At 32.4% G+C, this 123,707-nt stretch overlaps 15 protein-coding genes and 1 long non-coding RNA gene across 22 annotated transcripts; 7 read left to right on the forward strand and 9 right to left on the reverse strand.

Annotated features, from left to right (window-relative positions):
* Positions 1-23,955: 23,955 nt before the first annotated feature.
* On the reverse strand, positions 23,956-27,222 carry LOC110992213 (E3 ubiquitin-protein ligase RNF146). 2 transcript variants are annotated; one of them, XM_045629225.1, is made up of 6 exons: positions 26,988-27,222; positions 26,791-26,876; positions 26,414-26,573; positions 25,591-25,782; positions 25,293-25,437; positions 23,956-24,259 (listed from the first exon to the last, which is right to left on the reverse strand). In XM_045629225.1, exons 1-6 carry the CDS (start codon positions 27,001-27,003, stop codon positions 24,199-24,201), a joined length of 660 nt encoding a protein of 219 aa, XP_045485181.1. In that variant the 5' UTR covers positions 27,004-27,222; the 3' UTR covers positions 23,956-24,198. The 2 variants fall into 2 exon arrangements, with proteins under 2 accessions (XP_045485181.1, XP_022113624.1); XM_022257932.2 differs by having other exon boundaries at positions 27,099-27,220.
* Positions 24,566-25,253, forward strand: LOC123689397. The gene is made up of 2 exons (XR_006750377.1): positions 24,566-24,860; positions 25,139-25,253. It is a non-coding gene; the product is annotated as an uncharacterized LOC123689397 (long non-coding RNA).
* A 2,575-nt stretch (positions 27,223-29,797) lies between the features above and the next one.
* Positions 29,798-31,518, reverse strand: LOC110992114 (general transcription factor IIF subunit 1). Its single transcript, XM_022257799.2, has 4 exons — positions 31,253-31,518; positions 30,792-31,019; positions 30,159-30,323; positions 29,798-30,055 (listed from the first exon to the last, which is right to left on the reverse strand). The coding sequence occupies exons 1-4, from the start codon at positions 31,364-31,366 to the stop codon at positions 29,918-29,920; spliced, it is 645 nt and encodes a 214-aa protein (XP_022113491.1). The 5' UTR covers positions 31,367-31,518; the 3' UTR covers positions 29,798-29,917.
* A 301-nt stretch (positions 31,519-31,819) lies between these two features.
* Positions 31,820-32,587, forward strand: LOC110992141 (gamma-aminobutyric acid receptor-associated protein). Its single transcript, XM_022257834.2, has one exon. The coding sequence runs from the start codon at positions 31,949-31,951 to the stop codon at positions 32,300-32,302; it is 354 nt and encodes a 117-aa protein (XP_022113526.1). The 5' UTR covers positions 31,820-31,948; the 3' UTR covers positions 32,303-32,587.
* Positions 32,588-33,316: 729 nt separating this feature from the next.
* LOC110992140 (nucleoprotein TPR) lies at positions 33,317-53,394 on the reverse strand. 2 transcript variants are annotated; one of them, XM_022257833.2, is made up of 14 exons: positions 53,147-53,394; positions 46,127-51,016; positions 45,693-45,886; positions 45,383-45,472; positions 44,949-45,078; positions 43,527-43,807; positions 42,635-42,763; positions 42,278-42,382; positions 41,926-42,103; positions 41,334-41,433; positions 40,363-40,520; positions 38,855-38,955; positions 36,018-36,114; positions 33,317-34,274 (listed from the first exon to the last, which is right to left on the reverse strand). In XM_022257833.2, exons 1-14 carry the CDS (start codon positions 53,322-53,324, stop codon positions 34,192-34,194), a joined length of 6,714 nt encoding a protein of 2,237 aa, XP_022113525.2. In that variant the 5' UTR covers positions 53,325-53,394; the 3' UTR covers positions 33,317-34,191. The 2 variants fall into 2 exon arrangements, with proteins under 2 accessions (XP_022113525.2, XP_022113524.2); XM_022257832.2 differs by having other exon boundaries at positions 43,521-43,807.
* Positions 53,395-53,922: 528 nt separating this feature from the next.
* LOC110992195 (F-box/LRR-repeat protein 16) lies at positions 53,923-61,119 on the forward strand. Its single transcript, XM_022257911.2, has 7 exons — positions 53,923-54,144; positions 54,762-55,425; positions 55,497-55,619; positions 55,701-55,869; positions 56,008-56,203; positions 56,853-57,001; positions 58,171-61,119. Exons 2-7 carry the CDS (start codon positions 54,853-54,855, stop codon positions 58,317-58,319), a joined length of 1,359 nt encoding a protein of 452 aa, XP_022113603.1. The 5' UTR covers positions 53,923-54,144; positions 54,762-54,852; the 3' UTR covers positions 58,320-61,119.
* A 3,265-nt stretch (positions 61,120-64,384) lies between these two features.
* On the forward strand, positions 64,385-68,414 carry LOC110992210 (ATP-dependent DNA helicase Q4). The gene has a single exon (XM_022257930.2). It carries the CDS (start codon positions 64,477-64,479, stop codon positions 68,368-68,370), a length of 3,894 nt encoding a protein of 1,297 aa, XP_022113622.2. The 5' UTR covers positions 64,385-64,476; the 3' UTR covers positions 68,371-68,414.
* Positions 68,415-68,635: 221 nt separating this feature from the next.
* LOC110992148 (cAMP-dependent protein kinase type I regulatory subunit) lies at positions 68,636-73,820 on the reverse strand. Of its 4 annotated transcripts, none has more exons than XM_022257846.2 (7): positions 73,546-73,820; positions 72,802-72,957; positions 72,307-72,507; positions 71,384-71,603; positions 71,114-71,236; positions 70,503-70,677; positions 68,636-69,721 (listed from the first exon to the last, which is right to left on the reverse strand). In XM_022257846.2, the coding sequence occupies exons 1-7, from the start codon at positions 73,705-73,707 to the stop codon at positions 69,637-69,639; spliced, it is 1,122 nt and encodes a 373-aa protein (XP_022113538.1). In that variant the 5' UTR covers positions 73,708-73,820; the 3' UTR covers positions 68,636-69,636. The 4 variants fall into 4 exon arrangements, with proteins under 4 accessions (XP_022113538.1, XP_022113537.1, XP_022113540.1 ...); XM_022257845.2 differs by having other exon boundaries at positions 72,802-72,963; XM_022257848.2 differs by lacking the exon at positions 73,546-73,820 and adding an exon at positions 73,204-73,375.
* A 1,647-nt stretch (positions 73,821-75,467) lies between these two features.
* On the forward strand, positions 75,468-90,037 carry LOC110992125 (nuclear pore complex protein Nup160 homolog). Its single transcript, XM_022257815.2, has 27 exons — positions 75,468-75,741; positions 75,833-75,938; positions 76,009-76,225; positions 76,292-76,397; positions 76,679-76,874; positions 77,170-77,342; positions 77,568-77,731; positions 77,887-77,980; positions 78,245-78,396; positions 78,781-78,920; positions 79,507-79,588; positions 80,060-80,183; positions 82,074-82,255; positions 83,053-83,176; positions 83,453-83,549; positions 83,785-83,925; positions 84,475-84,687; positions 85,322-85,440; positions 85,873-86,045; positions 86,482-86,577; positions 86,954-87,086; positions 87,565-87,726; positions 87,944-88,110; positions 88,520-88,601; positions 88,688-88,821; positions 89,072-89,269; positions 89,495-90,037. The coding sequence occupies exons 1-27, from the start codon at positions 75,648-75,650 to the stop codon at positions 89,597-89,599; spliced, it is 3,774 nt and encodes a 1,257-aa protein (XP_022113507.2). The 5' UTR covers positions 75,468-75,647; the 3' UTR covers positions 89,600-90,037.
* LOC110992128 (peroxisomal membrane protein PMP34) lies at positions 89,620-91,480 on the reverse strand. Its single transcript, XM_022257817.2, has 3 exons — positions 91,087-91,480; positions 90,942-91,002; positions 89,620-90,853 (listed from the first exon to the last, which is right to left on the reverse strand). Exons 1-3 carry the CDS (start codon positions 91,141-91,143, stop codon positions 90,135-90,137), a joined length of 837 nt encoding a protein of 278 aa, XP_022113509.1. The 5' UTR covers positions 91,144-91,480; the 3' UTR covers positions 89,620-90,134.
* A 115-nt stretch (positions 91,481-91,595) lies between these two features.
* Positions 91,596-96,441, forward strand: LOC110992127 (WASH complex subunit 5). Its single transcript, XM_022257816.2, has 11 exons — positions 91,596-91,784; positions 91,976-92,078; positions 92,154-92,345; positions 92,431-92,642; positions 92,867-94,284; positions 94,356-94,615; positions 94,683-94,810; positions 95,076-95,477; positions 95,546-95,766; positions 95,998-96,148; positions 96,228-96,441. The coding sequence occupies exons 1-11, from the start codon at positions 91,663-91,665 to the stop codon at positions 96,367-96,369; spliced, it is 3,351 nt and encodes a 1,116-aa protein (XP_022113508.2). The 5' UTR covers positions 91,596-91,662; the 3' UTR covers positions 96,370-96,441.
* Positions 96,442-98,670: 2,229 nt separating this feature from the next.
* On the reverse strand, positions 98,671-99,844 carry LOC110992129 (leukocyte receptor cluster member 1 homolog). Its single transcript, XM_022257818.2, has 2 exons — positions 99,703-99,844; positions 98,671-99,583 (listed from the first exon to the last, which is right to left on the reverse strand). Exons 1-2 carry the CDS (start codon positions 99,723-99,725, stop codon positions 98,746-98,748), a joined length of 861 nt encoding a protein of 286 aa, XP_022113510.2. The 5' UTR covers positions 99,726-99,844; the 3' UTR covers positions 98,671-98,745.
* A 410-nt stretch (positions 99,845-100,254) lies between these two features.
* Positions 100,255-108,327, forward strand: LOC110992130. Its single transcript, XM_022257820.2, has 5 exons — positions 100,255-103,062; positions 103,248-103,423; positions 103,802-104,012; positions 104,621-104,764; positions 106,675-108,327. Exons 1-5 carry the CDS (start codon positions 100,549-100,551, stop codon positions 106,831-106,833), a joined length of 3,204 nt encoding a protein of 1,067 aa, XP_022113512.2. The 5' UTR covers positions 100,255-100,548; the 3' UTR covers positions 106,834-108,327.
* Positions 104,865-106,565, reverse strand: LOC110992132. Its single transcript, XM_022257822.2, has 3 exons — positions 106,409-106,565; positions 105,994-106,173; positions 104,865-105,718 (listed from the first exon to the last, which is right to left on the reverse strand). The coding sequence occupies exons 1-3, from the start codon at positions 106,499-106,501 to the stop codon at positions 105,284-105,286; spliced, it is 708 nt and encodes a 235-aa protein (XP_022113514.2). The 5' UTR covers positions 106,502-106,565; the 3' UTR covers positions 104,865-105,283.
* Positions 108,328-110,144: 1,817 nt separating the features above from the next.
* LOC110992133 (chromosome transmission fidelity protein 8 homolog) lies at positions 110,145-120,576 on the reverse strand. Its single transcript, XM_022257823.2, has 2 exons — positions 120,438-120,576; positions 110,145-110,482 (listed from the first exon to the last, which is right to left on the reverse strand). Exons 1-2 carry the CDS (start codon positions 120,455-120,457, stop codon positions 110,164-110,166), a joined length of 339 nt encoding a protein of 112 aa, XP_022113515.2. The 5' UTR covers positions 120,458-120,576; the 3' UTR covers positions 110,145-110,163.
* On the reverse strand, positions 110,281-120,577 carry LOC110992131 (general transcription and DNA repair factor IIH helicase subunit XPB). 2 transcript variants are annotated; one of them, XM_045629305.1, is made up of 17 exons: positions 120,438-120,577; positions 119,704-119,758; positions 119,554-119,619; positions 118,932-119,079; positions 118,712-118,852; positions 118,088-118,282; positions 117,412-117,560; positions 116,340-116,485; positions 115,750-115,916; positions 114,558-114,728; positions 113,661-113,881; positions 113,122-113,305; positions 112,513-112,856; positions 111,956-112,098; positions 111,422-111,505; positions 110,672-110,862; positions 110,281-110,482 (listed from the first exon to the last, which is right to left on the reverse strand). In XM_045629305.1, the coding sequence occupies exons 3-16, from the start codon at positions 119,609-119,611 to the stop codon at positions 110,680-110,682; spliced, it is 2,334 nt and encodes a 777-aa protein (XP_045485261.1). In that variant the 5' UTR covers positions 119,612-119,619; positions 119,704-119,758; positions 120,438-120,577; the 3' UTR covers positions 110,281-110,482; positions 110,672-110,679. The 2 variants fall into 2 exon arrangements, with proteins under 2 accessions (XP_045485261.1, XP_022113513.1); XM_022257821.2 differs by lacking the exon at positions 119,704-119,758 and having other exon boundaries at positions 120,438-120,568.
* Between the last annotated feature and the right edge of the window lie 3,130 nt (positions 120,578-123,707).

A 123,707-nucleotide genomic window follows, 5' to 3' on the forward strand; every position in this document is an offset into this window, starting at 1 on the left:
CACTGAAAGACGAAAGCGATAACTACCAAATGTCCTAAATGGAAAGAAAACTACATATTTTCTCAATTAACGTAGGAGGATTGTTCACGAAGACTAAATGTTCATGTTCCTTACATTTTGCTGATGCGGTTAATTCCTTAATTGTAAGTTGATAGTCGTAGAAGGTAAGCGGAAAGTACGTACCTAATGGTCAGAAAGTTCTGCCCTTTTCTTGTACCTGGAACGAGTAACCGTTTTCCTCCTATATTCTGTGATGATGCTATACATTATTTTACTCGTAACTCATTCAAAATGTTACGTACGTAATGTACGTAAAAGTCTAATTGTCCGATGCACATCAATTATATTTTTTTGTGAAAGTTGTTGAAGCAAACAATAATGGCAATGATTTCAACTAACTTAATATACAACCAGTTATACATCAGTAACAACTAAGTTATTTCTATCGAGTGTGGATGCAGCCCATTCAATAGTAAAATAAATAAAGCGATAGTTGTTACACAGATGTTAATAGATCACACAACAACACAAAGACAGAGAAACAACTACAAATAAATAATTTCGAATCAAAATTTAAAACCTTCCTAAAACTTGCTATTTATATAATACAAACAGTTGTTAACAAAAATAAGTAGTACAATTGAAATTTTGATATAAGATTTGAAAAAAACCAATGACAACATATACGTACGTACGTTACTTAATACCTTCGAAACAATATTGTCGAGATATTAGCTAATCCAAATATATTTTTATACCAACTCAGTATGCGTCTAAAAGGGCGTATAGTATAAATATAGAATAAACACTATAGTGTATTGTTTTGCACTACGGTATTGTACCTACACAATATTCCTGAGGTTAACAGGCAATGGCAACTAACTGGCTTCTTAACGTTTTCCTTTGTATTGAACTTTAATAACATCACAAATGGCATTTTATTGAGACTTCTATTGTGAAAAATTTTATTTCTAAAAATGCTCTTGAGATGTATCTTACTACTTGTAGACGAGATATTTTTTTGACCTATTAATTTTTTATTAATGTATTTTGATTAAATGCATACATTAATACATTTAAATATTTAGCTACATCTTGATTACTTGTATGTGTCTGTGTTTCTCATATCATTTTCTTAATCTGCTGTTTTTGCCCCATTTATGGAACATTTTTATTTGCAACCATGCAGGAAATTATCCCATTAGCTCGAAGCTAAGAAAATAAATGTAAAAACTACTTCAGCTGTTACACTCTTTATTTCAAAAGATTTTTCAACTAAATCCTTAAATACCAGCCCGCAATTTTTTCCGTGCACTCCGCAGCAAGTAGGGACATTATCGCCATAATGTCGGCTCATTAACTCGATAGTAACCGGCTCTTTTGATAAATTTACCTTTTAGATATCCTTATTTTTCTTCTTACGAATAGAATATGCAGTATTTGCAAGAATCTTTTTAAAATGTATTTTTCGCTGAAATATTCATATAATATGGTTTGTTTATTCAAGCTGGTAAACAGATTTTCAGTAGGTCGGCCACGTTTTGGTATATACCTACATACCATCTTATTTTTTATACTAACAATATATTTAAAGCGTACACCACGCTATGGTCAGTAAAACTGGAACTGAATAAGGAATAAATAATAAAGTCGCAGAGCGCCAGGTCAGGACTGTATGGCGGATGACTCATTATCTATACACCTGCCATAGTCAAATATTCAACAGTCCGTTTTGCGGAGTGCGCTGAAGCATTGTCGTGGTGAAGGAAGATCCTGCTTCGAGAGCGCTGCTGTCGATTTGGCAAAAAACTTGCCAGTTCATCCTTTTCTCCGCGAGTCTCTTTTTTTCGCCAATTTTTTATTGACACTTGACATATTATAATTATCGAATAAATGATGAATTTCATTTGGATGATAAAGAATTTTTCTTTCAGTTTGAAATTTTCACCTGCCGAAATACCTGCCGTTAATGTACGTCAAAAATAACGGAATAAATTCTGTTGAAAACAACAAACACATTTTTGTTGGTTTACACCGCAGGTAATTATTTTTCATTATGTTTCGCGTGATAAAACAAGAATTAGATCTGTAATTAAAGCGAAAGAGGAAAGTGGAAATATCGCGCTTAGTTCTTTGGTAGAGATAATCAATTAAATTGCTACGAGATGAATCACCGCTAGCAAAATAAGGTTTATAATTATATTTGTACGCGTTGATATTTTCCGTTTTAATTGGTTTAGAAATATTTTTTTAATACATGTATTTTACCTGCCATGACGTAAAGATGTCAGACATGGAGTTGTACAAACAAAAATATTCAATCACTACAAAGTTTCTAGTAACAACAATACGAAAACGAACTAAAATTATAGACATAAAATACCGAATCAAACAACTAAAATTAAAATAGGCTGGGCATTTGATATGAAGTAATACGGAAAAAGGGACCAAAGAAGTTATGGAATGGAGCCCTCATAAAACAAGATGTAGAGGTAGACAACATCGTAGATGTGAATGATATTATTAATAAATATGTTAATAAGGAGCGACATGGACGAGAAAAGAGATAGATCTTTGTGGAAAGACTTAGGGAGGCCTATGCTGAAAAGTGTAGAAGACATTGCTTTCTTTACCGTCTTGGTATCTGTAATAATAAGATAATATTTACATTTACTTAATCTAAATAACTAAGTAGAAATAAGTTAAAATATAGATACAAGATTGCCAAAAAGGCCATAATAATATTTTTTATTTAATTTTTAGAAATAATATTTAAAATTATGGTAATACACAATAATTTGCTTTCTAGCCTACAAATAATAAATAACAAAATATTTGTATATCAAAAACATTGTTTTCGTGAAATAGATTTAATATACACAATACAATTGACTTATTAGAATAAATTTTCTAACAATGGGTTTATTTTATAATTGATCTCAAATTCAAGTAATACAATAAATCTGAGATCCAAGAACAATAAGCGTATCTCAAGAGGGGCGAAGCCCGTTACAACACAAACACGAACTCTTCGTAAACATAACAAAACAATGAAATGAAATAAACGTTTGCATGAAAAACGAATATAGCTGAAATGATGGAGTGGGAACCATTTCAACAGTTCGTGTGATAAATATCTTTATTGATCTCTCATACATTGACGTAACAAATTGTTACATCTTATAAATATAACTTGGAATTTTTATGCTGTTTATCAGACAAGAGCTAAGCTTAAGAAAGATCGATATGGGCAGACTCAATTATCGTTAGGGCGTATAAAATATATTTCATATTTTTTTATTTTTGAAGTTATTACTTTGGGTTAGTTAAGAACATATTGTAGTAGCCTAATGCCTCCTTTGATATAATATATAAAAGGCCTTTTATGTTTAAATAAGTTAGTAGTAGTATCTACATAGTTGTTGAAATATAAAGTAGTTTTGTTTGGTACTACGAGAACTCCCCCCTTTCGAACTAAAGGCATATGAAGACATACATTTTGTTCATAATAATAGCAATATCTAAAATATATTAGAAATTAGGGTATCTCTAATATATTTTAGATATTGCTATATTAATTTCACAATAACCTAACGAAATCAAAGTAAAATTAATTATAATCAATTTAAAATCTCAATCATGATAATTGAAAATATTATAAATTCCAATTGAACCGAACCGCTAAGGGTAGTCAATGAACAATTTACATCATTAAAGGATATTTAATTTAATTCCATTTGCATTATTAGTGTATTATTCAAAAATAATTAGACCGACATATATATTTACTGTAACATAATAAACAAATTTTAACTGCGTACTAAAAACATAGCTTTTGATGTTCTTTTGTATAGAGTCACATTTAATATTAATTTGAATGTTATGTTTATATCAGCATATTTGCAATCATGTCAAACACCTACTTAAGTGACATACTAGGTGTCGTATAAAATATAGTATATTCGAGGACTAGTACCGTGTTAGTCGACCGGGAACGTTTTTATTTTATGCATATGAAAATCGTCAATTCACAGCATTGCCAATAAAACGCTGATGTAAATATAGTTTTCTATAACGTTCAATTTACACTGTACCGCCTAATACACCTAAAAATCACAAACGCCTAAAAGTGTCATCAATTTAAGAGCGTCGACGGGTAAATTAAAAAAGTCCTCACAAAGGATACTAAAAGACTAGTGATTAAAGTGTACTTTCCGAATTCATTTAATGTCTTTCTTTCCTCATCACGAACGGGACCCACCGAACTTTAGGAATGTTTAATATGATGAAACTGCGCACTGATTCCACTTTTCATTCAGTGTCGGTCTTTGTTTGAATAATCCACCAGTTAATGTTGTTTTAGGACTAATGAGTCCTTTAAAGTTTTGTCACGATTTCGAGTCATTGATATACTTACTCGTTGGATGGGGTTTGCTACCAAATTACGTTTAATATAAATATTTTAGGCTGCTGAATGCTGAGGGAGAATTTTATGTAGTGTTGAAGAAAGTATCTAATGTTTAAAGAACTTTATTTCTCATTACAAAAAAATATGTTTTATTTATGATAAACTTAATAATCATATGTATGTATACGAGCGAGATACACGTCGCGATAAGCCGTCTTAATTTTAGTCAACTATGTTCATTCTAACATGCATCTTTATTGCCTTTTTGCTTTGCCTTTGCCTTTTAGCTATCGACTTCGACACCCTGGTTCTAAAGATTAATTATGAGACAAGGAAACAAACGAGTAACCTAGTAATTGAGTCCGACTTCTCTTAATGTCGTAATGCTTCGTAATCGAAATCAAAAAATTCATCCGCACAACAGACCAAATGAGCGACTAAATGCGGAAATTGAGTCGTAGAAACCAGAAAGAATATCAGCTGGTTCCATAAAGGAAGCTTAAGAAATTCCTTAACGAACGCTCTGAGGTGAAACACCAACTTGTTTAAACATTCTATTTAAATTGATAAAAAAAATTAACAGATATAATATTAGAGTGGTTTTTGTTTGAATCAAAATTTTAATTATCTTAAATATAAAATTTCTCGTATCACAATGTTAGTTACCATACCTCTCCAACAACAAAAGTCATAATAAATAATTGACCAAAATTTTTCTCGCATTAGGTTCTTCACGTATAACATGAGTTTAAGATTTGCCGCCAATTCGCAAAAACAAATGACAAATAAATGCAATACATAAAAAGGTTTTCAAATGGTACTAAAGTTTAAATTTGAAAAATGTTTAAAAAATTAGCAATGTTTCTTAAAGGCCAGTTCTAAACATTTTCAGTGTTACCGTGTTACATGGCTATTGTAGCGTAACAAGCATAATTTAAATATATAGTTCTTGTAAATAATAATGTATTAATATAAATATTTTAGACCTACAGAGATCAAATAAATAAGTCCGTATGTTGAGAGTGATAATGCAAAAGTTTTTCGCAAAGCGATCGTCCAATCTATTATTGGTCATTGCCATATCTCGAATAGCCTCAATAGGATTATCTCAGTTGTCTTTAGATACTGTTTTACGTCTTTTGTTTTATGATGGTATTTGGCTGATAATGTATTGAAATTGGATTTACAAAAATTGGCGGCGATCGTTAACCTCTATTAGATCAAAGTCAAATAAGATAATTTGATATAAATTGTTACATTTTAATAAAATTATACATATACACATTTATTACTTTATTTACATAACTCGATTTTTATCTAAAAAATATGTTTAAAAAACTTAATACATAGATAGCCGTATTGCCTACATTTTTAATTTAATAACGAGTCTTCAGTGTCCGCAAATAATAATGGTATGTAATACCTAAATATAGCGTAAATATACGAGAGAGGAATATTGGTATTACATTGAAGCTTTTCTATAAATAGACTAAATTGACATACGTCATGTAGTATGAAACAAAATGAAATACTAGACTTTTTTTAGGCCACCAATAAATCTTTTCAAAAGAACCTTTAGTAAATGAACGTAATAAAAGAATCTTTAAGCTCTTAGAGACACCTTTTAGAGGAAGGTAAAGTAAAATTTATTGAACAAAGGGCCAGTGATAGGCGTATCGATGCTCCGCACCGTTATTACCGATCCTGCCAATCGAAATCGCAAAGCAATTATTGCTGTCAAGACAAGGTCCTACAGTATAATTATTATTAGCGAAATCGTTTCATTACTTTTCTTCTTGATTTCTGTATTGATTTCTGAATCGCTGTATTTGTATCGGATGTATTTGATATGTATAAAGCGTTTTACCTTGAATCAGTCTTGTGTCAGCTATAATTTTACTGTAGTATATTTTATGTTATAGTTACATAGACTATTTAGTATCGGATCTAATTAACATTTTTAAATGCTTAGCGATTATGAAATGCAATCAAATCAAACAGAAACATAACTATATACGTACTAAAATTAACTAATCTTATATGAACTAATCGCGTAAGAATAAAAATAGAATAGAAAAATACAATTTTAAAATGTATGTTATAAAAATTATAAGTCGCATTGTAATCCACCCTTTCGGATTGTTTAAGTTTACGTTTCAGGAAGGGTAAATAGTTACGCCTACAAACAGAGGTTTTTATGTCGTAATAAGCCTGCCAGTGTCTTGTTTCAATGTTTAAACATTCAAGCCTTCTTCCGGAATATTTCTTTTTCCTTGTTTTAAGAATTTATTGCCTGTGAAATAAAAATGAGAATTTCCTGTATGATGCGAGCGAAATATCGACAATATTAAAGTTTTGCATATGGATCAAGAACGTAAGTATTTTAAATGTTGAATTTTCATAATTCATTTTTATATTCACGGCTTTTTGCCCAAGCTGTGGACACAGACCACAGATTGCCACTTGCTACGGTCCTGACATACCTCTCGCTTCATTCACTTTCCGGACATGCATGCTCGTGTCCATTCAGTGATTAACCGATAGAAGAAAAAAGTTATAGTTAATATTAAATATTATTGTGCATTTTGATATTTTGATTTGATACGGACATTAGATTAGGTCTGCGAAGCTACCATTAATCACTAATAAAATTGTGAAAACTCATTCAAGTACTAGTTTACTTTACGTTATCTTATTTAAATACATTTGATGCTGTATCTTATCTCCTCCCGAAGTTTTAATCAAACGTAAACTTTTATAGAACTAATGTAAAATTCACTAATTAAACCGCACGACCCTAGCTAAAATGTTTTAAAACTTTGCTCCATCTAAGAGAAAACTTTTTGGTTCTATCCTGCCTTATTTCATAGACAATTATTTATAATTAGCCATCCTCTATCAATTAATCCTTTATCAAAATCAGTTAGAGGGATCTCATGGGTCTTTTAATGTTTATATATTCTATAGGTTTGCTCAATTCAAAAATTATTTTATGTTTCACACGTACGCTTTTACACTTGAGGATTTCCTATTCAAATCATGTTCCCAATAGATGATTTAACATCGAAATCACAGCAAAATGTCTGTTTTGACTGGAGTATGGTTATGATTTTGGGTAAAGGTACCTACTTATTTGGTAATTTTATATTAAATCTTGATGTTGTGCTTAACAAATATATAATAACAAATAATGTTTAGAGATAAAAAAATTATAATATAAGTCAATTAGTTAATATTAAGCTAACGGAAAATCGATCTTCTTCTTTAGAATTAATTTATCATAAGTTATAATTATAATTAAACACATAATATTTGACTCAATAATTTATACAAACTTGTTATAAAATGTTTTTTAGTAATTGACTTTTACACTGTTTCTTCGAATGAAAATGTTCCTAAACTCCCCAAGCATTTACGAGTTGAGTATTTGTATGTCATTTCGACAAAGTTCTATTTTCTGCGAAGTGCACAATGGATGTAGAATGTAGATAGTTATCACACAGAAACGACAAAACTTTTACAAAGTAAATGGCTGATATTTTAGCTGAGAAGGAAGAAGACTTTGAACTTTTATACTGGGTTTAGGGTAAGTTAGCTTTTATTACAATGTTTTCAGTCACTTATCACATCGATCAAATTATAATATAGTTACGCAAAAATGTCTTATTCTTGTATGATACCTCGTTGATATTAAGATGTTTTATTTCAGTAACAATAACAGGATTAAAAATATGTTTTGTTCTTTGACAGTATGAAAAATATAGTAGCTGTTATTGAGAGTTATCTATATACAACATGGCTTTAAAAAGAGTTATCAATTATAAAAATCTATAATTAAAAAATATTGATCTTATACGTCAGTCACGTGATACAAAACGATTACATGCTAGAAATACTATGTTCTTTTGTCTAATCCTGTCACTGTCATGTGGTATAATATCAACAGAGATTGTTTGTGGTGTAAATATGAAAATAATTAGTATTTCTTTAATTTAGTCATGATGACTACAAACTTGACTTCTGGTGGTATCGTACGTCACCGGAACTGGTGCGACGCCATATTGACTAGAGAAGCCTTTGTATAGTTACTACTGAATAATTTGATTTTTTTTAAATGTGTGCTGACAATTATTTCATCTATAATCTCTTGTAAACTCTTATATTCAAACTAATTTTTCTTCCAGCTTTATATATTTATTTATACCAAAAAAACTTATAACTTCGTCCTAAATTAAATACTCGTCTTCAGAAAAATTCAATTTCCTTTCATTCCGAAACTATCTCAACTGAAACGACAAACTGGAAGAGATAAGGCAATAAGAAATACTCATTGCTTGATAAATACAAGCTATTGGTTCTGTATTTAATAAGAAGTTATTCAATGCTCCGAAACAAGACAATCTTGTATCTCCTTATTATTCTGCACCGAAGCAGAAAGTATGGAGTTTGTAAGACTTTTGATTAAGTTATATAAAGATGTATTTTGTAAATGTACATAATACTTGTCTATGAACTTTATTGTATATGGTCAGGTTTTTTACTATATATTAGTTCAAGCCTTCTTTTTTAAAACACAGCACTGGAAACGTCTGACATAATAAGAAATTATGTATTATATTCTATATCTTATCATATCTGATATGAAGTGTTGGATAAATCAGCTTTGTTCCTACTTTAAGCATTTTTCTAAAGTACAAACAAGAACTTACTATAACTAGAATAACTGAAATCAGTTCATAGAAAGTTTCTTGGAAATCTGTTATGGATAAAAAGTATTTTTACTTAATTTGAATATTAATTGTATATATATAATAAATTAAAATACTTCTTTGATCTCAGAGTCCAACGCAACAACTCGAACTCGTGACTTCTTTGTTTATTGAGTATTTGTAAAACTGTCAACTAGTTTTCCCTAGTCTGATCAAAACTGACCATATTACTATTTCTGCATTGTAAACATAAAACAATAAAAACGCTAACTTACGAAAATCCAAAGTTATAATGAAACAAAATTATTTAACTACCAAACATTAAATATTCTTTTTCAGTCGAGATTAGGTTGGTATTTGTCTTTTTTACTTTAGGAAATGTATTGCCTAAATTCACCTTTAAATAATGATCTTATGAATGAAATCCATGTGAAAGCGGTGTTAAGTGGTACGGTCTATAAACGACGAACCCACAGAAATAGAAGACTATGAATTTGGTTTCTTAGCTGAACGTAACTTGTTGTCCTAGCCCACGGAACGTCAACCTTTACTTTTGTGAAGAAAGTATGGTGATCACTTCCTGCGACGTAAAGGGAGGATCCTTGACCAGTCTTTCTGACGGGCCCAATGTCTAAAGCCGAAAAGATAATATACATCATATCATGAACCGATTCAGGGTATGACATCACCGCAGACATAGAATATGGTTGTCACTACTCACTATACTTTTTTTCAACATACTAGATTACTTAAGAAGAATTATTATTTTTTGTCAATTGTCTTGATTGGCATAAAAAATAAGGGGTGTTTTTTCACATTTAAGACGGTTCGATACCCAGATAAGACAGTTTAGCAAAATATCCTATATACGATATTAAAGGTACTCCGGTCCCTTGATGTCCCATAGTCTTGTACGGGCGCGTCCTTGGACGCCCCCGTACATAAAGACAATGTAATTAACGATCCGTTTGGATCATAGTACTTGAGTAGATTTGCATTCTTTACCACTCTGTGGTAAAGAATGCTATAGGAAACAACAACATAAGAAGATTGTAGAACATAACGTACTTATGAAGTGTAAGTTTTATTTTAATAATATCTTACAAGTATACAGTATAAAAATATTAACCAATAAATCTAAACAGTAGAATAGGAATATGCTTCAGGAACATTGAGGTCGAGACTTTTCACCCCTTTCTTTTATTATGTAAATGTTTGTATCTGATAAAGTTTTTCGACAAATATTCCCAAACACCAATCCATTAGAGAATGAAAAAAACATTTTCTTCGAATGGAATGATGCGAATAAAGGGATATTTTTCTTTATATTATTTAGCATATTTTTGAATAAATGTACGTAATTTAATAAATAGAATGTATGAGCGTAATATTTACATTACAGACTGATCAGATCTACTGTTAGTAACATAAGATGCTCGCTTTAAAAAAACTAATTTATAATAATATTTATCAAAATCTTTCAAACATTATCAACGGCTGCGTTCTGGTCGTATTATTCATCATTTCTACTTTTAGGGTGTACTTATTAACTACAATCAATATTATATGCTACCCCAGTCTTTATTTTCTCTGGTTGGGAGATTCGATTAAATTTAGAAGTTTTGAGAAGATAACATCCTTTTCGCGCAGAAATTCTACATATAATCATAAAACTATCCAAATTCAGTAGCTTAATTTTTTGGTAATAACAGGAGCACCTCATTATATACAAAAGCAATTAAACCCAGTGTTATTTATTAAAATCAAGATTTCAAAGAAGGCTCTGAGGAAATCACATAACAAGGTTCCGAGTATGTCTCGATTAGATTAGGGTTACCTGAAAATACACTTTAATTAAATGATATATTCGTACTATGTTATTATACCTTTATTAACCTTATGTTATTATACATTATGTTGCGCTAATTTTGCCTGTTCATATTATGATAAAATTATTGAGAATCTTGAATTTCGAATTACATAATTGTGATAACCAGAATTTTAGCTTAAACCGTGTGTTACTAAGTATAAATAACGTTATCTAACAATTTGTGCGATATTGCTATTACGTGAGAAAGGTACATCGAGCCACGTCATAAAATTTCACTAACCTCTGGTACAATATTACGATAGCTACTAAAATTTTTATGTAAATTTATGTATGTATAAAGAATTTTTTTGTAATATGAAACCTACTTAGATTAATGTAATCCATTAAACATAGAAATTTATTTATTAGTAATCTTACAGCTAACACATTCATATCAACATATAACATAATTACATTGATAAACAAAATATATGAAACAGAAAACATACGTAGCTACATAAATAGACAAAAAGAAAATGATAACCGAAATTAAACCTTTAACAAACGAAAATCAATACTTAATATTTTCAGGAATTATAAGAAAACTTAATTATTACTGCTAAACAGTAAAGTCAAGATATTCCCATATTTCCTCACATCATTTTTGGTAAGGTGGAAAATATATCTTCATAATTAATTATTACTTACTTAGATAAAATCTGAAACATTGTCAAATTAAGCAGATAATTCTTGTTCGTATGAGGCACAAGGAACAATTGGGAATATCTTGTCGCAAACGGTGAAAGGATTAGATTAGGGAATAAAAAAGCGTAATTGATGAGTATTATAAAATATCGAATTAAAGTAATGTTTTATTTTAGTGAAAAATACAAGGTAAAACAAAAAAGGAATATATTGGAACTTTCAAATTTTGCAACATTCACTTTTAGATAATATACTACAGAAAGAACCCAATACTACGAATCTCTATGAGAGCAAGACACAATCCCAAAAATTGCTCACAATTTATCTCAATTACCCTTGAATTCGGGCGATCGGGATAAATTGACCAAGGCAATTGTCACTCAGTATTCAATGCTCGCTATATTATTTATCGGACACACTGTATTGAACCGGATGAGGCTGTGTCGCGACGCTTTGAGGACGCTTCACTGCGTGAAAATTTCTATGAATACATCGTCTATATGTAAGCTCTTGACAAATATTTTATTTATGCACGAATACATGCCCATAGGAGTTGGGTACGTAGGTTAAAAAAGTATTATTAAAACGAACCTAGAAACGGGCAATCCAACATAAGAATGGATAAAAATTATCTATTCTCTCTATATCTACTGTTTATATAATTTCATATCAAAAAAGTTCTTATGTTATTTGGCACTTAATATTTTAAGTTTATTCCATTTAAATTAGATAAGGAGAAAACAGGCAAAACAGTAATTAGCGAACATAATCTTATTAAACTGAAAATAACAAAAGCTTATCGTTGGCCTTAAAGAAAACATCTAGCAATGTCTCTGCCGGAGATACCGGCTTCAGGTATTTTGTTGATAGATAAGAGCAAGCCAAGGTGAGGCCGCAACATATTATGTTTCTGAGTTTGGGCTCTGCGCGCCTACAGTCGGGGCGATAAAGCTTTGTTGTCTTATCTTACCTCGCCACCGGCTCTTGAGCGTTCTTACTTTCGGCCTCTGAAATTAAAATGTTTCTTTCGTTATTTATCTACGCCCCTATGGCATCATGACTTTAGAATTAAATTATACAATATGAAAGATTCATGCAACGATATACAAACAGAATGAAATATTAATAATAATAAGAAACATTTTAATTATGTAATATGCGGGTAATAATGAAAAGTGGAACCATTCCACGAACGATAGACAGATATTGCTTTGGAATTTACAACAACGTCAAAGTCTTAAGAGATAAATCTTGACATTATAATGGAAAGCTCTTTATACGCTCGTTAATGCGAATAAACATCAATATTTAATGTCATATTAAAAGGCCAATTTGCAACGCTTCTTGTTTCATTTATCAGTGAAGATTAAAAATCTTATATTCAGCTATAATCAAACCTTCACCCACTTTAACTAATTTTGTTTTTACTACAACTTAGGTAATTTGGCAACTGTTTTTTTTGTAATAGCCTAAACTTATGTTTGTTGTACATCTATGAATAAATCACTTTAATCGTAAATGGGTACGTGTATATAGGTACAAAAGCGTGTAATAAATCAACATATTCTACATCGGGATATGAATAATATTAGGTTCTCAAGGTGACCTTTCACAGTATAAAATTTAATAGAGTCTTAGACAGGCTTTGGCCAATACCCTCCGTAGTTCATTTCCTATAGTATGGTAGTTTCCACATATAAGTATGTATTTAAAATAAATTCAAAACTCCTAGTGAATCATAATTAAAAACCGATATACCCGTATATTTGAATTTAATCATAATAAAGACTTTTTTATTTCAATATCCTTAAGTAATTTTTCATATGTTACTAGTAAATACATTTACATATTTCACATTACAATATGGACCCCTCTTTAGCGAAGGCCTCCTCTAACCCTGTCAAACTGTCTCTATATTTGCCAATATTTTGTCAGCGTTTCCCGCTGCACTTGCGCTTATAATAATATGTTTTAACTTCTAACACAGTTTACTTAACACATGAAATACGATACGTTAAAGGATTTGCACTGTAAAAGGTAATGTCCAAGCCAAATGCGCAATCAGTTTAATCATGGAAGTAGTCGAGTAGCAGAAATAGATTTCAGTACTAATCAGAATATCATATTCAAACTAAATATTCAAATATGACGTCATGGAGGTAAACATTAACAGTATCCATTGATAACTAGTCTGACCATAAATACTTTTTAATTATTTTGAATTTGGAACACGGATATTATTTTAAAAACTTCTTTCGATTTTGCATTTGGCGTCGGTAATTTTTCAGACGCTACATCCTAATTTGTTATAGCCGTATGTTCGTATATCGTAGTATCAACAAATACAACAACACTTCGTCGGTGATGACTAGAAAAGATCGGGTCGGCAGCGTGCTGTTAGAATTAAAAAGGCTCTTAATGCTTTTAAAGCCAGAATTCGTCAAAACGAATATGCAGAAGAAATGAAGTTTCGCGCTAGGACTCTGTCGCGTATTATAAAACAAGACCTGAAGCTCGATACTTATCGTTGATATACAGGACATGCCCGAAGTCAAAATACTTAAAGAGAGTAGATCGATCAAAACGCCTTCTATCGCGATAAACAGGTGAAAAGCACAGAAATATCGTCTTTACCGACGAAAAAGTTTTCACGATCGAAGAACACTACAATAAGCAAAATGATATGGCCCTTAACAAGCCCTGACCTTGTTCAAATTATGGCCAGTTTTAGAGGTCATGGGTTGCTCTAGACGACACGGCGACATCGGCGAGTCTTTTAAAATTTATTGAAGCAAGCAGTGACAAATTGCCCTTGGAAACAGTGCGTAAATCCATAGATACGTGGCGATACATATTAAAGGCTTGTATAGAAACCAAATTAAATTAATAATATTTTTTATTTTTTGCTGAGACTAATAAACAGTTTAATGCATTTTAATTTGTAACAGAACTTGTCGCTGGACTAGGTAGTTCTATATATGTTTTCTAACATTAGAGGTAGAATGTGCTAAACCTCTTATCTTTGCCATTCTTTAGCTTTCCGACATTACGGTGCGAATCCGATAAGTTCACTTAAATTGTCACCCACATTGTCTCGGATACGGATACTAAATGATATTATACTGTTTTTAAGCAAAGACATTTTAAAAATCCATATATATTTATTTATGTTTGAGTGCTGTAGACAAAAAAAAATATATGTTTAAATTTTAAAGCCACACTAAAAAAATAGCGTGCTTACAAAGTACACATTTCAGAAATGAAAGTTCTATTCTATCGTAAATCTCTATATATATCTCGTATATATATATATCTATTGTAAATTAATTATAACTCAGGTAAAAGCCCCAATAGATGATCATGTACCAGTATATGATCACCCCAAGTATTTGTATATTCTCTTCTTATTCTTCTATATTCACACTGTTTAAACACTGTATACGTTCTAAGTATAATCTTCGTGACGTTTCATCCGTAAAAAATTATCCTCATGCGCCTAAAGAATTTTATTTCATTTATAATATTGGAAATTAATTTCATTGTTCAAGAGCTGTGCGCTCCGATAACGTTGAGCGATCGAGACGCGGGCTACAATTGATTGCCCTAGCACGTGCCGCCTCTTGACGCCTTCTGATGCATCTGACGCTTGTAATCGCTTAGCTTACACGAATACTTCTAGTAAAAGACAAAAAATCCAATTTAAAGTGCTTAAATTATGAGTTTATAAAGTAATTACTTAATATTAAACTCCTCTACCTATGTAAAGTAAGTGAAATACCTGAGTTGATAAAACATGCAGGTGAAGCGGCCACCAATAAAAATCCAGGGAGATTTGTGTTGGTATTACAATAATCGCTTCATGACTATTGAACTCAAGGCTAGTTAACAGAATGCAAATCTCTAATATTTGTTGCTTCAGTTGAAAACAGTACATGCGTAGATATTAAGAATTGTACCAAATACCACCAGTGGCGCTACAACCGTTTTAGGTCTTGGACTCAGGGGCAATCGGGCAGGAGGCTCATCTGATGTAAAGTGATGGACATTCTCAATGCCAGAGGGCTCGCGAGTGCGTTGTCGGCCTTTTAAGAATTGGTACGCTCTTTTCTGGAAGGATTTGTATTTCTGTTTCGTAATCATTAGCTTCTCTGATAAGCAAGAAAAACACTTTTATGCGCCGTCGACTTTTTGGGTCTAAGGCATAAGGTTTCCTCACGATGTTTTCCTTCACCGCACAAGCGAGTGTTAAACGCGCACATAGACAATCCATTGTACCTTTGGGGCTTGGGCGCAGTAGGGGTTCGAACTTCCAACCTCTCTTTTCAACGTTTATCTTATTATATTTATTTCGTATAATTTAAGTTATCACATTAAAAATATATTAACTATTTATAGTATACGCATAGAAATACAAAAAGTTTTTGTTACACAAGCTGATAAATTTGACGACAAATTGAGATTATACGTGTTGCCCTTTATATAATAGAAGATGGATGGGTGGAAATGAAATATCGTCAATAAGTTTGACTTCATAAATTATATAAGAATAAATATTTCATATATATTTCGTACGGAAATAACTCTTTTCTTGCACAATAAAAGGTATTCTAAAACCATCATCTACAAAAATAAACTAATACCTATTTCAATTATTATGTGAGAGAATAGCCAGGTGAAGTTTCGTCTCAATATTTGTTCAATGTCCGTAGGTCAGGAAGTAAAGTTGGAGTCGCGGGACCTCAAGCTATTTTACGGCAACTTTAAGCAGCAAGTCTCTATCGTACAGTACAGTGAAGTCGTATCGTATCTTTATTGACAAAAGAACTAAAAATAAAAAGTGGTCTTCTCTCTAATCTTTAGTAAGGCCAATTCTTCAAACCAGCTACGTCACATGGTCTCCTTATGAACGGTATTATGGGGAAATGATTGAAAGGGTGCAAAAGAAATTCCTTAGATACATTTTTTTTCCTTTCCTCTACCCTACTAAGTCCTTGATGGGGGTATTGAGTTATTCATTAGAGCTTTGTAGGGATTTGGCTATGGTCAAATTTAGTTTAAGCGTAATTAAAAATGAAACGCAAAGCGCATACTTGCTATGAGAAATGATGAGACTGCGTTCCGGACAATTATTACCGCTGCCGGAAACATTACCTCTTTGCTGTGCGTTCCGCTCACACTGTCCAGCGTCAACATGCTACCATTCCTCGATTATTCTCGCTGCTTAAGACTCTAACATACGCCGATGAATTTGAGGATTTGACCTCTACTACAAACAATAATTTTCTAACGCCATCTAGTTTAACAAAATAGTGAATAGTCTAACAAAACTACGTGAATACGAAACCAATTATTAGCTAAATATTAAAATTTATAAATAAATATTGGGCTAGAAAAAATGGTGGCTGCCAATTATTTAACTAGTACATACGTGATTTTTTTTACATGTTTAATTCGCTCTGAGGTTAAAACTTTTTAATGACATTATTGCTAAAATACCGAAACCGAGTCATCATCATCAGCTGACGATGGACTCTGAAGGTTGGTACTGGATCTCGAGGATGGTAAGCAGTAGACATACCGTTATTGAGCTTGTTGTAATCAGCTCAGCGAGACGATACGAGAAATGTGACTATATGAACCTGATAATGGACTCCGAAGGTGGGTACTAGATCTCGAGGATGGTAAGCAATAGACAAACCATCATTGAGCTCGTTGTAATCAGCTCAGCGAGACGATACTAGAAATGTGACTATATGAACCTGATGATGGACTCCGAAGGTCGTTACTGGATCTCGAGGATGGTAAGCAGTAGACATACCGTCATATGCATATATGCTATATCTAATAATACGTGTAAGATTAAAATAAATCGCATTAACCGTTTTGGAGCGAATTTGTAATTTATGTCTAATCTACGGTTCGATGGTAAATTTTTTTTGGGAAATTGGTATAGCTTTTATCTTTTTTGGTTTTATCAATCGATACAGTAGGCTTCAACCCACAATATATATTTTTTTCAAATGCATATGAGCGACAGTTCTTCCAACAATTTAATTTAAACTAGGGCTAGTTAACCGATTTGAACACTGTTCAAGCCTTAATGGGTTTCTCGACTCTTCGCCGGAGAGCGACCTATTTAGTAAGCGTATGGGGGGGGGGGGTAGTATACTCTGATTTGAGGGTATACTTGGAGGGCATTAGAGGTATCTACTGTGTTTTATTTATTTCATAATTAATATTTTAAAGGCCATGTATGTCTGTAAGTGAATAAAATATAAAGAAATAAACTGTTTAATGTTTAACTTGATAGGTGATCAAAATGATACTCGCTGACTTGCAAATAGCCATTTTCTCATCAGTTACGTTTGTTATATTAAAATTTTATTATTTATTTAATTTAATTATAAAAAAGTTCCTAAATATTATTAAAAATAGTTATATAAAAAACAGTTTAATAATTATGAAACTGTTATTTTTTATATTTAGGAAACACACCGTGTGTTTTTTTATTATAGACATAGGTAGATAGGTATAGGTAGACCTGACATAACTGATTGGCATCATAATTTTGGCGTCTTTCTCGGTAAAAAAATGTGTAATTGTGGAATTTTTATTCTCATCGTGAGGTACTGGGAGCGGTAGAACTCGAAAATACCACATTTTTACCAAAATAAAAATAGTATAATTTCATGTATTCAGTGAAATATGTTTAAAGCAAAAGCAATTGTTAGGAGGTAACTGAAGGAAACCCATTTCAATATATTTTTATATTACGCGTCCTTTAGCTTCATTTTGAAATCGTGCCAAACAGCATTCGCCAAGACAATCTCTTGAAACTTGAATAAAATTAATTAACGACACTTTTTTGCTAACTAACTAATTCCAAAACTAGTTAATGTATTATTGTATTTTAATGAGAATTTTTACAAATATTTATCTATATACAATACAGTTGAATGCAACCAGCTGATCCTATGAATTCGATATTTATAATACGTATAGATAGATATAGAAGGTATACGCCTTGATTATAATTGTAGAAGATAGAATATGAATTAACTGGTTATCTCAATTAGGTGCAAAGAGAAAATAGTCACATAAGCTGGAACTGTGGATTACAGTTAGTCCCACTGTAATACCAGCTATAAAGTCCGCTGGAGCTTCTCCGAATTATATTCAGGCAGCCATTTTGTAATAGCCAATCTGATGCATAGGGTCTTTGCTTCGTGATTGCCTTTTGAAGTTAGTGAATGGACGAACAGTTTGAATAATCTGAAAATGCAAAAACGGAGTCAAGATTTTGTGTAAATATTAATTGGATAAGTCGAACACTATTTTAGAATGTCAAACAACGATAGCGAAATGCGAAATGAATAGATCGCATAATTCGGATTAATTAACGAATATTGAACAACGATTGATATTTGTATTCGACTGACGTAAAATATTTAATTTATAATTCAGCTTAACTTATGTAATACAATTTAACTTAACTGAATTTCAAATTTAAAAACGAAGATATCATTTTGATGCGATTATGCACAAATTTGTTTGATTTTTTAAATCTTCATCTATTGCTAGGGCTTTGAAATTTGAATGGAGGATCGAATTGATTTCCAGTCCTAGCAAATATGCGGTCGCTTTGATATCTCCAACTGCCAACATCGGCGAGCTAATAAACCATTGCAGACAATGTTCGAGGTCTCTGTAACGACACAGGATACAGGTCGGATCAATGTGCGATAGGTACGAATGCTTTCAGGAGTTTCATTAACCCTTTGTGCCTCCGGATATTCTGATTGGCCTATGTACTTTGAAACATTTTGATTACTTCAAAATTGTTGTAGTTATGGATAACATCGACTGTTTTATGCAGATGTCTATGATTCATTGGTTAACACTGAAACATGCAGTTTGTTGTGCTATGTTAATATTATTTCTTAATTAGTAAAATGTGAAATAGTTGCAAGTATTTGTGACGATGAAATGCTCGTACCTTGACATAAATCAGGTATTCTCAAGTCTAAATAATTCCAAAATATTTCCCCAAAATAATCAATTGGTCATCTTTTAAATAAATAAGTGGTTGCCTGGTAGAGATAGCACGAAAGCGATAAGGCCGCCAGTTGCATTCCTTTTCATTTAATTTTGTTAAATTTTTATATTGTAATGTAAAGAAGTGTTAATAAGTAAATAAATAAAATAAATAATCTTATTCTCATTTTGAACGAAATATAACTAGCTGTTTATACTTAATGGAAGTAATATTGACTATAAGATATGAAAATGTCAAGCGAATAACGCAAACACTGAAGCACAAACCGTGGAATATTCCTGCAAAGTACAGCTTTATCTTCAACGCGTCTTGCATACGTGTAGCACTCTAGATAAGAACGTTTATTTTGGAGAATATTTACTTCTAAGTATCGCATTTAAAACGTGACCTCTACAATCGTAATATTACAAGTTACAGTAACAGTTTTTACTCAGTGCGTTCTAACATCTAATCGGTAGCAGACGTGATATATCATTCTCAACACATTGTGAATATTCCATGTTTATATCCGCAGCTTGCCCGATGAATACCAATCACAAATACATCACCCTGATGTGTTCGAGCTTAAATTGCGTAGCACTGCTTACAAAACGGCTTAGTAATTATTGTCTTTTCTTCGTAGATCTGTTTTCACTTTAAAACAATTGAACATTCTAAAATACTATTATAAAGTTACCAATTCTTAAAATGCCGGCAACGCGCTCGCGATTCCCCTGGCATTGAGAGTGTCCATGAGCAGCGGTATCACTTACCATCAGATGAGCCTGATCGTTTGCCCCCTGTTCTATAAAAATTAAAAAAATAGAGACATGATGTCAATAGATGAACATAAAAAAGAGCTCCCTGTTAACATTTACCACTGTTGCCCTGGGTCATCTTTAGGCACGACACATAAACATCGTAAGTGTAGGTAATATATTTAAATAAGTATAATTATATTACTATACATAACTATACAGACCTATAGCCAGAGGATAAGAAACAGTGTGTCAATGTGTGATAATCAACGATGTAATACACGGTAGAAACAATTTCTCAGTGCTTTTGATGATACCAAGAGAACGGTGGTGTTACGTTTATTAAAACTTACATTGTCAATCGCTCGAGGCTTACAAGTAAGTTCACTGAGATAGAAGCTATAAACCAGTGTAGCTGATGTATCTCGTTAATTAACAAGACTTATCGTTTCGGAACTAACTTGTGCGTCTGAGTGGAAACTGTACTAGTGAGAATGCGGAAAGGGTGCCCAAGGCATACCATGCATACCGATGTCTTTGTAGTAAATTAAACTCAAGTTTGTAGTGTGGAAAAATTAAGTTTTGATTGTATGACCTTTAATATATTAAAATCAAAAAAATAAATAATATGAATTGAATTTCTATTTATTATATATATTTTATAATGAATTGCAATTTTCGTATTTATTAATGTACTACTCTCTGCTTATTATAAACAAGCTTTATTCCTTACAACACACTTTCAATATAACGTTACTGCTAATCTTTCGTGAAAAAAGAACCTTCTATTCGTGCCTTATTAGTCTTATCCATAATGTTTTTTTTTATAAAATAACAACTTGATGAATGATGTACACACAAACAACACTTTTTATAATGCAAACAAGTAACATCAAAAACATGTGCTCAAACATTAATGTCTAATTATCTTGTTCTAAATGATCACTTTTCAGACAATTGGTCGTGTCTGAAACGTCTCTAAAATCGTGTAATTAAGTTGAACAAAATCAACTTCACCCATACTAATAGTTGGTCTTTGTAATAATATATAAAGTATAAGACTTATACAAACTTATGTTTTATATTAGCAGAAAACTTAACGCTACTGTCACCTTATTATTTATGTAGATTGACTTCAGAAAGTTTTCACAGCGGTGACGTTGAGTTTTAACTGCGTTTAAACTTGTAGCTTCAGCGCACAAATTAAGCTAAGTTACTGAACGTTCCTATGTTTAACAAAAATATTAATATCAGTTTAAAAAATGATGAATTATTTGCTAATGTTCTTTAATGATACAGGTTGTTTTCGGTCAATGTTTTATTATGACTTTCGTTGTGGGCTTAATCAACAACAAAGCTATGATAGGCTGTGATTAGAATTTCTTAATGAAGCCCCGTCTTGTGCAAGAAGATGGAAGGACAATTACTGCAGACAGGTATGTCAATCGCTGTTTGCCTGTTATCTTATATTCATATACATTCGATAGCACCACCCTCGAATCAGGATCCTCCTTCACCACGATAATGCTTCAGGGCACTCCGCAAAACGGACTGTTGAATATATGACTATGGCAGGTGTAGAGATAATGATTCATCCGTCATACAGTCCTGACCTGGCAGCCTGCAAGTTTCATTCATGCCCAAAAACTAAAGATACAATTCGAGGTATTTGCTTTACGAGCCCTAAAGATGGTGTGAAAGCATACGAATGCCAGAGAATAGACCTCTAAGAAAGAATGGGCCCACTGCTATTCTCAGTGCTTCCATGCGACGATGTGTAAAGAGGAACGAGAATACTTCGAAAAACAATGAAAGTATTGGCAACATTAAGCCGTTTTTCATTTTCTAAACATTTTCAGTGTTACCTAGGTACTGAAGTGTGAAATGTGGAGTGTCATAGTAACATTACTACGTATTCCACATTACACCAAAACAGAAAGTCCTTCATATACAAAACTATTTATAATATATTTAGTTGAAGAAATAGGAGTTTGATACGCCAAATTCAGTGCCACGAGTCAACTTTGCGTAAAATATATAAAAATAAAATAATATTTTATGTGAGATTATGACCGTGAGCTATGTGCCTAGTGTTATATGTAAATGTACTCGTCAAATCCAGGTTGTGAACAAATTCAGAGTTGTGACCTAGCGCTAACTTTGTGTCAAATCCAATAAATGGTATTATGAGACTTAGTACGGTATATATTCAAATGAGACAGAGACAGAACTGCGAACTATATTTATGTATATTAATTAATAATACGTTTCTGATGATTTACACACGGAAGTCACACTAAGCGCTAATATTCGTTTCATAATCGGTCCCTAGTTTGCGATATCTTGGTGAATATCGCTATTTGAAATTACAGTGTAACTCAGCTATACGCATTCGTTAGTCTATACTAACTCGTATCTGTAATATAATAAATATGTGAGTCTGTGGTACTGTAATAATAATTAATCTGTGGCCACAGACTAAAAAAAGACCCTGTGGTAAACCACCAACTTCCATTCCATTCCATTGGGATTTGGGATAAAGTTATAGCACCAGGCTAAGACCCATTTGTTGATTTCTAGAAATTAGACCCATTCATCTGTTACATTTCGTATTTACTAATTGATATAAGTTTTTTTCTTTTCTAAGTTTTCCGAAATTTCCTTTATAAAATTGTATGAAACAAAATAGGTAAGCTTATTTTAAATGAACATTTTGCTGTTATTTTTTTATTTTATGAACCTTGAGAGCTGAATCGATAAGACCCGCTTTTTAATTTTTAAAATTAATACAATTTCAGATGATGCAGAGAATATTATCCATTGCAAGATCTGTTATATCCAAACCTCTATTATCAACCAACATTTTAAACACATCAGTGGCAAAATACAGTATTCTCCATAAAGTATGCAGTGAGAAGCTACTTAGGGCTTCAATACCCATGATAACCCCCATTTGTAATTTAAAAGTAAAAGGCAAAGTAAAGAGACGGTGTAGATCGTGTTATCTTGTTTACAGACAAGAGCGTTTATTTGTTATGTGTCATGAACATCCAAGACATAAGCAAGTACAGAGAGCACCAAAACCACTCAATACATGGATATTAACACATGCAAGTCAAAGTAAAATCAGACCATGGTGATGAACCATAAAAAATTAAAAATATGATTTTAGTTGTAAAATATAGTTTTAAAACAGATATTGTAGTTTAATTTCAGCATTTTTGATACAATAATCTTTTTTTTGGCAAGCTTTAGGAAGTAGCATTAATAAAATATGGTCAGAGGTAAAAAGAGTAATTAAAATTTCTGTAAATTTTAATAATTAAAACTATTATTATATTATTTTCTAGTTTTTGTATTTCTGTTACAATTTATAAAACTATAGTAATATAACTCTTGATAATAAATATAGCATTTTACTGGGACAATGCAGAATTGTAATGGTGAATGATTTTTAATGCCACTTAAAAAGTCCATTGAGAAAATACTGTAGTAGTACCAATTCCTGAAAATCTGGCAGCATAGCCAGATCAGTGTAGCTATAGGCGGCGGCGTCACTTAACATGAACACCTACTCTCAGTGCAATCTTGCAAAATAAACAGTTGACTTAAGTTTATATTAATTCAAAATTATAAGTACTTTATTTCATAAAAGTTCTTGCATGTTCAGTGTAAAAGTTACTAAGAACAATGCATTGCTCCCCTAATTTCTTTAATCAACTAATAATAACTAATGTAGGTTAAAATTAAATAAAAACTATATCTTCATAATTTCATGTATCTTCTGTATTAGAACTACCAGTTGGCAATTCCGGTTCCTGTATTGACAAAGATCTGAAAATATATAATGACTATGTATTTATAATAATAATAATACACGTTAAGTACAGTATACAGTATAAGTTAAGTTCCTGATATAATAGTTTTTAGAAACATAATGAAGCTATTACCACATAAAATTGTCAAAACAATATAATTAATAAAAAATAATATCAATTCCTATATTTTTGTATATTAACAGTTACTGCTGCTAATTTATGTGCAGTTTTCCCAAAAAGCACTTCTAATCGAAAACAAAATATTTAACTGCCAAAACTAAGTATCTACTCATCTGAAACCCTAATGATCTAACACTCAAATACCCACTCTTTTGTACGTGGGTACTACAGTAACCAAAAAACAGTATGGCCTCATTCGTACGTGGTAACTACAGTACCCAAAACGAAGAGTTTAAGAAAATGCCATCTAGTTCAAACTGACCTAAGAAATAAACGTTTTTATCGACGTAGAACGATAGCTTACGAAATAGTGTACCCAATTAACAACAGATGGCAATGAAATATGAAGAGTTCTTTGTACAAAAAAAATTCCAAAGTCGGTTAAGTGGTACTTGTCAATTTTGTCAACAAGCGTATCGAGTGTCGGCAATTATTTTGTTAGTTTTATATCATATTTCTTTAATTATCATACATCAAAATAAACTTGAATATTTGTACTTTATGATTATGATAATATTTTATAGTTTTAAATGCGAAATTGAGTTTGATTCCAACTTTAAAATATTGTCGTCACGGGCTATTAAATTGAGTTTGATTTCAACTTTAAGATATTGTAGTCACGGGCATCTAATTATTATTAAATGTATTTTAATCTATATCCTTTAAGCTATTTTCTAGTATTTTTTTCATAGTTGTAGTTATTATATTCCAACAGATATAATGGTTTTTGTTGCGATGTATCGGGCGCGGTGCGCGAGGGTCTAGGCCGCGTGAGTAGATGTACAGATGAGATATAAACAGTCGTGCGGCCCGTGCAAAAGAGAGGATATCTTATGGGCTATGAATAATAAATACTATTGATAAAATACCTTAAAATTTGAGACACATGATCAATGTCATCTCCATTTTCTTGAATATGAACACTATCAGTATCATCATCCAGAATGTTTGCAGTAATATTCTCAGCATTCAAATCTTTTTGCTTTGGGCAAACTTTAAGAATTCCTGCTATTCCTTAAAAAAAACATAATTCAATGTAACTAAGTGGAATTTAGCATAATTAATTTCAATGTTAAACAATATCATAGGAACATTTATATTTTATCACTAGCTTTAAAAAAATTATAGTTTTACTTTTTTCTACTTATGACCCCACCATTTTATTACCTTTAGATGGATGAGTGTGGGTATCCCTCTTAACTTTTCTTTTTCTGCGTGGATCACTTTGCCTGTATTGTATCATCTGGGTAAAGTCTACACAGTAAACTGCACCCGCAACTAGTAATTTACACTCACTTTTTCCATCATTAAAATCTGATTCTATATCTTCATTACTTCTTTCATCATAACTCCACCAACCTTCAATTAAGAAAAATAATTAATAATTTGTACTATTTATAAAACTTCTAATATTTATTGTTACACAATATCAATCTGGATACTACTAATCAACTTATATGGAGTCTTATAGCTAGAGAGCTGGCAAACAAAATATCTATTAGGTTTAATCATGCGCCAGACTGCTTTAATTGCGATAAATATATGATAAGGAATATTAAGGACAATGTCTGCCATCATGGTAGTGCTGCATTGTCAATTAACACCCCCATAAAAATGTAAAAAAAATATGAATACTAAAAAATTTGCTTGTACCCCCAATTAATTTCATTTTTTTTTACTTTTTCATGTTTTTTTGGATTAGTATGCAACTCTCTGTTTTTAGATTGTATGTTTGAAACCTGACTGTGAATTTCTGTATGCAAACTTAAAACTTCTGTATAGTTAAGGCAAACATCATGAATAAACCAACATGTCTTAATACCTAAAAATCTATGAGTTGGCCACAGGGGGATCCTATTTCACCTACTTGCTACCTACCTACCTACTATTACAAAAAAAAAATGTCTGAGGCCCACACCTTAAAAGGATGTAGCGCTAGTCAAGTACCTATATAGTGTACAAGTCTCAAGTCTACACGAGTAACACTTACCATCTTGACCCTCATAATACCACCAAAATTTATTATCAACATATTCATCACTTTCAGTTTTTTCATCCAGTATTTCATTTAAGAGCTGTGGATTATCCAGATAGTCCTCAGGTATTGGTGTACGACACATTGGACATGTGTGACTTCTTAAAAATACACCCTAAATAAAAATATTTTTTTATCACAATAAGATTCCATACTTGTTTGACTTAATATAATTAGTTGAATAAAAAGATATAGAAATATTGAATTATTCATTAGAAATTAATATGTAAGTTTTATAGAAACACCTAAGCTGTCATTTTTTGACACTATAACATTACTGTTTACATCCAATTTAGAAAAAAATACTAACTGGATTTAGAAATCAAAATTACCTTGATGCAAAGAAAACAAAAAATATGATCACAGGGAAGCTTTGCTGGATGATTGTACTTTAACATACACACAGCGCAATCGCCTTCTGTAAATAAAATGGTTTTACAAAAACTTAACTTTTGTAAAAATCTAGAAGCCTATCTCACTACTTTGTTTACAAAAAAATATATGATTATGTATCTAAATTGGATCGTACCTTGAATTATATCCATCGTAACAAACTTAAAATATTATTTTTCTATTTAATGAAGTGTTTTAAATTGCGATATACTTATATACTATTTATAAATTATAACTATGGTGTAACCTGAAGTAATAATAGCACTCATAGGGTTTAAATTTTAAGCATTTTCATTTTTCATATTATGGTACATTTTGAACACTAACACACTCCAAGGGATAATAAATAATATGTTAGACAGTTGATGTTAGATGTATATAATTAAAAAGTCAAATAACAGCACAGATTACTTAGTAGTGATGAAATTTTATGGCGGTTGTTCATAGACGTCCAGACATTAATGCCGGCTGTACACACTCGTCGAGGCACCCCGAGGCAGACCAAGCGCGAGAGTGTACAACAGAATGTACATCTCGTCTCGATTCCTCGCAGTTCGTCTCGCCTCTCTCGGTCACCTGTCGGTTTTTTCCGCAAGACTTAAAGGGTCTCGCGAGTAAAACGAAACTCCCTGACTACGGTCGTACCTGTTTCTGTTGCGGTGCATACTAACCATCTTCCCCTTTGCCATGGCTTTGTAATTTTTCTTTAATGGTAAACTTGAATAAAATTATAATAACTTATTGCACAAAGACAAACTGCGGCGGTTTCCACGTCCATTATTAACGGTGTTTTAAATACAACTAACGTAACGAGTGTGTACAGGCAAGGCTCTTCTCTCGGTCCTCTCGGTTGAGACTATTAAGAATATTATTTTGGGCTTATTAAACTTTTTTTGATAACTGCTACTAACCTATCTCAAAATTATCGCGAGAAATCAGTTTCCATGCATGCCAAGGTCGTACAGAAAACCAATACAATCAAAATTTAAAATAAAGCCAAGTTTAAAAAAGTAACAGATTGAATTCGTGTAATTTCGTTAAAATCTACATTCATACAAGTAGCGGCACGAAACTCTAGTGCTGACCGTTATTTCGCAGAAGTAAAAAATAAGGTACCTGAGGGGGGCTAGCGAAATGAAGAGCGTCGATTGGCTCTCCAGTCGCATTCCGGCTCTTAGCAATCCCCTCCACGTATCGGCCAGCGCTAGACTTACGTGCCTATAATAGTAATAACGGCTTGCGTTTTGTTTCACATGTTTTGATACAGGCTGCTTCAAATATTTAATTAAGAGAAATTTATAAAATGTAGGTACGTTTCGTTTAACGAAATTAAAATACAATACAAGACAAAAAAAAATTCAGTTTTGAAGTTATACTTTTCGCGCGATGGAGAAAAATGATGAGAGTGAATTTTTACTATGCGCGCTCACACCAACACCTAAATTCAACATCGTAAAGTTAGGTCTAGGTGGCATGGAATCGAAGTATGTTCAAGTTGTATATTCTAGAATTCTATAGTTAGAACACGTGTTTCGTAACAGTAACAGTTACTAATAATCTTTTATTTACAATCTTTTTGATTCATTTTAATATTTATCCTTAATCACTACTGCATTTTAGTTATTTTTTTCCATACGCCAAAGAAGTATACATTCTAACGCGTGTACATAAGTACACACACTCTTTTTTATACTTGGACGCAACTCCGGCAGCCAAAATTACTTGGAGAGGTTATAATCAAGGCAGTGGCGTAGCTACCTTTTGTGGCACCCGGTGTCACCCCGTCGAAAGTAAAAAGCAATAAATTTTATATAATAAATGACATGGATCATTTATTAAAAGATCACGAGTGTGGAAAGGGGAATCCGCCAAGACAGCGTTATGCTCTTTTGAGTGAATCCCCGAATTCTACACGGAGCTGAGTTAGTGCTAGGGGTTTTTTTTTCTTTGTTTGTACAATATTCTTAAAGTTGAGAGAGAGTGTCACCCTGTGCTGTACGACACGGCAGAATATATATTCAAATTATTTCCTGTTAAAATAACTAACAAGCTATCGATATATATTTACTAATCTCTGTTTTTACTAGGGGAACGAAATAAGGGAAATTACTTTTATGTGTTTTTAAACTTATATTTAAATTTCCATCCGTTATATTCAATCACTAGATGAAAAGAACGAAGACAAAATATATAAAAAAATCACTTCATGTGTAGATTCGTAAGAGGAAGGGCTACTCAGACGCATGGTCGACGCAGGTTTCTATGTCTAACTCACCTTTTCACTTCTCTTTCCCCATACCCTCAAAAATTTGCTTCTATAACCTGTATATAAGCAAGCAGCGTCATATTGATTATGGCTAACAATAAATACACTGAAACGTTTTAATGCTATCTACAGACATATGCCACCATACCCAACAATGGTATATTACTATAACTCTCTTTGATATCAATTTCCGCCGCTAAATGTTAGGTGGAATTACACCAAGGGGCCAGCTATTCTTATATCTTGTCTTTTGACTCTCAAAATATTAATATACAGTACACTAACATTTTAAGATATTGTAAGTGTACAGCCTTATGACGCAAATATGAACCTCAAAGTGTCACGATTTCAACAAGCTGCTGAAATGTTTAAATCCGACACAGGTTTGCAAAATTGTTTAACTCCTTATTTATCTGGTTCCAAACAAAAATGCCTAAATTTCATGTGTAAGACACTTAATGTTTGTTTTAAACCAATTACATAATAATGTTAAACATTTCGTTCTTTGAATACAATTATAACTTATAGCATTTAACATTTGTATTAAGTATTTGTAGTAAGTAGTTTTTGCAATAATAATAAACATGGGTTTATAAACCAGTGGAGAATTACCTAACACATCACTAGTATTTCAAGTGATTTATGGATATTTCAGTCTAAATATGGGTTATTAAAAGAATTGTTTATTTAATTTATAGTTTATTCCCCTTTTAAAAATTGTTTTACACAAAGTAACTTGGAATGAAGTGCCAAATTTTTTTTAATAACATTTAAGACTTAACTATATGATGACATACTCTTCATTTGTCCCTTACTTTAATTAGATCATTGAGATCTAAAGCTACACATATTTCTTTCGAGTCTGTTTGGGGGTTGCGATCTAATATTTCAGTTATGGCATAGTAGTTATCACGATTATCAACATTCCACCCCGAATACTGAAACACAATCATTTTAATAATTAGATTTTTTTTAGATTATAGTAATACAGAAGGTAACTGTTTAAAAATTTGACAGACATTATTTTATAATTATACTCACAACACAAGTACATTTGTGAAGAATTTTCCCATTGCATTCCATGGGGATAAACTTTTGTAATAAGGCTTTTCCATCAATCTTCCATAAGTTAAGATCACTCAGTTTTGATGTAACAGTATCTCCATCCCATTTTACGTCAGATTTTAATAAAACAAAGTTTGCTGACTGAAAAAGTAAATGATTACTGATGTGATAAATAAATAGGTTTTACTAAGTATAGCTATCCTTTAAAGTATGTAAGATTAACATGCTTGTTTACTCACCATCTCTAGTTAACAATACAAGTTAAAAGTAGTAGAATTCAAGAAAAAATTTAGAGAAAACAAATATGTTGTTTGTGAGAGATACTAATACTTACATGGATAGAGTAAGCATCAGTATCTACATTATGATCATTACTAACTTTTAAACAGCTTTCTTAAATGAAGCATAATGCATTTGCACAAAAATGTTTGATATTGTAAGAAAAACTTTCACAAACAACTAAATCTTATTGAGGTGTAAGTTATGGTGTTTTATTACTACTTAAATATTGCAGAACACACCCAGTGAGAGTGAGAGTTCCTAAATACAGAAAATTCACCAAACATACAAGGTACTTATTTATTAATGCTACTAAAGGTTTATACATACATGGAAATGTTTTGGTATGTCCTTTGATTGGCTTGAATCTGATTTGTTCCCATCAGAGCCGTTCTTCTCATCGTCTGATCCATCTTCTTCATCAAGCTCTTCCTCTTCTCCTTCCTCCTCCTCCTCTCCTTCACTCTCTTCAGATGTTGAGTTTTTGCGCTTTTTCTTGGCATTGTTCACAGACGCTTTTGGAGCTCGTTTCCGACCCGCTCTTGCTGGCTGCTCATTCTAAAAAATTTTTCCAATATTTTAATTAGGTTGAACATTATTGTATTAATATGATAAAAGAGTGGCTATAATAACAAAAAGCTTTTTACTTCAATTTCAACAAAATGGCTAAAACAGAATCACCTAACCTACAAGAATGTCTCGATCGCAAAAATCACCTAATTATACAACACTATACACTTTCAAGTGAAAAATATGTGAGAATAGGATATAGGAATTCACTATAGATGTACCGAATCAGCGTCCGGCGTCCAATCCTCTCCCGAGTCTTGAAATTCTTCTGGTTCACCGCCACCTTCTGATCCCTCAGAATCATCGCCTTTCTTGAGTGACTTCCTTTTGCGCATTATTGAATATTAAAAGGCAGAATAAATAACGTTTGAATAAATAGATTTGCAAAATAGTTGTTAGTTTATTAAAACTTCAATCGTCAAAATTCCTGCCTTTCGGCTTCCCAACAAGAGCTTGGCGTTGGAGAATAGAGTATAGACTATAGAAGCTAGCTCCTAGAGTGTAGACTATGTAATATAGCTAGAGTTAGAGCTGGGTTCCAAATTAAAACTTAGCGTATGGCAACACATTAGCTTTTAGGCTAAAAGACTTGTGTCCATAGTCATATATTAAGAAATATAATATGAATTTACTGTAAGACCCTTCATTATTAATATTCATTAAATTCAATTAATAATAAATATAATCAATTCAGTAAAACAGCAAATTATTAAAAATCTTATACTTGACGCTGGCTAATGCACAAACCGTGCCAGAGCCAAAAAGAAAAAAAAACGCTTTGTGTCTGTGTCTTTATGTCATATCAGCTGATTGCGTCATTATTATTGAGTTTGTAAAACAATAACGCAAAAACAAAAAACAAGTCGCATTTACGTATCAAGATACAAAACTTGAAAATTCTTTGTTAAATTTTGAAAATGAAGTTTCAATACAAAGAAGAACATTCCTTTGAAAAACGGAAGGCAGAAGGAGAGAAAATACGCAGAAAGTACCCTGACCGAGTGCCTGTAATTGTAGAGAAAGCTCCCAAAGCAAGGCTTGGCGACCTCGACAAGAAGAAATATTTGGTCCCGTCGGATTTGACCGTTGGACAATTTTACTTTTTGATCCGAAAACGTATCCACTTGCGGCCCGAAGACGCATTGTTTTTCTTTGTTAACAACGTAATTCCTCCCACATCTGCCACGATGGGATCTCTCTATCAAGAACATCATGACGAAGATTTTTTCTTGTACATAGCATTTTCTGATGAAAACGTTTATGGATATTAATTAAGTTCTTTTTAAAATAATAATCTTTTGAACTAAATTCACTAAATTGGTAGTATTTTGTCCACAATATGGTGAAATTAGGTGTAAGGCTTAAGAATATTGGTGTTTTATGTTTATATTGTGATAATTCTATTTTGCAACCTTTCCTCACTGACTTGTATATTATGCATCATTATATTAGTTTTAGACATTTAACATTATCACGAATGTGAACTTTAAAGAAATGTTTAAATCATCTATATTGTGTGTACTATTTCTGAAATAAAGAATAAACTATCATGAAAAGGATTATTGAATTTTGACCCACCCAGTTTAAACCAAATTTATATGTTAAGTCACTCCGTTTCCTTGGAACCAAACTTTAAATGTCTATTTTAATCCAGTTTAACTTAAATTTTAATAGATTTATGTTATAGAAAGTCTGTGTATGGAAATTAGATAAAATATGTAAGTACATTATCAGTCAATTACCTTTTGTGGTATAGTGGCAATATGACCTTCAACAAGAAATTTAAATTTCTTAGATATTCATATATATTTTGTTAACAAATAGTTTCTCTATTAACAACAATACTAAAATTAATAAATAATTTTTATTATAATGACAGTGATGGAAAGGTTACTCATTCCAATATGCATTATTATTCAGCAACCTACATTTTATAATGGCTTCATTCTAAGATTAATATTTGAAAAATGTTTTGCATAGAAATAAGGGATAAGTGATCATTAAAGTAAGCTGTCAGGGGTTACTAATATTAGTCTTCAGAATCAAAATCAGATCAATTGTATCAGCCTTGAAATATAAACATATATATATAAGCAATTATATGTAAAATTGCATACATCCTCTCTGTTAAATTATGTATTTAGGCAGGCTTTACACTTTCAGATTATATTTTAACATAACATTAAAATAGTTATTTTAATGTGGCTTAAGGCAAGCCTTTTTAGATAAATCTTTAACATACCAAAAAAGACAAACAGGAATGAATAATTTAAATAAAAAAATGATATGGTTTACTATATTTATTTTTCAAAATATGTAAGCATAATAATAAAAGGCATTATATTAATGGAAATGTTCACTGTTTTATATTAATCTTAGTACATAATTAAAGATAGAAATAACCCTTCTTGGCTGAATTGCTAGTATTATTAAATATTGTATTGCTAGTTTACCCAATGAAAAAGTTTACTTAGTAATTTGTTTTATATTGTGTTTCCTCCATGAATTGACAAAATTGTTGAAAATATTTCATGGTCATAATTACTAATTGACTTTATGGTCATAAAATAAAACTTTTTCATTTGGTAAAATATGATTATTGATTACAAGCTATGGCTACAATAAATGAATATTTAGTATGAAATTATATTTTTGTTTATAACTCGAATGTTGGACCAATTTATAATAAATGTTGCTTTAAAAATGAAAATGCAGCTTCAAATGTACTTGTATATTTTGTAATCACCAGAGATAAACTACAGTAAGCTTAACAAAGTTATATTTTAATGTTCTGACTGCCTCATTGAGTTACCTCATCTCTGGTGAGAAAAAATAATAAGTTGATTAAACTATTGTTTGAGCAACTACTTACAATATTATAATGTATACAAAAGTTATTAACTTATTTATCTATGTTTAGACACAGTGTTTTCACTTATAAACACGCCCCTTTATATTTCAAAGGTTTCGTGTCTTATAAATAAATTGTTACAAGAGCTGGTTTCTTACGCTAGAACAAACATAATACAAAACTTTCACCATTGCTTCTGCTTTAATTGCTACTCATATAATAGGAAGATGAAACGCAGAATTCTTAATTAGCGTATCAAAAGGAAACTTACACCAACTAACAAAGTCTCTAAGGTAAGTAAGTCTATATTTAGAACCTCATGTATGAGTGTGACCTCCGCGGGGGCCTGCCTCTTGGACGTGTTCCTCGTCCACGGGGACTGCTTTCACTATCTGAAACAAAAGATTATCATACAGAAGTTAGTTTTTTGATGGATGTCTAGACTCCATTATACTTTCAACAGGGTATTTACTTTAAAACAATATATTATAACGAAATAAAGCTAAATAAACAAAAGACCTACATATACTTTTGCGTGTGTTAATATACAAAATGTAACAGAGTATATGCGGGTGTTGTATGTACGTTCTTTGTCCATCTACATAACAATTTTTCTTTTATTTTCAAAATATATAATTACGATAGGGAATAAATAACATGCTCTCTCCTTTATGTATTTTTAAGTGTTGGAAGTATCGGTCATGTGAAGTTTGGCTTTTATATTTTAAACCAACAAGGACTTTAAATCTAGTCGCAGCACATCTAGAAATAGCACAAATGCGATTCAATCATTCGTCTGTATTATAATTTTTAAATTAAAACATAATTAACTAAATTATCATCGTATAGGCCACGTACCACAATTTAACTTCCGACACGAAATCGAATTCATCGTCGGTAATTTGTTATATATTTACACAGTTGTATACATTTCATACAATATATGACTTACTTAACTTGAAAATTTAATTTTAAGAGTGATATTATAACACTTAAATACCGAGAAAAAATAGACTTAGTAATAAAGGTAGAAAATCGTTGATGTTTTTTTACTACAACCAATATATTCAACAAAAATTCAATTATTCTACAATCAATATTCATGCTGAAGTATAATTAATTTTAATTACACTTCTTCTGTTCTTATATTAATTCGTAGAAACTTTTGGTGAAACAAACGTACGGAATAAATTTTCCGAAACTACGTTATGGTCTCAAAAATTATCTTAGACTACATAATCAAAATCAGTAAACTAGTACCTAGTAAATATACTATCTTAGTAGTCTACTAGGTAGCAATTACTATCAAAACTCCGTGATGCGATGCCAGTCAAAGCTATCAAATAATACCTTATTAAAAAAACAAGATTAGCAAAATAGTCGAGTTACGGAGACCTTGGAGGAAAACAATTATCGCGGCAGATAGGCATTTGTGTTACCCAATTAAATGCGAAAATGTTAAACAAAACCCGACGATTAATTTCTGTATAGACCTCAAATTATATTTTTTAAATGAATAATGAAATTATATATTTCTGTTTTGCTTGATTCTTTATCTATGTTTTTTGTGTGAATTTCATTTAATAGTATTTGTGTAAGTATGGATAAAAAATTTGTATTGTCATATTTTTTTCGTATTGTAAATAATTTTCTTTGCAAATATATTTTAATGTAAAATAAATATACACGAGTGAAAAATTTGTTACGAGTCTTTCAAATTTCAGAGAATTTATTTAAACCATGATGAATTTATTTATTTACCAATAACTAACTTAATGGTCAATTAATTTTTTTAACTGACTATAATATATGTAAATTGTAAACAAGACCGTGTTGTGTAGCTTGATCCAGCTACACTCGATCCTTAAGGTCATACGTTTCGATACAATTCTATGTGCGCATTTAAGACTCTTACGGCAAACGAAAACATCATGAGGAAACTGTTAAACCCAACAATCCACGGTGTCTTAAAGGCACAGATGGTTAATCATCTACTTACCTCTTAAGAAAAAAAAATGTATTGAAATCTGAGGGCTCTTAATTTAATAAAAATTTCAGTTCAAATGTTCCAATACTTCGACATTCTGCTGAATCTAAAGTATATAAAGCCGTAGACAATAGCTATAAATACTCACCGGCAGCTCTCATCCACCGCTGATGAGGCGAAGGGGTAGCAGAATGCGTACGTCGAGGCACTGCGCTGGCTTCGGCCTCTCGTCCTTCTTCCGCTACCTGTACGGAAACACCAAACTCAGTAACATGTAACCTGCTTTATATAATATTTTGTACAAATATAAACATATAAATTTCCTAATACTAAGGGCCTGTTTCACAATGTATGGATAAAGTGTCAAATAGCTATGCAACACATAAATTATTCGAAAGATAAAAGTTCCGAATAAGATACTTGGCATTTCATGACAAATAGCGCTATCTGACAGTCGTGAACGCAAAAATTCTGTTTATCCTACAAATAAGTAACAAATAGCTTATTTGGAACTTATCCGGACATTGTGAAACAGGCCCTAAATATGTATATATATGTACCACTATTCTATATTTATAGGCGAATGGGGCCCTTCCTCGTCTTCCTTACGCTCTTGTTGCATTCAGTAACGCACATTATTTTACTTTAGATATCTTCCAGTAATTCCATCTGAAGCTTCTTAGCATTTCAGGTAAGTTATCGGTAGTTACCATTATATCGATTTATTAGTCCCGGTTGGGATCTCTGTGTCCTATCTCTAAAAACAGGACATTCTATAATGAGATGCATCAGTGTCTGCAGTCAATAAATTGCGAGACGTTTCTTTTGTTTTTGATGACCTCATCGACTGTACCGCGGATGGCTATTAATTCGGCCAGGTACAGTACAATGTCATAGCTAGATTTTCCGATTCACTTCCGCTTTGATCGAGCCGCGCCCACTCCTAGTTAGTTTGAATGAATTAAATGAAGTCAGAAGGGCTTCCTCTTGTACTCCTAAATCCAGAGGCGTTCAATAAAACCTACGGACGTACATATTTTCTTTGTAGCTTTTAAAGAAAACAACTTTTTAACGGATTGAAGTTATGTATTATTGTAATCTTATAATTATTTAAACATAATTTTAAATTTATCCGAAGTTTCGCGTGCTTTGCAGTGTGCGTGGTCACGGTGACCACGTTCTTTGTAGTTTTCCCAGTTTATTGCGTACATTGAGCTTTTTCTTTAATGTAAGCTCCATAATATATTATTAATTTATTAATATTTATTTGTATAAATTTTATAAATATAAATTTGTATGGCTCTTGGTATTTATGCTTCATAACCAGGTATCTGGGACCTGGACAGGGTGACTTTATCACAAATTAATAAATACTGATGAAAACGTCTATTGATCTGATATGTAGTAAGTATTAGTTCTGAAGTACTCGTTACATATACAGCATCACTCCTGTTTTGTATTTTTATAATTGGAACAATATTTGGGGTGCCAAAAAGCAGCTTGATTTCACCAATCCTGTATAAAAACTGTAAATGGATGATATAGTATACAAAAACGTATACTATATTATAGTGCTACTGTGTGACCAATGACGCGAATATATGATTCCTATACACAATACGTATAAACACGAAATTATAAATAAAAACTGATTTAGTTTTTGGAAATGTGGTAAACATTATCAGAAAGTTAAATCTTTATGAAAGTAAAATATAATATATACATAATCAATTACTGTAATTTGACTAGCGAGGAAAATCAATAAATATTTTTTTCTCTTGATGATCATATTTTTAAGCAATGTTAATTATAAAACATATTGAATTAACTAAAACTAAAATAAATTCATATTCTGCGTGATGTTTGTGACTAAGATTTGAATCCAGATATTTCACTTGAAGCAGGTAATCCCTAAGGCACAATTTATGTTATCTTACTCCTCAATCAACAAGGTTATCTTACTTATTTCAGATTTTATAAAATAAAAGCATCACGATCATGAACGAATACGAAAATCAAGATTTTTTAATATGCTACAATTTTGTGAAGTCGAAGGACATAGGCCCATATTAAAAAGAATTTTATAATATATGCAAATACGTATTTTTAAAAAGTTTACTAATAATTGGATTCAATAAGTTAGGTTAGGTTTATTTTATTTCATATCAATAAAAAAATATTAAAAAGAAAAAACTAACCATGAAGTTTTTACTAAAAAAAATCACAGAAGTTTTTATGATTCATGCAAATATTTTAAAAAGAAGCTACTATTTGTTTCGATATCAGATTTAATGATTGGACTCAATGGAGTTATATTTGGTTTTCTTTCAATAAAAATAGTCTACTGAAGAATTGGCTGTATGGGCCAAGTTCCCTTTGCCTACCCAGAATCGGTGAAGAAAAGAAAAAACAAGCTTTGCTCATATTCTTGCGGTTGGCGCCATTTTCCAAAGATGTTCTTTCGAGTTGAGTTATTTGTTGCACAAAATGAGTAATTTCGACGATATTTTATTTCAATGAATACCACCCGAACGCAGTATAATTGCATAAAATGCTTCGGAGAACAATTTACCGGAAACATATAAGTCGCTACATATCTACGTGCAACGAATTTATTCCGTAGAGAGAATAGAAAAAAAGCAAATAGTTTAAGAAATTGCTTAATTTTTTCGCAACTGTATTAAAAATAGTCGTTCAGTACACGTGCGGAACCGTCATTGCAACTTGTCCCAACTGTCAACCCTCACCTTCGGCTGCGCCTCGGCTCGGGTAGACATTCGTCGGAACTCATTGCAATGACAGGCTTTCCGCACTTGTAATGAAATATACTATATCAAACCAATTTTTCTTTATGAATATTGACATATTTGACAATTCACATACTTTTCACGCCAGTGACTTGAGATATGAATTAGTTATTAGACTATGGACCATAGACGCCTATGTAGAATATTTTTTTTTTTAATTTTCATTGAAAATAATTACCTGTTGTGGAGAGGATGGCTCGCTGCCCTGTGAACTAACAGCAGCCGCCTCTTCTTCATTCCTCGACTCCTCCCATTCACGCGATTCATTCCCTTCGCCACCTGTTAAAATAATTACTACTCTCAGTACTTTGTAAGAAGCCTCAATTAGAAATTCAATTTTGAGATCTGAGCAACCGCTACTATATAGTATATAACCAAAGTTATACGTTTAACATTCGAATCAGTAATTAATCACGGTCAATACATAAACTCCTACGAATCCTCAAATATTAAGAAATGGAAATTATTCAACATTATACTGCCTATGACAGAGAAGTAATAAAATCTTCTAGTCGAGTCATTTTTTCGAGATGAAACAACAACGTAAGTTCTGTTCTTCTGGAGCTACAAAGTCTATATTATTATTATTATTATGGTGGGAAAACGTTGAAGCACTTAGTTCCGCGGCTAGTGAATGAATAAGAGTTGAAGAATTATTATCAGTTATCACATGCATTTGTTGCCCTCATACAAGACTGCTATTGGTAATAAATAAAAGAATGTAGAATATCTTTTAACAACACAAGTATCACATTTACAAACGAAACATGTTCACCGAATTTACACGTTTGGATTGGTCACTTCATTAAATACAAATATTAAACGGTTAGAATCCGTTAAAAGCGAATATTCTTCTAAATTGAATGTTGCTTTTAATTACCTGAAGATTAAAATATCCTGGTTTAAAATGAACGCTCAGTCCTTCTATGCTAAAGTTTGTTAAGCAGAAGAAAAATCATAGACACTGCTAAATTCAATGGCAAGACATTTAATTAATGCCGCGCATTTCTGTGTCTATTTCATTGTGTTCATAAAATTATTGATTTCCTTGAAATCAACCTTGTACGTTAACAAGTATACAGGCGCAGAAACTATAATTATGACGGATATTAATCTGTACTTGGCTTTCTTATACATCCGGTATATACCGGAAAAGTCACTTTAAATAATAACAATCGTACGATTGAGGTTTAATTCTTTAAATTTCTCACACCTACATACATATACATATTTTTTCTGTCGATGCTTACAAACCGTAAATAAATATGAACAATGCACCAAACAGCGATACATAGGCCGTCCGAGGTTAAAATATTTATTGAAATGAAACGCTTGACTATGACTAGTTAATCAAATGGAACCAATTTAACCCCGCTGTTGACCAATCTCAACCAGAACATTTAAACCTCCCATTTCTATATCGAGAGTGATTTAAGTTCAACTAAATAAAATCGTCTGAAAATCAAAACTTATTTACTTATTATATTATTTAATTTTAAGAGATTTAGAAATTGTTTATGACTACACATTTAAATCTAAACAAAAAAACTTGTCTTTTAAATGGAGTGGTGAAGAGTTTATCGTGAAATTATACGGTCAGCCATAACGCCCAAATGATATTATACTTTGATTTTTTAATAAACCAAGGACACATCAAAAATGTATATATATGCTGTATGTACGTACGTGTGTCCGTACGTGGTGCTGGCGGCAGTGAGGCTGTGAGATCTGCGTGCGTGTCAAGGTGAGACGCAGCGCCTCCAGCCTCTGCAAACGTAAATCGAGCTTCGCCCCCACTCGCAGAACCCGCCGCGCCCAAGGGAGACACTACTGCTTCACCAAATCTAATAATAATTTTTGCTATTACCATTTGGTACTATTAACACAAATGATCATGAAACACACGGAAATCCAAGAGCAAAGAGAAATAAAAAGGTTGTATTGCGATTAACCATTTTTAATGTTTAAGTTTACTAATTAACTATGGCCATGTTTTTATCATGTCAAAAATAAGAACTAACATGCATACATAGATTATTAACATACGTAAAATTAATCATTCACAACAACACATATGTAAGTAACATAATGGCGCGAACTAGTGTAAATATTGTTTTTGATTCATTGGGCTAGAACCAAGGTTACAGCTATGTAAATATTCACCGCGTTTTTGCTAATAAAAAAATAATAAAAACCTAATATTCCCACATTATTTAGATACGATAATAAAAAGTATTGATGTGAATCAATCAAAGTAACGTTAAGGCGGCATGATTCTTTTATTTTTATAATGATATAATACAATAATTTTGTTGTGAAATAATTTAAAAGTAAGAATTGTTGTTAGTTAGTGTGAAAGAATATAATGTCAGGCATGAAACCACATAAGATTTAAAAAAATATTACAACAAATTATTACTATAATATGTCTTTATAAAAATAAACTGATTTGTATACAACACAAAAAATGTATGGAGAACTATGTATTACATTGACAATTTGCTTGTATTCGGTTGGGTCTTCAGTGTAGACTTAACCCCATCCTGGTATCGGCCTCCTCCACCTTATGCCAACACTCTCATACATTGCTTACATTTACAGAATGAAATTATATATGTAAAAATGCCACATAAAATATATATTAACTAAAAACTCACCCATCATTGCGTCTAGGAACATACAATGTAGGAGTTGACGGCACGATGCTGTCGTCACCATCATCGCCGTTGTTCCCGCCTATTGACAATGCACCGCTTGCTAAAAAATATTTTAACATTTCACCAAAACCTAGATAAGTAATTTTGTTCAAATAAATAACAGTGCATACGCATCTAACTATTCTTCTTCAGTTTTGTATCTCAAATGGCCGTCAACTATTTTAATACAGTCTTACTAATAAGGATTTATACATGCCAACTAACATAATTAGCCGTTCAATTAACAGCCTAGCCGTTTAACTAACGGCCTGAAAGATATTCAGCCAGTTGATTAAACAGTTAGGCAAATGACTTAATCAATAGGCAATCAAACACGACGAGTTGCCACAGTAACCAAAAAGGGTCGTTTAGTTATTCGACATACAAATCTGTTCACACGAATGTTAAATGCGCACATAGAAGTAAACTCCATTAGTGCACAGATGGGGATCGAACCTACGACCTCACGGATGAGAATCGCAAAACACTTCGCAGTTTCTCAAAGTTTAATAAATAAAATGTCGCTCTTAACATTTCAGTCATTTCAACATACGTTCAGTGCCGCTGCTAATAGCCTCGATCTGCGCGTGCGCAGGGGCAGGGTCACTGTCTGCCTCTCGAGCGCCCTCTGCTTCTCCCACGTCACCATCTACGCCTGACCCTGCCTCCTCGGACCCACCCGACCCGGCTGACTCAGCTGAACCTGCCTCCGGTGACTGAGCGGGAGATTCCTTTAAATTTTGAAAAATAGTGTCATCAACACACAACTTTTTTGAGAAATTAAAGTATTTTACATAAAATATTTGCTAACACAGAGATATCAAAACAATTTATAACCCAAAGTTACCAAACTGTTAAGTTGCAAAAATACTGGTATTCGATAACTCGGAGAATACTGTTCATACCTGTCTGGTGGCGGGACTTTCATCATCACCTTCCGCCTCCTCCTCCTCTTCCCCTGCCTCCACTTCCTGTTCCTCTTCCATATCTTCTTCATCCTCCTCGCCCTCCTGCAAAATATTTTCAAACATTAATAAAAAATAGGGTATTTACAATTTCAAAATTTGTGTTATCTCTCAAGCCAAGTCAAAAAAGATACAATTTATCTTTTGCTCAATAAATTTCAAGACACATTTGAATACCGTCAATTTATATAATTTATTAGTCAATCAAATTAAAGTACATTCCTTAGTTATAATCACCTCACCAATGAGTAAATAAAACAGCAACGAAGACAAAAAAGCTATAAAAAATTTTATTACCCGGTACATTGTTCCAGAACACCTTTCGTCGTCCTCTTCAGAGTCCACCACGATAACTCCTTCATCATCTTGGTCGCAGCGAGAAGACGTCGGAACTTGATATTCCACCTCCACAGATCGTTCGAAGCCCTTTATAGATACATATTGTATAGCGCATATCAATATTAATAAGCTTATAATGAAATTAAATAATTAATAAGTTTTAATTCTGTTTAACGATAATAAAAAAAAAATATTAATAGATTACTAAAACAAATCGTATATAGTACGGACGCGGAGCACGAAAAATTTCGTAGAATGACCCCTCATCTTATGTCTTTGTCGCTCGCGCATAAACATATTGCCGTTGCGCTCACACAGATGCAGTGACCGCCGTATTCAGAGATTGTAAACCTTTTAGTCATAACCATAAAGACATGTGGTGATGCACATGTACTTTGGTTTGTTTTGTTATAAGTAGTATATATGTTATAGTATAGTATATAAGTGGTAACGTATCTGGCGAAACATCTGATAGTTAATCAGAAATAGATGCCTCTGACTAAAATTAAATGTTTTTTTTAAGAGTATTTCTGTTTTTTTTACCAAATCTTAGTCGCAATCATAACTTTTCCTTTTTATAAATCCATCAAGCCGTTTAGTCTAAATAAAAATCAAAGCTACCGTTTTTAATAATTCGTACTTATAAAAAAAATGTTTTTAACCACTGGCAGTAGGCCCAAAGGTCATTGTACGAAATTCTTCGTGCTCCGCGTCCGTACTATAGCAAAACTCATAATTAAAAAATAATAAATTAAAAAAAACAAGACTCGACAGTTTGGCTTGAAAGTGAGTTGTTACGCAATTTCTTTGATATTATATTCTAGTCAAATAAAAAAATATGCACCTGTACCCGTGTGCGTTTCGACGTAACTGGCCTTGACTGTAGGCGTCGTTTCAAGGGTCTCGCATCTGGAGGTGGATGGGAAGTGCTGACGCCTGGCGGAGCGTGGGAAGTACTGACTCCCGCCCCGGAGTGGGAGGTACTCCCTCCTGGCGCTGTATGAGAGGTGGTGACGACTGGTGTTGGGTGGGAAGTGCCTACGGTGGCCGCATGAGAGGTGCTGACTGCAGCCGGAGTCGCGTGCGATGTGCTCACGCTCGACGCTTGCCCGGTTGCGCTGGCGCCGCTCACTGGTATAAATTTTTATTAATATATCATTTCAAGATATTTTTATTTTCCTACTATAATAACAAACAAAGGGTATTATTTTTTTAAATAAAATCTTTTTGATTAATTTTGTTATTTATAGTTAATCACTACTGCATTTAAGTTTTTTTTCCATACGCCAAAGTAGTATAACTTCGAACGCGTGTACATAAATACACACTCTTTTTTTTAAATTATTCATCAATTACAATAAGCTGTTATGTTATTAGTATCACTACATAGTATAAAACAAAGTCGCTTTCTCTGTCCCTATGTCCCTTTGTATGCTTAAATCTTTGAAACTACGCAACGGATTTTGTTGCGGTTTTTTTTAATAGATAGAGTGATTCAAGGAAGGTTTATATAAATGAAATAACATCCATTACATACTGGAGAAGTACTGTTATTTTTGAGGTTTCTAATGTGATGTCGTAAATAATTACATTATTCCGCTTACATTGCAAAACGCAGGCTGAACCCTACGAGTTTTATCAAAATAATGTACTAAGTATTGTACACATTGAAAAGTTCTACAGAAAATCCGTAATGGTATATGTCGCGTATATTATCGGAGGTTTGCAGCGACGGAAATAACAATACATAATAAAAACCTGCTTTTCATCAGCATTGCACCCGTGCAAAGCTGGGGCGGGTCACTAATATTAAATATTTTTAAGATATATGTTAAACATAAAGGTTCTGGTGCAATGAGTATTGACATTTACCTTTTTAAACGTTTTCATCAAATTACTGATAGGAGCTATCAACATTGGTAAACTTGCTGAATTCAAAAGTTGGCCCCGCATATATGAACATATATTTATACCCAATTGACCATTGTTTGAAGACATTTCTTGAATTTTCTGGCTCCCAAATAATTAATCGGTATTTGTTTATAAATAGATAACTACAAGGTCGGAACCCTATATGCGTTTAATCAGTGTGATGGAAGATTGGAAATATCTATGAACTTCATAGCTGTAAACTAAAACTAACCTAACTAAAGGCAAGGTTTAAAACTACCAAAATTTTCCAATTATTACCAAAAATAAGACCTGGCTGTATGGACTAAAGTCCTTTGCCTTTCCCATTAGGGATAAATTGAAGAAAAAAAAAAGAACTAACCAGGCAAGGGTGCAGATGGCGGAGGCTGCGCAGGCGCTGGCGTTGCTACCGGTGAGCTGGCTGCGCTGCTTAGGGAGCCCGTGGGTGCTCCGCTAGGCTGCTCAATACGGGGCAATACTAGTGCCACCGCCTGAAAAAAAAACAATTACAATTTATTAACACAAGTAACCACACTAGTACATACTGTTGTAAGGAAGTGAAAAGTGAAAAATATTCTTATTCAATAATTATAATTGTACATTGAAAATATTAATTAAGATACGAACTCTATCTACATAAGAATAATTTTTATGTAAAAACTTTAATTGTTCTCTTTATTCATATTAACAAGTAAGTTTTCGGTTAGTATGTAAAATTGAAATCAAAAATTAGAACGATATTCATGTCTAAGAAGTTGTAAATAATCATTGTATTAGTACATATAATATAAATACCTGCTGAGGTGTTTGTGAATGTGTCGTAGATTGTGTAGTGCTATCACTCGAGCCAGAACTACCCATTCCAGCTTCACTTGTATCCATATCCTGTAAAATATTATTTTTATAACATAACAATTGACTTTAATATCTTGTCTTATCTATGTATTATATACACCATAAAATAAAGATATCACTTTAGAGTTGACATTTGCTGTCATAAAAACAATATAAGAACAGAAATTAATAATAATAAAGCTTAATAAAATGCCATAAAAATCAAAAAGATATACAAGACAATTAATAAATTAATGTTAAATAATATCACCTGCGTCGATTCCGGCGGCGCAGTAGAAGCAGCTAGTGAGGCGCGCGTGAGTGGACGCGAAGAAGAAGCTGGCATATACTCTGTTGTGTGGGCGTCGTGAGGCGCGGTTGGCCCTACTTGAGCCATTGGTCTTATTGACGCTAATGGAGTTTCACCACCACGTCGGCTTCCTGACACGCTCTGCTGGGCTACACCTAAATCAAACACATAATATGGAGAGCTCCGTAAAATAGAATTTTTTATTTTTAAGATTTTCGAATTCGAATATGCAATAATTTATGAAGCTGATTTCGACTCTCAATACGCACACACTTGTTTTAGTTTTAAAAATATATCAACGCAAAATGTATTTAAATATTGTAAAATAGATAATAACTTGTAATTGATGTTAAATTTTAAATATAACGGGTGCAATAGAGATATGTTGAACTTACCGGCCATTGGCTTGATATTTGCAGTAGGAGGTTCTGTAGTAGTCTTTTCTGACGTGGATTGCTGTTTGGATGCCGATGATTGGCTGGATAATTGCCGTTGTAACAAATTGACTTTTTGCATAAGGGCCTCAACTTCCCTGTTGCGCTCGGCTTGTGCTTCGCCTCGTTCTTTTTCAAGACGGGACAACCGTCCTTCATACTGTGATTTTATAAGAGCCAATCTGACATCTTGCTCGTCTCGCGTGCTTTGTTCTATTGAATTAATTTTGGTACGAGACTCATCTAATTCACGGCTCAGTGAATTTTTCAACTCCGTTAACTGAACGATTTTACTCTTTGCTTGCTTTAAAACTTGTTTTGCTTTCTCTTCCTTATCCAAGTTAGCCGATCTTAACGCCTCCAATTCTTGCTTTAGTTTGTCATTGTTTGCCTTTTCAGATTCTAATTGGCCTTGTATTTCATTAAGCTGGTCTTCAATCTTCTTGGCATTCTCAGCGGCTACAGCACCAGCTGCGGCCACATCGCCCTCACTTTTCTTTTTCTCTTCTTCTACGGATTTCACGAGCTCTTCGTATTGGCCCTTATACTTTTTAGCAATTTTACGTATTTGCATTTCTTTATTCTTTATATCTGTTAGAGACGCTTCCTTTTGTGATAAGTCTTCTGTTAATTTAGTATTATTATCCGCCATCGATGAGTGTTCAGCTTTAAGCCTAGTTAACTCTTCTGTAAGTTTTGACATGTCTTCTTTGAGTACTGAGAGTTCTTCATTTAATTTCTTATTTTCCTCCATAAGGACGGTTTGTTGACGTGATAAGGCTGTATTCTGCTCTTCTAATTTAGTTTTTTCAACTTTAATAGCTGTTAATTCTTCATTAATTTTCCGAAGTGCCTCTTTTTCATTTGTAAGCATTTTAGCTAATGTCTCCCTTTCATTTTGTAAGCGTTTCCAGTCTTCAGGGCTAGTTTTATTTGCACGTTCGACGAGGGCATTCACCCTTGTTCTCCACCTTGCACAGTCTCCCTTAATAGATGCATTTTCCGACTGCAAGGTATCATTCTTTGATATTAGGTCTGATATTTTTTCTTGTAATGGACTTAATTGTTCTTCCAACAGCTTCACTTGTGATGTTAGTTCGTCTACACGATGACTTAAGCTGTCCCGTTCTTCTCTTAAAATTCGGTTACTGTCAGTTAAAGCATTTAATGTTTCTACTTTTCTTAGTATATCAGATTGTTTATTAACTGTCACCATTGTAACTTCAGATCTTTCCCTTTCTGCTGCTAATGCCAATTTAGATTCATCTAATTGTTTTTCATTAATTTCCAACTGTGATCGTAATCTCATTGTTTCAGCTTGTAAAATATCGAATTTAGCCATTGCTATATCTTTTTCTTTCCGTAAAAATTTTATAATTCTGAAAAGTTGTTCAGAAGATTTTCCGTCATCCTCACTTATTGAAATATTAATATTTGATTCATTTGTTGATTCATTCATGCTATCTGAGAATGATCGCGATGCATGGGTAACAGAAAGTTGTGTACCCAAAGCTTGAATTTGATCATGGAGTAAAGCATTTTGCTGATTTATATCTTTTAACTGCTGAAGTAATAGTTCATTTTCATTAACTATGCTTTGCTCTCGTTCTAACCAGGAAGCCTTCTCAGATTCCATTTTAGATATGGCATTATTTTTCATCGCAACCATTTCATTTAGTTCATTTTGTACTCGGGTAAGATCTTCTTTTACCTTTGAAAGCATTTGTATATCTGATGAATGCAAAATCATTTCGTGACTATATTTTTCCTCAGCTTTCTGTACAGCTTCAGATAACTTGTTTATTTCAAGGTGAGCTTTATCTAATTCACTGCGACAGCTTTCGTAATTCGCATTAAGATTTTTGAGTTCCTCTTTTGCCGATGTTAATTCAGCTTTCAAACTGTTACTTACAGAAGAGTATTCTCCATTTCCTTGCAATGACAACTCTGCTTCAAGTTCGGAGCACCTATCTTCTAATGCTTTAAGTTTAAGGGCATTTTCTTCAAGTTTAGCAGTAGTAGTTGTTTTATAATTCTCATACTCTGCATTAACGTTTTTCAATTGTTTTTCTGATTCTTCCGAAATATTACAATACTGCTTAATGTGCTCTTTAGTTGTGTTCAATTGATCAAGTAGTGAAGAAATTTCAGCATCTTTATCAGATAGCTTATTTTCTAGCTCTTTTATTTTCTTCATTGCGTTAAGTGAACTATCGCTATTCGGAGTTAAAGCGTCTTTTAATTTTTTTACAAGTTCGTCGTTATTTTTATTTTTCTCAACTAAAGCTTCTCTTAACTGCTGCACTTCTTTTCTAAGTACATCTGCAGCATCCTTTTCTTCTTGCATTCGTGCTTTCGCTGTCTCGGTAAGTCGTTCAAGATGAGCTGCTAATTCTCTAAATCTATCTTGTTCTTCTTGTAGCCTTCTCCTTACGGCTGAACATTCTCGTGTTGCTTCATCAAGCCTTGACTCAAGTTTAGTACGATTTTCTGCTTCTACACGCTCCAAACTTGCTTTTATTAATTCAAGATTTTTTAATAACAAGCCTTGTCCTTGACGTTCTCTATTTAATACTTCTTTTTCAGTTTGTAAACGTAGTTCAGTGTCTTTTAATAACTTGACTTTAGTATTTAAATTTTCTGCTTGAATTTCAGCTGTTGCCAATTTACCTTGAGCGTTAAGAACTTCATCCCTCAAATGTTGGAGGGATACCTCATGTTTTGCAATTGTCGCGTTATATGCTTTATTTTTTTCTTCTAAGGACTGTATTTGATTTTTATATGTTGTTATATTAGTTTGCAGGACTTTAATGCGCTCATTACTGAATTCCAAAGTGGAAGAAAATTTACTATTAGCAGCAGTGAGTTTTGAAATTTCTTGTCTCATATTATCAGTTTGTTCAAATAACATTCGCTCATTAGTAATTTTTTCTTCTTTGTAAGTTTTGTATTCTTCTTTTAACATTTCTAATTGCTTCTCAACTTCTTTGTATTTTACTTCAAAGTTGGATTTTTCAGCATCTTGATTTCTTGATGTATTTGACTCTTGTGATGTGTCCATTGAAAATGATTCTGCTCTATCTAAATCAGTAGGATCAATAACTGAAGACATCTCATGACGTTTTCCTCGCATAAGATCATGATATAATTTTTTAAACATATCCCGCTGCCGAATGAGACCATTAACCATTTTAGTTTGACGATCTTGTGCTTCAGTTAATTCAGAAACTCTTTGTTTTAAAGTTTCTACTCTACTTTCCATTTCTCCACTTTCAAACTGTTCCTTTTGACGTTCTAACTCTTCTTGTTTATCAGTAAGTTCCCTTATCATACGCAACAATTTTTGGTTATTTGATTGTAACTCTTGAATATCAGTGAATGTTACAAGTGTCTTGGAAATTATTCTTGAAGAGTCAGAAGAATTAGTAGTGTTACTGTTACTTTGCGAGGGATCATGGTCACCATTTACAAGGCCTCCTCGTCTGTGTTCAACTTCTTTAAGTAAGAAGCAAACTTGTCTGCCTAAATCAGCTAATTCTGCCTTAAGTTTACTATTTTCTCTATTAAAGTGGTTTGCAATTTTTGAAGCTTCAGTGTAATCATCTCTAAGTCTATTGCATTCTATAGTAAGAGACTCAATTTGTTGAGATAATGCAGAATTAGTTTCTACAGCATCTGATAACTCAGATTTTTGTTTATGTATAAATGGAGCTTTTTCCTCCAACTCTTGTACAATTTTATTGATTGTTACATTCAGTTTTCTATTTTCTTCCTTTTCTTGAGACAGTTCATCACTGACTTTAACTAACTCAGAGTAAATTTGAGTAAGGGACATGCCTGATTTTAGTAATTTACTTGCAACTGCTGCTGATGGAGCTAAGTCACTCAGCGCCATATCTAAATTGTGAGCATTTGCAGCCTTTAGTAAATCATTTGCATGTTCCAGCTCGTTTTTTAGAGATGAAATAATCTCATTTTTCTTCTCCATTAACTCTTCGTGATCCACTTCTGCTTGCTTATATTTAGTTTCCAGTTCCCCATACTTTTCAGTAGCTTCATTCAGTAACTTTTGCAATTCAGCTATACCCTCAGTTAATTCCATGGTTTTAGCCTCCGCATCATCATGCATAGTTTTAAATAAGTCAGCTAACTTAGTTTTGGCTTCCAATTCTTTTTTGTAATTTTCTGCCATTTTATTTTCTAGTTCTCTCTGTTCCATCAACCTCTGAGTTAAATGTTCAATGCGGCTACTTAAATTCTTCTTAACTTCATTCAGTTGGGATATTTGATCATTTGCTACATTCAACTCCTCAACCTTTTCTGTAAGTTGTGTCTCTAAGTTTATTAGTCTGCTGGTATTATTTAACCTTACTGTTTGTAGTTCTGATGTAAGTCGGTCAACTTCCTCATTTAAGATTTTAATTTGAGAATTCAAAAGGACTCTTTCTTGATCTAGTCTTTTCTCTTGATATTGCAATGTAAGTTCTTTACTTTGAATTTCATCATTCAAAGCTAAAGCTTCACATTTAGAATCAATAGCAGCACGTAATTGTTGTGATATAGAAGCTTCATTAGCTATGAGGCGTTCAATTTCAGTATTACGTCTCTCCAAAATGCGGGTAAGGTCATTTCTTTCATCAATAGCTGCATCTCTTGAACTTTTAAGGGAAATAATTTCATTTTCTAATCTTGATATTGTATCTCGGGACTTCTCAAGTTCTGTGTTAAGTACTGAAACCTTATTTTCCAATTCTGCGTCAGATTCTTCAGACAGCAGAAGCTTTTTTGATGCTTCCTCATATTTTAGAGCAGTTTCTGTAGCAGTTGCTTCTAAAACTGCTACTTTTTCATCTGTAAAACAAAATTTGCTTAATGTCAACAATCATATTATAATATTTCAACAATAAATTATTGTTTCAAGTAAAAATATGTTTTATTAAACTTAATTCACGAAATATAAAATGATGACGTTTTCTGTAAAGAAACAATGCTTAATTATAAAGTTAGGAATAGCACAAAGCAAAATTATGGGTAGAAGATCTATCACTATATGCACACAAGACAATCGAAGCACTTAATTTATTGCTTTAATATGTCTCTGAATGATCAATAAATAAAACAATTCTAGTAATATTTAAAATACAGAATTTTTTCATACATAAAATTTGTATTAGTTCAAGTAACAAGACAGTGTTGTAAGTCATTTCATTAAAGATGAATACTATAATAATAAATAGAATGAGTTTGGTTTAGGGTTTGTAATGCTGGTAGTGCCTCAGAAGGCAGTACAGATACTGTATTGGTATATTGAAACAGCATGAAGATGTAGGGACCCAAGTACAGTACTATTAAAGAGTGTACTTAATCTTAATATATAAACCTCTAAGAATTTTGTTAATACTCCATAGTGATGAACATTTTACAATAGTAACTTTTATTTAAAAGTGCATATAGTTAATACATAAACTATGTTAATATATAACAAAACATAACATACATATATATATTGAATATTCTTGATTCCAGCTAATAATAATATATATAAGCTATATAACTTTCATTTCAATTTTCATATACAATATTTACACATTTTTTTAACTTGTATGTTATGTATGTCTTACATGTGAACAATGTTTAGTCATATAAAACTTTTTATTTAATTATACTAAAGGGTTTTATTTACTTATCAACACAATAATTACTAAACCTATCTATAATTTTAGGTAGGTTAGAGCTTTGTCGAGTGTTATGAGTAAATTACATAAATTATAGAAGCCAAAAACAAAACTCAAGTTATAACAATGCATATGACTTACAATTTAGATGTAGCAACACTAGATTATCCTTAACTAGAAGAGATGACTAAGGACTGTGTAAGAAAATTCAAACAAGTAAAGAAAAAGATAATTAATCCACCCCAGAAAGATTGGATCAATGGAGAAGCTATTAGAGCAATTAATTATAGAAACAAATTGTGGGCTGAACTGAAAAAAGATACTACAAATATAGTTGTAGTATATACCTCAAACAACCAATATTGGGGGTACAGCATGCAAAATTTCAAACACTACAAATTAAATTAATAAAAGCATTATTTAGATACAATTCTTTAACACAGACTAATAAAATCTACCGAGAAACCAAATTTATGACGATTAAACAACTTTAAATAACTCCATAGTAGCTTATCATTTTTAAAAAAATACACTCATCCAGCAAGTTTCATGCTTATTTTGCCAATGCCGCATACAAATTATTTGAATAAGTCTATTTGGTATGGGGGTGTGCAATTATATAATCAATTACCATCTAAAATTTGCAATATTGGTATGTTTGACAAATTCAAAAAGGCAGTAAATATGCATGATAGATTAAACAAAATTGACTAAAATTGAGACGGATAATATTGACATGTATCTTGCTCGTATATATATACATATTAATATTTAGTTTGTAGTACAAATAAAATATATTTATTTGTAATGAGAAATAAAGTTCTTTAAACATTATATGTTGGCCTAGAGGTCCTGAGTTTTATTCCCAAAATAATAATTAACCTTTATTAATATTTTGGGTTATAATAGCCTGATCCTAGCAAAGTTAATAATTAAGTACAACATGGGTTAAAATGTGTCTACTTCTCTCTCTAGTTACAAAACCATATCTTATAAACCAATTAACATAATAAGGAAATTTATTATCTAAGAATAAAACTGTATATAGAGCATATTACAAAAATGTAAATGACCATTTCACCAATAGTTTGATATCCTTAATAAGATAATTAAAATATAAGTAAAATAAATTTAAATACGAAGTGGGTCGTCAGGAAAACGTGCCTATATCAGGGATCTTTACAGCACATTTTTCTTTCGAGGGTAATAACAAGATGGCAAATCATATTTCAATAGCATGCAGCCATTCTACAGAATAACGAAACTGGGTAAAACACTGGCGAAACATAAAAGGCCGGTAACTTACCGATCTGTGATTTAGTGCTTTCGAACAAAGCTTTTGATGTTAAGTATTCTTCAAATTTGGTATCAATATATGAGTTAAGTTTTTCCGCGACACCAACAGGCAAGTTTTCAATTTCTGTCTCAGACAAAACATTATTAAGATGCTTTTTATCACCGGCTTCATCAGTGGCGACTTCCATTTTTGCACTTTTACCACTCTAATTTAGCTTGACATTTGCATTTCAGTTTCGAGCAATGAGTATTTGACTACATGGGCAACGCGTTCCATATTTTTTTATCTTTCCACATTGCTATGCGGATACATGTCTTTCTGTCGGATTTTTGTCTGTGGTTTTCGGTTTTCCAACTTGCACATTGCGTGTATGATAGAGTATGTATTAAACGATGTGTCATGTATTCATATAGTCAACGGTAACACAAAAAGATTCACCCCATATTTAGAGTTTTAGAAAAGAGGCTTACTTCAAACTATGAATCCCGTATGGCACTAATTTAGATTTTTTTGAAGACTGATCATCAACAGTTCAGGCAGTTATCACTGTAATATCTAGGCATGTACTCAGGTACAACTAAACAGTTTTCAATTTCTGTGTCAGATAAAACATTATTAAGATGCTTTTTATCACCGGCTGCATCAGTGGCAACTTAATGTCATATTAAGGGATGTACATCCCTGACTATATAATACATATATAGTATATATATAGTATAACTGACAATATTCCAAGATAGACTGTAGTGTTGTCTTATGTCATAGTCTGTGTTTTCAAGCTTCGCAGCTATGATCCATAATTTTTATAATTTAGTTTTTAATTTTTACGCATAAATAAAATTTAAAACACGGCATAAGTTTACAAAATATATTGGTGCCTTTGTATATAATTCATTAAATATTTTTTCAAGTTTTGAAGCTTCTGTGTGCTGAAAAAAGTAATTAAAAGGGAATACTATTAATCTTATGACACTATGTGGATTTTGAAAATAAATTCATTTTTATAGGTTTGTATTAAAAATATATATTTTATAATTAATTTATTTACAGCAAATACTATATAACAGTCGAAGTGATCGAATTTCAATATTATGTTTTTATAAATATCAAAAGCTCATTTTATACATGTAATGATGACTAAATAAATATAAGTCTGGTATAGTATAATATAAATGCTTGAATTTTACTAATTATTTTTTTATTTTGACCCAATAAATGCTCATATGCTTGACAATTTTAATACAACAATTTGATTACATAATAGTATATTTTCTCTTAAATATTTTGTATTGAACAGATCTTTAAAATGATTCTTATTATTTAACACATTACTTTTTAAGCTTTGTCTTATAGCACTGGAGTAAAATGACCTTTGATATGGGTGTAAACTAAAATTAAAGACAATCTTATCTATATGGAGCATTATTGTCATAGCTTTTTATGAAAAACTATTAAAGAACAATGTTACTTCTCTTTCTATATTCTTCATTAAATTGTTGATTAAATTTTAATTAAGGAAAATTATTAAATAGTTATAAATTAGTAACATATGAATAACTAAATATTTATAATTTTAAAGAAGCTATAATATTTTTTTATAATAAGTTATTTATATTAATAACAGCATCACAGTGGCGGGTTGTGAGCACGGAGCCAGCGGCGCTGCCTCTGGGGGCGGGCGGCCGGGCGACACAATACGTCGTGTCAAGGTGAAGATGTCATCAGTTTCTGCTCAAGGTGTGGTGGAGCGCGCTTCTGCTGAACTCTCGCGTCGAATCACCGGCCTCGGACTCCGTGGCAGAAAACGTTCACCTGGTGTAGTGGAACGGGTTGCTAATGCACTATGTGGTCCGGCCACATCTGCTCCGAGAATACCCCGTCGGAGAAGACCCTCACCAAGACCACTAGTCTGGAGTCAGTTTATATTAGATGAAAAATTTCTTGAAAAGTTTCTTCTTTATTTCAATTCAAATGATAGAAGAACACTTGCTCAAGTATGTACAAAGTGGAGGGATATTCTATACTCATCTACCCGCTGGTGGATGGGTCTTGTTGCCATAGTGGATTTCCGTGAGATTAGATCTGAATCTGAATGTTGCATGCAAAGATTTTATAACTCTGTGGTGAGGAGGGGTGTTCGTGGAATGGCTTTGGTGGGGGCATCAGATGAGGACATTAATGAGTTTATTCGAGTATTTCCATTGTCAGCTAACCATGTTAATGCTTTAAGTTTAAAGGGTTGTACAGTAACAGACAGAGGTTTAGAGTGTATTCTGGATCATTTAGAGGTGGGTTCACTAATAGAAATTGTATCATTAAATAATTTGTGATCATAAATGCTTTTTTTTTTGCTTTTTAGGTTCTATTTGAGCTAGAGTTAACAGGCTGTAATGAAATAACAGAGGCTGGTATATGGGCTTGTTTAACCCCAAGAATTGTATCACTCACACTAACTGACTGTATTAACATTGCAGATGAAGCTGTAAGTTATTTGTATTAAATATGCTTGTATTGAATGGCATTAAGCCATAAATGAAATAATGTTCTATGTTTTACTTAACAGGTTGGTGCTGTGGCTCAGCTCTTACCATCATTGTATGAGTTCTCTCTTCAAGCCTACCATGTGACAGATGCAGCTTTGGGTTATTTCTCTCAAAAGCAGAGTGCTTCGCTCAGTATATTAAGGCTTCACAGTTGTTGGGAGCTTACAAATCATGGGGTTGTGAACATAGGTAAAACATACTTTTTAAATTACATTTGATAGGTATATAAAAATGTATTTTTTCAATTGTTGAAAAATGATTTAATTTTCACTGTTTTAGGAACATTGGTGATTGTTCTATACTATAGTGTGTATACATTTTTGACAGTTCACTCATTGCCGAACCTTACGGTGCTGTCACTAAGTGGGTGCAGTAAAGTAACAGACGAAGGAGTGGAGTTGGTCGCAGAGAATCTTCCACGTCTAAGAAGTCTCGACCTTAGCTGGTGTCCGCGAGTAACAGATAGCGCGCTGGAGTATATCGCTTGTGATCTCAACCAACTGGAAGAATTGACACTTGACAGGTATATTTACTGAATTTTACTTACTTGAGGTCACCTTATAAGTACATACTTATGTGTTTTTAGTTGATATTCTTGAATAAATTAAAAATTGTTTTATAATCTTATTTATGACCTACTTTTAGGAGCACCTCAGGATTTCTTTCCTGAAAAGTAATAACTAATTTCGTACTCATAGTATTGCCTTTTTCGTGTAGTGTATAGTATATTTTTATAATAAATCTTCAAGATCGAACGTTAATAATGATAAAAGTAGTGCGAGGAATCCCTTGGCGCGGAAGAATTAAAACTTCGTAATGTGGAAATGAAAATAGAATATATATAATGAAGGGGTAGAAATTGATTTTTAGTGAAATCATATTGTTTCTTTAAGACAAATTTTATATAAAACTTCTTACTTTATTAATTTTATATAAACATCTTATATTATAAATTAAGATAAAACAACAAGTGTGTATTCAAGCTAATTTCACGTTGCTCCCACTGTTTACTTCGCTGCATATCAAGAATACCGACTCACTCTCTTTCTCTCTCCTACTTTCTACCATTTTGTATCTTTCTTTTTCGCTCCCTCTTCGACTTACATTTGATTATTTAAAAAAAACATTTAATTTCATGTAATTTTTTATTATAATATTAAATATGTTTTAAGATGCGTGCATATAACCGACATAGGTGTGGGTTACATCAGCACGATGCAATCTCTGGTAGCATTGTATCTCCGTTGGTGCTCTCAACTCCGAGATTTTGGCGTACAACATCTATGTGCTATGCGCGCTTTGCAACTGCTCTCGCTGGCCGGTCTGTATACTTTTCTGTACTCATATTTAAATATATATATATTGAAAAGGACAAAACTATTTGAACTAGTGATTTACTGTTAGTTAGTTAGTACGTAAATATTAAGTGTTAAACAGTGTCTGAAAATAGAGCACAAGAACAGAGTGTCTTCCCTTTAATAGAGACCGTAAGTAGTGTTATTGGACACTTAGATAAATATCCTTTTTAGTAAATTAGGTTAGACTTAAATTACTTATTATTCTTAAGTTAGGCTAGATCGTAATGTTCCATGATGTCTTAGTGCCTTAGCCTTAGTGAAGACACATGTATATAGAAAAAAAAATTAAATATAGGTAAAAAAACCAGCTCATTTTTTGCCTGTGGCTTAGTTTTAAAATGATAGTAAATGTCTCTCTTTTCCAATAGAACCTAATGTGCTTTAATATAAAACACATAGCATTGAAAATACCGTGTTTATTTTAAAAAAGTAATCTTTTTTTACTCAGTATGTTGTGTTTTGTTATGCAATAGTTTTAGATTGTTATAGACTAGGTCTTTTGGATGTAATAATAAAAAAAATAATTCCGGTGTTTCACATTTAATCCTCCCGTAACGGCTTACATTCTTTTTTTATATAAAAACATCGTAACTATGGTAACGAACGTGATAAAGCTTCTCTTTCTTTCTCTTTCTTCGTGCTATCTTTTGACCACGATAAAGGCCGAATCAACGTTCAAAATTAAAAAAGGAAAATTAGGAAGCCTTATTGCTTTAGTTTATGAGTATTAATTATGATACAGTATGTTTTATATTTTAAATAATATTTAAGCCAGTCAGAATGTTCTAGTCTACTTATAAATAAATTCAAATTAAAAGAAAAATTATGCAACTGTCACCCGCACCACGCTACAGCGCACACTAAAGTAGACAAATTAGTTACGAATACAAAAGTATACTTATTAGAAGATAAATAATTTAAGTTAAAGTTATTTTGCTTCCTTAAATTTAGTTTATTTATTTGGTATTCATCCTATAAGCGGAGTAAATTCTGATGAAAGTTAAGATAAAGGCCGGGATATACAATCACTAACTCAATTTTGTATTGCTTATGACATAAATTGTTAAGTATTTATTCCATCCATCCAAACTACTATAATTAGACGTAAAAATGCCAAAACTGACAATTCCAGGGTGCCCATTGCTAACGTCAGGCGGTTTGTCCAGTCTGATACAGCTCCGTCAATTACGAGAACTTGAACTGACGAATTGTCCGGGGGCTTCGCCAGAACTGTTCGATTACCTGCGGGAACACCTGCCCAGATGTGTGATCATAGAGTAATATGCGTAGGTATCACTTCAGGGGTTCATGTGGCTTGTATAGCAACTAAGAAAGTGTTATCGTAAGAATTTGAATTCTGTGACGTTTTTCAACATTTATGACATTCTATAATAGTTGAATATTCTGTGCATTTAAAATTGTACTTTATTGGTATAGAAAAAACATTCCATTTTCACAACCATAGACTTCACTTGTCACAGAGTTCAAACTATATGTTACAGATAAAAGTTGTAAAGAAGTTCCGATGAATCTGTTACTAATACTTGATATGGTTACAAATAAGCCCTTTATGTTGCCATATGCACTATTATCATTAACAATCATTAAATCATAATATGTATAAGGTATGATAAAACGCCTTGTTCTAAAAATATAAAAATCATATATTTTTTATTTGAATTGCAAATTAAATGGTCATAGTGCATGTGCCTCCAAAAAGTAAAATTTATATTCAATATAAAACAGATATACAGTATTTGCTAATAGTCAATTTTTAAAGTTGCATTATGCGTTATTCGATTAAGACTAATATCTGAATCTCAAAATGACTATTTTCGATATATTTTTTAGCTTCACATTCCACTACGCTATTTGTGTGGTGCTGAGAGCTAATTTAAGTTTGACCAATTATACGCTTTTCACGAGACTTGGATTTATTGCATGCATAAGTCGTTCGTTCTCAATGTAATGTACAGAAGTAGTGTTATTATAGTATAGCTCAAATTTCCGAATATTATTTATAAATATATTTACGGCGATTCACGTTTTTACAAAGCAGCGAACTGTCAGTTATCTTTTTGAGGTTCTTGAATTCTAAATATGTTTGTGCGCTTGTAGCGTTTTAGGGAGTATTCAAGTATGACGTCACGCTTTTTTTTAGGAGATTCTTGACCCCCCCCCATGTAACGCGCCGTGACGTTTTTCTTTACGCGATAGTAAACCGTTTCGTAACCGCCCAGTGACTCATTAAACCTATAAGTTGTCATTTATGTGGTGTAAAGTATCGGAAAGTCAAAAATAATATTAACAATATCGCATAATTCACCAATACCCTAAAAATTCCTTACGTACTTGAACGCTCCCTTAGGGAAACGCTCTCGAAGGGTTGACTGACAAGAGAAGGTGAATAAATGCGTAAACATTAGATCAATGACAGTGCTATTTGATTATTAATATATAGAATCGCCTTATTGACCTTTATGATGTATATTAACTTAGTCTCTTAATTAAACTATGAATGAATGTTTTTTTAGCATAAATCTATAGATTTTGCACCGCAATAACCCACCTAATTCTATTTGCTCAAGTTCCTCCTAATTTAAAAAAAATATTTGTATGTGGATACATTAACGAGTTTGTTTAGGAGTTATGTACATGAACTAATTCATTGACAGCTTGTTAAATTTATCAAGGCAAATTACGTACGTAAAGATCTCATTTCAGTATGAGTGTCAAAGTATTAAACGCTGACGTAAAAATGTCTCGAAAATTTGTATGAAAATCCTTACAGGCGGCAAAATTGACAGTTTCCATACAAATGTGTGACGAAGAGGTTTTGTATGGTAGCGTTTTAAACTTTATCAAACTCATTGTAACGCTACTGTTGTGCTACTGTTGGCTATGTGTTAATGACTGCGTAGAATATTTATGCGATATTTTATTTTTTAAATTATTGAATAACTAAATAAGTTGGATTTAGATAATTGATTCACACATTGTTTCATTGATGTCTTTATAAATATTGCCGAAGTATAAGACTAAATAAATTATTAATATAAATCTAATTAACAGGATCCAATATTATAGTTGTTAATAACAAACAATATAACCATTCGGTCAACAATATTGAACTATAACGTCTGTATTATTTCGATAGCTATTTCTAGTTTAAGTCTAGTCAGAAAATTATTTTTAGGTATCTAACATATGTGGTTCTTAAGTTAATGTGTGACTGCTATGCATAATCTACGCTAAATAGAACTATACTAAACAAGGGTTTTAGGAGTTTTACAGCGTAAGACATTTTTGCTAACTATACACGTTTTTGCCTGTGTGCGTTAGTTTCACACATATGGGACTTGACATAAAATCACTATTCGATAGGTGGGAATGACATTAGATAATACTTAGTCACGTGACCTTTTTGAACTAACTGATTTTGTGTCAAGCCCATGGAACCAATATGTTATATCTCGCTCTCTATATTAAATCTTTCTCTCTCTTCAATAATTGGTATATTTTGACTACTAACTGGTACATACCCAATCCGTAATCGTTCTTAGTTTTTTTTTATTTATTAAAACTCTTTAATATTCTATAACATGCTCTTTTGAAAACTAGGAGAAATATGGCGGTATTTCGATCAAAGAATTCGGGAAAAAATTTCATAACTTTGTTTAAAATTCTAAACAAATCTGTAAAAATATAGATCTGAATCTCAGCTTAAATAATGGCAGATAATTAACTTATGGGGTTTTGCGCTTAAAAATAAAATTACTGGAATGTACAATAATAAAAACACCTTAAATATTGCGTGTCTAATTAGTTGCACAATTCAGTACACAACAACATAATATTATATGTGCGTCGTACAGGGAATTAATAAATAAGTTTGGAAACGCCTTTATTTGAATGAAATAGGAGTGAAACGCTCACTTCACACATACGCAAGCTCTAACGCCCAAACCCAATAAACTACCTCAATCCATTTTAACCACCTCAGATAGACATCTTAATCCCAATATTTAAGGTATTATGTGTGTCAATAAACAATCGACCGATTGTACTAGCCATCTATCGATACAAGCTATTCATGTTAGGATGGATCGATGCATGTAGATTGTAGATAGACCTTTGTATGAAAATGACAGTTCAACTGTGCCAATATACTATCTTAAAATTTGAACTTACACCAGTTTTTAAAATAATTAAAAGCGATTTGATATGTCTTAAACACAGACATGTATATTATTTAAACATCATTTGTTCGGTTTTTCTTGACTTTATTTGGTTTTATTTGTTCATATTGATTATTATCAAATATGGGTGTAAAGATCGAAGAGATTGCATTCTATCCGTCGCCAAAAATGGATTGTCTTCGTAGGGTTTGGTTATTGGGATGCAGATAGATCGATCGACTTTCACGGTCTGATCTCGGATTGTTTTCAATCTGGGATTGTGGATTAGTTATTGAGTTCGGGCGTATGTGGCGTCGCCAATATTTTACTTTTTTAAAAGCATAACAGGGTATTATCTTTTAATATATATGTTTTTAACAAGTATTTACTTTTTAATTTTGAAGTTTTATATATTTGCATCTCAAGTTTAACTATATTTTTACAGATACTAGATTGTATCTGTTACATACTACGTACTTCTACTACGTATTACTACGACTACGGACACATATTTATGTGTACGTAGTCAATTGTCAAATGAAATATCGTAATAGACGCAAAATCGGTATGTTATTGCTCATAACATATGTTATTTTCATTCCGTAAGAGACCATAAAACTGGTGTCACCACACGACGTCCTACACAATACCTTTTATAGTCTCTTACGGAATGATAATTATCATACAATCAAATTTATATCGATTCCGCTTAATAATTACGTTTGTCAATAGGCAATATTACTAGCAAAAGTATTGACCATTCAGAAGCACAATAGCTGTAAGTAAATTATTCCGTAATTTTTATTTTTTAAATATGAATTGATAATACTAAAATGCCCTTATTAATATGTTACAATGTAATTATTATTATATAAGTATTTGTGTTTATGATTTTTTTAGGTTTTACATATTTTATTACTATACCGTCCGAATCTTATGTACAAGTGTGTGAATGTGTGTGTTTAGTGTGCATGTTAAATATTAAAGGTACCAATACTGAACAGAGATTTTGTATTGGAAGATTTAACAAGTATATGCTCTGTGGCGAAGAAATCGTTTCAAGACATAGACACAGTAGAAACTAGATAAAATATTTCATCTAAGTAAATACTTTAACAAGACTACGTAAAATCAGCAATATGACGGAATATGCGTGCCTCTAAACGTATGTAGCACTAGTGTAGCTTGATTAAATACTTCGATATATGTTTTCACGTTATTACATAATATTTGATGTTGTGTAGAATTTTATTTTCCCTAAGGGTCACCGCACACGGGCCACCGGCCACAACCACAAAACGCCGATTATGATACTGCACGCAAGGGTTAAAAAAGTAGCAGCCACCGACCGCTAGTGGCTGGCGCGCGCTTCAGCTACCTTTGTAGCCGCTTCTAGCTTCGTGCTAGTGGCGGCGTTTGTGGCTGTCGCGTGTGGCCCGTGTGTGGCGACCCTAATACTAGAGTGCTCATTCTGTACATAGTTCGTGACAAATATTTTAAAATTCAAATAAGACTTATATCGTTGTTTAGACGGTAATTCTGGTAATGGTTGTAATTAAACAATATAAGCAATAATATTTGTCTATTTATAACGTCATACGCAGCGTCTTTACTACTAGACAACGCTGGGCAAAAGAATCATTAAGATTTCGAAATCATCTGTTTACAACTTTACCTTGAAAGTATTGTCACTGCGTGTTCTGAATCTATATTTTTGTATATGTGTGGTAGCTATTTAATTATCGATTTAGCATTTATTAAATGTACTTGTGTGTTTTATTTGTGGCTGATATTTGAATTTTGTGTTGAAAAAATATGGTTATGTACTTAAATATGTATGTTTTTTGTTTTTAGGTAGCGTGTTTATTTGTAAATTACTAAGTGAGATGTTATAGTGCAATATAGATGTACTGTTTTAAAATGTGTTTTAATTATACTCGCTATGTTAGATGATAAATTATTCGTAGCAAGTAGTTAACTCAATTTACCTTGTTTTTCGTTACCAGGTAATTAATCGATTTAGTAATGTTAAACAACCGTAATTTAAATATGTTTCTTTATGATTTTAAGCAGAACTTTTATCGACGTGGGGATTGTCACGTGTGATTGAAAATGAAGTTATGGTCCTCGGCATAATTAATACACCTATGGTAAAAATATTCAAGGTATTTTATCTCACACCTGACCATTTCTAGTTTCCACGGCGGAGACACGCTTATCGCACTGATTACTTTGTGTGAACAGTACTTTAAAAATATCAAAGTGTAATGCCAATGCATCCTTGGGTTTTTTCATAATTAAACTTATATAGTTGTACGGGAAACTCATGGCAAATAGGGAGATAAAACATTGTTGGGGAATGGGAAAATTTGATTAAATGATCTTGATACTATTAAATTTTTATTTATGCCTTCAGTATTTTTGAACATGAAGTATATTAGTTATTTGTACAAAGAATGTCGATATACATTGCGTTCTTAAGATAGGAAAATATGCCATGAAAAATAAATCGCTTTATGTGATAATTTATATATTTAGTTTGTAACAACTACTAGCTGTCATCTTCATACAAATTTAGTTTTCGACTTTCTACATACACTACTGTTAAGCTGTCTTAACTAGACCCTCAGTACATTGGTTTCGTAACTAGTACCGCCTGTGAGTGTGGCGAGAGCTATTCCGACTTGAATCATGTTTTCTTTTCTTGTCCTAAGTATGACCATTCTTCCTTCTCTGTCTCTTTCCCTTCTTACGAATATTTCTTTACTTCTTCGAGATTTAAATGCCCTTGTATAAAATTAAGTATTTTTTTGTAAATTTAATGCATTTTCAATCATTTATGTTATGTCGCGATTGGTTTCTTTCGTTTTTTATTATGCATAATCTGTAAATAATTAAAACAGCGAATTATAAAAATCCCATACTTGACGCTGGCTAATGCACAAACTGTGCTAGAGCCAAAAGGAAAAAAAATAAAAAAAATCAGCAGTGGTTGCAAATCTCCTATTTTAAATTGAGGGTTGACACTTGACACAACCATAAAAAATCTCATTTTGTTATAAGACTGTTTTCCTAGTCTTTAGATACACTTTGTCTGTGGTTATCCGATTGTAATGTAGGTATCATATTATCTGTGTGCGTTATGTTTTGGCGCGTAAGTTAGCAGACAGTGATGAGTGAGCAGCTGTTATTTTGTTACCTTTTTGTTTATTACACTAAACACCTATTTTGCTAATAATTTATAGAAAAATTAATATGAAATGGATATTATTGATACTATTAAATCAAACAAAGCTTACGTGAAGTCAAAAAACATAGTAAAGAATTGGGAAAATGAATTTAAAATTAAGAATTCTCGTTTACCTTCAAAGTTTGATATAAAAGAAGCCCCGGCGAGTATTAAATATGCATATAAAAAGTATTTTCAACTTAAAAGTGCAGCGCTTGAAAATTCATTGTCCATTTGTGACATAGATGATGAGCCTCTAAAATCGCCAGAATCGTTAAGGTTAACAGAATGGTCAAATAACAACACGCAAGACGACAGCTTTCAAGATATACCGATACCGATGTTACCTTCTGACAAAGAATTAGATAGAATTTTATCTGTAAAACAATCAAAAGAGCCACACGTTACTCAAACCAAGTTCAGTGAAAATTTATCTAAGAAATTATTTCACAATCGAAAGTTTTCCATTAGAAATCCAAGGAAGTTATCTGTGTCTAGAAGTTTTTCACAGCCAAATAATGAAAATTATTCAGATAACTCATTTGAACAACAAAATACTAGTTTGTGTTTATCTTCATCAAGTAGTCAATTGCAAGAAAAAGCAGCAGCTAATTCTGTCTTTAGTAGTACTGACAGTTCATTATGTATTAATAGTAATGAAAAAACTGAAAGTAAACTATGTTCTAGTTCCAGTGTACTTGACAATAAAAGGTCTAAGAACATTGATATTAAAGGAATGTTTACTTCTATTAATTCCTTAAATGATTCTGCATCTTCAGTTAGACAATTAAACTCAGGATGGCTTCAGAGAGCACTTGGTACATCAGAACAAAATAAAGAATCTATTAAAAGTATTACTTATAGTTATGAAAAGTTAGGTTTAAGTAATGTTAGTATTCAAAACCTGCCTGAGAAAAGTGCTGAGTATGTAGAAAACAGTGCATCTGAAGATGAAGATGAATCTCTCAAAAAATTAAAACCAGCCCTCAAAAAAAGAAAATTAATGGTAGAGCATAAGAAAACTGAGAGTGAGAGACACATGAATATTTATACAGATAAAAGTGATACAATACACAGCAAAAACTTAAAAGTTAAAACATCTGAAAAAAAATATACAGTTAAAAATAGGGTAGAGTCAAGTAACGATAATGTAAATGATGACCCACCTGACATTTCAGAATATTTACCCTTTGGTTTAAAAGAAGTAATTACTCCCAGGCACTCTAACGTTACAGACATTCTTGACTTAGTAAGTGACAAGCAAGGTCAAGAAATAAAAAAAAGTAAAAGTAAATTAGAACTTCAATTAGATAAGAAGATTGAAAATGGATCCTTAAATGAAAATTTTGTTAGAATTAACATAGAAAAAAAAGTCTATGCTAGAGGTAAGAAATCAATGAAGTATTCTACATATAAAAAAAAATTGTGGAAGGATAAAAAAGCTCTACACTCTGGTATGGAATTCCCAGAATCTGGTAAAATTACCTGTTTTAAATGTGGTCTTAGTGGTCATATGGCCCGTTATTGTACAAGTCAAAAAGAAAATGCCTTACTTCCCTTAAATGTTGACTGTGAAGAAAGTGATATGCCTACACTCGAAGATATGGAAAAAATTGTAAATAAACCATCTAATACCACCGATGAGGATGAATTGCATGCATGTCTTTATGAGGCCAGTAAAATACCAGAAAGTTTTAAAATGATGCTTGATACACCAAATGAGGACTACATCAAACCAATCCTTTCTAGCCCTGATGATGCATCTGAAGAGTTATACAATGCACTAGAGTTGTTTGGTCATAAACAATTTCGCCCAGGTCAAGAAAAAGCGATAAAGAGAATATTATGTGGGCTATCGACTTTACTCATATTATCAACAGGAGGAGGAAAATCTTTGTGTTACCAATTGCCTGCATATATTTATAGTAAACATTATAAATGCATAACATTAGTAATATCTCCACTGGTCTCATTAATGGAAGATCAAGTATTAAGTATGCCAGAATTTCTAAAAGCAGGTTGCTTACACACAAACCAACCACCTACTCAGAGGCAAAAAATTGTTGAATTAATAAAGGATGGTCAGATTAATATATTGTTAATTTCACCTGAAGCACTTATTTCTAGTGACACCTCAAATGGATTTTCAGGTTTATTTAAATCTTTACCGCAAATTGCATTTGTCTGCATTGATGAAGCCCACTGCGTCTCTCAATGGAGCCACAATTTTAGACCTAGCTATTTAATGATTTGTAGAGTTTTAAAAGAAAAGTTAAACATTAAATGCATTCTTGGACTTACTGCAACAGCTAGCAAGACAACAATAAAAAGTGTTATAGAGCATATCAAAGTTCCAGATGGTGAAAATGGAGTTGTGATAAATCCATCACTACCCAGTAATTTATATCTGACAATGTCGTTTGAAAAAGACAAAGATAGAGCATTAGTTGCATTGTTGGGATCTGAAAAGTTTAGTTCATTTGATTCTATAATTGTATATTGTATAAGAAGAAATGAGTGTGAGAGAATAGCTGCTGTGATAAGATCCTGTTTATCTCAACCAGGCAAGATTAATATGGAGCCAAAAACTAAGAAACGTAAAAGAATGTCATATATTTCAGAAGCATATCATGCTGGCATGTCAGCTGCTCAACGTAAAAAAATCCAAAAACATTTCATGGATGGCACACTTAAAATTATAGTTGCAACAGTAGCTTTTGGTATGGGTATAAATAAGTCTGACATAAGATGTATTATTCATTATAATATGCCACCTAGTTTTGAATCATATGTCCAAGAAGTAGGAAGAGCTGGACGGGATGGCAAACCAGCATACTGTCACGTTTTCCTAAGCCATAACAGAAATAGCGACAAAAATGAATTGTTAAAGCACATTTATTCTAATTCTATTGATAGACCTATTATAAGAAAACTAGTACAAAAAGTGTTGCTTCCCTGCAAATGCTCACCAGGTTCTGACAATAGTGATAAAAATATTGAAAAAGTTTTTAAGTGCCAAGGACATGAAGTTGGAATACCAATTGAAAGTACAGTTGAAGAACTTGATTTACCATCAGAAAATATTTCTACTCTTTTGTGTTACATAGAATTGCATCCAAAACACTATATTAAAGTATTAAATAATGCTTATACTATGTGTAAAATATCCTCATATGGTGGCCCTATAAAAATACTTGAAGCTGCTAAAAATAGTCCACCACTGGCAATGGCATACTTAATTGAAGGTAAAAGAAACACTGAGGTAGTCAATCAAAGTCTATTAGAATTTAATGTCATAGAAGTTGCTGCAGCTTTAGGTTGGGAAAGTGGCATGACAAAATACCATTTGAAAAACTTAGAATGGAATGTTTGTAATGGAATATCGAAAAGATCATCTTTAAAAGTTGAATTTCATACTTTAGGCTTTAAAGTTAAAGCTCAAGGTGATCTTAGTTCCTCTGAGTTAGATGGACTGTTAGATGATTTGCATAACATTGTATTAAATCAAGAAAAGCAAATGTTATATCAACTTGAAGAAATAAATAATTCTTTCAATCGAATATGTACAACAACAGGTGACATATCTCAGATGTCAGACGACACTCTTCAGGAAAAGTCTGATTTATTAAAAAGTATTATAAATAACTACTTTGCAAGGGAGGAAATGCTGCCTAATAATATAGTAATTGAACCACGTCCGCTAGATGTTGAACAAATAATAGCTGATGTAAGGGCACTTATTTCAACATATAAAGATTGTTCATTTTCGGGTAGAAGTATAGCAAGAATATTTCACGGGATTTCATCACCCAACTATCCTGCCCTAGTATGGGGCCGATGCAAGTATTGGCGTTCACATATAGGAGAAGATTTTAATGGTATTATAAAAATTGCGACTCAACAAATAATTCAAATGAAAATGTAACCAATTATAATTTTAAATAAATCGTTTTATGACAAGTTATTTCATTTTTTCTGTTTTAATAATTTATATAGGTATCAATGTAGGACACGGCTTGCTTTGCGAGTTTATATCACAAGATCATTACATTCTATATATATATAGGTACTACTTCTTGTTATTATAGGTAAGCATAAAAAAGATTGCAAAAATCATATATAAACATCAGTAGTAGTCGTACTGCGTACAAGAATTATTTGAGATAACTGTTTCGTTAATAAAACAAATATTGTGTAAGTAATGTTTTTATTAATAACTAATATAACGGAATATAGCATCAACTTATAGTAGCGCCAATCTGGCCAGTAATAACAGATAAATAATTAGGTAATGTAGTATAACAGATACGTCATATTATTATTACTTACGCTATAGTGAAGCCCATGGCAATTAGTAAATCCCGACTTTAAAAGAAATGGCTTAATAGAATGTTATCACATTCCGACAAAGTTTCAATATAAACAATAACAGTAAAGAATTATTTTAAATATAGATAGTACAGGTACTAAGATTATTGATATTAACTAAGTATGGTAAGGTATGTGTACAAAACACTGAAATTGTCATTTAAGAGGGCGAAGATACTTAAGCTTAAGTAGAAGCAAAAAACGGCATGTTCACGTGGGCTCAATTGTGCAGCCACTAACTGCATAGATTATAAATATGTAGATAATTAAGTACATATATTTTATTTGTTTAGCCTTAATTTAAGCATTAAACATTAGATTTATCATACAATATTTGATAATCTTACTTAAAGGCAGTTTTGTAGTATATATGCAATACATAAACATTGAAGTAACATACATTTACTGATTATTCCAATCAAAAAGTATACCTGAGAAATATTCTATTTATTGCTCTTAATAAAAACCTACATTTACTCGGTAATATTTTTTGGTGACTCAGAAATAAAAGAAGTAAACTATGTTACTTCTTTTATTGTAAGCTGAAACCAATTTTGGTAAATCTAAATTACGTTGTTTTAAATATCACGTACTATATATAAAAACACATAATTTTTCAAGCAATTATGTAAAGGTTTCATTTCAACAGTTTTGAATAATTACAATATTCCATCTTGATTAATTACAAGAAACTATTTGGGGTAATTAGCTTCAACAAATGCAAAAAGTTAATAATTTCAAAATAAAACAACTGCATTAACATTTTAAGTTATAATAAAAATTAAATAACTGAGTGCAATATTTACAATAATTACTTTGTGACTTATACAGAAAGCGAAACAAAACTATTGTATTGGGCGATATTTCGTTTCAATATATCTGCACAAAGTCCTAGCACTCGCTCGAATCTGTCAAATGAAATATATTTTATTGTATTGTAAGTAAGCAATAATGAAGAATCAATATTGAATAAACACATTAGAAACGCAAAACCGATTATATATACATATATGTAACAGTGTAACGACCTTAAATTAAAAAAGTACTTTTACTTTTCAGGTTCCGAAATAAGTTAAAACTGCGGAGTTTTGTTCGTTCTTTTGTCGTAATGTCCTAGCCCGTAATAAAGACGACTGTCGGAAAAATCAGGGCCATTTGCCAGACTGATGGCTCTCAGTCAAGTCACAAACGCAAAACAAAAATATTCAATCAATTCAGTCCAGTCGTTTAAGAGGAGTTCAGTGACACACGTAGAATTATATATACAAAGAAACGCTTACACTTACATACGAAGTTTATTCATAAGTGTACTTAGTGTTTTATTGCAAAAAAAATATTAAAAAATTAAACAATAAAAATGTTTATGTTTAATATTAAATATTTAAACATAAACAATTGTTTCATTAAAAAAAACACTTTTTTACCGTATTGAAGCTATGTATTATTGTAAACTTATAATTATTTAACATAATTTTAAATTTATCCACCGTAATGTGCACCACCACATGTCTTTATGGTTATGACTAAAAGGTTTACAATCTCTGAATACGGCGGTCACTGCATCTGTGTGAGCGCAACGGCACTATGTTTATGCGCGAGCGACAAAGACATAAGATGAGGGGTCATTCTACGAAATTCTTCATGCTCCGCGTCCGTACTATAGCACCTGTTAAAAATGTTATTCCATACCTAGCTCGATCCAGCTTAACGCATTTGAGTGGTCCATCCGCCATAACTGTCGCTGCTCGTGGTCTGTCCAGCAGAAGCGCGATTTCGCCGAAGTAATCCGACGGTCCCAGTCGTCCAACTTCCACAGCCGCACCCTCTGCTTCACCACCACGTTGCTGGAGTACTACAGCTGTACCTGAAGTTATAAGTATTTTAGCTCACGGGCCTAAAATTGTTATCAAAGACGTAGACATTGTATCTTGAGAAAAAAAACTATTGATACTAAATTACATTAGTTGCCTGGAAGAAATCGCTTGTAACGATAAGGCCGCCCGTTGCCTTATAACTTTTGTAATCTGCTTTTTTTTTGTTGTCTATGTTTTTGAATAAGGTAATAATTAAAGTAAAAAATAAATAAATAAATACATAATTCCAATTTTACTAAAACACCGAAGATGATTTTAATTCATAGTTGACTATTTTGTTTGGGATTAGTGATACGATTTTAATCTGAAATAAGACATACTAAATTCTTTTATGTATGTTCTGTATGATTTGATAGCTATAACAATGTCATAAGGAATTTTAAAAATCAAACTAAAATCCCTAAAACTGTATTTCAATAAACAAACCTTCTACAATAATATAGAAATCATTTCCTGGTTCGCCCTGTCGCACGATAATTTCACCATCGTTGAAGGATACCGGCTCAAGAGCATCTGCCACCGTAAGGCGCTCCCATTTTTCGAGACTTTCTGAAATGTAATTTAGTGGTTTTATATGGGCATGACCCATTTTTATTAGAAGAATTCTCAGTTTAAATTGCATATGTGAAATTCCTTTCACAGATAATGATTTTTTTTTCATAACAATGTGCATGGATAAAATATCTCCATACATACCAAGAATGGATACCCGCGATAGAAATTCGTCATACATTCGTCGTTTTCTTATTGTAGATCCCATAAGTATTCTTCTGTATGAATCCCGATCAAGTCCCCAAAGCTTTAGTGGAGTACGGGCTCTAACCGTTGCTGCGCGTGGTGTACCATAGATAAGTGCCAGTTCACCAAAACTACCTCCTTCTCCGATTGTTGTTACTACTTCGCCATTTACCAATACCTGAAATCCATGATCATCAGGGTAAGAAAAAAAAAATGTCTTTATATGTCAGATAGAATATTTAATAATATTTACAATGAAATATCCCATGTTTTGAAAATGATAAACTTTAGATGTAGATGGTGTGTTAAAAACTTTTTTCACAATTCCACATTTCTTAAATACTATTAAATAAAGCACTTGTCAGTGTCAAGTTTAATTTCAATATTAATTATGTAAAAGTATATGATTTAGTATAATATAAAAACATATAAAAATCATAATCTAATAACTAAAAGTAATGGGCTAGGGAGCGTTCTAGTATTACGTAACGCAATTTAGGGGGTGTCTTGTAAAACGTTACGATGCGATACAAGAGCGGCATTAAAAAAAGTAACATTTTTATTTTTGAACAGTTAGACCCCACTTTTAATGTACATACATTACAGACTACTGAGAGCGGCATAAACTTAGTACGTCGTTGTCAACGTCAAGAAAACTTTACGGTGCGTTACATACGGGAGGGAGGTTCTAAAATCATTAAAAATTTCCTTACATAATACTTGAAACTTGAAAGCTCCCCTTTTCATTGAAAGATTCAATATAATATAAACTACCTATTGCCTATGCCTTTGTGCTTTTCCCACAGTAATTCTTCAAAATCTATCTCACAAAACTAACACTCAAAAAATAGCAGTGCAACTCCAATTAAAGAGAAACTCACCTCAACATCACCAGAATCTATAATATAGAAGTTGTCCCCTTCATCACCTTGTTGTATAACTGTTTCCCCAACAAGACATTGCACAGGAAACATAGCATCAAACATATCAGCTCTTTCTGATTCATCTAAGTGTGTAAAGAGGACATTGGAGGCTATTGCTCTAGATAAGGCACCCATAGTCTTATAGTCTTTTGGCACCACCTGTATAATATAAAAAGTTTTATTTATTTTCTCATAGAAAATGGTCAGTAAAACATAGAACATGTTTTTGTATATAGACATAGCATACACAGATATAGTAAAGACTTTTTTTTTAAGAAATATCAAAACAAGATATTTTTAGATTTTTCATGCTAAACAAATTACACAAAATTTTAACCATTTTTTTTATGCTTAGATGAAACTCCGGCAACAGAACTCTCATCACATGTTCATAATCAGTACCATCAAATTCGAATATATGGTTTTAAAATCCATACCAAAAACTAAACTGACCTTTTTGACATAACTAGTAGCATCTTCTTCAGTGACAGGCTCAGCACTGATCCCACCACGTCTTCGAGGCAGTTGCCCTCCGAGTACTGGCAGTGGTGACAGCTCTCCATCTGCTTCACCTTCAGATGTTGCAGCAGCAGCAGCAGCTGCCTTGACCTGTTCCTTAAAAATAAAGTGTAATGTAAAAGAATTAAAACAATCTTTTGTGTAAATGTGGGTTCCAAGAAATATATAAAAGCTTATTAAATTTCCAGAGTTATACAATAATAATAGTAGATAATTTTGTGAAAAAAATCCAAATGGGTCGAAATTCTATATAAAAAATTGGAGTTTGGGACTATGAACCTAAAGTAGGTTCATAGTCCCAAACTCCAATTTTTTCCAAAGCATTATTTTTCTCACCATTTTTAAGAATCAGAAGATATTAAATGTAGCAGTCTTACGTAAAGGAGACGTTGCTGGAATGACGAGCTACGCAAGTGTGAAAAATTACGTAGATATTAAATTTAGTTAACTCAATATTTGTAGTCTAAATAAAGGCCAACTTTGTGGAATCTTGCAAATCTATTTTGAGTCTCAGCAGCTGTCAACTGGAGCATTGATTGGTCACAACACACAGACGTCTAGTCAAAATACTAATAAAATTTGATTACCCATTTGACTGAATTTTAAAGTTCTTACTAAACAATTCATAAAATTATTCATATTATTTTCTATTTAATAAAAATTAAGTTGGGAACTCACTCTTTCTAACTTTTGAAAATATTGACGAAGAAATGTCACGGGATCATCGGGCCTATTTAGACAAAGTTGGACGATACAATTTTTTAATAATATTTGAATATTGTGACTTTGAATGTAGTTTTCACATTGATTCAAACATTGTTCTTCCTCTATGGAATCCATTTCTTTAATCAACGCTGCATACTTTAAAAATTAAATAGACTTCATCATTTGCTCCTATGTTTTGTATTCGTTTTTGTTTCACTTTTTTATTTTCCACAGTGTTAAGCTGTCATTTGATTAATGACTATAAACTATAGAGCACAAAATGTCCAACTCCAATAACCACAGAATAATACATTATTTTTTATACATTACAGACTAATACTCCATTCGGTGTGGATAACTTTGCATAAAATAGAATGCTCAAATTTACAAGGTTGTTTTACAAAAAATAATAAGTAAACATTTATTTCTATGAATATTTTCAACAAACGAATAATATTGATCAATTAAATTAAAAGAAGTAGGGAACAAAATAACGTAGATTACGATTAGTCGAGAGAACGTTACTACAATTTACGTAATATATTTAGAAAATTACACACGCCACTACCTCATTCAAAAAAATCCCGTATTATGTAATTTAATTTGTCGTTTAGCGACTGAGCTTTTTGGCCTTAAACTTAAAATAACATACTTGTTGGTGAGACGTTATTTATTTTTATTTACTTATATGCTTATTTGTACCAATTAATGTAAATCCGTTTAAGTCGATTTAATAAATGAGCCTTTCCTTTATACTTTTCAAATCAATATAAGTTAGAACTCTATATTTTATTATCATAATATCAAGAAATTTTGTTAAATCTTAAAACTATGATATTTTTTTATTTCTTGTTATGAAAATTGCGGTAAGAATTCTCGTATAATTGGAGACGAAACTCCACTTGGGCAACACAAAAATACAATGGTCTGTAACAAGTTAGTTTGCAATTTGATAAATTAGTGATCATTAAATGTGTTAATTTGTATAAACATTTGTTTTTTCGTGATCAATTCACAAATCGGAATGGATAAACGAAAAGAGGTTTTTTTTATTGAATATATTTAATTAATCAAAGTATGTAATGCTAACTATGCACTTTTGACATCTTAGTTAGTAATTATTACCTTGCAAGAAGTTATCAAAATTTCAAAAAAAAAGTAATCTGTTGGATCAAGCCGCGGAGTACGGTGGATGTTTTAAACATTCCTCTTCCTCTAATTTCGTAGCAGTTTGTTGTGCAGTGTGTGGTCTAGCATGGTCGTGCAGCAGCAGGAGTCTAGAGCGATTGACTGGCCTGGGTTGTTTATCAGCTAGCTTTTCTAACTTGTTTTGCGGGTGTTAACAATTAAGCTTTAAAATGTGTAATGTGACCTATTTTAAATTTTACAACTTCACCTTGATGGTTGGAAATCTTCCACAGTCTATTATACAATATAGTTTTTTTTGCGAACTAGTGAACTGTTAAATGGACTCCCGGTGGGGGCTTCCCTGAGAGATAAGACCTCACCGGCCGGCAACTCATACACTAAAAATGGGTGTATATTATCTGCGATGACTGTCTGTCTGTTTTTGGGCGTCTCCCAGGCTCGTTTGCCCCTATTATATTTAAAAAAAACAAAATCTATATACTAATTGCTCCAAACGGAAATGAAACTGATAAATGACTACTATCTACGTCAATTTTAATACAAGTTGTTTAACTACTTTTAAAGCATTAATGTTGCTCCAGATTTTATAGGACTAAAATATTATTATCTTTTAAGCGTGTTTTTAACTTATAAAACCACGTTATTATTATAGACCGTATAATTTAGTTATTTTACACGGCTATTTCAATTAGTCTGTACTCTGTGCATTTCAATTGCGACACTCTCATAGCTCAGTAAAAGTCATTTATCTAGAATTGTCAATGTTATAGATATCTGTGTTTTAAATTTAAACAGGGAATATTTGCGGAATTATTGTTACTGCAATATTAAGACTTTAAATTCAAGTTTTTATAATATAATCGGTATATCTTCCTTGACCTATATTTCAAGAAGATTTGGGATTCGAACCGTATTAATACTTGGAAATGGAGTTAGCAGACTCAATACCGGTTACTTTCAAAGAAATTACTCCAAGTTATTGCTTACCCGAAAAATGGAAAGAAGTCACTTTGAATACTGGTGTGTTATGAAGTTTCTTAATTCTTTTTTCAATCTTATGAAATCCCAATTTTTAAATTGTGTGGTTTGTAACCTCACTTTGTTTTTGCAGGTGGTACTCACAGTACGCTGCAAGATATAAAACTACCTCAAAAAGCTGGAGGATATTGGTATAGAGATTCTGAAAAGAGTAGCACGAAGAACAGATTCATATATTGGTATTATACTTACTTTACTTTGTACTTTATCAATAGTGCAATTGTATATTATGTATAATTTTATTTACAGGCAAACTACATCAGATGCAATAGAACTATCAGAGGCATCTTTGGATGTAAATATTTCAAATTGCAATTTAAGATGTAAAGTGGCATCGGGCACACCACCCCTAAACAACATATCATTTTATGAAAAACCATCATCTCAACAAGTCATAGTATTAGCGGCTACTGTATCTTCTGTTCATAGATTGATATTTCCACACCCAGACAGTCTAGATAAAAAGGTAAAAATCAGAGACGAATGCATAATTTTTTAGTGCTTAATTGTTAAACTAATTATCTTTTTTCAGGCTACTTTTGGAGCTCTCAGCAATCCAACAGCATCAATATTTTATGACACAAGTTCCATTAATAATCCAAATAACTACTATATCCTAAATCAGTATTCAACATCAAGTAAGTGTAGAGTTAATCAACTCATGTAGTGTGAATGAGTGGTTTTTTTTTTGTAAATTTTAATGTTGGGCTATCAAAATACTAACTTACAGTTTCAGTATTTAGATAAATTGGATCTTAACCTTTTAAAAGGATTGTTAGCATAATTTTATCAAATCCTTATTATCAATGCTTTCAATTTATATAATATCTTGTTTCATTTCTTCTTTTACAAGAACTTTTAATAGACTATATATAAGTATGAATGTCTCACATGTGTATTGACAAAATTTTTCAAACAGATACAGGTGTTGCTCATTCATGTGCATCAATATTAAGAGAAAATGGGGAAGCTGTGTTTGCCTTGGCCTTTGGTTATGGTGGAGAAGGAGGACTGTTACTTGTTAAACTACCTGTAACTGGCACTGCTGTTACTACAGTTTTGAAACGGGAGTCTAATGTGCCTAGATTTTTGTCTGGACTAACTGGAGCTTTGAGGTATTTAAGAGGGCAAATTTTAAATATACAACACATAACATCCCTATAATTATGACTTCCTATAATATTATTGCTGCTGAAGGTGCTGAAATTCAATATTTATTCATCTAAGTATAAAATTTGACAATAATCTATATTATGTTTCTCTTTACTTTGGGCACAATATTGAAAAGTGTATTGGGGTACAGGGAGTTGTTATAAAAACTATAATAATTTATTTTGTTTCAATGTATAGTATAATTTTATTACTTTCCTGCCACCAAGGTATAAAGTTGTACCTTTTCAATCTATTCAGAGGTAAAGCAAGCACAGAAGGTATAGAAACATATGGAGTTGTTCTCACAAATGGACTTGCTATTGTTATCTGTGGGGATACATGCCTGCGAGTCTGGCATTTTGATGAAGGTGGAGCACCAATATCAGTAACAGCTCCTTTATCACAAACAGTAGCCAGACCTAAGCCACCTCGTGAGTATTACAATTCTTCAATGAATGAAGAATAGTTTGTAAATCATTATTAGGCTTATCAATAGAAAAAATATCTAGATTAAAATGAAATGAGTAACCTACACATTGAGCCAAATTTTCTGTTTCATCAGATTGGATCAGATTGGACTCAAGAGTAATTCTTTAGTAAACTGTGTGAAATAAATAAAAATTATAAATTACATTATTAATACAAAATCTTCACAGCTCACAGTCACATGCTTCAAAGTACAAAAGGATTAGATGGCAGTACACTTTTGGTTGCATATCTTTCATTCCCCAATGAGTCGAAATTCATTGTGATGAAAATGCATGATGCGGGAACTGCCGGAGTAAAATTTTCACAAATTCATCATATTATGGGCCCTAAGGTAAATAAATATTTCAAAATTAATGAAACCATGAAACCTTTCTTATAAAATTGAAGATCTTTAAGTTACATCTGCTACTAATCATGAAAGAGAAATTTTAAATTTGTTGTGGTTTGTAAAAAAGGATATAAACTTTAAATATATTTATATTTTAGCTGGATCTCCTGGATTATACAATTGGATATGGTGACAACAGTCACGTTATTTGGGCTTTATGGTCACAACCTGATGGAGATGCTGTCATAACAAGTATGTATTTATAGAGATAATCCACATACACATGTAACATTTTAAGATTCTATGACCAATATTCCTAACCTGCCCCTTTTAAAGTAATTTGTCATACATACACTGCAATTTATTCTTACTTTCATTTTATATATCTATAGATAAATATTAAAGTTTATTTATTTAGACTAAGAGAAATCCTCTATACACTTTTTATACATTGTCTTCTTATACCTCAACTTATATCATCGGAGGTATTTATTACATACACTATAAATTTTAAAGGTTGCGCCATCGGTCCTGATGTTTGTTGGCGTGCAGTGGCCAGTAAGGAGCCACTGTCTCCGCTCCCGCAACTATCGTCTCATCAACAGTACCGCGATCGCTTGTTAGCTCCTGGACTATTTCCCACATCTGTTATAAAAAAGGCACTTGTGGTAAGTGAAACATTTTATACATTTGTTGGTTTTGCGTAAACATAATAAAATATTGTTAATGAACACATTTGTTTTCTACAAGGCCCTTCTGATTTTAAAATCGAATAAGTACATTTAAAAAACAAAGAAAAATTTAATTACTTAGGATGTTAATAAAACTAAAAGAGCGCGCCAATTGAAAAAAAAGTTTGCCTAAAATTTGACAATTTACAGAGCACAGACAATATTAATCTTGTAATAAATGTCTATGAAATTACATGCCCCAGAGTAAATTAATTATTATCCATAAGGTTTTAAGTATCTAAGAGTTTGCTGTTAATATTTTTGTATAATATTTAAAGTAGTCATAATAGTGAATGTTTTTATTTTCATAAATAATTTCAGATTTATCGTCGCACGTGGGGTGGAAACGAAGCAGTAATGGAAACTGAATTTGGTGATAGCTGCGTAAGCGCAGTGCAGACACGATTAAGAAATCTTACTGCGCGGACCTCCGCGCCTGACCACTCGCATCTTATGCACAAGTTAGTACATAAACTTACTACAAAGTGTTTGTTTAGCTGAATAGAGTAATAAAAGCGCGTTTAAATTTTATTTCAAATAATAGCTGTACTGGCGGGGTTCACAAGAGTTGCTTGCTATATTATTAGTTATGAGATTTAGGCATAAAATGGTATAATTTATTAATGTTTTTATGTAAGATAATTGGTGTGGGTATTACTTTGGCGTTCTAACGAATTAGTAGTAACTGTTAGAATTAGTAGGTAGAATAATGTAGTGGAAAAATAAAATAAATCAGAAATAAATAAAATCTAGAGGGTCAGAGTGTGTTTGCCTCTGTTTCGTTTATATACTTGTATGTCAAAGACAAGATGGCGATTGTTCCAATTAGAATATAGAAAACAATTGTTTAAACTTTGAAAATTTAACGTAAAACCTACGGGTTAAATACACTATGCTCTATAAACTAATTCATGATACTAATGTAGTAAGAGTAATATTACTTTTGTTTTATATGCAAAATAAAATGTTATTATTCAAGAGAATACAAATTAATCTTAATTTTTTTTTTTGTGATATGAAGAATTGATTCTGTTATGTATATTTTAGATGCTGGTCAGATTTGTATAGTTGGTGTATGCAGTACATGGAAGGTTTACAAAAGCCATTGGGATTAATGGTTTCTAAACATGTAAGTTGTGAAGAAAATTTTAAAGCAAATATTTAATATATAAAGTATATAATATAATTGTTAGTATTATTATTTAACAATAGAAATAAACACTTATTATCACTTACAAATTAACAATAAAACATTCAAATTCAAAATCATTTAATCATGTAGGTAACATAATGTACACTTATGAACGTCAAAAAATAAATATACATTAAATGCTTCTAATTTTACATTTACTGCCAGTTCTCAAATCAAGGGCGTAAAACGGAAGAGAAGAACTGGCAATAAACTCTTCGCCACTCTTTTAACTAATTATAACAAAAAAATATAATATAAATAAGTGGTGAGCAGGGTTAACATGTGTCATAAGGAGTGACGATAAGTTTCTAAATGTTACCCTAAAACATAAATCAAAATGCTTCAGACATACCATACTGTTTTTTCTTTCTTATATCTGAGTTTTAAGTTAAATCGATATTTTTTCAGAAGACTGACGGCGAAACAGGCTGGTGGTGTGCGGTAGTTCGGCGCTCTGGAGTTTCCTTGGTTCGAGAGTTGGAGCCTTTGGAGCAGATGATGCTCGCCGATGACGTCACTACTCATCCTACAGGTACTGCTGACGGATAGTTTCGAATTGAAATGAAACTTTTTTTCAATAAATTTAACTATTATCAGTAATAGTTTATATTTATTATTATTACTATTAGTAGTATTACTTTCGATTCTCTAAACGAATTAAGTCTCATAGTACCTTGTCTATGTCATTTGGCCAATCTATGTTTTCAAAAAGGGATTTTCCCGACAAAACTTAAGCAAGCTATTATTGTACCAGTATTTAAATCCGGCGATAAGGACAAAGTCAATAATTACAGGCCGATTTCAATTCTTCCAGCCATCTCCAAGGTACTAGAAAAACTTCTGAATATTAGATTAATAAACTACCTTAATAAATTTAATATTCTATCAAGCTCACAATATGGATTCAGGCAAGGAAAATCCACGGAAGATGCCATATCTCAATTTACGTCTCTGATAGTGACAAACCTAGATAAGGGAAAGAAATGCCTTGGTGCATTTCTAGATTTACGAAAGGCCTTCGATACTGTCTGTATCTCTTCACTTTTACATAATATGGAGCAAATAGGAATAAGAGATATACCCCTAAATCTATTTTGTGACTACCTCTCAAGGCGAACACAGAGAGTGAAAATAGGCGACTACATAAGTGATGAAATGGAAATAACCTATGGGGTTCCGCAAGGAAGCATATTAGGCCCAACGTTATTTCTAATATATATTAATGCGTTAAGTAATCTAAAACTTGATAACGGGCAAATATTTTCCTATGCAGATGACACAGCTGTACTTTTCACAGGAATTAACTGGGCAGAAGTGAAAAAATCTACGGAAATTGGACTGACAACTATTGCTAATTGGCTTGATTTCCACCTTTTGTCTCTCAATAAAGAGAAAACTAACTATATATGTTTCAGAATTTCTAATCGAACGCAACCACCTAAAGATTTTAAAATTAAATTACATAACTGCGATATGCAAAGTGTCGGTAACTGCCCCTGTCCTCCAATTACAAAAGTTAGCTCTACCAAATACTTAGGCATTCACATAGACGAACGGCTATCATGGTATCCTCATATAGAGTCCATGACTGGTAGATTACGGAAATTTACATACATCTTTAAAATTTTGCGATACATCACATCGTATGTAATACTTGAAAGAATTTACACAGCACTCGTTCAGACCGTATTAACATATTGCATAAACATATGGGGTGCGGCCAATAAAACAAAATTTTTGGAATTGGAACGGGGACATAGGGCTCTTTTAAAAGTGATGCTGTTCCGGCCATACAGATTCCCATCGGAAGAGCTCTATCATCTTAGCAAATTACTTTCCGTTAGGAAGCTGTTTGTCCTGAGTCTAATTTTAAAAACCCACAGAGCGCTCCCGTTTGAGAATAGGCTGGTCTTAAAAAGAAATAGGGATGTTGTAGTCGGTCAGACCGTAAGGACCGACTTCGCTAGACGCAATATGCAAGCAGCCTATTTATATAATAAATTAAATAGGCTGCTTAACATCTACCCTCTCACCGCCTACAACCTAAAAACCAGAATAAAAGACTGGCTTATTATCACGCCTTATGCAGTATTAGAACTGCTTTTGAGACCCATGATTTAAATAGCTACACGTTACTCATTCACTCACCTACTCACTCATTCATTCACTCACCTACTCACTCACTCATTCACTCTCTCACACACTTTCTCATGCACACAATTAGGTGTGATGATAACGGTTTAACAAGTAAAAAATAAAAAGGAAATGAACTGGATAAATTATTTTATGTAATTAACTTTGTTATGGAAGAGCTGGGAACCCTAACACAGGTATATTTACTTAAAAGGGTTCCCAAATCTTACACTATGAAAAAGAAATGTAAAAAGAAAATAATCTAACGTAATCAAAATTTATTAAACAGGCTCCATATGCGACTTGTCCACGGACGCACGTCGCGTAGTATGCGCAGGCGCACGTTGGGAGCGTCTAGTGAGTACGTCGGGCGCGGCCGATCTCGAAAGGCGGTTATTCGCGTGCGCTGCGCCGCAACATCGTTTACTTCCTAGGCTATTACATTTGCTGACGGAGCATGACCCTACACCGGTAAAGAATATTCCGCCATATTGTTTTATATTTTTTATTATAATGTTAGAAGCCTATTTAAAATTGGGTAGAAAATCGTCTTTCGCCATCTAAGTAGCTCCTAGGTATGCAAACTATGAAGCATCCTGTCATCCTGATCCAGACATTATAACTTATAGAAACTATACGCAATACGCACAAAAAATATTAATATAATAATTATAGTTATATATTTAACTAAAAGACCTGTCTCCAAATTGTATATATTAATGTCAATTGTGTTAATTGGACCCCAGCGCCCTTGAATAAAAGAAGTATTTATGTTATAAACTGGTACTAGTAGAGGTGGTATTTATGATTGTTTAACATAAATGTTATTATGACAATTATTCTTTTAAACTAGTGACGGTAAAACCGTTTCTGGCGTTCTATGAAAAAATAATTTTTGACCATTACAATACCTAACCCAATAAATTCGAATCATTTTAGGGTATTTGACCTTACTATTTAAAAAGAGTTTACTATTAAAACATATAAACAACGTATTTCATAAAACAGAGAGCGAACAGACACGAGTCGTACGCGCGCACGTACGCATCCATATTAAGTTTTTCCACCGCCCACAATACATAGTAGCTTCGTTTGTGGCTTTTTAGGAGTTGGGATGAAGTTGCTGTTCTCGAAAAACCCTAAATCCTTTTGGGAATACTTTGATGGACTGGACATACAGTTGTGACAAAAAGTGCTGTTTTGACCGCAATTGTGTTATCTTAAGTATATTTAATAGCTTTAATCTATTTTTTTTGTATTGGTTTCAGAGTTTAACACCAGAACAGGCTAAGTTGACTTCGATCTTGGAGCCGATTAAAGATTTACAAAATGCTGTTTTGGAATTGAACGATGCGTTGAGATTAGATGTACCAGAAATTGATACATCCAAAAGTATGATTTTTTTATTTAACAAATAACTGATTAACTTCTTGTGTGCAACAACTTGTCTTAGTAATGTTTAACTAAACAAGCACACATATGTTTGCATAATTTTTATAATCGCGGGCAAAACCTTTAAACTTGGTTTTTTAATAGTTTTAGTACTTACAATTTACAAAATGTTCAGCAACTCGTAAAATCCGTATTATTTTCTTGTTTGTTCTGTTAAATTTGTATAAGCATATCAAATATAATTGATTTGAGCATTAAAAAGAGGGTTTATTTCAGGCGACGACGAAGACACTAGCGAATATGATAATTTGTTTGCAAGTGATCTCGGTGTTGCCATTGTTACAGAAGCGATCCGACAAATGGCAGAAATGAGGTAGGATTTTTATTATTTTACATTGATAATTATTTAAATATGTTACATAGACAAAGAAAATAGATTTATTTTATAATGTTGTCTATTAGTCTTGGGCGATTCTTTCGATAGGAGAGGACTATCACAAATTTTATTGCTAATCGACTTATTGGAGATGTACGTTTTATGTATCATACAATTTATTTATCATAATGAGAAAATAAGGAAATTTTAGACTAAATATTTCTAACCGCAGATGTCGCGTGGTACGTGGGGCTCTGGCAGCACTGGGTACAGTAATGGGTGCTGGAGGAGTACCAGGTGCTGGTCACTGCGCTGTACATTGGCAGGCGTATAGGGCACTGTTATGGCTACACTCTGCTGTACTACAACCCACGTTAGTATGAATTAATACATTAATTAGACAATAACTTTACTGAGTCGATAATCAGCTTAACAACTGTAACTTAAGATACGTGGATTAGGATGGTGCTTACTGCCTATTCATTATTATAATTAAAAAAATATTATTCTAGAATCCAGTAAACACAATTTCTTTCCCGGATATTGTGACAAAATCACTTTTCGACACGCGTAACCCGCTAACGCGAAAACTTATTGAATGGTCACGTGACTAAGCGTGAGTTAATGTCATTCTATGGAAATTCCTTAAAGGGAATTTGTCAAAAGCGCAAGGGACGAGCGCTTTTTTAAAATATTTATATATACTTTTGAAGATCGAGAGGTTTAATGTATACTGAAATGTTTTAATATTAAAGACAACAGGACAGTTTGCTTGCTACAACAAAGTCGGGTTACCAAATCTCCACCCCTCGACACGGAGAAACATTTAAATATTGTCCTGATTTTTCTCATTGATATTACTATGTGCTTTGGCACTCATAAATCCTATGCTGCCGTCTATAACTGTATACTAAACACATAGGACAGCAGGAGGTACAGAAAGCTTTCGTCTCAAGCTAAGCGCCTTAGGCGGTGAAGGGATCGAGTGGAACCCGGAGGCTTCGAGTGCGGTCGTACACGCGTACGTGCACGGCGCGGGCGGCGGAAGGGCACGTGCACATCTAGCCACTGCGAGAGCACATACAGCTTGGCATCGCTCTTTACCGCTACTCGCATACCATCTTGCACATCAACTGTATCCTTTAATCTGACGTTTTTACTTATTTTTTTTATTTTTTTTTTATTTTTTTTTATTGTTTCTCAAATTTTTTACATCACTAAATGAGTATGAGACAACCCCCATAAGTAGTCAAGAGACACTTGTGTTTAGGTTGACCCGCTACTTCCCTTATCTATACATTCTAAAAAGAAAGAAAATTACAGGCAACAAACGCCAGACACAACCGTATTACCTATCATAGTGAAGTCTATTAAATTTTGGTAAAGTATAAAGAAGTTTGTTTAGAAGAAATTGATTATTTTTTTAGGTATTGTATTAAATTTTAATGGCTTTTGCATATTCATAAATTGTATTTTTAATTTATATTTAATAATGATATCATATTAGATAGTGATTTTCTGAAGATGAAATAATAAACATATTAAAACAATTTAAAATCAATCAGTAATGATGATTGTGGATGGCGTAGTTTTGCTCTTTCGCGAATTTTGTAAACGTTTTTGACATTCATAAGCATGCCTTAGGACGCATCTGGACTGAATAAATGAATTTTGATTTTGATTTTTGATTTTGAAATGCATTGTCTATCTATTGTTATCTCTAGATAATACTTATAATAGAATAATATAAGATCCTGAGCAGTATACAGTTGGGCCGTAAGCGGAGGTTTTGAATTTGGTTGGTGGCTGGCGTCCATCAATCAGCCACGGCTTGTACAGAGCTACGTCAATATGCTGGAGCCATGGTGCGAGTGGAATGCTTGTTCCCGTTAGTATTATTTCATATTTCACTCACTCACCTGGGAATGAGATACTTTCAGCGTTCCCTCTTCCCTTAAATTGCTGGTTTTCAGCTGCTACAGGTCTGCCTGCTCCATTCTGTCGATCCATCAGTACCGTGGGCAGCCTTTTGCTATATGGCCTTTAGGCCGGCGTATCTTTGCTTGTGTGTAGACTTAAAACGTTTTTATTTTCTTATTAATCGCCATACACATTTGTGAATACTGTTTTTGTTAGTATATAATAGTAGTTTGCATGTAATGAAAATATACTATCGGCTTTTAAATCTGAATTACAGTAGTACTTCCAACTTTATATAATTAGACAGTGTATTGATCAAAATTATGCAGTGCTCATTATTTTGATGTATAACAATTTACTTCTAGGAATATATTGTTAATATATATGTTCTTTAACCTAGGTCAATTCATCTTGGGTCTCTCACTCCTGGAGCTTGAAGACTCTGAAGGCGCCTACACGGCGTTTTGTCGTGCGGCAAAAGGAGTTAGCACCGAGCCATTTCTACGTCAATTAGTGGCCGAACCACACGATAGACTGGCTCACCAACACGCCCTTGTGCTATTTTGTATGAAAGTCAGTATCTTTTACATCCGATCTTATTAGCCTCCATGAAACCAACATCATTTGGTACGCGGGCAAATGTGTGGCTAAAATGTAATAGAAATACTCAATTCTCTACAATATTTTGAATAGGAATTTATATTTAGAGTTGCAAGAGATCGCTTAGTACCGCAGATAAGGTTGCAATATATATATTTTTTTTTTAATACAGTAAATAGTTTTTTATTGGCCTATAAAGTGTAATCGAATAATAGGAATAATCAACACTTAATTTATATTTAAAATTAGAGTTGCCTGAAAGAGATCGCGTAGTAGCGCAGATAAGGTTGCGATTTTTTTTTTAAATTTAGTAAATAGTTTTTTATTGGCCTATAAAGTGTAATCGAATAATATGAATAATCAACACTTAATTTATATTTAAAATTAAGGTAATTCATATGGTTTGTAGGTAATTAAATTGTTCGAGATTCACGACGCTGGCGCCTGTGTGGTTCGATTAGCAGAGACTGCAATATCAATTGCTGATAAGGACGATCCAAATCTAGTGAGTACAAATTGTATTAATGCAAATGTGTATTTCCGACCAATAAATGGAACACGTCTGACTTATCTAAGAGGCCTATCGTAATTACACGAAACTTGTAAATGTTTCGTCTTTTGGTTTATATTCTTACTACCAAAGTTTTTACATTAGAAATGATATCGATATTCAATCAAGTTTAAAGACAAATTTTGACTTAAATTTTAAACAAATTTTTGAAAAGAAAACGATTACAAAATGCATATATAATTATGAATACATCGTTTTGTTCATACATATCGTATAGGAAATAAAACAATACTTTTTATTTGATATTGATAATCATGGAAATAATTATTATTTATTCAGTAGTAACAATGTTTTGTTCGTAAATCAACAGGCGATGTTCCAATGGGTGGTATTTAAATGGCACCTCTCTGAAGGGCGCACAGAACGCGCGCTTTGCGCTGCCGCCGCTAATCCCGCTACTCACGCTCGACAGGCCGCCGCCGCTATGCTACTTACTACGCTTGGTAAGTCGTAAGTCGATTCAAGAAAAATATTTAAAATTCATTTATTCATACAAAAAATATAAATTGCCAACAGTATCATACTTATTTGAGGTTCTATGCCCGAAAACATTTGTTTCTCCTCAATTCCTCCTCAACTCCTACAATTACTGCGATGATGTATTTTGACGATTGATTTTTTCATTCCTAATTTTCTTTTGAACCCATTCTTGTATTAGTATGAGTTTCATTTTGGCTTTGTCCTTAGTATATAACCTCTAGGAGTAAAGAAATAAATATATATAAATTTTCAACCTAAGCCTGCGGGCTGATCAGATAGTGGTTAGATTGGTAGAGTATCCTCCTCCTCCTAGGACCTAAAGTCTGAGGAAAATCAGAACCTAGGAAGGTTCTTCCAGACATTTGATGGGCATTCACATGTTTTCGTATATTATCAAATTGAAATAATTACATTGGATTTATTTAATGTATATTTTATCAGCGGAGCGTAAGGAACTTGACGCGCTAGTTCGTTGCGCGGCGTTGGCGGGTGAAGCTGAACGTGCGGCGGCCGCTCGAGCCAAGCTACACGACGCTCACACGCATAACCCATACTATGACTTTCTTTACTCACTGTATCTGTCGAGAGGGCACTTTCGAAAAGGTATGAAAATGGCTATAAGATTTTTCCTTAACATTATATGTTTTTTTTAAATCACGGACAGTATTTTTTTTTTTGCATGTTGTATTGTATATTGCAGAATTTATAAGTTAAAATTACTTGCATGTAATATGCATTAAATAGTTATATACTTGATAATTTTATTCGACTGATTAATGTTCCATATATTGTTGAAATAATTCAATATAAATTTCCTCAGCGGCAGCCGTAATGTATGAAAGGGCTACCCGTTGCGGCAGCGAACGCGGCGGTACGGCGTTGCGTCGTCGGTACATCGCGGCCGCGCTTACATGCTTGCGATTGGCCAACCCCCAACACGCGTTCCTGGCACGGCCCCATACGAAAGGAAACAATGCTACGCCACAGGTATTCATGTTAATATAATATTTAAAGACATTTTCATAGTCTTTCATTATATTCTATTTCATACACTACCAATTACGTCAAACGAGAAAAGTAACGCGGATAAGGATTTGGTTTCGCAATTTTAAATAAAAAATAAAGGCTATTTCGCCATTTGTACACCAGTATCCGAATGTCTTTAATTTTGCAATGTTAAAACAAACGAAAAAAAAAAACATCTTCATCTTCAAATATATGTTATGCGATGCTTCTCTTACATTACCTACGATTATTTTAAAAGATTTCTGAGAATATATCATAAGTTTAATTGGTTAGCTATTAAAGATAGATAAGAATAAAACGTTCGATGGGTTGATTTTTATTATAAAGATTTGGCTTAAAGTTACCTTGTATGATATTAAATATGTTTCAGGTAATAGGCCCAGAAGAATTGGCGGCAGAACTACGTGAAGGTGACATAGAAGCGTTAGATCCAGTTCAACAGGCCTTAAAAAGTATAATATATTTTATTTAAATGCCTCTTTAACTATTTTAATAGCATTGAAGAAAAACCTATTAACCTTTTCGAATTTTCTTTCAGAGTCAGAACCCATCGATTTTGACACATTATACCCTAAATTAAAGGATGCAGATCGAGAGACGTTGTTAGCAGTAACAAAGAGAACAATTAGCACGGGTTACTTTCTCCCACGTTGGTTTTTAAAAAGATTTATGGTAAATATTGTCAATGCATTGTATTATATAACTATACAAAATAATTAGTCAATATTACCGAATCGGTATCGGCCACTGGCCTCAGATCACAAGTTTCTTCGATAATATGTTAGACCTCCTCGTTTCCTCACGCCTTCACCATAGGTGCAAATGTTATTTGCGCTTATAGAAAAACAAAATTCAGCCCAAAACTGTGGTATCTCATAATACTAATATTATGTTTATGTATATATGTTTGATATTTTATAAGGATGTGGATGGTCCTTGCTGTGTCCGCGCTCTTCTTAGTGGCGGGCGACTTGTGGAAGCAGGCGAAGCTTGCGTGGACGCAATGCGAGCTTCGCTTGTGTCGTTGGGACCCACCCGCCTTACTGCAGCACCATTAGCCTTAGCAGACTTGTTGACTGCAGAACTGAATGACCATTTACATCATGAACCATCGAAACAGGTTACTTTTTCGTATTTTAAAATATTCTATGTTGACAAATATCATTTTTCTGCAGACAAATTTTAGGTACTTTAGGCCAACAAGATTTAAAGACTAAATCATAGAAGTGATATCATTATATCTTCCTTTTGTTTTTTTAACATATGACAATTGTCTCAAAACATTACAATGTTGGTTCCTTGTTATAGATAATATGCCATTTTGAAACTAGATTCCTATTTACAGATATATGAAGAATTACAGAAATTAGTTGAAGAATATAGTGAGGTGGTTGTTCGAACTTCAGATGATATGAAAAATTTTCAAATAAAACATCCTATAGGAAACTGAATTAGTAAGAAATAAAAGCGTTTCTTTTTTTAAAACTTTATTTTCACTTACTTCCCAGTATAAAAAATTGTAATAATAACCCAATGAAACACAGCCAAATCCAATAACATAGTTTTCCCTATATCATGTTACAGAAATAAAAAAATATCACAAACAATCACATAAATTAAATAACATAAGTTAAAAATGTCATGGTTTATTTATATCTACTTGTAAGATATTTTTAAATTATTATGAAATACTTACTTAATAAATTAATTACCTATTTATGTAGATGATGATTATTTCTGTTTAAGGTAAATTCCACAATATTCATTTTCCTCAAGTATTAGGTAACTGTAAATCTTTGGAATGTTATGTGCTTTTAATATCATCATGTCTCAAAATTCTTTGGATAAGTTTTAAATCTGCAACTTTATTACATTAATAATGACCTACTATTTATTCATACTGCACAATTCTAAGTCAAATTATTTAGTTAAAAAGCCCACTTTAAGACTAAACAAAACCATGGTAGTAGGCCCTTAAATCAAATTTAATGTTTGTTAACCTTTACTCTCATAATAGTTAATACTAATCTTACAACTTTTTCATAAATAAGAAACATCAAAGCAGCAGTCATAACAGTTTGCATAATTTTTGCTTCCAACCCCCTGAATATGATTTTTGGATTAGACTTTATATCTTTGTACAAAGGTTTTAGACTTGTGCCAGCTCTTAGCCTAGACTGGATAAGTTGAAGAGGATAAGTCAGTGTAGTGGCAATAGCCTTTGCAATGGCACCAATAATAAATGCACTATAGGTATTGAAACGATTCATTGCTACAAAGTTTCGTTTTAGAGATTCATAGACCATAAATTGAATTGCAGGATTTGAAACCAAAAGTAAGGATGGCACAACACCTGACCATAAACCTCTCAGACCCTCTTTTTTAAATAACTCAATAAGACCAGCTGAGAGACTTTTATAATTATTTTTACCCAACTTCATTCGGGTATTGACAACCCATAAAGGTGAAGTAATCAAGACGTTTAAACTACCAGCTATTACACCAAACAGCAAGTCTTTTATTGCTGTTGAACCAACAGAAGATCTCTTCAAAGCATGAAAAGTGTAAAAGTACACAAAGTTGGAAACTGAGAGTGATTGTAAAACTGGATACAATCCACAATACAGAGAGCCTATACCTTCTTCTTTGGCAATCAGAACCAGAAGTTCCCAAGTAGAACCTTGCAGCTTAGTGGAATCTTCAACTGTAACAATATTACAGTAAATTTTGTATCATGATTTATTATTAAAGAAATTCATTTGTTGGTAATATAAACAAAATATTAAATTTACCTTGTTGTCTGGAACGTAATGTGTCCAAAGGGTAGAACGCAGCCATGCCCACAACGCTTCCCTATTAAACATGTAAGATTTATAAATTCAATCGCGAAATGATACGATACGATATGAAGAAAAATATTTTTATTTTATGACTAACCGTTGCACCTGCCACTGCATGCACCAATGTTTCATAGCTAGACAGCAATGGTGCCATAATGAGGACAATATACTTCGGTTTAATGTTCGAAATTAATAATTTAAAGTGACATGATTTCTCCTATGCCCTGAATCATATCTCTCATCATACCCATATCAAGTAAGTATGATTACAATATTTATCTTGAACTTTGAACGCTATTTTTTATACTTGTGAGTCACAAGTTGTGACAAACCGCAATTTATGAAGTAATCTTCATTTAACATCAACAATAAAGTTATTTTTTATAGTGCCTTGCAACAAATACACTGAAATCTTGTAAAGTGGACACCGGGGTTTAAAACAAAATCAATTTTCCACAGGCATGACCCGCTAACGTTAAACGTTTCTTTTGAAATAAGTCACTTCACTTGACGATCACATCGAAACGTAAATTGATCAGTCTTGCCATAATATAAAAAGTGTCAATTTGTTTTATCAACAATGTTCTATGTTTACAAATTGTAAAATGTAATAATATGATGTTTTCCTTTGGCTAGTTGTGGTAACTGGTAGTTAATTTTTGGACATATTAAAATGAGGGTTTTCTTAGCGGAAGATAATCTTTGTGCCCAAAACCTATTAAGAATAGTAGCTCATGGCAATGCTATTTTGGCAGAGATATTAAGACTTAAAGATCATATTCCGATTATGTACAGGTATGTTAATTTATAATCAATTTATTTTATGTTATGCCTACGTCGATTCTAAGTTTGAGACAGTTGTTCTATGATATTTTTATTTAGTATAAGTAGTAGAAATCACACATATTTATTGATATAAATGAAAATATATTAGGTATAATATAATGCTTATGAATAATATGATTCTTCATGTTGTTTGTTGACAGGTTGGAAACTAAAGAAATTCAGCAGAGATATCAAGATGTTATTATGGATTTTAGTTATTTCAAACTATCTGAAACATTAGAAATGAAAATTTCCTCAAATCTTGTAAGAATTTAAGATGTTTTAGAAATAATTAAGTATGAACTTACCTATAACAATAATCCTTGCCATACCTTTCAGAAATTGCAAGATTTAGATGAAGACTTAAAAGAACAATATCTTGAACTTATTACAAGATTTTACTTATTATTTGAAAACATTTATAAATTTATCATGGACTTGAATACTTTTGTGGAACAGTTACATGACAGTGCTTTTATTCAGCAATCAATGGATACTATTTTGAGAGATGTTGAAGGAAAACAACTATTGGTGAGCATTGCACAAGAGCACAAGAGCATATATTTATTTTTTGTTGCTTTGTTTAATATTTATATTTAAAAAAACTTTCTTACAGTGTGAATCCTTATACCTTTATGGTTCAATGTTGTTATTATGTGATTTATACATTCCTGGTGCTGTGAGAGAGAGATTATTAGTAGCATTTTATCGTTATAGTACTAATCAATCCCAGTCTAATGTAGATGATGTTTGCAAGTTATTGAGAGATACAGGCTATAATCAATTACCAGGGAGGAGGCCCTCTGATTATCCTGTGGAGTATTTCAGGTATATGTGCAATTAATAATATTAATTACTGTAGGTCTCCGAAAGGAAGGAATGTGTCTATAAATAAAAATTCCTTATAATTGGTGGTATAAACATTGTTTGGCTTTTGTGTAATATTACTATCTTATAACACAATTCATTTTATATACAAATCTAAGTTATTTGAAATATATAATAATTGTTATGTTATTCTTATATCATGCCAACAATTTGTCATTTTCTAGTCGAGTACCAATCCATCCCGACTTTATCGAGAAAGTTGTGGGGAAGTTGAGGTCGGAGGATATTTATAACCAGCTTGCAGTTTATACAATTCCTGAACACCAGGCATCTGCATTAGCCCCTCAGGCTGCTATGTTGGTGGTTTGTTTATTTTTTGTCCCACACTACCTGCATGGCGATACAACAAAAATGAGAGAAATTGTCGACAAGTTTTTCCCAAGCAATTGGATTGTCCCTATCTATATGGGAGTAACAATAAATGTTTTTGACTACTGGGATAACTTTAAGGCTGCTAAAGCTAGCCTCAGCAATACTTGCAATAATAAAACCATTAAAGAATTATTTTCAAAGAGAGGTAGTTCTGTCCCCTTGCTCATTACTAAAACTCAACAACTTCTGAAAGAGGGTACATTAACTGATGATTTTGTCCTGGACAACACAAGCAAAATTTTGAATGTAATACTTAATTCAAACCATGTTTTACGACTTCTGTTGTTACATACCACAGATGTTATATTTTATGATAATAATAGAAAGAGTAAACAAATGCGAGACTTAGTCATAAAAGAGACAAATTATGACCCTTTACAATTGTTAGAATTGCTTATTAGTACTGCCGAATTAGAGTTAAAAGTAAGAGAGTTTCTAAAGAAGTTACTTGACACTAGAAATGAAAGCTGGAACATAAACAAAAATAATGCACTAGAATCATTGAATAACTTATCAGAACTTTTTACTGGCAACAATATATATACAAAAGTTGCTGAAAATGAACAATTAAAGTTATGGTTTGATAATATTGCCAAACAACTTTCATCAATTAGTGACAACATAAGTCCAAAATCCATTAAAAAGGTAACCAAACTAATTCAAGCCTTAGATGAAGTGGAGGAATTTCATGGTATAAAGACTACTCCTACAGTAGTTCAGTTACTAAATGAAACTAAAGATGCACTAAAAAATATTCTCAGAGTTGCAGCATTGAAAGAAGAATCATTAGTCACTTTAGAGACAGTAGCAGATTTTAGCTATGCTTGGTGTACTATTGATCTATATACAAAACATATGCAAAGTCGTATCAAAGAAAATCCAGCAGTAACCAGTCGATTGAGAGCATTGTTTTTAAAATTAGCTAGTGCTATGGAGATTCCTCTTTTAAGAATTAACCAAGCAGAAAGTGAAGACTTAGTCTCTGTTTCTCAATATTATAGCAATGAGCTGATCAAATACATTCAGAAGGTCTTACAGATTATCCCAGAAATGGTTTTCAGTTTAGTTGAAAAAATAATTGAGTTGCAAACATGGTCAATTAAGGAAATGCCAACAAGAATTGATAAGGATAAATTAAGGGATTATGCACAGCTCGATCATAGAATGGAAGTAGCTAGGTTGACTCATTCTGCCTCAACTTTTACAAGTGGTCGGTACACATTTTCTTTGTTTTCTTAAAATAATATAATTAATCATGTTTGTTAATTCTTTCTTAATTAGGTATTTTGGATATGAGATCAACCTTAGTAGGGGTAATACGAGTAGACCCTGCAGAATTACTAGAAGATGGTCTACTACGAGAGTTAGACAGGCATGTTAGAAGAAAGTTTGTTGAATATCTCGAACCACAAGTTAAAAAACCTAATAATTTAGTCTCAAGGCTTCAAAAACTGGCAGAGAGTATGGAAGGTTACAAAAGGTCTTTGGAATATATCCAGGATTACATAAATATGCATGGTTTGAGGATATGGCAAAAACAGGTCTTTAATCTGCTTAAATTTAAATTGTGTAAACCATTAAATACTTTAAGAATGCCATTTTTTGTAGGTTTCTACTCTTATCAATGAGAATGTCACAAAAGAGATAAGTGCTCGAAAGGGAGTGGCACTGTATGGTCCATCAGCGGGATTTATGGGGAGTCTTGCTAAGCAAATTGTACAACAAACAGATGCCAGGTCTGTCATATAAAAATTCTGTATATGGAAAGAAAATTATTGTGCCTTACAAACCAATTTTACGAAGGAACTAAATATATGACCAACTCTATACGTCTTGTATGTCCCTTGTTTTTTTAATTTCCAAAACTAAAAAGACATTATTTGTGTTAAAGGAAATTGTGTTTTAACTTTTTTTTAGAGAGCACTTTCAGTAATTAATTTTCCATAACAATCAGCTTCAAACCTGAACCCAGAAAATAATACGTACTTTATTATTTTACAGATTATATACATATATAAATATATGTGCAGCATGGTTTGACATCAAGACCAATACTGAAGTTGTGAACAATAAAACATTTTCGAAACTAAATGACGCGATAGGAGTAGTTGGTCTACATGGTTTGGATACATTATATGGTTACATGATAAAAAATCAACTTCAACATATTCAACATATACTCCGAACATGTCAAGATAAAATTGTAATTAGTGATAAAAATATAGATCTGAAGGAAATAGAGCAAACTATTATGAAAAATCAAAAACATATACAACAACTAACTGATATATTAGTTGTAGTAGGTGCACTGCAATTGCTAAGAAAACACATCGCTTACCAGTTGAATACAACCTGTAAATTTGATTCCGCTCATTTAGAAGCTTCACTAAGGACAATGAACGAGTATGTTTTTAAGTGTAGTTATTTTATATGTATTTAACTTTAAAATGAATATAATTATTGTTTTATAGATGCTTGATACACGAAATTAAAACGTCTCAAAATCCTCAAGTGAATTGTAATTCACTGATACAGGAGTTGGACGAATATTTAGTAAGGTGTGGACTTACAGATCCATACGAGAAGGCGTATTTAAAAACCCCGCCTGAATTTAGCAACATAGATTTGGGAGAGATGTTGTCTATAATTGTAATAGCGCAACTATCAAGACTACATTTCTGTAGAACGACAGGTAAGGTCCATCCAAATGTGCAACAAAGATATATTTAATTAACATTTGTTCATAGAAATCATTTATTTAGGGTGAGGTCTTTAGCGTTAATATCTATTAGAACGAAAAAGCTTGTTTATTTCAGACTTTGTTAGGTACTACGTAAACAATTAATAACACACTACCATTACCTTGTATCGTAAATGGCGTATAGTGGCAAACCATATTAATTAATATATTTCAAAATTTTAGGCGATTTAATAACTAAAAAACATGGAGAAAACATAGATGGATATCCATTGGTGATTGGGACATACACTCTGTTAAGGCAATCCAAATTAGAAAATGTAGATATCTTTGTAAACTTTTTATGTAAATATGTGAAAGTTTTAACCCTCAACAAGTAAGTTTATACATTATAGCTTAAACTTTTATACATATTTTTGTAGAAAAAAATAATTACTGCTTCACCTTTATTTCAGGATTAAGTCAACAGAATCTACTAGCGAAGGTTTAATGTTGACGAGACTTTTACAAATCTTTTGTGAAGCCTTTGGATATCCTGTTGCAAAATTAGAAGACAATCTGCCACTAGGTCTCATTAATTATTCAGGGCAAAAATAATTGTTTTTGTTATATCACATATAATCTTATTATTCAATATTACATATTTATAAAATAAAGGTCTAAATCTTGTTTTTTAATTTTATTTATAGAACAGGGTGCAAACTGACAGGAGGCTCACCTGCTGTTAAGTGATACCACCGCCCATGGACACTCAATACTAGAGGGCTCGCGAGTGCGTTGCCGTCGTTGCTAAGTCCCTAAGTCAAATTGATTCGGAAATACTTCAATGGGCAGTTGGTTCCATATAGTGGTGGGTCGCGGCAGAAATTGCTCAGTTGTGGAACGACAGGCCTCCGGGTGCTATGGATGGTATTTTGTATTCTGCCTTGACGTCCTATGATGAAACTGAACTGCAGGTATTAGTCCGAACTACTCCTCCGAACTCTCTCCTTGGTAAATGAGGTAAAAGATGCTGTGAGATCCCACATCTCTACGCAACGCCAAGGGATCAAGCCGCTCGAAAAGTGACTGGATCGCTCTTACGAATACGTTTAAGTGGTACTGTGGAGCCCCCGCCCATAAGGACGGTACAGTACTCCATGTGGGGGCCGAGTTTTCGCTTTATAGAGTTGCAAGCGATGGCCCGGGGTGAAGTACCGTCTCGCCTTGCTGATCTTCATGTGAGGCTTACTTAGCCTTTCTTTCCAAATGACCGCAAAACTAAACGTTTGATATGTCAAAGCCAAGTATTCCGACGCTGGCTATGGTTTAAGTGTGTCTTTGACAAGAGGAGTTTAAATGATATTTTTAACACATTAAAGCTGGATTTACCGCGTTCCATTCATTCATCGCATGTAATTTAAAGTAGGAAGGATTAGGTAATAGTCTGAAAAGTGAGAAGAGTGTCTTAAATTAGAAAAACCTTTCCACGGCCCAACTAAACGGTGGCATCTTGTTACCGTGTAAGCGACCTCTTCGTAAGAATGGGTTAGCGCTTTTGGGTTCAGATCTAGTGGCTACTGGAGTCCTGCTGTGGTAGAAGTTTTGTGAGCGTCATACTTGCCTACAATCGTTTAATGTGGGCCCTTTGTTTTTTTTTAAACGGCAAAGTTACCAAATTTGGCAAGAGATTGGCCCGATCATACGATACTTATAAAATCGCGATCACTCTGATCCGTCCAAATATGGCCCAATTGATATAACCTCAAGGAGGTTCTCCAAAATAAAGGAATCCATTATTAAAGCCCAGCTCCTAAGATATCTAGAAGGCCAACAGCTGATTAGCGATTATCAATAAGGCTGTCGTCGTGATTGTTCAGCTTGGTGAGCTTCTTATATACCTAACTCATGGGCTTAGGAAGTTGATTCAGAGGGGGAAGCACTACCGCTTAGTTTTGATATAAGTAGCCTAAACTTTTGATCGGGTGTGAAATAAAGCGCTTCTTTCAAAACTTCCAGTCTACCTATTACAAAAAAATAAACTATCCTTAAATGGAAAATGTAGTAAAATTACTTTTACTCGCAATCATAAGAAAATAAAATGTTGTCATAAATTAAGAGTTACAATAATTAAAGAGGTCAATTTAGTTGGAGACTTGGGGATACTAATAGATGATAAGATGTGTTTCTCTAATCATATAGATAATATAACAGAAAAACATATAAACAACCTGGCTTCGTCAAACGTATATGCAAATCTTTCAATAACATAATTATATAAAATGCCTGTACTTTGCTTTTGTTAGGAACACACTAGAATACGCAAGCATTGTTTGGTCCCCCATCTACAAGAAATACATTGAAGCAATAGAGAACATTCAAAAAAAGGTTTTTAAGTTTTAAGGATTTCCAAAAGTTTAGTAGCTACTTAGATTACTGCAAGTACTTTGGTATTGAATCCCTTGAATGTAGACGTAAACAATCCAACCTTATATTTTTACATGCTATTTGCAATGGTTTAATTGACTGCCCTGACTTGTTATCGCTTTTACTTTTTAAGACCCTTTCATCACGCAATACAAGGCAAATCCAATTTATTCGAAATTCCTCGTTCTAAGACCAACTATTTACGAAACTCGGTTATGTATTGCATACCTACAGGTTACCACATAAATTACCAGCAAATTGATATATTTAATGTGACTAAAAAAATCTTTAAAAAATTCAGTTATCTTTTAATAATAATGGCTTTGTTTGATCCTTCATATTAAATATATATTTTAATCTACCAGTCAATAAATCTTACAACTGTGCTTTGTTTCTGTTTCAATGTGTGTTCCATTTTGGCTCTTGTGTGTAATGTAATTGTTTGGATATTAGTGATTAGCGTTAGGAATACTTAAAGAAATAAAATAGAAATAATAAAATAAAATTTTATTTTCTATGTAACAATATTTGTTATAAAACCAATGTTTAATTTTTATTCAGTTCAAACTATTTATAATTTTGTCTGGCTATCTCTGGGTTAAATTGTGAATTGTACTTAGGTATTACTTTAGGAATTTTATCTTTCTTCTCATTTCTGGGTACACCAGATAGTTTTGATAGAAATAATTCAGCTTTATATTTCTCTTGTTGTTCACGTTTGAGTCTTGCTTCTCTAAGTTTTTGAAGATTAGATTCTTTTTCAGGTATAAGCTTATGTTTACTTTTGTTTTTAGTGGTTTTGACCATATTTTTTGTAGATATATGTTTTTGATTGTTGTCTCTTTGTGATCTAAGATGTTTAAATGAGTTGAAAGGATCATGTTTTTGTTTGGATTTCCATCCTATCTCACCATTTCTTACATCAACATCTATTTTCTTTCGATTACCATCTTCATCTTTAAGAACAAGTTTATCATATGTATCTTTAACATATTCTGGTCTTGAGAATCGAGATGCTCCTGGTGCTATGTCATACCAATTTTTTTTGCCTAAAGCTTCATTTGTGTCTTGTCCAAGATAGGTCAAATAGCCAATTTGTTTTTCATATTCTTCTTTTTTCTCTTTAACTTCTCTATCATGATCTTTATTGGTTTTATTATTGGAATGTTCAATATGGTCAAACAAATTTATATGCACTAGATCTTTTTCGACTTCTTTAAAATTATTGCAGTTTGTTTGTATATTCAAAGATTCTAGGTTTATTTTACTTTTTTGCTTAAGAATACTTAAACGTAGTTCTTTATCTGCCTGTTCTATTCTTTTTTTCTCTTGCCTTTCCTTTTCGGCTGCTTCTGCTTCATCTTTTCTCACTCGTGCAATATTTTCTTTCGTTCGTACATGCCACCTATAATATAATTATTTAAAATAAATGTAGGTACGTATATATTTCTTTAAATATAATACAGCTTATAAAATATTTAGTATAAATAAGATTAAGATTTAATATTATTAACACTTAATTACCTTTTTTTTGGGAGAATATTCATGATGTTTGTGTTTAATTATAAATAATAATTAAAATTAGCTTCAAAATTAAATGCACTTCACATCCTAGAAGGCTAGAAAGACTACACACACAGTAGTAACGGTACAGACGATATGTACTTTACACCTACGTGATCTGTGATATTTGTATTAACAAAAGATTATATAACACTTCGTACATTTACAAGTGAAGTAGATGTACACTGATGAATTATAGGCATATATATGTCTCTAAATCATCAGCAGTATCATATCGTTTCATATAGCAGTACACTCTCTCATATACACTTCTTAGTTCTTTCCTACCACAGCTCGATGGATGAAGTTCGCGTTTCCACACCACGGTCCACTGTGGCTGTGCCTGCCACTTCGACAATGCTGATTTAGCTGAACACCATCCCAATCCATTTTTCGTTTAAAATCATCAACTACTACCTCTTACAGATATATTTTTATTTTTTCATACAATCTAAAACTATTCGTTAAGCTATTCTGTTTTAACATGTTTTATCTGCACTTGTAAAGTAAACTGTGTAAGAGTGTAACCTGTGGTAATTTAAAGCTTGTCTAGTGACTACGTCTTGATTCTAGAGTAAAATTTAGTTTTGGAATTAAGATTCGTAAATTGCTATGAATGAAATAAAGTAGCAGAAATTTGTGCCTATAGCAATTCGATTTCCATATTTTTGTTATAATTAGTTCTACTATCGCTTAAGCATTGGAAAGATGTTGAGTGCATTTATGTTTATTTGATTTATTTATCAACACCAGGTTATAAAATATATAAACTATATAACTTTATTTACTTATTACTCAAACGGCATCATGGAAACTGTTGACGAACATCTAGTAATTAGCTCTAGTATAGATGATGTCAAAACGCAAATCCACGAAGTAAAGCCGACCGACAACGCTGATTTGAATGTATGTCACAAGTCCAATGGAGTTGACTCTACTTCAAGTGTGGAAATTATAGTTGAATCAGTAGAAGAAAACAATATTTTAGACCCTGAGCCTAAAGATATAGTTCTGCAGAAGCCGATAGAGGAAATGCCTGAATCTGGAGATAACAATTCTGAACCTGCAAGAAAAGTTAATATAGGCATTACCGATTCTTTCAATATAATTGATAATGACGGTTCAGAAGGATCTAAGAGCCTTGCAGTTTCTGGTGAACAGACTGAAGAAAAACCAGAAAAACCTGTTGAAGTTATGAATGAGGTTTCAAGTAAAGACATGGAAAGTAATATTGAACAACCTTCTGTTACTAATGAAAATATTGTACCGTCTCTGGATTGTAAAAATGTTGAAAATGAAGTACTCTCATCTATGGTTGAGGTAGAAGACCATGAGGAAAAAGGTAATAGTGGAAATTTAGTTCTGAATTCCACCACAGAATTGTGTAATGTCGAATATACAACATTAATTAATGAAGGTATTCATTTTGAAACTGAGGTATTAATAGAAAAAAATGATAATGATGGGAACGAAAATATTGTTCAAACAGAAATTTGTTGCAATGAAGCTGTCTCTGGCAGTCATAATAATATTTTAAGTGAATTGGAAGAGAATATTGAGTTAAGTGAAGTTCTTCAATCATCTGATATCAATGATACTTCAGAAAATAATAATTCTACTGTAAAAGTAGAAGTATTTAATAAGGAGGAATTGTTAGATATATTAGAAGGTAAAGATGTTCCCGATCTGCAAACTGAAGAAATTGTGAAAGAGAACACTGAAATAATGAGTTCAGATCAGGAAGTTCAGCAAGCATTAAAGCAAATTACAATGCTTAAAAAAATTAGGAAACGGAGAACACCAAGAAATGAACAACAGATATACATAAAACAGTTAAAAAAACCTGTGAAAGAAAATTTTGAAAACAAAGAGGATAGTATAAAAACTGATGTAGATGCTGGGATAAAACGTAATACACCAAAAAATAAGGAAAAAGATAATTTAAAAACATCAATTGAAAATCTAAAAGATACAAAAAGTGAGCTGGTTGTTCTACCAAAACGAAGTGCTACAAAAAGTAAAGAAAAAGAAAAGGTAATTGAAAACATTGCTGTAGAGAAAGAAGAACCCAAAAATGAAGTGACCGTTGAATCTCATGCAGAAAAGGATAAAAATATTGTCAATGAATTAGTTATGGATTGGGATGATGATGAACAACCTGAAACTAACAGTATAGTTCCAAAGGCTGAAAAGAGTGACTTAGTTAATGAGAAAGAAATAGAGTTGGAAAATTTAGAAAATAATGCAGAGCAAACTAGTCAATCATCTGTTGATTGTTTAGTTACTGAAGAACAGCTGCATAGTAAGAGTATTGAAGATTGTACTGGAAAAAGAAGATTGTCACGTGTTATCAAGAAAAAGGTTATTTATGATCCAGACAACCCTGACACATTTACTAAAAGCAAAACACCTTTAAAATCTCTCTCAGGCAAAGAACAACCATCTTTGAAAAAGGGTAAACTAGAAATGCCTATATTAGAACAGAGGAAGTCAAGAAGTCCATCATCTAAACTTCAATGGAAAAAACCTAGTCCAAGAAACAGCAAGCAACACAAAAGATTAACTGAAGTGGATAAGTTGCTAATGGATGAGGGTGCTGTCAATATGATTTACCAATTAACTCCTGAAGCATCTAAAGGTAGAAAAAATGTGAAAACCAAAGCAGAATTTATAAAAAAATTACAAAGTTCAACTCCTGATGGAAAGGAAATGAAGTTCAGAGAAAGAAAAAAGGAGTTGAAATATGAAGAGGGGGAAGCAAAAAAGCTTTCAGGTGGTAAATATAGACCATCACTAAGTAATTCAGTTAAATCTCCTGCAGCGAGTGATGATTTTGAGACTCACAGCGCTGATGACTCCATTATTTATCGTCGCCATTCCTCGAGTTCATATTCAAGTAGCTGCATGAGTCCCCGTCGTCTGAGTGATGTGGAAGGCTCTCAAAATACTAAACAAACAAAAATAGAGGCACAAACTCTGAATAACAAGAAAATGAATGAGTCACAAGATCAGTCTCAAGAATCAACATTTTTATCTGATGTAAACCTAACTTTAATAGAAGAAAAGAGTGACCTAATTAACAAAGAAGATTGTCTTTCTTTAAAAGAAAAACTCAATTCAAAGTTGTCTCTTGCGCTAAATAAAAGGAAACGAGAGAGTACGACATTGGACAAACCAACTAAACAGAAAAAACTAAAACCTGAAGGTACCAACTTGAGTGAAAAAGAAAATTCTGACATGTTTAAATTTGTATCAGTAAAAATAGAGCAGCATCTGGCAGAAATTTGTCTGAAAAAAACAGGACTTAAGGATAGCATTGAGGTTAATATTTTCAATTTTCTTCAAACCCATCAAATTTTTTCCTGTAATAATTTTACCTATGGGATTTCATAAAATATTAAGTATTTTTTTTTAGTTCAATCTGTGGTAATCCACTGTGTGTTTATCCTTTATGCCAATTAAATAACATTGGCCAGCTCCTTCATAAGTATATTTTTTAATTTCAGGTTTTCAATGAAATAAAAAAGGCATTGCTACATATAGATGAAAACCCAGATGTTGCAGTGACTTTGCTCTCCTCACAATGTGGAACTCTCTGCTCTAATCTAGACTTGAGCATACTTTTAGATGAAAATAGTGAAATCAGGCACAAAAATGCATACAATCTTGCAGAATCAGTAAGGTAAGCAAACATTTTGCTACCTTTTAATACAGTCAAGGCCAATTTATCAAGTAGGTAGTTTGTAAAATAGACTATGGTTTCAATGGCCATGCCTGTTTGCATACTCTTTGCCTTACCAAGTCTTAACATAATATGTATAAAGGTAATTCGGAAAATCAAATAGGTATTTTTTGATATATTTTATAAAGCAATTCTATGTATTTTTTATTATATATATATATATATATATATAGCATGTCTAACATGGAAGTTAGACATATGAATAAAGCTCCGATATTACATATGTATTTTGTTACTTAATGCAAGATGAAGGACTTCATCAGAAATGATCAGAAAAAAAACCAATCACTGCTTGAAAAAGAAATCATTATTCCATAGGGCGCTGTTGTCTGCTGCAAGTGGACACAGCAAGCTCCTTTGTTGTGGCGTATGGGGCGCTTGCTCCGGGCCGGCAGTGTCACTAGTGTCTTTATGTGACTTGGCTTTAGCGTCCGAATGCGCCACTTTCGCTTTGGCCGTACCCGCCGCGCCCCCATTGCCTGGCGCAGCGGCCATTGTTGCGCCACATCGCGGCCTACCGCAGTCACTGGTCAGTACTTTATGAACTACCCTCACTTATTCAAAACATTTTTGGACTGAGTGTTATATTTTTAACTGGGCATGAAACAAACTGATTCATTTATCAGATAGTTTATATGATTTCCAATTTGTTTTTATGTGAGTATCGCGAGCATTCAATTATAGTAGTGTGAAACAAACATAAGAAAGTGAATTTATTTATAACACTTTCGAACATATAATGGCAAATTATAAATGAAATGTAAAATTATTACCTTTTGCCCTTATTTGTATTTAATCATATTTCTATTTATAGATTATATTTTTTCAAATAAAATAAAAAATAAATCAGTGGCGCTACAACCTCTAGGTATTGGCCTCAGATTTATGAATCTGTTTCATGATTTTTCATCATTTTTAAGATGTTCACATAGAAAGAAAGTTCATTGGTGCACAGCCAGGGATCGAACCTACGACCTCAGGTATAATAATCGCACGCTTGCCAGTAGGCCAACACTGGTCTTTTTTAATAATTTTTAAAACCTTATAAAAATTAACTAAACATTTCGAGCGCTAAAATTATTAGGTTTGATTCATACTGTATTCCTTGCATAATGCTTATTAAAAACATGATTCAAGGTGAGTGATTTGGTGGTCCTCGGTCGTCGTATATCAGCGTCAGAGGCACTGAACGGCGGACTAATTAGTCGCACTCTGTGGCCTGACAGGTTTGACGAACAAGTCAGGAACATTGTAAGGGATATCGCCCTGGAACCACCAAACGTGAGTACCCATCTTACATCTTTCTGTTATCATTCCCATACACTCGTGATTCTTACCCATTAATATCTTGGTAAAACAGGTACTAGAAGGTTGAGGAAAGAAAAGCGCGTTGGTTATTCAAAGTAATGTAATTCGTCCTTTGATTTATTCCGAACAATTGTTTTATTTTGACATATAATATATCAACATGATTACTTTTAAACTATAACGCGTAACATTGTTGTCAAGGAATTTTAAAACGGCTGTAACCGAACGGGATTTCACCGTTCATTTGTTTTTCGCACAGATCCTAGTTTCTCGGTTCCTTCTAAAGTTAGTCCTAGATTAGAATAGAATAGAAATATTAATAACATGGAATACATACATTACTATGCTGAGAAAAACTTTGGTTAGCATCTTGATGTTCAGTAATGACGGTGCTTTGAATTTCTGAAGGCTGGTATTTCTTCACATAATATGAAAACTAGATATTAATTACTTGTGTTTATAGCATAAATATTATAAATACAAAACGTGTGCCTAATTGTCCTCATAGCTATAATCATCACTAATTGGTTGACATAAAGCTTTCCAACCAAGGCCTTGGTATAACAATTCAGTTATTTGTATGTGTGTTACACCGCCGTTGTGTACACAAATATGATTTTTGGGACACAAACAAGATTGGTATAGAGTTAGTAGATTGTTATCGACATTTCCGCAAAAGTCGCCGGATTTGCAAAGGGGCAGAGATGAACAATGATATGTAGCATTATTGTCAACTTCAGTTTTTATTTTCCAATAGTTTGGATACCGACATCGGCAAGAAAGAGTTATTTTGGGTGGTGTGAGTTGTATGTTCTGATGATGCATTTGCTCTATTTCGTCCGGATTCATTATCTTGTGAGATGTCTCGACGTGAAGTGGAGTATCACTTGGGTTACACTTCGGCAAAGTTGAGACAGGAGTGCAGAACTGTAATCAATTTATTAACCTTTTAATTTATATTTCTACATAGCACTCGTTAAACTTGTATGTAAATGGGAGATTAAAATTCTTTCAAAATCCTGCATTTTTAAAAGTTCAATAGATATTTTTGTTTTGAAATATGTACATATAAAAGTATAAATACATTATACGTTAACTTTAGATATAGTTGGACTTTAAACAAATAAAGTCAAACAACACAACACGAATTCTAAATTTATTGATATTATATTATTGAATCAAAATATCCATGAAAAATATACCTGTAAATAAGCGCGATTGTTGAGTTCAATAAGTCTATCGGGGGATGCGGGTGTGTCGCAGCGCTGACGTCGCGTGCATCGACAAAGCCGTAGTAGCGCACGCGGACGCCAGTAACGTGCCACTAGAGCGGAGCACGCTTGCCTTTGCCCACAGCGAGGCAAACCACGTTCACTTTCCTCCTATTATTCTACAGTTTTTAGAATGCAATTTTTATCGCTATAATTAATAGTACGTGCTCACTCTTCTATAACTAAAGACCCATAAAAGAATGTCTTTTATGTCGGATTCTTTAAGAATTTGTGTATGTAATTGTGTCGGATAAAAATGAATCCGTTGAATAAACCGGATAACTGTTAATATATAGTTATTGATATTTAACATGTTGTATGTTTCCTTTTTAAATTAAAAACTTACTAAACCATAGTAGTACAGCACAGTTGCATTGTCTTCGCTACAAGTAATATCCAAAATTAAAATAGCAAGTAAAAATGTTACTAACGAATCCATTTCTGATAAAATCAAAATACTTGTGATTTATTACGCTTCTCTCCATACTAATGCTACACTCATAAAAACTATTTAGGTCATAACCTATATTGATAAGATAATACTCGTTGAATAACAAAACTTTATAAATATGAACTGTATGTATATCTTTAATAAATCAAAAACATTTTTAGGGCACACTTCTTAAGAAGCGGCTTCTTACTTTGAGAAAGTGTGGAGGGGCCGAGCAGTCTTTCTTGACCAGCTTGGAGTCTGAAAGGGATCTTCTCGTCACCTACTGGACATCAGAGGAAGGTCAGGCACTTTTAAGAGCGGCTCTTGACGCCGCTTAAACTGTATGACTTTAACTATAAACCGTTTCCATCTGATACAATTGAAGGTCATATTTTAACTCTTAACTATCTAATTGACCGTTGTGATTATTATGTGAGAGATCTACTTCAGTATCTTTATTTTGTAACCTTACATTTAGAATTGCAAATATTTACGTAATTTTTTATGGATCTTTAAATATTGCCACATTTTTGTCACCGTATGATATGTATCACGTTTTTGTTAGGATATTTAAAAAGACAATTGTGCTATAATTCCAAAAAATCGCCAGATGAAACGGTTAAAGCTTTTTGAAATTTCTTCATAGTTAACTATACTTTTAGTAACATCTCGCTATTTTTTTTCTTTTTAAATCTTCTCTTTATAACTTTTATTTAAAAGAAATTACTGTTTACTAGTTAACACTTAAAAGATGATCGAGATATATTTGCTTTGTATGTGATGAATTTTGATGAACATGGTCAATTATAAATACAGCTCTATAAATATAGGCCTTCTGACTTGACCAATTGCGTTACTTTATATTGGTGGACTATTTCATAGTAGTTGAAACTATACTTTTTTTTTTGAAACGGTAAATATATTTTTATACATTATACTAAATCAACTTTTACACACACAAAGGGATAATGTGTTATGTATGGAACGTAATATAATGGTGTCTTAAGTCTAGTTTTATTAACGAGTTAAATATATCGGATAGAGTGAATGGTTTGAATGGGATTCACCTTATCATATCGAAATAGTTTTTCAATGTTAAACGTGTTTAAAATATACAAAATTAGAATTAAGTATTGTTAAGGACAATTTAATACAATAATTTGGCATTTTTTTTGGTAACGTCAAACCATGTTTTTAAAGAAATATAAGAATATATGAAATTTCTTATGTTTTACGTTAAAAAAATCACTTTCATGTTTTATTTGGTAAAAGACTGCTGTTTAAAACGTGGTTAAGACGTTGCATGTTTTGAAAAAGTGTTAAATTAAGGGTTTTAGATCTTAAGAAATAGATTATATTGTTATGTTGTAGATTAAATTGTTTATCTATTTGTTTTAGATGTTTATTTCTTTATATAAAGGATGCAAAATAGTTTATGATTTCAGCCAAAGTTATGCACTGACTTACATATAAATTGATAAATTGTCATAGGTGACGTAATTTACATACTATCTTTTAATATTAAGTAATTTACATTTGTATTTTCGGTGCAATTCATTCCTTGGCCCTAAAGCCTGTTTCTGTAGTCTGGCTCGCTGTCGCATCAAAACTGTGAAAATGACAATTTTAAATCTGCCATGGCGTCCTGCTACGTTGACGGGTTTTTGCCTCAGGCCCCTTATCTGTGAAGTCTACCTTGATTGGGGTATTCATTTATCAGATTAATTTCGAATACAAGTAGATTTACCTAGATGTAATTTGATTAGTTTTATTTGTGTTTAAGCATAGCAATAACTTATTTTCTGTTTTTTTGGAGAAAATAAAGTGCCTTTCTAAAATTAATTGTATAATTTTACTTATCTCCCTACCTCTGGGCTATTAAAAATAAACTGGCCGGCAACGCACTTCGGGCAATGTTAGTGTCCATGCGGCAGTATCATTTAACTTCAGGTGAGCTTTCTGCCCGTATGCCTCCTATTAGGTACATTAATCCCCCGTAATAGACAAAATATACCGACCGAAAAAAAAAACATATGTGCAATTCACACATGGTAGAAGTGAAACCTTCAAAAACATTTTTTTTATTATTAATCATATATAAATTAATCATTTTCCATTATCTAAATGTGTGTGTTCTTTTAAAACAGTATATTTTAATGATAAATTTTAATTTATAAGTTTAATATAAATTTTTAATTTGGGAAAAACTAAAACATCGAAAGTTTGAAATTCGATCAAATGAAAAAGCGGCAGTAAAGAGAGGCTGTATAATGCCTGCTATCTCATTTTCTCCCACGTTAAATCATATGATGAATTGATGTTTCTGTCTCTCTTTACCGCTGCATCCGGTTTGAAATCACGACGATTCGAAAGAAGTTTATCTATCTCATTTTCTCCCACGTTAAATCATATGAATTAATGTTTCTGTCTCTTTTTACTGTCGCTTTTTCGTTGCATCCGGTTTGAAATCACAACGATTCTAAAGAAGTTTCACTTCAACAAGCAACGGAATTCCCCTGTTCCGTTTGATAGACCCGCATGGGTTGATTTGATCTCAGGGATACCAAAGTTATGATTTTTTTTATAATTTCAGATCTTTTGTTTATCCAAAATAGCACTTATTTTATTTTCTGTGGAGACTTGAGACTCGCCGACACTGTTGTTTAATTAATATTCTTGTTACTAACCGGAAATTCTTGTTTCTATCGACTTTACAATTATGAAATTGCAATCACAAATTAAATACGTGCATATTGCATATAGATTAATTAAATTCACTCGTACAAAAAATAGTGTTGATATTTCACATTCAATTGGATAATTTCTAGTAACTGCTTCATGTAACTTACAAGGTGACAAGGTAAAAAAATATTTTGAATAAAAAAGATTGCATTCCAAAGTAATGTTTCGCTACTTAATATATAAAATAGTGTATGTGAGTTATTTATGTCGGTTTTGTCGGTTGTTGGTCCCACGTAGAGTCGTCACGCGAGTAGTGGCGAGTCAGTCGCCACCACCTCTACGTCCGCCATTTTGACTGCAACTATGGATGGGAAGGAGGACAGGCGAATCACGAATATTCAGGTTTTGTGAGCATTGTTATGAGCATGCTCATAACGAATAAATATTCACATCGAGCGAAAAATTAGATGTTAGTTACCACCTTTAGACATTTGTTTGTTGTTGATCTATTTCTTTAATCATATTTTTTTTAAAGAAAACAGGACATAAGCCCCAGAATTTTACACGGAGTCTAATTTCTAAGAAAATGAAGGAAAAATAATATCAGTACAAAGATGTTTACTATCTCCTTCCTGATAAAGAAACATATAGTTATAATCACACTATCATGTGAGTAATTTATTTAAGTTAACTATCATGCATAGTACTAAATTATTTGTATATGATTCCGTGTTGTGTTAGGCAGGCCAATTACAGTAAAACCCATTTACATGCCATTTTTTACATAGAAACGCACTTAATCAATTTTTTTTTAATGCTTAAACTTTATTTAAGCAATGCAATAATTGCCCGTCTAGATTTGATAGCAAAAGTTTATTAGCGGTTTTAATATTATTGTATGCAACAAGTAAGAAATTTGAACCGTTTCAGTCCTTTAGGTAAAATGTGCTTCAATTAAAACAACAAATAAACAAATATAATTTATTTCAAATTCTGTCAGCAACGTTTGATATAATAGGTTTCGGTCGCGACTTAAACAATAATTTCTTTTTAACTACAGCTTTAACCGCATATTCAACTTTGCCGTTATTTTCGTATTTTTCAATAACCGCCATTGGATGTTCTAGTTTCATCTCTTTTCCGTTCAAAACATGATGCCCTAAGATTAGTACGGGATGTTTGTTCCTATTGAAGAAATGCAAGTCCCCGACAACAGTTGGTCCAGGCTGATCCTTCTTAATTTGTATGAGCCCTTGCACTTCGACTATGGCCCACTCAGGAACGCCAGACTCCGTCTCGGATTTACTGAAAAATGCTACCATTATTGCGGGTCGGAACAACTTGGGTGTGGGAAAGGCGAAAATTATTAAAAAAAACAATTTTATTGTGGAATCAGTTTATTAAATTTGTATGTTTATGCATCTGAAACAAAAAGAAAAAATAAGTTTTGTCGAAGACACTAAAAAGTTCACATTGAAGGCAAATATGACAGACCTAGCAAATTAGTATCGGAACTTCTTAAAAAGCGGATGCTTATTATGCTGTCCACGGCGATGCTCCAGATACAGTGCATCATCAGCTCCAGCCAAAGAGGAGAGAGGGGCTGCGCGACGTGACACGCCTCCACTTCCGCCTAGTCCACCCTCCCTCTCTTCCTCACATTCTGTTTCAGATGCTGCTAATACCTACAAAATAAATTCAATTTTGTGTGACGTCTTACCCATCATTATTAATCGATCTCATTGTTCATCTATAGTAGGAATTTATTATGAATTCATGAATGCAACCAACACATCAATTAAACACCTGCAAAACCATGAGACGACGTCTATCATACGCTTCGTATTGATTGTATAAGTGTAACAAACATTTTATCACATAAATTAGTTATTTATGACAGTTAGACTAGACGAATTATGAAAAAACGTGGATGAGGTTCCTCCTTAAGGTTGTAAGAAACCTACAATATCCTTCAAAACATCAAACATTTATAGATATTACAGCTTTTAGACTTTGGCCATTAAAACGTTATCACAGGCCTTTCTTAATCCAGAAACAATCTAAATCATATTTTTTTCATAAAATAATATGTGATAAAAATAATAAAAATATTATAAGCTTGCAGATAATAAATTCAGACTGACTTTTCGGCTGTTTGCACCCTCCAGCCAGTATCGGGATACACAAACAAAAAAAAAACTAAAGATATTATAATTTTATGTATTTAACTAGAAAAATATATACCTGTTGTAGCAACATGCCTTGTTCCTCCCTGGTCCCGTACATTAAATCGGGCTCTTGATCCATTCCTTTCAGTTCCGTAATAACCTTTAATAGACAGTTGACATATGAGTAAAAAACATATTGTAAATTAAGACTGTTTTCTTATTTGTATTAAATTCTTATTATATGATTTTCAGCCTTATCAAATATATTATGAATAAATGTAAAAAATATCTCTAGATCTGTCTCTATTTCGTGATCAGCAATGCCTGACACGTCGCTGACTTTTTGGGTCTAAGGCAACATGGGTGGTTTCCTCACGATGTTTTCCTTCACCATACGAGCGAGTATCAAATGCGCACATACAAACTATAGTGCATAGCCGGCTTTCGAAGTTACGACCTCAGAATTGAGAGTCGCACGTTGGCCATAGTAGATATAATATGATAAAATAAAATATGTACTAAGTTAATTTACAATGTTCGAAAAATCATGCGAAAAAAAGTTGAAAAATCGTTACACTTAAAGGTTCATTTTTTTTATTATAATACATACCTTATAACTGTATCCCTGATTGACAAGGAACCGTTGTCTTTTCCTACTGTATGCCATTTCCAGAGTATCTTGTGAGACTAATGTGTAGAAGAACGCGTTGTATTCCTCTGCGATCGCACCTTTCTTAGCTCTTAGAATACGACCTGCAAATATAATAAATTATGTATTTATTAAATAAAAATAAAATTTGTTTCTGGTTCTCTTATTACAAAATGGCAGTAAATATGCTGAAACGGCCCCTTATACATTTTTTCAACATGGTCGGATAATAATAACATTGAGTGAAATTTAATAGTTTTGATAATTTTCTGGGGCTTTATTATTTTTTTTCGAAATCGTCTTAATATCACCAGTAAGAATTGGTAATAATAATATATCGTAAAATAACTACCTCGTTTTAATATTCGGGACAGTTAATGATTTTTAATTATTCATAAATTTCAGAGCAGTATATCAATGTCTGAATTTATCTAGAAATTTGCTTTGACAGATCTTGAAGCCAGATTTATGTCTATTTGACGATCCAGAATTATCCGGAATTCGGGCATTGTACATACCTAACCGTTGTGCTTCTTGCCGCCTCGAACCTCCGTGTGAAGAAATTTGTATCAGAACATTCGCTTCGGGAAGATCAAAACTCGTATCGGCGACTTTGCTCACAAATATCGTATTAACCTTTGGGTTAAACTTGAAGTTCTGTAGGATTTGTATTCTTTCGTTCTGCGATGTGGGTCCGTAAATGTATGGCTTGTTCATTTTGACCGAATAATGGCGTAACGCGAAGACGTTGTCTGAGAAAACTATTGTTTTGTCCCCGCGTCGTTCGTGGTAGCGTACGAGGAATTGGCACGCCCGGAACTTTGACGGATTCATTACGTAGAGTAGCATTTTTTTGTTGATTCTGAAATTAATATTTATTTAACAAAAATATTGCTTTACAAAAAGTGCCCATTTTCGGGGTTTTAAATTTATTTCCCTAGAAGGCGGTTATAACATGTCAAAACTTTATTAATAAAGTTGATTATAAGATTAATTTCAACGTAATAAGGCATGCGCAAACGCAGGAACAAGTTCTATAACTTAAATTGTACAATATTAATACTCAAGAGATTTTAATTAAATGTACACTGATATGGTAAGTACTACAAATACTTGAAAATACTAACTTCTGCACGAGGTATTCCCGGTAGAACTCAGGTGTCATAGGGCACCAGACTTCTGCACATTGGACACGAGCAATGAAGCCAGCCGCCTGCAGTTCCAGCCAATTGGCTTCATACAACTTTGGCCCGATTAAGAAGTTCAGATCTGCTATTTTGTCGTCCTCACGGAGGAGGGTTGCGGTTAGACCTGGAAATTTTATTTTGATTATTATCAGAAAATATTAAAAGAAAATCTAGGAATTTATTTAGGAAAACTTTCAAATATTATTAACAAATGAGAACGCACTGGGTGTGCAAATACAGAACTCTTGTGCGAATGTACGTCATCGTAAAAATGTATATCAAATATTTATCGTGTCACAACAACCCCATAAAGGTCAATGACTTATATTGCCATTTTAACATATACATTTTACATATATATATAGAGACATACATACTTGAAAAAGAAGAAATAAAGCATAGAAAGCATATAGAGAATAGAAGACATTTTGAATGCTTTTCGGTATCCCTCACAATAATAGTATAGTACAAATAGGTACCTAATTTAGCGTGTGAGTGTACGATAGTGAGAACTCTTCGGAACATCTTAGCCGGTATAGTGTGGACCTCATCCAGAACCACCAAACCCCATTCTTGTGCTTGGAGCCACTTCATCGTCTGCTCAGCTTCCCATGATCGTCTTTGCCCATGGGTGATCATAGAGTAGGTCGTTATTAGGATACCAGCGCCCATGGGCTTGTCTTTGGCTTCTGACGTGAACCTAAAGTGTACTTTTAATTAGGACAAAGTTTGTCACACGTCAATATATGGATTAGGATATCAGGAAATGTTATGATCGTTGATTTTTCTTGTTGCTGTGGTTAGTCATTGGGATTTCTTATAATACCTTTAAGAATCATAATTTAATTTGATTTGTTTTAATATTTGCATAGTTTGGAATCATCTAATTGCCGCCATCTTAACTTTTGACCGTGCGTTCAGGGAGCGAGACACAGTACTCAGTACAGATTGAGTATTGAGTGGAGTATTGCGGCGATGCGAGGTTTTTTTTTTTTTTTTTTTTAAATGCCCTACTTGGCCTACCCCCCGGACGAGGTCATCCCCGGGCCGTGGAATATCTGATAAAGGTTTGATTTTTCGGGAAGAAATAAAACTACTTCATTCGAGTTGAGTCGAGTAGATTGTAATTAAAAGTGAGATTAAGTTCCTGAATCTACTTTTCGTTATAATTTAAGCTAAAAGTGTTATTTGTTAGTGTCAAAAGGAATTCCAAATATTGTACGATCAATATTCGTGTCATCAAAGACGACGGCGACGAAGCCTGCTAATGACGTCCATATGAGTGGAGTGACATTTCCGGGACATATATAAAAGTACATTTATACTCTAGGATAAAAACATAATATTATGTTATGTTTAAGACTATATCTATATACCTGCAAATGGTGCTATCGTCAGCCGTAGACCAGCATTTGAACTGCTGTTTCCACTGTTCGACGGAGACACCGGAATTGCACAAGACAAGAGCTCGTTTGCGGACCGTACACACTGCTGTTACGCCTACTAACGACTTTCCGGCACCGCATGGGAGTACTATTACCCCAGACCTTTAAACAGAAAAATAAGACAGCTTTATACATAATATATATATATAATACGGTAGCAAAAACGCTGGTCCCAAAACAAGGGACATCCTTGGGTGACCAGATACACTGGCGTGGTTTATATATATGTGGAACAATACAAAACATTTAATGACAACAGTATACAATTAATCATTTTTATATAAACTAAATGTAAAATAAGAACAATATAATATATGATATAATGTATAAGACCCAAAACATATTATATAGTATATGTTTATTTTGAACCATATTAAAAACAAACAAACAATGTTTAACCATATTATGTAGTATATTGCTTCAAAAAACCGTTGGAGGAAGTTATCAATATGGCATGTATTATAGTATTCATATTGAATAAACAGAATAAGAACGCGTTTAATAAGAACAATTTTTACAAAATCTACTTCAACATTCCTATATTCAACTTTGGCTGGTGAGGAATTTTGAACTCGAAATAAATAATCGTCGTGTTTTAGTAACTTTTTATACTCTTGTAATAGTTTTTTGGTTGCATAATAAGGATTCTCTAAAGAAACAGTTTTAAATAAACCTTTTAGATTTGTTAGAATCATTATTACTATGCTCGCTTAACATAATAAAAATTCTAAAATTTGTTCTGTGGCATAAGGGGCGGTTCAAGTATTATTAATACATAATTTCATTAATAAAAATTAGTAAGTACACGAATTGGGTAGAATTTACAACATTTATTAGTGAAAAAGGGTCCGTTCAGGTATTTCGTAAAGAGATTTACTGCAATTTAACCCCCCCTACTCATCTTGTCAGCAATAAGCAAATCTTTCAAAATCAATAGTAGTCAAATATCAAGGTATCCTCGGAAATGCATTTCAGTTTCAAGAAAAGACAATGTGTGTGTAATGTGTATAAAAAGGTAACTAATTACTGTTGCCGTAATCACCAAATAATAAAAGACCACCCCCACCCCTATGTTGTTTAAGAATATAAAGTACAAATATTATTTATAGTTTTAATGTAATACCTCGCTCGTCCATTTCCGAACATTTTTCTCAAGCTCTTTTCTTGATATGGCCTCAGAACAGCTGTGGGTTTGAGATCAATATTGATATCGGGGTTAACTGCATCGTTTCGGAAATCGTATTCTGCCAACAGGGGATACTCCAATTCGATACAACGTTTTTGTATCACCTGTAAAAAGTTGTTTGAATGCTATTTTGGTAAACGAGATTAGGAAGTAGAAAAATAAACAGTTTTATCGCGATATAAGATACGTATTAATTTACCGGTTATAAAATAAAAATGTTCTTAATTTTTGTCTTTTGTTTAAGATGCACGACTTAATAAACGGTTATATTAATTTGACTAAATTCAAGTAGGATGCACATACGGATGACCAAATCAATTCTAGTAAGCATAATGTTACGAAATATAGTGTCTGTTGGGTATACGCAGATGACGCTAAATCGCTGATGATTTTTGTATTGGAATTGTAGAGATTTGCCGACAGGATATATAATATCTTTACACAAAAACATTTAGTTGTAGAAGCTGGTTCTAGGGTCATGATTTAACGGTATTTTATATCATTAAAAAAAAGATTTTTTAGGATACCTCAATTTTATCGGGATCAACTTCAAAGGCCACCGCTGCGTTTGCTGTAATGTCCGTAGCTTCTTCATCGTCATCATCCTTATCTAACTGTTGGTAGAACTGGCTGATGTCTTCAGGCACACTGCCGTTTGGTGCTGGCTTGTCATCTATAAAAATATATTAAATTTATCTAAAAAAACACATACGTATTTCATCAATCCATATCGCACACTAGGGACACCTGTATTATGGGTGAGTATGTTATATAGAAACTAGCGGATCCGACAGACGTTGTCCTGTCTACACGTCTTTAATTTCAAAATTTCAATTTTTAATAAGCCATTTTGATGAAAACTATTATTCAAATGTTATGACAATATCTAACGATCCAGCACATGGTCACACACGATATAACACAATGATAACAAAACTTTTTTTAAATTTCGGGACAGACTAAAATTAAAATTCGAATATTATTTAAAATTTGACAGTGCGATGGTAGCGCCGTCTGTCGGATCCAATGTAAAACATTCCAAAATCAACAACAACTAATAAATTGAAAATTAATTAAAAAAGCATTGTCCAGCGGACAAAATTGTGAATCTAAACCATTCCCAGATCCCCTTGAACACACACAAAAAATTTCGTCTAAATCGGTCCAGTCGTTTAGGAGGAGTTCAGTCACATACACACGCACACAAGAAATATATATATTAAGATATGACCACCTACGAACGAAGCTTCGTTGGTAATAGATGTGAATAATGATTCATGACATTCAATTCGGATATATAATTGGGCATTAAATAAAGTTAATAGAGTTTTGTTATATTCGTGTTGCCCGCTTTACGCCCTTGACTTGCGAACTGGTAGTAATTGTAAATTTAGAGGCCTTTTAAGAATTGGTACGCTCTTTCTTGAAGGACCCTAAGGCCCTAAGTCAAATTGATACTTCAGTGGGCAGCTGGTTCCACAAAGTGGTGGTGCGCGGGGCAAAAAAAATAAATATACGTGTTACACACACATGATTACATATAAAGAAAAACTATAATTGTCAGGCTAATCAAGTTTTAATATAAATAAACAGTTTTACCAGGTTTTGCAGTAGCTGTAGTCGGTTTGTTTGGTAGCACAGACGACATGAGCTCATCATCACCATCTCTGCGTAGTCGGCATTGTTGCACCACAGGATCCCGTAACAACTTCTGGAGTACTTCCACGTGCTTGCTTTCGACTAAATACCTGCATTATGCAATATATATGTATATAAAATGCAATTAAGAATATATCTTTAAATAGCAATTTAAATTTTTTAGATTCCTAAATAGAGAAGATAAGGTATTGTATATACGTAATATAATATAAGATGTATACATTTTTCCGGCACACAAAAATGGCATAAAATAATATTTATAAAAATATTGTACGAGTACGATTTTTCTCTCACGTTTTCTTAGTTTTATAAACATGGCGATTTCCTAAATCGTCCCATTTACGCCCCGAGAGTATAGCGAGATGCAGGCACTCTCTTCAACTGATACATTGCAATTATTCGTCTCACAGCAACTATCTAAATTATGGGAATTCCGCCCCAAGACTATAGCCAGACGCAGGCACTCACTTTCACCATTACATATCATTACTATGCTTATATCGTATTCTTGTACGCGACTGGTTAAAATAGAATAAAACAACAGTCCTCAATTATTGGTAACATCAAGATGACCCAGAAACCGTACGCATATAATGAGGTAATTAGAATATCTTACCTATTTTGTTTAAGAACAAGTTTGACTTTTCCATAGGATAATGTGCATAGTTTGATAAACTCCATGATTCCTGCTGGCACTGCACATTTGCTGAGCCGCTGTAGGTATTCTATAATGTCATTGGTCTGCAAACCCACTGATACAGCTGCATATAAACTGTATGCTGTCAACTTGTATTCATGAATCAGTTGGGGCCTGTAATAAGTTTAAAGGTCTTTAAAAATGCATGGAAAATTTTACAATCACTTTTCTTGTAGTAGTAGTAATAAGTACAGATAAAAATTTTGATACTGTTTGATTTTCTTAAATAAGGGTGGAACTATCATACGCTACTGCAACTGTGGCTTAAGTATTACGTAAAGGGTGTTTTAAAAAATAGATTTGTGATATACATAGACCTCTATTTACACTACCAAGTTAAAGCGGCAACTCTTAATCTATTCTATACACCAGCAATCTATTTAAGATAATAAATCTATTATTACAGTCAAAACAAACATTCTACTTCTGCAATATGATTGTTTTGAAAGATAGCAATAAAGACTGAGAGATGTTAATGTCCAAAAATATCAATGCCTTGTATCTTATTTTATAGAAAGCGTTTTTCTTAAATTTTTAACTTACCTACATACAGGTTCAGCAATTGCAATTAAAAAGTCATGGGCATGCTTGTAAACAGGCGAAAATGCTTCTAAAAAGATATGACCATTTGGTGCTACCCAAAGGGGACGGCTTGCATTATCCGACTTCAATTCCATTTGACTTCTAAAATAGTACAAATTAGGGGAGTGAGAAATTGAATTTATCAAAATCAAATATACCTGTGTAATTTTACTATTGTTACCTGTAGTCTTTGGCTCCAAACTCATCTTCTGGTACTTGGTCATTTTTCTCAGCATCCTGTGTAGCAGCCACAGGTACACCAGTATTTTCATTGTTATCATCATCAACTAAATCTATTGTTATCTCTTCTTCAATTTTTTTCTTTTTACCTGAACATTTACCAATAACATTCTTGAAAATTTGATTTCAGAAATGGCAATTGAAAAAACAACAAGCACTATTTGTTTTCATGGACTGTATCAAAAATTATAAAACTCGTAGTGTAACTAATGGAGTCAGGCAGAATAGGTAGCAAGTCAGAATACCCGACCGCTTTTAAGTTACACTTCAGAGTATTAATGCTATTTGAAAAAACCTTATATGTTGGGAATCCAAGCTGATATTTAGGTGCTATTTCCCCATTTTTATTGTATGTATGCAGTTCTACCTGATCATTTGTAATTTATCCAGTACACATTTCAAAGCTATATTTTTAGATGATGAATGTAATTAGCTTAATTGCTACATTGGTAAGTTCAATAGAAACTACAGAGGGATTAGTTAAACACATTAACATTATTGATAAGTATGGCCACAATAATAACATTGATCAGTGAACAGAACACTATGGCTAAATTATTTACCTGATCTCTCTCCTCCAGGCTTAGAATCATACTTTTTTATTTTCTTAGGTGGACCCATCTTTGAATCTAAAATACAAATCATTAACAGAACCATAGTATATAGTAAATATAACAATGTCCTTACCTTGCGAGTTTGTAATGTTTACTTACATTTCTATGCTCTTTTAAAAAATCCTTTTAAATTCAGAAGGTTATTTACAAACTTCTGCAACAAGTTATGTGAACTAAGTATGAGAGAAAAAAAAACAATATTTTGCAATGTAGATAAGTATTCCAGCTACAAGATCATATTTGTTAATTAATTCTGCTTAGTAAAAATCACAATATATTATGTTAAATTTTTTTTTCTTCTATCAAATGAACCAAGTATTTCTTTATATAAATTAAAATGAAACTACTTACCACCCAAACCCCAACAAGGCTATGGGTATGATCACCATTCATCATAATTGAAGTTCATATATTTTTAACACAGATTTTTAAGCCAAATTAAGATGGCATGTGTAATAAAAAATAAATATTATGCAAGTACAAATTGATTTTAGGTTGTACAATTCCATAATACACAACACCTTAATGATAAAATAACGAAAATTTCTCAAAAATTTAATTCGAATTGTTGATACTTTAGCAAAATTAATATTTTGGACTCTATCAGAAGAAGATTTAATTTTTACAAGTCATGAAAACAACGGTAGAAATAGTGAAGTACTTTGTTAATTGTTCGGTCAAAACAAATGTTAAAATGTATTAAGAGTGTTTGTAGTAGAAATAATATATATTTGGTCTCTTTTAAGTTTATTATACTTAAAACTGGGTACAATATGTGCAATATTACTTTGTATTATTTATTATTATATTAATATTTTTAAAGTTATACTTACCAATCTATGTAAATTTGCATTATTTTCGGACTGTTTTTAGTATATATCTTATATTATTATCATAAATTATAAATGTATATGAATGTACATAAACATCAACTCTTGGGCAGTGAGCAGTGAGCGCTCAGCAGTCAGCATAGATCAACTAGGGATGTGAATAAATAATCGATTTTTATTTTAATCGATTATTTTTTTCTTACGATCGATTTTTTGTAATCGATTTTATTAATTGTAAAAATCGATTTTTAATAAATCGATTATATGAATTAGGCATTTTAAATCGATTTTTGTAACGACGGACAAGATATATGGCAGGTACACCAGCAAAAAATAATGGCGGCTCATACGTCAACTACCAAAAATTCAGAATTAGACTTATATATTGCGGCACCATTATCAAATCTTAAAATGGACCCTCTCGATTTATGGAGAAGCTCTGAAGGAACTTTCCCAAGGTTAACTGCCTTGGCTCTGAAACACTTCTCAGTTATGGCCACTTCTGCACCAGCTGAAAGGTTATTTTCGAAAGCGGGAAATATTGTCAGAAAAACTAGGAACCGCATTTTAGGAAAGCGATTGCCAAAATTATTATTTTTAAATTCTTTGACTAAAGACTTATGGCAATAATTTTCTTAAGTTTTTTGATTTAATTTCATTTAAAGTGAGAAGAAAGCTTTCTTTTCTTTTTCAATGTTTATACCTAGCAATTATCGTTTCATTTACTACTTAAACTAATCGGTTTATTTCACTTTGATTCTAATCGATTGTTTAGTGATACAAAACATTTGTGACAATTATTTATTTTAGTTTTTTTATTATTTAAACTCAATGCTTGAAGATAACTTTTTTTCTTTTTCTAAGTTTGATACTTAAAATTATCATTATGTTTACTACTTAAACTAATCAGTTAATTTTACTTCGATTCTAGTCAAATGTTAAGTGATACTAAACATTTGTGGCAATTATTTATTATAGTTTTTTTATTATTATTTAAACTCAAAGTTTAAGAATAAAATTATTGTGTTTTTTAGTTTTAAAACATACTAAACATTTGTCATTTTATTCATTATTTACCCTTATCAGTTTATTTTATTTTTTTAAGTCAAATTTTAAACAATACTGATGAATAATATATCGAACAAGCATTTTTCGTATGAAAAAATCGAAATGTCTACAAAAATCGATTATTAACTCGAAAATCGATTTTTCACAAATCGATTTATCTTGAAACAAAAAGAATCGATTATTAAATAATCGATTTTTTCGACTTGAGGTCACATCCCTAAGATCAACTGGCAAGTGGCAACTGGCAACTGCATTTGGCAAGCAATAATAAGTATATACACGGCGTCCCACGGCGATGCCACACGGAGGGAAAGTACCTTAAATATTAATGATAGGATATTTTACTGAAAGAAGACATCGTTTAATTTTTAATAATAAGTAGAACTGCATTCACAGATTTTAAAAAAATTTCCTACCTCAACCGGGAATCGAACCCGCCAAATGTGACAGTAAAATTACATGTATTTTATAATAGCGTTTGAATGGGCTACTCATAAGCATTATTTTTTCCTTTGTAACCTAGCATATTAAATGAAACTAAAAACATAAAATTTTACATTTTATTAAAAAAAAAAAAATTATCAAATGCTCAAAATGTGATCCGTTCTGTTGTATACAAATTCTCACTCTTTTAATAATTTCTCTCCCTGTCGATTTACTTATTTTTGCATGGTGGATGTTTGAAATAATACGTCTAAGTTCATTTTGCACCTGCACACTGTTGTACCGGTTCCTGTAAACTAAATATTTTACATAACCCCATAAAAAAAATCAAGTGGGGTTAGATCTGGGGATCTCGGTGGCCATCTAATTTGTCCAAAAGTGCCGATCCAGGAAGGAAAATACACAACAACAACAACAACAGTATGCAGGAGTTACAAAATGAACTTAGACGTATTATTTCAAATATCCACCATGCCAAAATAAGTAAATCGACAGGGAGAGAAATTATTAAAAGAGTGAGAATTTGTATACAACAGAACGGATCACATTTTGAGCATTTGATAATTTTTTTTTTTTAATAAAATTTAAAATTTTATGTTTTTAGTTTCATTTAATATGCTAGGTTACAAAGGAAAAAATAATGCTTATGAGTAGCCCATTCAAACGCTATTATAAAATACATGTAATTTTACTGTCACATTTGGCGGGTTCGATTCCCGGTTGAGGTAGGAAATTTTTTTTAAATCTGTGAATGCAGTTCTACTTATTATTAAAAATTAAACGATGTCTTCTTTCAGTAAAATATCCTATCATTAATATTTAAGGTACTTTCCCTCCGTGTGGCTTCGCCGTGGGACGCCCTGTATATATATTTTCAATACATAGTAATGTACTCTGTGGATAATACAGGAACATGAGTCATGAGGTAACGTCACCTTCCTATAGACGTGACAAATGACTACTAACACGTAACGCCAAAGACGTTTGTATGAAATTGTCAATTGACTATCAATGTTAACAGCTTAAATTGCCAGAAAAATAACTTTATTATTAATTTATGCATATTAAATTATATAAATACATATTTCTATAAAGCAATGGGCTTTAAGAGTAAACTCCAGAATAATCAATAGTCACAAGTTTGAGAATTATATTGGGATCAAAACGTATAGTATAGGTAAATAAAAAGTCTTGAAAATATACACTGACGGACTTATAAACTACATCAAAGTAAAAAAACTACTGAAATAAATATATTAACCAAGTATGCAAACTTTCTACACAGATCTAAATTGAAACGTCTAGATTGATTCATTAACTTTAAAATAGCCTAGGGTCATATCCTTAAGTTGTTACATAATTTAATCAAATACATAAAAATATATCTAATAATCAACCTTAAAATTTAATTATTAAAAAATATTATTAAAAGGAGTCCCTTTAGGCAAAGTTCCGAAGATACTAGCAGCGTTCCCCCTTTGAATAGCTAGACTACCAAAAATAAATAATAATAAATAACTAGACGTTTTGACGGACCATGTCTATGAACACAAGTTCTGTTCGTCCGTTCATCGATATGCTACCCCAGACCGTGCATGAACCGCCTCTAAAGGAACACGCCACTCAATACAACTTTGAACATATCGCTCCCCACGTCGACGATGGACTTTTCTGCGATCATCTGCACTATATAATCGCAAAATTTCTAAATACTAAATTTCTACCAATCGTTCGTGGATCCAAGCCCTCCCGCACCAATGC

The sequence above is a fragment of the Pieris rapae genome, chromosome 8 (assembly GCF_905147795.1).
Source record: "Pieris rapae chromosome 8, ilPieRapa1.1, whole genome shotgun sequence".
NCBI classification, from domain to species: Eukaryota; Metazoa; Arthropoda; class Insecta; order Lepidoptera; family Pieridae; genus Pieris; species Pieris rapae.

Excerpts from the sequence above, each read along its gene's own strand:
- LOC110992213 (XM_022257932.2), bottom strand. The coding sequence starts at position 27,120 with ATGAGTGCTATTATTACTTCAG. Across the intron at positions 25,438-25,590 it reads CCACACTCATCCATCTAAAG|GAATAGCAGGAATTCTTAAA; the intron begins GTAATAAAATGG and ends GTTTTTTTTAAG. Across the intron at positions 24,260-25,292 it reads CATGTGTCTCAAATTTTAAG|ATCTTTGTCAATACAGGAAC; the intron begins GTATTTTATCAA and ends ATATATTTTCAG.
- LOC110992133 (XM_022257823.2), bottom strand. The coding sequence starts at position 120,457 with ATGCAAATTTACATAGATTG. Across the intron at positions 110,483-120,437 it reads ATGCAAATTTACATAGATTG|TAAATCCGAGACGGAGTCTG; the intron begins GTAAGTATAACT and ends AGCATTTTTCAG.
- LOC110992128 (XM_022257817.2), bottom strand. The coding sequence starts at position 91,143 with ATGGCACCATTGCTGTCTAGCTATGAAACATTGGTGCATGCAGTGGCA. Across the intron at positions 91,003-91,086 it reads ATGCAGTGGCAGGTGCAACG|GGAAGCGTTGTGGGCATGGC; the intron begins GTTAGTCATAAA and ends CATGTTTAATAG. Across the intron at positions 90,854-90,941 it reads ATTACGTTCCAGACAACAAG|TTGAAGATTCCACTAAGCTG; the intron begins GTAAATTTAATA and ends ATATTGTTACAG.
- LOC110992129 (XM_022257818.2), bottom strand. The coding sequence starts at position 99,725 with ATGAATATTCTCCCAAAAAAAAG. Across the intron at positions 99,584-99,702 it reads AATATTCTCCCAAAAAAAAG|GTGGCATGTACGAACGAAAG; the intron begins GTAATTAAGTGT and ends ATTATATTATAG.
- LOC110992130 (XM_022257820.2), top strand. The coding sequence starts at position 100,549 with ATGGAAACTGTTGACGAACATCTAGTAATTAGCTCTAGTATAGATGAT. Across the intron at positions 103,063-103,247 it reads GACTTAAGGATAGCATTGAG|GTTTTCAATGAAATAAAAAA; the intron begins GTTAATATTTTC and ends TTTTAATTTCAG. Across the intron at positions 104,013-104,620 it reads GCGGCCTACCGCAGTCACTG|GTGAGTGATTTGGTGGTCCT; the intron begins GTCAGTACTTTA and ends ACATGATTCAAG.
- LOC110992140 (XM_022257832.2), bottom strand. The coding sequence starts at position 53,324 with ATGGAAGTCGCCACTGATGAAGCCGGTGATAAAAAGCATCTTAATAAT. Across the intron at positions 51,017-53,146 it reads AAGCACTAAATCACAGATCG|ATGAAAAAGTAGCAGTTTTA; the intron begins GTAAGTTACCGG and ends TTTGTTTTACAG. Across the intron at positions 45,473-45,692 it reads CGCCGCCGGAATCGACGCAG|GATATGGATACAAGTGAAGC; the intron begins GTGATATTATTT and ends AATATTTTACAG.
- LOC110992132 (XM_022257822.2), bottom strand. The coding sequence starts at position 106,501 with ATGGATTCGTTAGTAACATTTTTACTTGCTATTTTAATTTTGGATATT. Across the intron at positions 106,174-106,408 it reads TGCTGTACTACTATGGTTTA|GAGGAAAGTGAACGTGGTTT; the intron begins GTAAGTTTTTAA and ends GTAGAATAATAG. Across the intron at positions 105,719-105,993 it reads ACAATCGCGCTTATTTACAG|TTCTGCACTCCTGTCTCAAC; the intron begins GTATATTTTTCA and ends AATTGATTACAG.
- LOC110992131 (XM_045629305.1), bottom strand. The coding sequence starts at position 119,611 with ATGGGTCCACCTAAGAAAATAAAAAAGTATGATTCTAAGCCTGGAGGA. Across the intron at positions 116,486-117,411 it reads TACAGCTACTGCAAAACCTG|ATGACAAGCCAGCACCAAAC; the intron begins GTAAAACTGTTT and ends ATATTTTTATAG. Across the intron at positions 112,857-113,121 it reads CGGGAATACCTCGTGCAGAA|AATCAACAAAAAAATGCTAC; the intron begins GTTAGTATTTTC and ends TATTAATTTCAG.
- LOC110992210 (XM_022257930.2), top strand. The coding sequence starts at position 64,477 with ATGGATATTATTGATACTATTAAATCAAACAAAGCTTACGTGAAGTCA.
- LOC110992114 (XM_022257799.2), bottom strand. The coding sequence starts at position 31,366 with ATGCGCAAAAGGAAGTCACTCAAGAAAGGCGATGATTCTGAGGGATCA. Across the intron at positions 30,324-30,791 it reads ACATACCAAAACATTTCCAT|TCAGCAAACTTTGTTTTATT; the intron begins GTATGTATAAAC and ends TTACTTTTTCAG. Across the intron at positions 30,056-30,158 it reads TTCACAAATGTACTTGTGTT|TATTCGGGGTGGAATGTTGA; the intron begins GTGAGTATAATT and ends ATTGTGTTTCAG.
- LOC110992195 (XM_022257911.2), top strand. The coding sequence starts at position 54,853 with ATGTCATCAGTTTCTGCTCAAGGTGTGGTGGAGCGCGCTTCTGCTGAA. Across the intron at positions 55,426-55,496 it reads GTATTCTGGATCATTTAGAG|GTTCTATTTGAGCTAGAGTT; the intron begins GTGGGTTCACTA and ends TTTGCTTTTTAG. Across the intron at positions 56,204-56,852 it reads GAAGAATTGACACTTGACAG|ATGCGTGCATATAACCGACA; the intron begins GTATATTTACTG and ends ATATGTTTTAAG.
- LOC110992141 (XM_022257834.2), top strand. The coding sequence starts at position 31,949 with ATGAAGTTTCAATACAAAGAAGAACATTCCTTTGAAAAACGGAAGGCA.
- LOC110992125 (XM_022257815.2), top strand. The coding sequence starts at position 75,648 with ATGGAGTTAGCAGACTCAATACCGGTTACTTTCAAAGAAATTACTCCA. Across the intron at positions 77,343-77,567 it reads AGCCAGACCTAAGCCACCTC|CTCACAGTCACATGCTTCAA; the intron begins GTGAGTATTACA and ends AAATCTTCACAG. Across the intron at positions 83,550-83,784 it reads CGACAAATGGCAGAAATGAG|ATGTCGCGTGGTACGTGGGG; the intron begins GTAGGATTTTTA and ends TTCTAACCGCAG.
- LOC110992127 (XM_022257816.2), top strand. The coding sequence starts at position 91,663 with ATGAGGGTTTTCTTAGCGGAAGATAATCTTTGTGCCCAAAACCTATTA. Across the intron at positions 92,346-92,430 it reads TTGAAGGAAAACAACTATTG|TGTGAATCCTTATACCTTTA; the intron begins GTGAGCATTGCA and ends ACTTTCTTACAG. Across the intron at positions 92,643-92,866 it reads TATCCTGTGGAGTATTTCAG|TCGAGTACCAATCCATCCCG; the intron begins GTATATGTGCAA and ends GTCATTTTCTAG.
- LOC110992148 (XM_022257845.2), bottom strand. The coding sequence starts at position 73,707 with ATGGATTCCATAGAGGAAGAACAATGTTTGAATCAATGTGAAAACTAC. Across the intron at positions 70,678-71,113 it reads TTTCTATATTATTGTAGAAG|GTACAGCTGTAGTACTCCAG; the intron begins GTTTGTTTATTG and ends TTATAACTTCAG. Across the intron at positions 69,722-70,502 it reads GTTAAGCTGGATCGAGCTAG|ATTCGAGCGAGTGCTAGGAC; the intron begins GTATGGAATAAC and ends TTCATTTGACAG.